This window comes from Venturia canescens, chromosome 7 (genome assembly GCF_019457755.1).
Source record: "Venturia canescens isolate UGA chromosome 7, ASM1945775v1, whole genome shotgun sequence".
NCBI classification, from domain to species: domain Eukaryota; kingdom Metazoa; phylum Arthropoda; class Insecta; order Hymenoptera; family Ichneumonidae; genus Venturia; species Venturia canescens.
Genome location: NC_057427.1, coordinates 16,333,213 through 16,455,337, shown reverse-complemented (window position 1 = coordinate 16,455,337; position 122,125 = coordinate 16,333,213). Strand labels below are relative to the sequence as shown.

The window sequence follows — 122,125 nt, the reverse complement described above, 5'->3', positions numbered from 1 at the left end:
CAAACCGGTGTTACATTTATTTACATGTATGTTATTTCAGCTCAGTAATATAAGGAATGAATGAAAAGTAAAGCAAACATCGCATTGAAATACGGTGATAGTTCGAGGACACTCATCAGCTCTCTGATAATAATAATCGTTTTCAAGATAAATATTATATTACCAACGATGCTTCAAGATAACTCCGCAATATTCATGGAGCATTTATTTCTCAAGATGAATAAATGGAGGTTACGGTGTTTGAAGTAACGACGATCAAAATAATTCTTATCTCTGGCAGCAACTCGTCATAACATAAATGAGAGTCCCTGCCGCGACTCTAGATAATCCTCCATTAACCTACAACGGGTTCTATTTCGTTAATATTCGATGATGCAACATTTGGCTCAAAGAAATAACTCATTTTCACGGCTATAAGTAGAATTCATTCATAAATTGAGCCGCGAACTCCTATATTTTTTCCCATCTTTGATTCCCTTATCCCATCTTTCTTTCTCTTTTTTTTTTAACATAAGAATCGTACAAGTTGGGTGTATTTCCAGTCTAATCGAATTCACCGCAGTTCGACCTTCGCGAACAAGTTTAGACATCGGCGCTAAAAATGTACACACCCACAGTACTTTTATATATGTACATCTTTTTATCGAGTGCCGCTTCTTTCTCAATATCTCGACCTCTTATGCCGTGAATCGACATTGCGCATGAAGTCTATATATTACCTTAAACCTCGAAATATCATTAATTAGCTAATAATGCGTTCATGAATTTTGCAATGAGTGACAAAATATCGCACATTTCATTCACATCTACACTAGGGTGTCTGGAAAAAATTGCGATTTTTTTTTTCATTTACCGTCTCTCAAAAGTTCATATTTATATGGTGGAAGAAAAGATCTCGCCAAAAGCAGGCCCTGTAGCTCTGAATTTTGAAAAGTGAGGAAAATGATCTTTGTGCTTTTTTTCTCAATTTTATAAAACAAAAAGGGTTTTTTCAAAAAATTAATATATTAATCATTGCATGCATATCAACAAACTCGGTAGAGTCTCGAGACAAGTACATTGACAGCCCTGTCGTCTTATTCTGGTCTGAGGCTCGCCGAGTCCAGAATAAAATATTATATCGCAGAATAAAACGATTCGCGATGGTGAGGGTAAAATTGGTATGCCATTTTCTTGAATTACGGAGCTTGGGAGACGTTTCGTGAAATGAAAATTGGTTTGGACACTCGTTTTCAATATCCCCTTCTAATGAACCGAAAACCAACACGATTGTTGGCGTAATTGTTGATAAAAAACTTTGCACGAGTGAAAATTATGTTTTAAAGTTATTATATCATCGTCAAAAACCTCTTAGACTCGCTCTGATTTCTCAATGGATGTTTTCGGGAAAATATTGAATAAAACGTGAAAAAAGTTCAAATATGTCACCCCAAAAATATTTTATACACCCAAAAACCTCGCTTGGAAACATTTAAAAAATCGATGCCTCATTATTTTATCGGAGGATTATTAACTGAATGAATTCATAAAGTTTCCATCTAATTTGGATGCAGCACTTAAATTTATGATATCGATTTGAGGCCAAGTATTTATTGATAATTTGGAATCATATTAATTTATCCGGGATTGCACTGGATCATATCAAAGTCAAATTTTGAGGACGACGGAAGCGTTTGTTGGAATTTGAAAAAAAATGATTTTTTCGTGAATTACTTCCCCAGAAAATGAAAACATAAATAAATTTCTTATTTAATTTTCATTTGAATGAGCAATTTAAATAAAATGTCATGATCCGGAAAAGTATTTAAACATAATTTTATAATGTTAAAATAAAATAATGTGAATAACGATTTTAAGTGCACAAATGTTGATATGTACTGATTATAAAAAAATTGGTTAGCATTGTGGCAAGAGTACGATTTCCGAGGCGCCAAGTTTTGACCATGCAGTCTTCATAATTAGCCCAAAATAAGATGTTTTTCAAGAGTAAAAAAAATCGAAATTTTGCCTTTAAGGGGGTGAAACGGGGGGTTGAAAGTTGAAGTATCATTATGATGTGTATGCTCCCTAATTTGGATCATGTAGCGCCCTTTTTTTTATCGGAAATGATACTATTTTGCAGTAAAATGAAAATCAAGATTAAAAAAAATAAAAAAATTTAAGGGGGTGGAACGGTGATTTGGGGAAAATTCGTCGAAAACAATTCGTCGAATCACAATTCGTCAAATCACAATTCATCGAATCACAATCATTTGAAAATTTGTCGAAAACTCGTTAGAAATACTGTTTTTGATTTTTGGGTGGGTCCGGAACATCACTCAATAGGGTTTGTAACGTTGAGGCGCGTTTTTTTTTTAATTTATAAAAATGTTGAAATTCATTTCTCCATTCGACACATCTTTGATGTGTGTGCGGAATCGTTGGGTGGGTTTAAAGCACCTTCGGTGTGTGTACGTAATAGTTGGGCGGGCTTAGAACACCTATGATGTGTGTGCGGAATCGTTGGGTAGGTTTGAAGCACCTTCGATGTGTGTGCGGAATCGTTGAGCGGGTTTGGAGCACCTGCGATGTGTGCGCGGAATCGTTGGGTGGGTTTGAAGCACTTTCGATGTGTGTGCGGAATCAATCGTTAAATCTTGACGCATCCGAAATCGTACTTTCCCCAATGAATTGAAGTTATATTTTGTAACAATGTTCGCTTATACTGCCAAATAAACAAATGAACGCAAATTGAAACAGGAGATAGTAAACAACACAACACAACACAACAACACAACAAGACAACCTCCACGTGGTGTTTTCCGGGTTACGCTAATAGTCTGCAATTTAGCGCACACATTTTGAAAATCAAGGCGCAATGTTTTAATACGGCATTGAAACACTATTAAAAATACTATTTTATACTTCGAAAAATCATTTCAACGCAAGATATTAATACCCTCACGTATTCGCGTGCGTTAGAAATTTATCATCAATAGCCAAAAAAACACTTTTTTTCAACTTCAAATGGTCATAACTCCTTAAGGAAGCCGAATACGCAAAAATTTTATTCTTGTAATTCGTTTTAGAATGGTCGAAATATAAGAATCAATCGTCAAATCTTGGCGCCTCGGAAATCGTACTCTCCCCTGGTTCCTCCACGAGACAGTTAAATTAGGAAATTATTTAAATTTGGCATACGTATTGTTTAACATATGAACAACATCTCTATAAAATTTTAACAAGTTTCACCATCCCGAACCCGAGATATATGTAATTGAAGTTGACTAAATTAACACGTAACATATGGACCATGCATAAGCAAACGGCACATTATTAATTCTACCACTAGTACTAAAATTAGGAAGTTTATAAAAAACGAGGAGAAGCTGGAGCAGGATATCACAGATATTGTGAAAAAAAATCAAGGTGATTGACCATCTAGTTTGACAGATATAGCCTCGAGAAGTACGAAGGTTTAGGCTGTATACGATATATTTTGCAAGCGAACAAGCGAATGTCGTCTGTATAGACAACCTTTTCTGTGTGTTGAAGCGTAACCTGGATAGTTCCGTCAAAAAATTTACTCACGATGTCGGATCAAAAATACTTTTAGAATAAATTTTACGAAAGCAAATGATATTTGTACTATATCTGCTGGCACCGAGTACGTATATAGGCTCTTTACAAAGTTATTGATTACGATCCGAACGAATTATCAAGCCTTTTAATATGCAGACAGTACATAACTTTTGGTTGGGACTGTCGCAGAGGATCAACCTTAATGATTTTGCCAATACATCCTGAAGCGGAATTTTACCCCCACCACCGCAGATTGTTTTATTCAGAGAAAGTATCGTCTCGGCGAGCTTCGGGCAAGAAGATGACAGGGCTGTCAATGTGATTGTCCTGAGACTCTATCAAGTTTCTTGATAATCATACAATGATTTACATGTTAATTTTCTAGGAAAACCCTTTTAGTTTTATAAAATTGCTAAAAAAGACACAAAAATGAATTGTACCACCTTTCAAAATTTAGAGCTTATACATAGAGCCTTCTTTTAGCGTGGTTCTTTCTTTCATTATATATGCACTTTTGGGAGATTGTAAATGCAGAAGATACAAATCGTCATTTTTTTGGAATACACTAATATATACAGTATTTTCTTGGAGGCACACTTCAAGTATCGGCCAAATTTCAAATTGATCGGCTGCATCGCGTTTGAGAAATTTAATCTAACTAAGAAGAAAAAAAAAACACTTTTCAACATTTGCTTATTCATCGAATGAAAACGGTGGGTTTTCTTGCTCTCTTTGACCGAATAACGTAGAGCCGTTTTTTTTTTATTATTTTTCGTCACCGGAACCTGGTTACGTAGAGTTGGCATTTGTATGGCTTGGAAATAGTACATACAATTGTAACAGAACTCCGCAGTTAATGAGGGAGGTCACGGCGTTCGATCTGCGCGCGCGACAAGTACCCAAAAACATATACGTTTGAGTCGAATTTTTAACACTTTATCTTACGCGTAATTACAGCCCATTTTTTCCTCGCGTTACGTAATGCTTTTTTTTATTAATTTTGATCAAATGAAAACAGTCGCGCACTTAATTTCATATCGTATTTTAACTATTTATATCGATGCCGAAAAAATATTTCATACGTCATTGCCTTGAAAATTCATCGAAACGCCACAAATCTTTGATCCAGATTCATCGTCGGCTCGGTTGATTTATCGTCTCGATACACGCATCTCAGTGCTTTTCCTCGGGTTATGCATGTAAAGGGGAAACTCCATGTACATATGTATGTACCTACAAAGTTTGCGTGACTGAGTACGGAATCCGGTGTGTGGTGTTGTGATAAACGTAACACACATTTTTCCTCTGTCCCCCGGCAACCTTTCCCATTCTATTTATGTACATATACATTCAACCGATGCCCGCAGAAATGTCGCGTCGCTCAAGCGTGTACTATCTCACATTATGCATACATGCATATATGTAGCGAAGGGTTATAGGTTGTAAGGGGCTTGTAGGACCGCGCGTCGTCGCTTCCCGATTGAAAAATGCATGCCTGGCATCGTACGTCATATATATTGTTTCACATTGCATTCCCCTCGAACAACCATTTCAATCGCGAGCCATTTCCAGATTCCTTTTTGCTTCTACAATTATTATTAGGCATGCTGGACATTGTTTTGCCTCTAACCATGCATTCAGATGCCCTCAAAGGTCTCTCATAAGCTCGGACACCGCGCAACCTATCGCCAGCACATAAGTCACTATACATGCAAACATATATGGAAACAAAATGAAGGCTTTCGAAGGTGCAGAGCTTTCATCTTCTTTTCACCTTGCTCATTCTGCCTTTTGTGGTGGCTCGCTCCGGTGTTGTCGGACGCTGGTGAGGTTCATCTTACGGCCATGTGCTTATTGTTTTCCGGCGAATTCGAAGCCATTCCGAAATCGGTTATGATTGTATAGTTACTCTCTTAACGAGAGTAATGCAACGATTTCGTTCGAACGATCGTCACTAGCGAGAGATGGAGAAACAAAGATTCTTCAAATTTTGGTTCGCGCTCGGCCGGTAAAACTTTGGTATAAGCGTGATTGGGTGGGGATCAAATGTTGGAATGACTAAAATTTCGAACAGTTAAAATCTCGAATTTATAAACTTCGAATGATAATATGGAGACGGATAGATTCGACTAGAGCTTTGAATGCCAAAAATAAATAAAGCAGAAACTGCAAGGTTCGAAGAACGTTTACATCGAAAATAGAATGTAACAATCGCCCATAGGACGATGACTAAAATATCGATTTTTCGAAAATTCGACTATCACTCTTTCGATTCATAAATTACTACAGTCAGCGATACTGTGAAAATTCACAATTTTGAAAATATAATAACGAAAGACCAAATATTACTGAGGTTGAAATACTGAAACACCAAAAAGTCGAACGGTCAAAATAGCGAAACGTTAGAAAGTCGATCGATCAAAATAAAGAAATGCAGCGGAGCTCCAAATACACGCATCTCACTCACTCGCTTACTCAGACCGGTGATCTCCAATTTTAAACATCGCCATTTTGACTTTCGCCTTTTCGAGCCATCGCTATTCTGCATATCCAAGTTTTATAGGCTCGAAAAATTCACTTTCGATTTTTTGCTACTCTATATTCTGGTCTGTCTGTAAAACAATTACTCTCCATTTTGAATTCGAAAATATGAACTTTTGACATTCGGATGGTCTGTTAAAATTGCATTCGAAATGAAAACTATTGAAATATATATTTTCGGGTAAATATGAATTCAAAGAAGGAATTTTTGATTAACCCTCTCGGACCGTATGTTGCTTCTACGCAACACGCGCTTCCAGGCCCAATGAAACTGCATCGGTCAGTAAGGTCGGGGTTCTAACTGCCTATTTCAATCAAGCAAGGTTAGATTGCACCTTAGATACTCCTAAACCAAGAGATAAACTGCTTTAACTCATCGAAATATCAATATAAAGTCGGCGTTTCATGTTGAGTTGGCGTTGTGTGAAAAGGTGCTTTAGTTATCGCAAAAGAAAAGTGGGTATAAATTTTTTTTTCGTACCCCAATCGTTATTTCCTTTCAAAGGGAAGCTAATATGATGTATTTAAGGTATTCGGTGCTAGATTAATTCGTAAATTTTCCTGATTTTGCTCCCCAAGGACCTGGTGCTGCGCGCAGCGAACATTCAAAAATTCATATTTCCCAACAAAAAAATCGAAATGTCACAATGGATTCGGAAACTAGAAAGTATTTTGAGAAAAAATTATGAAGGGAATCATTTTCCGTCAACGCGAAATAGGTCTCGGTCTGAGAGGGTTAAACGCGCGATCTGCTGAATAGTCGATCGGGAATAAGAATTTCGAATAACTTATTTTTCTCCAAACTGATATCACAACTTTTAAAATTTCGAAATATCGACCGTTCTACAATTCAGTTATTCGACATATTGAACCCCACCCGCGTGATTTTAGATCGCGACGAGGGATCTCGAATGGCTGAAGAAGAAAAGATCTTTTGACTCGCAGTAAAATTAAATGACGCAAGCACGAAAAAGCTTGGTGCATGTCCCGTCGTCTTTTAGTATTTCGAATTATATAGTAAAGTACGAATTGCGAATCGCGTTCTGAATCTCCGATGAAAGTAGCGAAATGTGAGATGAATCAGCGATATTGTTATGCCAAGTAAAGAGACGAAAAAGCATGAAAAAAGATAATTTAAAGAAAGTGGACGCCCTCAATTTGCGCACTCGTTTTGTATCTACAACGACGTATAATGTGGATGCTCCAATCGATTCGTTTTCGATATAACACACTCCTTTTTATTTACATTCACGCACATTAGTATGAACGTACCTCACGTATACATTACATTTTCAAATGTAATGGCGGCACCCAGAATAGAGAAACATGGGACTTGTGCAAATTTACATATATTATTATAATTGGTAGAGATCATTCAGCTGATATAGAAACGTCGAATAAAAGGTTGGTATATATGTTTGTTTACTCGAGAGTACGGTTAATTACTCGTACCCCTGCGCCCTTCTTTTTCCACCCTCGTCGTCTCTACGAGGTATGCGCTTGATGCTATTTTTCAAGGAATATATATTTGCCGGTAATATCACATAATTTCTCAAACGTATTATTTTCAATATAATTGGGCTCGTTGGCTCAACTTGAAAAAAAAAAACTGTAAACTAGGAAATTTATCCGATAAAAAAAAAATTGGAAATGTGCACTCCAATAAAATATCAAATTCCGTCTGACTTCATTATCGGCTATATATCCTGCTTATTGTAGCACATAGCACAATACTATTAGTTTCACTTTCAATCAGTCACAAGAATCGTATTACCAGAATCCTAATATATCCAGAGAGAAAAAAATAACTTCCGCTGGCGGATAAAACACATGGAAAAATCGCCTTACACGTATTTTCCAGTATAACGCGTGCGCAATTCGAGATTCGAGGACTCAATTGTTCGCCGTAATCCGTAGATGCTACATCAGCGGGTCACACAGAGAAGATATTTTTTCTTCTCATTATCCTCGAGTGTATGGATTAGCGAAAGAAAAGTAAGTGAATGAATTAAAGGAGAGGTTGGCTCAAGGAAATAGGCTAACGAGGCGTATCGAGTTGAGAGCCAGTTATACCGTCGACACGAGATGAGGCATTTTTTACGATATCCTGTTTTATCCGCACGTTGAACACCAACGTGAGCGAAGCTTCTATACCGCCATCTTGCTAATTATCCTTCTTCCTCGACCCCTTTAAACTCTTCCCTAATCTAATTTGTATACTCCCGTTTCTTCGTATGTATACATATACCTTAACGGCTGTGTTTCTCTCACCGACTTTATCTATCCGTTGCATCCACCCCCTTCGTTTGCAATTTCATACCGCGGTTTATCGCAGTGTTATTTTGCTGGTTTATCGCTACGGGCTTTAAGTTGGCAACTTTTGTGGCAACTTTTGTTAGACGTGAATCTAGATCTCTTTCATTCGTACCGGTCTAACACTTACGAATAGTATGGATCAAGAATATAATGCTAAATGAAATGCATACGTCATTTATTTGAGATTAAAAATATCCGAATGTTGGGCTTGGCTTAACACTTGATTCAGTGAGAATTTAATATTACATTTCATGTACTGTAACGGGACAGCCTTACCCCCCGGCACGATTTTTGGTTTTGTTTCGCAGAAGTCTGTCAGAGGATTACATATGGAGCGCTCTCGCGTCAGCGTATAGAGTATTTGAATTGAACACGCGTCTATATTATTTTTAGGATTGGATAAGATAAATATTTTATTTTATAGTTTTAATGATATACGTTTTTACAGCCTTGTTTCCACAATCTCATCACCTTCTTCTCAGCCACAGATTTATTATTCCTTTTTGAGTTGGCAATCCTTTTTCCTCGTTCGCCGCGCCGCCTTGCGGCTTCTTGCGGCCCGGGATCGCTACGAGCGGAGCACCACCCGCGTACACCAATAAGGTTCCCAACCTTTCCTTTCTCCTCTTATTCCTACCAAAATTGTATACAAAAAAAGCGGTAACGGAGCAGTGTATCCCTCGTCTATATGAGGTTTTACACGTCAACTATCAGGGCATAGCACGTAGCTCTTGATATGATGACAATTGTACGTCAACCATCAAGGCACTGGAGCCATCTTGGATCTTGATGCGAGTAAGCTCTAGTAAGCTCCTGTGAATTTCCGTAAATTTCCATGATTTTTTGTGAAACACTTGTTAAAAAGTGCTTCAAAATAATCATTAATTCAGAAATAAACAGTGCAAACATTAAATGTTGTAAAAAATCGTCTGTCAAGTATAACTTTAACCCTTTGTGTCATGGCGGCACTCTCAGAGTGCCATCTGTTTTAGAACCATATTTTGAGCAATTTCGGATGAATTTAAAATTTTTGTTGGTGTTTCCGCATCAGTCATATATTCATAAATGAGAATTGATGTGCAATAATTTAAAATCATGAATGATTTTGTTTATTCACATAAACAAACCTTAACAAATCGCAATGGTTCTAGATAAAATTCATTATCTCCGGGTGCTTTCGAAGTACAACGTTTTTCCTTATGTGGGAATAGCTCAAAATTTTGTATTTGGGGAGTTTTGGGGTCGCCGATTATGATTCCGCCCTCAAAATTTCGAAATTCAAGATGGCGGATCCAATATGGCGGACTAAAAATGCAAAAATCGTTTGATGAAAGCGAAATTTGGTACTCGGGGGTTTTCAAGGTCGCTGATTACAAATCTTCAATCAAAATTCGAAAATTCAAGATGGCAGATCCAATATGGCGGACCCAAAATGCAAAAACCGATTGTCGAAAGCAAAAGTTGGTACTCAAGGGTTTTTGGGGTTGCTCATTACAAATCTGCACTCATTAAATGGGAATTCAACATGCAAAAATCGTTTCATCCCTTTGTGACCTCTTTTTTGTGAACTTTGTGTTTTGTAACCATTTTCTAATCAGTTTCGACCGAAATTTTGAACTTTTTTTGGTGTTTCAACATCAGTCATGTATTCAAGAATAAGAATTAGTCGCCACTTGGGGGTCCAATAGAATTGACGATCTTCTGCACAAAGTTCCACACTCAGTCAAAACCAGAGACACGAACGAGGATTTGGTGGTTGTCTCCATTTTTTTTGTTCTTTTTATATTTGTTTTCGTTTTTTTTTTGTTTTTCTTCATCATATTGGCACCATTTTGTGAATTTTTATCTGCTATACTGGATCTGACATTTCGAATTTTGAAATTTTCAGGGTGAAATCGTAATCAGCGAACCCAAGAACCCCTGAGTACCAAATATCATGCGGTTTGAATGAATTTTCGCATTTGTGGCCGCCATATTGGATCCGCTATTTTGAATTTTGAAATTTTGAAGGTGGAATTGTAATCAGCGACCCCGAAAACTCCTGAGTACTAAATTTCAAGCCGATTGGGAAAAGAAAAATGCGTAACACAAAGGGTTAAAACCAAACCAAACTATCGTAAAAAGTGAGGTTAGACCGCGCCTCGTGGCTGAAAGTGAAACACAACAGGCGAATATGGCGGGTAAGAATCTAGAAACAAATCAAGGATTTAGGAAAAAGAATCAATCTACCCAAAAAATCACGGATCTATTGAAGAAAAAATTCAATTTCAAACCAAGAATGGAGAAGCGGGGTTGAACATTTCGAATCGAGAACAACAAAATTCACAGGATTTAAGCATGCTATTCTTATTAGACAAACTAAAGAAATTGACAGACACGGTTATGAAACTGACCGAAGACAGCATCAAGACGAAAGAAGCGTGGGATCGCATTAAAAGAATTAAAAGAATTGAAGACGATTTTGCAAAGCATTATCAACAATGGGAAAATGAAAAAAAAATATTTTTTATGAGAACATTTACCACCTCGAGGGAAAGAAAGAAACGATACATGGTCTCAAGCTTGGTATACACGATACCACCAAAGGTAGCGTAGAGGAGTTTCTACAAAGACTACTGCAGGTGAGAGTAAAAATCAGGGAGGCATAGCCTATTGGAAAAAAGGAAAAGATGGGAACTCAGGGATTATTTTGGCTAATTTCGGGGAAGTAAACGATAAAAAGAGGGTCATGGACAACATCAGTCGCCTGAACGATTCGCCATATTATCACACACGACCGTACGCCACGAAAATGACAAATTCAGATAAACAACATTATGGCTATTGCTCGAACTGAGGAAAGTAACGGGTGGTAAATCAAAATCGGATACAAAAAACTTTAGATTGAAAGCAAGAATTATATAGGGTAGTATGGGGCAAAATGGACACTTAAGTATTTAAGCAAGTTTCATTGATGAGCATATGGTCTTTCAACTATTTTTGAGTCCCAAAATTGATGCCCAGTCCTTGTTTCCCGAATTTCGTAAAAAAAAATTTCGGGGAAAAACGAACACAGCCCCTCAGAGGCATAAAAATCGAAAAACCGATATTTTTCGAAATTCAGCCGTTCCAAGCGACTGTTCCCGAATAGAATGTCAACTCGGTAATATGGGAACAGAAATGAGATCACTCAGGTTCCATTCTTTGGATGTAAATGAAAAGAGTCAAATCTTATATCCCATTTCTGTCATGTTTTTGAGGAATGTAAAAAATCAACTTTGGGTCCATCGTGTTTGGGTATATTTCGTATTCGCACTATATCGGAGTCCCACCATTGATTCATGGTCCTAGTTTCCGGAATTTCTTTAAAAAAATTTTCCGGGGCACAACGGACATAGCCTCCAAGAGGCATAAAAATCGAAATATCGAAATTTTTCGAAATGTAGCAGTTTAGCAGACAGAAAAAAAAGTTCAACAAGACAGCCAAGTTCTCGTCTTTTGAAGACGTTTCTTGCATTTTTTGCGAAGGGTTATATTCGTCGTCCTCCGAAGATTGGATTTACCGTGTAACATGCAAAAAATGGGCACACACCTTGTGTACAAGTGTTGAAGACGAAGATGTCAGCTACGAGTGCGATTTTTGTAAAAAATGAATAAAAAACCTTTTTTCCTTATTCGTACTTTGATTACTATGGTGGTTTTTAAAAATAAGTCAAAAAAGCGAATAGATAGTGAGAAAGTAGTTTGGGATTTATTTTGCTCTGAAACTTGAATTTTTGGGGATGTCACCGTGGAATTCAACAATTTACCATGATTTATGGTCAGGACATGATTTGGAACCGGTGGATCACGAGAATTAAGAAATCTACGATGCTGACGTCTGACGGAGAAAAATTCACAAAATCGACATGTTTTGTGTATACAACTTTTTTTAATTTCTCTTCTGGTGGTTCGTCAACAGGAAATCTCAATTTTTCGTGTGAGGTTGCGTGATAATTTCCGGATCAATTCTAGAACAGGATATAACTGTCTTTTCACCTGATATAAATGAATCACAAAAATTATTGATTATACTATAATAAAAACAAATACAAAAAAAAAATTCAATTCGCAGAAACCAAAATAATTATATAGTCATCATTTGGTTTAATGAATCCACAGTCATCACCAGCTAAAATTGGGGTACCAAGTCATACGAAAAGAGCATCATGAGACCATTAAGCAATCCGCGGCCATCACTAGCCAAAATTAATTGAAACCATCTAATGAATTCCTCAATCCGCGGCCATCACCAGCCAAAAATAGTTAAACCATGTAATGAATTAATCAATCCGCGGCCATCACCAGCCAAAAAGAATTGAACCATCTAATGAATTGCGATCATCAAGAATAAGAATAATGATATGAAAGCCATTACCTTAGATCCTGATTTCGTATTTGATTTTGGTTTTTTTTTCTCTCAATACGCACATCCATCCTCAATCAACTCGATGTGTTGACTGACTGTTTTTTTCGTGTCGTTTCGGGTTCATGACAACGGACCACAAGAGAAAGAAAAAGAAAACACTCGAGCGCGAGCGGTTTCGCCAAGTTCACTCAATGATTCAAAAATGATTTATTTTCAATTATTTTCCATTGAATTACATTGGGTTTTTTTTTAATTTTTTTTAAACACGACATCTTTTCAAAAGAAGGAATGTGGAAATAACAACTGACGTCACCGAGATGTCACAACCGTACAACCTGACACAAGACAACAAAGGACTTCAATCAATCGCAATCAATCTTGCAGTTAGAGAGGGTAATAATCATCATAAAAACGAGAATGTGAGGTTTATACAAACAAGTGAAACTTCTGTGAAGCAAAGCATCATTTTTTGGAATGTTCCGGGGTTGAAAAATCTCTTTGAACTTACAGTCGAGGAATTTGAAAAGGATGTTGAATGTTGCACATTTATAGGGTTGAGCGAAACGTGGAGACTTGATGATGTCATCTCCACGTCAAGTTCATTTTTTGATGTACATGACCTTATGACTAGTCCGGTATCTAAAGATTATTCAGCAGATAGAGTCAGTCAAAAAACAAAAAGATAGGTAATGAAACGCAATTTAAAGAACAATGGAAAGCTTATACTAAACTTGTAAGAAAAACCAAAAAGCAGTACTTTAATTCAGTCACAAAAGCAACCTCAAGCGTATAAAATGCAAAGAAATTCTGGAGTATCGTTAATAGATTTAGAAGGAAAAAAATGAATAAGTGTCTAATACCATACGATGAGTGGGAAGCTTTTTATCGTTCGATACTATCGAATCGAAAAGATAGTCTAGAAATTCCATCGAGAGCCAAAAATGTTAGACAACCTAATCACAACAGATGAATTGCTGAACATGATTAAAAAGTTAAAATCGAACAAAGCGCCAGGGCCGGTGAAATTCCGAGCTCTACAAGGCTATGTCGCCCAAATGGAGTGATTATATAATTCACTTATTTAATGAAATTCTAACTACGGGAGTAATACCGAGGGAATGGGATAACTCAGAAGTCGTAATGTTTTATAAAAACGGCGATACCCAAACCAAAGATCAATGAATTACAGAGGCTAAGTCAATAGACTAAACCAATGGGCAGAACAGAACTATATAATCCTTGAAGCACAAACAGGTTTTAGAGAAAACTGCTTCTGCAAGGACAATTTATTCACCTTGAGCACAAAAATAAGTATAGCATTGAGCAAACTAAAAGGAAACATTTGGCTAGCTTTTGTAAACTTCTGGAGAGCCTTTAACTTAGTAATTCATCTTGTGTTATGGAAAAAATTACTAAAATTAGAGACCACTACACAAATGGTGACAGTATTTCAAAACTATTATAAAAATACTCGATTCCAGGTAAGAATTAATAAATCTGTCAGAATAAATTGAAAGCACACAAGGGGTTTTACAGGGGGACCAAGCTAGCCCGATTTTATTCCCGCTATTACTGGTGGATACAGAAGAATTTTTCATAGAGAAATTGATGACCTTATTATAATCGCGGAGGATGCAGTTGGTCTACAAAACAAATTAAACATACTCGAATTATACCATGACGAAAACGAACTAGAGATCAATACTAAAAAAACAAAAATCATAATATGTCAAAAAAAAGGGAGAATTCGAAAAACACGGCTCTTCAGGTACAACAATGAAGAGTTAGAAATGATCAAATCTTATGTTTATTTCGGTATTCGTTTTTCTCGCTCAGGATTATTCAATCTGGCTGCGTTATACTTAATTTCGAGAAGCACAACTTGCAATTGGCGGTGTTTGGTCTCCAATGATAGCCACGCGCATGAATAGCTGGGAAGCGAGTATAAATATCTCTAAAGCAGTCGTTGAATCAACATTACTTTATGGCGTAAAAAAAAACATGCACTGTAAAAAAATTCACGATGTAAGTGTAAAAAAGCGGTGCTAATTTTTCGGCGTAAAACTAACACTAATCATTTGACATCGGACTAATTCGGTGTTATTTTCCGATTTGACAAAAAAATGGTGTTCAGATAATAAGCATATACAACATTTTTCTGGTTATGGTGTCATTTTAACATAATATCTATAATAAAATAGTTTTATTTAAGGTAGGTTATACCATAGCAATGATATGAACCAAATTTTTTGACAGTACTAAAAATTGAAAATACATTTTTCGCTACTTTTTATTCTATTATCAGGTTAATGACTACTGTCAAACTTAAGGAGTTTCGGTACAGAAGTCAAAATATTAAGAAATTGATCAAATTTGGTGATAATGTTCTTCAACGTCAAGTGCGAAAACACAAGTTTTTTCAAAATTTTCGTCTACTTAGTTATCGAGTAATTACGCATTAAAGCAGATTTCTTATGCCCGGAATGTATACCTATATATATGGAAACGCTATCCTTATACACGTAAACTTTAGTGATCAATTACTCGATAACTGTGTAGAAGAAAAATCTTAAAAAATTTCTATTGTCAAATTTGGCACTAAAGAATATGTTCACCAAATTTTATAAAATTCTAAACTTTTTAAAATTTTTTATGTTTTTAGCATGGTTTAGCATGGCAACATTGTATCGCCTGTACCGAAACTCCTTAAACAAGGACATCGAAGACGGCCGATGCTCTGATCAATGATTTTTTGACTCCCTTAAAGTTGGACGGTACATGCAAAAAAAATACTCAGTATGGTTTGAAAAATGAATACATGGCTCTAAAAGAGTATGAAACTGTTTATGGATTGAAAGTGGTTCAAACAGGAGTAGTGGTGTTAAAATCCCAGCCATGGCTTTGCGCATCGCCTGATAGTGTTGTTATCGATGAAGGATGCGTAACAAGAATAATAGAAATCAAGTGCCCTGCTAAATGCGAAAAGATTCCAGTTGTAGATGTTGATTTACACACAACAAGTGTAAACTATTTGTATTTTAAAGCTGGTAGTTTTGAATTAAAAAAAGTCATGTATATTATATTCAATGCCAGATACAATTGTACGTGACTGGGCTGACAGTATGTGACTTGTACGTTTGGTCTTCTAAGGGAAGCTGTTGTGTGGAAGTGCACAGAGACGAGCATTTTTTAAAAGGTTTGGTTCTAAAATATAGGGATAAATCTCTGTGATCGCTCCAAAGAATAAAATACTTATTAATATATTGTACATTGGCACAAACGTCTGTGATAGTTCGAAAGAATAAAATATTACACATTTGTAATTTATTATTTTATTTCATTTTTGGGATCGCATTTTTATTTTTATGTGTAAAGCCAAACGTATTATTTATACATACAAATTATATCATTCATGAATATATTTTAATCTGCTTGTGCGACATTAGTTTCCTCTACATCGCCGTCTTTAATAAAATCGGTGGCTGCAAGTTGACGAGTGCAGTACATATAAATACAACGTTATCGGCATGAGGAAGCATATCAATTGAAAATTTATCTAAAATTTTATAAGTGTGTAATCTTTGCATGATTTTTTCGATGTGAATTCTCACTTTCGCGACTTGATATGTTTCCTCAACGTCTTCAGTCGAAAACTGTCCGTTGTGTAAAAATGGTGGCATAACAATTAGAGCTCCTTTTCCATTTTTATCGAGAACCGTTTGAATTCCAGGGAACCCCTTATCAGCAAAAACTACTTCATGATAGTTAGGCAGCTGGTGAGCATTTCGGTATATGATTTGCTCAGGTTTCACATCGATATGGATTGAAGTTTAGATCAATACGAATCGATTTGGTCCAGTAAAAAAAAGTCCTATGTCGCTTTGTTTTTGCGCTCCAGCGCTTTAAATCTGTTAAAAAAAGGGGGTTCTAAATCATTTGCACATGTCTGCCTCTGGGACTGATGGTCACAATCATCCTGAAAACGAAGAAAATCGAAGAGGCAAACATCCAGAGCCTTGCATAATAACTGGGCGGAGTTGTAAAAATGCTAAAAAAAAATAGCTCTACTAAATCATTTGCTCATGGTTCTAAATGTGCCCATTCGATTCATTGTGACTCCCTCAATGCGAAAAAAATTTGGCAGACCTTTGCCTACTGATTTTGAGCTGTACAGTTCTTTGAAGTTCGTGTAATCAAGGGAAAGTGGGTATTACGGTTGATTATTGTTTTTTCTGTTAGTTTTGCTCTTATTATTTTGTTTGGTATTATTCTCTGAACACGATGTAACGATTTCAACTTCTGGAGCTGAAATCTATTGAATAAAATAAAAACATATGCCAACCAGAAATAAAAATGTGCGTGAAACTCGAATATGGTATGTATATCTCCGAATTCTCTATCTCTTATTCATTTTATTTATTCACTGTAATGGAAATGAAAAAAATTCTTTTTTTTCATTAGGAGCAATACTGCTTTTGGTATTTTTACCGTCGATTCGATGATTTCGAGGATCAAACGCAGCATTTGGAGAAACGTGAAAGTATGGAAATATAAACCTTGAAAAGAGTATATAGCTCATCGAGAATTTTGCAGTCTTTCAAATCCATGATTGCAATAATTTCCTTCATCAAGAATTCGATAATAAAAATTGGTATTGGATCAACCAAAAAACAGGAACAAAAAAAGCAACACACTTGAGTGCAATGTCCATATCAATTGTATTTTCATGCCTTCGCGGATAACTCAATGAATCCGACGCTTGTGAGCTGTAGGGGAGATTACGGTATCTTTGGCGCCTGCTTTTGATGGTTGGGTTATGATAAATGGGCTAAAAAAATACGAAAAAGGAGAATAACTTTTTTCATTTTGATTATCATTATCATCGTACAATCCGAATGTCAGTCTGTAAAAATGTGCTTATTGATCAACGGTCAAACCATTCGCCAACAACAGTCGCAGGTAGCCCTAAATAAACAATATCAGCTGATGATGTCCGTCTCAGGTTTTAGTAGGTTCGAACTTCTATCTGTCAAAAGTGTGGTCCAATTCATTTCCATCACTCTCGACACGATGCTCACGTCACCAGAATGACACAAGGTGTGCGTGTGGAAAGTACATTATCTGACATTGCTTTTGATACAAAAAACAAAAGTTCCAATTCTGAATACGAGCAGAAGACTGATAGTTGATAGTGCGTACGAGGCGGTCCTCAGGATTCGGCGCTCTCCCCACTACTAGGCCCACGTACTGCAGTGCTCACGCGCTAGGCGCAAACTAGAGTACGGACTCTTGGCTCGCGCTTTCGCGGGCTTTTCAAGGAATGGAACGCGTACGGAAAGTAATTTCCATAACGTTTCTTTACACAATATCGCAATAATTACCCTTCTGCTACTCTTACCTCCCTCGCTCACTCGAAACACACCTCGACCGTGATCTGGGTGTCTTTACTCTTGGGGATCCGGCGGGCAGCTCTGAAAGGCCGAGGGGAGGCCTCCCTCATGACCCCGGACGTCGTAGTGGGCCTACAACGATAAGCCACCGCAAGAACAGCACCTCGCCTCCGGAAAACTCCCCCACACCCCACCTGACGAGGCGCCGGTTCACACGGACTGTGACAGCCGAATTCACGGTATTGCGGGCGGTGCAATTCTGGGTTGCTACGACGGGAAAGACACCAGCGGCGTTCAATAAATGCCCTATGCCAGCGTACTCTTTCAACCGCCCGCAGGTCGAGAATGTTCTTCGGTACTCGAAGACGGCGCGAGAGGAATGATTCTCGCGAGTGAGATCGGCTCGAACAGTAGGAGGGTAGCGCCAAAATAATGATGGTTGCGGGGCCAAATGTGGTGAAGGCAACCCCAAATCTCTCAAAATTCAAATAAAACTGTCAAAAGGAAACTCTATTACAACTCAAAATTAGGCAATCTAAAATTCTCTCTCTTCTTGGCACACGGAGGTAACAGGTAGAACAGAAGGTACTTGTCGTTCGAAAGGTAATATTCGCGATCCTTAAAAATAAAAATTATAGTTACGTGACGATGAGTCTCGTTCCGACCAACAACCGACGAGTCGAAAGGGCGTCAAAATGGGCCGTAAACCCGGTTCACTGGTCGACACGATTCGTACGAGTGGCGGGGCAAAATGTCACGTCACAAAGTGTACTCACACATTATATCTAAATATTCGGAACAGGACATTTCGACGCGACCATTTCGGCATGGGGGAAGTTTTGGTGTGAGGATATTTTGGCGCGAGACGTTTTGGCGCTAGCCGTTTGCCCGTGAGGACGTTCCGGATTCACTCGCGATTCCACATGCACATCGAAAGATATTCCGGACCCACCAATAACGTTCTCGGGCCGAAAGGGCTGGCACCAAAACGACCGCGTCGAAATATGACGCACCCGTAATCATATATCTAATTCTTTGTCATAAACTTTCATAAAATTTAAATCATATTAACATCCCTCGAATCGGGAAAAGCGTATTGACCAACAATATCGCATGCATAGAGCCCTGTTCTGCGTTTTCTGCAATGATAACGATATATTTTGCTCACTATAGTGTTTCAATATATATGTGGAACGTTCATTTGGTAATCCCTGAAAGAAATTATATTATTGATCCATACCGATTATTGAAGAAGCATGATTTCATGTGATAGAATAATGAGAATCGGAGAGTAAATTCGAGGAGAATCATTCATAGTCAATTTTGAGATTGAGAGAGAATTACTAAATTTGAGATGGCGAGATGTGCAAGACAGGACGCATACGGTGAGATATAGTTTCGACATTGAGATGGATACAACCGTGTGAGCTGAGAATTATCTATGTCTTGCACCTTATATTCTATAGTTGAGATAAATTAATAAGTCGTAAACTAACCTTGATTAGGAGAATCACGAAATAGAAAACTGAACCAAGATGAATATACCAGAATTGTGCTCTCCTTATTTCTCTCAATCAATATCGTTCTTTCACTATCAATGATCTTCTCTCTACCGCTGTTTTTTCTTTTCTCCCCGAGACAAAAAATTGTGTTGTCCTCATTACCTTGGAAACTACCAAAGCATCTAGGCCTCCTCTGAGGCTTGTTTTTCTGTGTCGATGTTCAGGTTGTGTGTGCGATTGGTAAATATTTAGCATCAGTAGGAAATGAACATTTCTATTTTTTTCTTTAATCTTTATTATTTAATAACTATTTTAAACAATAGTTCAACATTACAGAGCTAAAATATTCGTAGTGCGGTGCAATAAACCCCGCCAAAAAACAGCAAAAATGCTGTAAAAAAGTGAGACAAGTACATTTACTTCCCTCGAAAGTAACCTCACAAAAAGTTGTTAAATAAATGAAACCTATGAAAAGCATCAATAATCAAATACATTAAACTTATTAACCTTGAACGAGTATTTTTTAAATTAATTGAAAGTATATTTGTTCTACACAAAAAAAACCGATAAAAATAAAAGTTAAAAATAATTATAAAAAAAAATTTCGATACGAAAATGAATAATACCAGAAGATCCTGAAAGTCTGAAAAGAATCGATTTTCTTATAAGTCTCTGCCACCATAGAGTAAGAAATGACTAGGTTGCATGTGATTTTTTTGGATTTAAAAGCTTCTTAGAACAATTCCATAATGTTGAAATTTGGAGTTACTCATAAATTACTTGTCCTTCGATTGATATAAATTTTAGTGCTGCACGTAACTCAAATGGTAACTTTTTTCAATTTATTACAAAATATTTGGCCTCGAATTGATATTTTTAATTTTAATGCTGTAAGTAACTTAGGTGTAATTTTTTTTAAATTGATTTAGTTGTTAGAATAAAATAAGAAAAATGGGGCATCGTTTTTCAAAATGTTTTCAAGCGTGATTTTTTTTCCAATTTTTCTGTTGAAATTATTTACAGTTGGCTACATAATTTTTTTGAAGGAATTTTTATTACATTTTTCGTGATATGATCAGGAAACACGGAAGCATCAATGTTCTTGTCCCAACCTTTTTTCCCCTAAGGGTTTGATGAATATCCTTGATAATATTGATAATGAGAAAAAAAATTAAACTTCGAGCTCAAATAACTCTTAAACCAATAGACTTGGCTAGAAATCATAACGGACCTTTTTTGTAGAGCGTCAAATTCTCTATGAAAATATGTATGTCTCGAAATTTTTAATTCATTTGTCCTAGAGTTATGAAATGCTAAAGAACGAAAGGAATTTTTCTCATGTTATTTCCATAAGAATCTTAGGTTGGAATGCGGACTATCTTAGGGTTAATATTAAGAGCTCAAATTATCAGGGAATTATTTTTTATTAATTTGGAAGCATCTGAGCCCGTGGGAGCAGCAAAGAAATTCGAAAACACCCCTTTTAAGGACCACCCTATTCATACATATACAAAACAGTGACAGCTGTGCTTAAAGATCGCGGGTGATTAATTTGTTTTCGGTTCATGTTTGTTAGTATGGAGATGGAGATATATATTTAAGAAAGATCGGGATTTCTTGTTATGTTTTTTGAGTTAATATTGATGGTTTTGAGATTATTAGGCATCGAGATTTTCTTAAAACTTCAAAATTTGGAACAGCTATGCAAGTGCGAATATTAAAAAAAAATTTCACTCCTATAGATGTTAAGGTAGATGGGTGAATATTCGCTATCCAAGATTACACAATGATATTTTTGGTAGGCAAAAATGAATACGTACTGGATAGATTTGCAAAATTTCGACGTTAGTTACCATGTAGTTTAGCAGCAAATTAATTATTGAATATCGACTTTTCTCTGAAACATATCACTCCGACATATGAAAGCCGTACACAAATGAAAACGCTGTAATTTATTAAATATCGGTGAAACAATTTTCGAAAACCGTTCGAAACCATTCTGCTTGCGGTAAAGACTCTAGTAGCGACTCGTCTTCATCTTATTATAGATTTGTAAATGTACTTGTCTCGAGTCGCTACCGCGACTCTAGATAATTGCTTTATAAATAGTTACCCCCATATGCATGCTCAAAAATATTTTAATTCTATTAAAAAAACTTATTTATTCACGAACTTTTTTTTGCCATATACCATATAAGTTTTCTCATTAACAAGTGTTCATCTATATCACAACTCCGAGATACTTTGTTTCTCTTATTTCTTGTATCCTTTCGTTTCCTATATTAATCACACATTTCTTTTTTATATTCAGCTTTCTTGGGTCATGTATTACCATAAGAACAGTTTCCTTCACATTTATTTTGAGTGAGTTGCAGTCTAACCATTCGTCGAGTTTTTTCAGTTCTTATTCGTTTAAGGTACTCTGGATATATTAAAAAAAAATTTGCTATGTTTTATAGCAGCGCTGTTTTATATCGCCATTCTATTCCATTTCACCGAAGTGCATAGTAATTTTGATGCCGAAAGCAGTTCTTTCAAATTTTACTATGTACGACAGGCAAAATTAGGTCTGCGACATTCTTACATCGAACGATGTATCGATATCCGAATGTCACTCGTGTCTTTGGCGAAATGTTAAAAATTGGTGAATTGGACTGGACAAATTGCTTGAAATTTTACTACGAGCCACTATGGTTAATTTTCATGTTTATACTCGCAACGCCTCATATAATTGATGGGCGCATGAATTTTACTATGTTATTGAGCAAAAATCAGTGCGGTAAAAGGGAAAATACGAAACTATACAATTTTTCGTATAGCACAGAGAAACGACTGCTATGTTATCTCCTAAATTTTCATCAAGTCATTTCATTATTTACTATGTCTTTGATCAAAATTCGCTCTGTGTTCATTTTTGATATAGTACAGCGCGTTATTTACTATGAACTGTGGTAATAGCTCCCCAAACTTTTGCATTATTTGACACACTCTGTAGCGATTATTATTATAATATCGATGTGGTCCGACGTTACTATAAAAACATAGTAATTTTTGCTATAAAAGTCTCTTCGTGTACAGTAATACTGGAGAATGGCGTTGTTGCCATGATTACAGCGCCACTTACTATATGTGTAAGAGACCTATTCGTGTATGATTGTGCGTAAGACAGGCAGAGTGTACAAGCTTTGACAAAACTGAGTAGCCAGCAGCACCGTATAAGCGTTGAATTTCATTGTACGTCGCGGTCCAAACTTTTGGTTCGTACGTGCAGGTACAGAGCTACCTTAAGTATATTTTCTATTTTTAACTCTGGTCTCCTCGCAAGGCCAAAAAGTCAGGAGTTATGTGTTTCACTGCGATCAGTGGGTGGGGAGATATTCCTTTGTCGCCAGTTTTCTCGAAAACGGTGATAGTTGTCTTAACCAATTTTTGACATATCTTTCTATTTATGCCGGACAGTGTTCTTATTTGTAGTATGTCAAGATTCATCGCGAACTTTTTTTTTTATTTAACTTTAAAAACTTTAACGTCATACATCGTTTGAATATATTGGAATACAACCATGTTTCGATCACCGACTACTTCACACCATTGTATGTTGCTAGTTTCACTTCGAGCTTTTTAACTCCCGACTGCCCGCAAGGCAAAAGACGGGAGTTATGCGTTTCACTGCGATCAGTTGATAGGGGGAATTTCTTTGAAGCAACTTTTTCTCTGGAACGGTCACACTTGTCTTGACCAATTTTAATTGCTCTTGATTTCTACATGTGACGGATTACGTTCTTAGACATAGTTTCTTAAAATGTATGGTGAAATCGCTTAGAAAACTAATATTTATGTTCAAACTTATTTTTTTTCCACATCGAATTAACCGTAGTGCTCGATTATCGACAACTTCACACAGTTGTACGCTGCTATTTGTACTTTGAGCTGTTGTTTTCACGGTAGGGTCCCAACTCGACAGTGCCGGCCAAGTGACCAAGTGTGTAAACACTACACTATATGCAGATATATTCATGGATATATCATTCCGTGATAGCACAACGGTGGAGAATATTGTCTACATATAATATAAACATTTGGCCACTTGGGTGCTGTCGCGTTGAGACCTTATCGTTTCCTAACATAAAAAACGTCAAACAACCAAGAAAGGGTTTTTATGAAATAAAAATAATGGAGCGACATCGGAAATAAAAGAAAATACTGGGAACAAAATAAATACATTTTTTAATTAATTTTTCATTTTATAATTTGTTTATCGGTAAAAAAAAAATCTTATTTATTGTTAAGTTCGCGAGTCCTGATACATTTGTTATTGTTTTTCTCATCTTCATTTAATTCATTCTGTAAATTTTTCTGTAAAATTTGCATAGTTTCACATAAAATTTTGTCCGCTCACTTTTATCCCTTATACTCTTGCCTATATCAACTCTAACAATACAATGGTCAGTTGTAAGATAATTAATTCAAAATTCGCGCAATTAATATCCCGCGTCGAACTTCTCCCGAAGTAAGCCGAAAAGCTGAAGATTTGATCCCCCCCTTCGTTGTTATCCTTACTTCGAAAATCCAGTGCGAATTTGCGTGCGCCCAAGATCTCGCTCTCTTCGCTCGGGGACGTCAACGGGGCCGGATCAATCAGACCGAATTATCCCAAAAACTGGAAGAATCAATTGTTATCGGCTGGCCAGCCCCCCCCCCCCCCCCCCCGTCGTCGTATTCTCATCCGCCTGATTTTCTACTCATCGCCTCCAAGCCTCCAGTCCTCGGGCCAGAACGGGTGGGGGTCGAAACATATCTATATATGCATATATAGATATACAGAATGCCTGTTCAGGATTTTGATCGTTCGCTGTTTCGACCCCCACCCGGCCAGAACCAACGAGGGAAGATAAGCAATTTTGAGCTAAGTTATTTGTTCCATTTTGTATTTTTCTGTTCACCGTTTATTGTACCGGAAAATTTACCAATCAAAGGTCCTTTGTTGATACGAGCGAGAACGAAATCTACCATTTTGACTTTTGTGTGTGAGAGCGGGGAATGTGTGTGTGTGAGCGTATGTGCGGACAAAATTTTCGTGTTATTATAAACTAAATCCGATATGACTCTATTAGCAATGTCCGAGATTTTGAACGAATAAAATCCCTGTAATCTTTTGACTAAAGTATTTTCTTTGGTTTGTTGTAATTTTAACCTGCGAATACATTAACGAATATTACAATTTGGCGCCCGACAGCGAGGCTCGTGACTGACGAGTAAATATCTATTTACAACAAAATATATATATATTTTTTTTCTATTTGTATTATATAAAATGATAATGTTTTTTATATAAGATATGATATATTCAATAATTTGAATTTTATTGAAAGATAAATTTAACAGAGAAATTATGTGCTAAGAAACTATATGGCAAATGAGGAAAAAATAACGTATATAACGAAATCAGGAAGAATTTCGAAACAGTAATTTAATATCAATCAATTTACAGACAAACCGACGAAAGTCAAAAATATGTCTATTTTGAGAGACGAGGTGAGAATAGGAGGAACTGGTGCGTTTCATGAGGGGAGTATGGAGACGGAGTGGGAGCGATTAAGTCAACAAGGGATTAACCGAGACGAGGCTGGTCAAAGCCAAAGGGTAGATACTTAGAAGTGCGGCTTTTCCCAAAAATGGTGATAAAATTTATTTTTTCGTCTGGACTGCTTCAATTGGTCACCATTAATGATATTCCGTCGGGGGAGGCTAACATTTTTCATAAAAACCATGAGTTATGGGGTTTTGTAGTTGTTGGAAAAATGCGGGGATTTGGAGTATATCAGGCCATTTAAGAGTTTACATTAAGGCAGGTGGACACACACACACACACACACACACACACACACACGCACGCGCGCGCGCGCGCGCGCACACACATACACATCAAAGGTGCTCTAAACCCGCCCGGCGATACCACACACCCATGGAAAGTGTTATAAACTCACCTAACGATTTCGCTCATCCATTGAAAGTTTTCTAAACCCACACGACGATTCCGCACACACATCGAAAGTGTTCTGAACCCACACGACGATTTCGCACACACATCAAAAGATGTTCTGGATACACACACGCGATGTTCATGCGAAATCGGTGAACGTATTCACAATATTTTCGATGCATGTGTGGTATCACTGGGCGGGTTTAGAACACCTTCAATGTGTGTGCGGTTCCAGACACGGTGTGTGTGCGCGCGCACGCGTGTGTTTCGGATACACACACGCGATGTTTATACGAAATCGGTGGGTATATTTAGAGCATTTTCGATACGTGTGTGGTATCGCTGGGCAGGTTTAGAACACCTTCAATGCGTGCGGTTCCGGACAAGGTGTGTGTGTGTGCGCGTGCGTGCATGCGTGCGTGCGTGCGAGCGCGCGCGTGTGTTCCAGATACACACACGCGATGTTTGTGCGAAATCGGTGGGTGTATTCAGAGCATTTTCGATGCGTGCGCGCGCGCGTGTGTCCTGTTGTGAACTCTAAAATATTCAAATATACCATATTTCATCATATTTTTTCAACAAACTTCAAAACCCCATAACTTATGGTTTGTATGTGGAATGTCAGCCTCCCCCGACGAAATTTTATTAGTGGTGACTAATCGAAGCAGTTCATGTTAAAAAAAAATTCTTACATCGATTTTCGGAAAAGCCGCACTTCTAAATATTTACCAGCAAATTTATGGTTCAATTTACAAACGTTTGAAAATTTTGAAGAGTTGAAAAAACAATTTTTAGATTAATTTTATGCCATTCCAATTCGCGTACGTTTTACTTATTACAAACCTACTTTTATCAACAACTTGCAAAAGCACGGTATTTTATTCCTCGATTGTCGGAATTCGAGGTAAATTACAACATTATCCATCAATATTCGAATTGGGTACGGGAAACCTGATCCACCGTGAATTTTACCGACAGAAACGCGATTGCACAAACATTGGGGAATCTTGATGCAGTTCGAAGGGATAGAGTGTGGGAGAAAAGCAAAATCATAATCATTTTCAGGCCAAACAAAATACCGCGAGAGTTAACGAAATGAGATCGGAGGGGGGAGACAGTGGAACCGAAGTGACAGACCCCCGGGCAGATATAGCGAGAGTAGGCGCGACGCGCGCAACTGCGAATATGATCGCAGATATGATCGAGGTCTGTACAATCGATATCCTCACTCGGAGCGCTATAGACAAAATTTTGAAATGCCCGATGTCCGTTTTCCTCCTCCGCGAACATCAATGCATCATGCATACTCCAATTCTCAGGATAATTTTAGAAATAATCCAAATGAGCAGAATTTAAAATAAAAAGTGACGCGTTGTATCGCGCTCCTATAGCGCGTCCGGATTATTTTGATTTTGTCGACGACCTGGCTAATGGTGTCGAAAGCGGAGCGAATTTACCGAAAGAATTAGGGGGTAAAGTGACAGCTAGGAGTCCACACATATTGTTGAAAGGTCCGCAATTCAATCTGATGGCCCTTCTGGATACGGGGAGTCAGATTTCTGCAATTTCGGAGTCCCGTTATAAACAAATAATTACACACACTGAAGTGGACAGATTATCGGTCTCGAATTTGTCGGTAACAACGGCAATTGAAAAGAAAGCCACAAGGGTTAAAATACAAATTCGCTTGTGAGTCGAGATTGACGATAGAAAAATTGAAAGTATATTTTATGTAATACCCTTTTTGACGTCAGATATCATTCTAGGACACGATTGGATATTAGATAACAAAGTCATCATTGATTATAGTCGCAGGAATATTGAAGTTGGGGGGTGTGTCTCTTGCTCCCTCATCGGTGGTGTTCGAGTGGGCCTCCATGGAGACCTTGGTGTGTTCGCAGACAGAAAAGGAATTGCAAATTTTCATTATAAAAGTTAATGAGCTGAAGGAGAAGTTTCAACTTCATTTATACGAAGTTAATATGCAGCATAGGGGGGAAAGTCAAGAGTACTCCGGAAAAAGTGATGTAAATCAAAGCGACGAGTTGACATGTGAGTTAGAAAAACTTAATACCTCGTCGGATAAAAACAAAAGGGACAACCGAAAGGATTGTTTGTCACCAATGCAGGAAAATAATTATCTTGAGAACCGTCGTAGTTTCCAAGACTTTGGAAATAATGAAAAATTCACAGAAATATGCGAACTTTGTACAGCGAACAATTCTGAGGTCCCCGTGGACCCCCGATCGGTCGCGAGTAATCTTTCATCACTGGGGGAAAGTGAGAGACTCGCTTTTGCCAATCTATTAAGGGATCGTTGGAAGCTCTTTTCGAATAAACCAGGCTGCACGATTGGTTATGAACACAAAATCAGATTGACAACTAGCAACCCATCGATCAAGCATACATATCCAGTTCCATTTAATCTTCGCCCCGCGACATCACAAGCAATCGAAAAGATGTTAGAAAACGGTGTAATAGAACGAACTGCTAGCCATTTTTGTAACCCCTTAAGAATAGTTAAGAAAGTTGACGGTTCGGTCCGAGTGTGTCTCGACGCGAGATTCTTGAATAAAGTCATTGAACACGATCACGAGTCGCCCCCGTTAATTAATGAATTACTCCAAAAGTTTTATACAGCCCGGTGGTTTTCGAAGCTCGATTTAACTCATGGTTACTGGCAAGTACCATTGAGTAAAGAATCCAGGCAATACACCGCGTTTCTCTATAATTCCAACATGTATCACTTTTGTCGTGTCCCTTTTGGATTAAAAACTGCGGGGAGCGGATTTATTAGATCTCTGAGCTTCCCTTTGAAGAATGACTTTGACAAATATATTGCATGTTATATTGACGATGTGCTTATTGCCATTGAAACCATCGAGCAACATTTTATTGTGCTGAGACAAAAATTTTCAAAAGATTAATACAATATAATTTTACAATTAAACTGACCAAATGTGTTTTTTTTTGAGTAAACTGTCTCATTTCTCGGGTTTTATGTGTCAGCTCAAGGTATTAGTCCCGATCCGGAGAAATTAAAGGTTATCAGTGACTTTACTGAACCAAAAAATAAACGGGAATTGCAACAGTTTCTCGGTGTCTGCAATTATTATCGACAATTTAATCTCAATCATAGTAAGTTCGTTGATGCACTTCGTCAATTACTGCAAAAAAATGTTTTATGGGATTTATGGGATTGGAACAGGCATTTGAATGTTTCAAACAAGATTTTTGAAAATGTATTCATTTAAAACATATTCTTCCAGGAAAGCCGTACAGAGTTCAAACTGACGCTAGTGATCAAGATATAAGCGGGATACTGTATCAGGTCGATGACAATGAGCTCCATGGAGTGGTTAGTATCGTTTCTCGGTGCTTAACGGAATGCGAAATGCGTTATACTACCCGGAGAAGGAACTCCTTGCCATCGTCTATGCAATAACTAAATTCCGGGTATATCTGATCGGAACGCCTTTTGAAATCGTAACTGATCACCAGTGTCTGACCTTTTTACAATCGGCTAGTTTCCGTAATTCTCGAATGCATAGGTGGTGCTTATTATTGCAGCAATATTTATTTACAATCTCATATTGTCGAGGAGTTGATAATATAGTTGCCGATTTTTTTAGCCGTAACCCCGATTCGAGTTTTCGTCACGATAAAGAGGAGAGGATGATGACTTCCGCGACGCACCGATATTTTTCGCCGAGTCAATGCGAGGACGATTCTTCGTTAATTATATTAGTCATGCTTAATTACGATGCCAATCTAACTCGTCAATTGAAAAATTTGAGCAAATGGTAGCTCAAAGACGAAACTATAGCGACCAAGTTTGCAGAATGTTCCTCGAATGATCCTCCGCAAAATTTCGCTATACAAAATATTGTTTTATTTCATTGTGAGATTGAATCATCTCAGTGGAGAATAGTTGTTCCGAAAGAGTTATGTAGGCAAATCATTGAAGAAATTCACTCGAAGATAGGCCATCCTGGTGTGCTTAAAACATTAGGGTATATAAAACGATTCTATTGGTGGAAGAACATGAGAGTTCAAATAAAGAAATATATTTTCGAATGTGATTTGTGTCAACGCGTGAAGCTTCTGACGTTTACAATGGCAGAGGAATATCATTATATACCATCGGAAGGAATCAATGATCTCGTCACAGTTGATTATATTACGGGCTTCTCCCAACTGCTCGCGGAGGCATGCAATATATATTCGTTGTGCTTAACTCTTTTACGAAACACGTTAATCTCTATCCGCTTAGAAAAGCTATCGTTCGAGTGACATTGAGAAAGATTTTCGATAAATTTATCCCCAAATTCGGAAAGCCTAACCGTATTTTGGCAGATCACGGAACCCAATTCACTTCGCACCTTTGGCAAGAAGAATTGGAAGCTGTTGAAATCAAAGTTCTCTACAGCTCTATTCGTCATCCCCAATCCCACCCCACAGAAAGAGTTATGAGGGAACTTGGTCGATTGTTCCGAACATTATGTGCGGATAAACATACCAAGTGGGTAGAATTTGTTCCGAAAATTGAGGAATGTTTAAATAATAACGTCCATCAGAGTACCGGGTTCGCGCCCATCCAACTCCATTTTGGTCAACCCATAAAAGATAAAGTTCAAACCTTAATAACCTTTCCTGAAGCAAAAGGACAAGCTCATGAGCGTATTATCGCCCTCGTGCACAAAAAATTGCGTAATAATTTCGAGAGTCGAAAAAAACAGCAGAAAGGGGTTTCTCGGGTTCCGTTGCGAATTGGAGATTTGGTTTTATTGAAAGTAAGACATCTTTAGAATGCTCTTGATCGAGTAATAAAAAAATTCTTTCACCTCTTTGAAGGTCAATATAAAATTACCGAACAAAGGGGTGAAAATGCGTCTGTTCTTTCCAAATTGAATGATATGAATGGAAGTATTGGAACTTATAACCGTTACAATTTGCGAAAGTATTATACAAATCGTCTTGATATACCCTTGACATGATTTTGTCGCATTAGCTAAAATTTACATTAATCTGAAAGCCCCATTTCATCTTCTGCTTCCATCTTACCTCGATAGAAATGTAATTTGTTGGAAAGAGATCTATGTATATATGTACAAATTTAATATAGACTAAGGAGGTGTATCGATAACTGACGAAGAGGGTGTATATCCCTCCGTAATCTGAACTACTGTTATGACGCTCACCTTTGTGTAAATATTTCGTGAGGAAGCGTAAATGTGGATGATGACCAGTATGACGCGTAAAAATCTGTGTAATTACTATCATCGGCACGATCTTTCAACCGAAATGAAATGCTTGAAATGTATGTTTATTCTTCGCTCCTCGTCTAAAAATGCGAATTGGCAATTTTGAGAATGATTCCACATTATATTCTGGGATTCATGTATTATCGTTCGCAATCCATAACACATGAAAGGGAGGAATTGTAAGATAATGAATTCAAAATTCGTGCAATTAATATCCCGCGTCAAACTTCTCCCGAAGTAAGCCGAAAAGCTGAAAATTTGATCCCCCCCCCCCCTTCGTTGTTATCCATACTTTGAAAATCCAGTGCGAATTTGCGTGCGTCCAAGATCTTGCTCTCTTTGCTCGGGGATGTCAATGGGGCCGGATCAATCAGACGGAATTATCCCAAAAACTGGAAGAATCACTTGTTATCGGCTGGCCAGCCCCATCGTCGTATTCTCATCCGCCTGATTTTTTACTCATCGCCTCCGAGCCTCCAGTCCTCGGGCAAGAGCCAACGAGGGAAGATAAGCAATTTTGAGCTAAGTTATTTGTTCCATTTTGTATTTTTCTGTTCACCGGAAAATTTACCAACGTCAAAGCTCCTTTGTTGATACGAGCGCGAACGAAATCTATCATTTTGACTTGTGTGTGTGTGTGAGCGTATGTGCGGACAAAATTTTCATGTTATTATAAACTGAATCCGATATGACTCTATTAGTAATGTCCGAGATTTCGAACGAATAAAATCCCTGTAATCTTTTGACTAAAGTATTTTCTTTGGATTGTTGTAATTTTAACCTGCGAATACATTAACGAATATTACACAGTGATCTTTGATGTTTCGAGTACTTCAACTTTCATGAGACAGTTTGAATATACTAAGTCAATTATTGTCTCACGGTTGTTTGTTATTCTAATTAGTTTTTACATATTGATTTACTCTTAAAGATCAAAAGTCATTCGAAAGTCTATTTACATATATAACGTATTTACGTATATTACATATATTTACATATTTAACTGTATATCCTGTTTCCAAATACTTTGTTCAATACTTTTGTGCTTATTATTTTAATAATCGCGCGCGCGCGTGTGTGTGTGATTTCGACTGATTGATGTTTGATAGCTTTCTCAGCTATTAGTAGTACATTTGTGAACAAATTTCTTACATCCAGACATTATTTTACGGCGAATGGTGATTCCCTTTTCCCTTGAGTTGTTATCCGTTTTGGGCCTTTCTGTTGGCCTTAAGAACGTTCACGAGTAAATCGATTTTCTATAGATTTTCTTAAAATTTGGATGACACATTATTTATAGCTTCCTTAATGTACTTGCAAAATTCTGAAGACCATGCCCGTACCAAAGTGGAGACATTCGTTATTGAAGTTGGGAAATTTAACATGCAAGGTATAGGCAAATTATGAGTTTGAGAGACATTTTAATTCATAGCAGTCACAATTTTATTTAGTATTTGATAAAAAAACGCATCATGATAGATATTGATATTAGGAATAAAATATAAAAAAAATAGAGATGCTCACCCGTGTCGTTCATACGTAGTAACGATTCAAAGTTATAAATTTGACGATTTTGCGAGCGTGCCACGGCATGAAAGGGATGACGCCGTTATGTAGCGGCAGCGCTGCCGGGCGACGGTACGTAAGGGCAAGGGGGGGGGGGGGGGGGACCTCACGCGCATGCACACTTGCAGGAATTTATTTTCATGATATTCAATGATTTTCATTGATTCAATGATTCAATGATAAAGAATTGTCAATTTAAGCATTTATGGCTAGACATTTTGGAGACTTTTTGGGAATGACATTTTTTTATAAAAATAAGTTGTTCATACATATGAAAGTTCAATTTAGCAATCGAGATTATAAATATTAAAATGAGATATGAAAAATTATCAACAATAACAAATAAATTAATTTATACAAAATGGAATACTACTGATCGTGAGCTGAAAGTACGTGGCAGGCAAGCAAGGTTGTCAGATCTCCGCATTGCTCTAAGTATACTTGTATTAGTGTATATGTATAAGGTGCGCCAGAGCCTTGTACGTATTAGTGCGTAGAGTCCGTGCTAAAAGTTTCGAAGTAGGGAGAGCGGCGCGCGCTACACAGCGACAGTTGAACTAAGCCGAGAGAATACGGAACTTTTGTCTTCGATTTGCAGTCGTGAACGTCCTTAACACGGGTATTGACGCCAATTCAGTTTTGTTCGTTTCTTAGATTATATGTTCTTTCATCGAATTTTGCACATTCTTATACGATGACATCTCTTCTTTCTGCTTTCTTTTTTGCTGTCTATCCAGCCTGCTCCTTTTTTTCCTCCTGCACTCCCCTTTTGTACGTAGAACATACTCGATCCAGTCGGGTCCAGTGCACCATGTTGATACACGCTAGTTTGGTTTGAGAGCGTGCTCAACAGGAGCGACCCACGTTAAGTTTTGTTGGCCCTGAGAAGGGCCGTTGGTTTGTTCGTCTCGGCGAGATGGGTTAAATGAGTTGGATCGTTGGCTGCCGTGGCGTGGCGTTCCTCTCCTTTAACCGCCGGACGATGGCTGAAGGTGACGCAGGTGTCGGCCTAAGGACGCCCATTCGTTTCTTGGGCGAAACGCTGATTATTTGCCGAGTCTTATTGGCAGTGGCGGCTAGCGGTTTTGGCCGAGTGACGACCCTCGTCGTTGTCCTTATCACGTCCGGGTGGGGGACGGCTGTCGCTGGCTTCCGCGCGGTGTGCCGGAGAGTTCGTGGCCGTGTGCCGGGGCTGTAGCTGGTCTCCGCGGAAGGTTGGATGGTCTTGGGGCGCGGAGCTCCGGCGTCGACTGAAGGTGATGGAGATGGCGGAAAAACCCGGCTTGGCTTCTTAGCTGCAGCTCGTATCTTGCGCTGGAGCTCTATACCCGCTCTTCGCGTCGACGGTCGAGGCGACGGAGGTACGATGCACTCTTTCTGTGAGGCATTTGCTAGTCCAAAGAAGGTCCACTGAGTAGAAGCCGCGCGGTATTAATGCGAGATAGTTCGGTATAGAGTGGGCTTGCGTGTCGGGCCCCGGAGAACGGTGGTCGGGCTTCTCAGCTTCCAGACCCGCCTCCTGTGCTGACCCGAGAGCCCTAGGAAAAGGAGGGAGAGGGGATAAAAGGTGGAGTGCAGACAGAGTGGTGCTTACGAGGCGAGAGGCGCCTATATTATATGAACGGTCACCGCACCAAGTGGTGGTCGCACGGAGTTAAGCGTGTAAAAGCGAGAAGCGCCTATGCAAAGAGCGCGGTCACCACACCAAGTGGTGGTCGTACGGAGTTAAGCGCGTGAAGGCGAGAAGCGCCTATGCTAAGAGCGCGGTCACCGCACCAAGTAGTGACCGTAGGGAGTGCGCCCCCAAAACGGAAAGCCCAAATTAAAGGTTTGACTGGTGCACCGAGACCGGGAACCGCGGGTGCGCTTTGCAGCTACCGGACCCGTGATTCCTGCGCTGGCTCGGCGACACATTTTTAGGCAGTAATTGCAGCTACGATTCGAGGAGCCCTGGGACTGGGTTTTTTGGAGGCCTCTCGTAGCCGAATCCTCGAAGCTGGATAACTGGGCTGGATTCTCGCAACTGGATGGCTGAACTGAATTCCCGGCTGGATTCTTGCCATGCGTTGGAGGGTTGAGAAATAAAGCCCCTTGAAGTCCCAGAGAAATTTAAAGTTTTTATTTCCAGGGAAACCGGTGAGGTACAAGGCTGGGAGGTTGATTCCAACAAAACCGGTGACATACAAGGCTGGGTCTCTGGAGGAACCTTCGCGGCGCTCGCTCCGTGATTGAATGCTCTGTGGCTCTCCGGGAGCCCGGTACTTATACAATAATCGGCCTCGCTCGGATTGGCTGAGAGCCGTAGGGTGGGGAGCGCGAAGCGACGCTACGCTTACTCGACTAAGTGTCGTGCGGTGGGGGAAATCACGGTGAGCCGTGCGGCTCGGGGATTGTTGCGCTGGTCCTTACGAGGCCCTGATTGGCGCGCTGGTGCCTTACGAGGCTCTGATTGGCGCGCTAGTTCTTATGAGCTAGGATACTACATGTAATGCTAATATTTTACTTATTTTCCATATTAATTGGAGGGGTTCTAGGGTTTTAGTTTGTCGTATTAATAAAAAAATAGAATGTTACCGGTCAGAAACGCGGATATAAAATATACGCGTAACAATGTTCTTAATTTATTTTCAGTCCGTACTGTTGATTTTCAAACTATCAATTAACATGCCGAATTTTCGAATCCGTACATATTTATAATAATTTTTCCTCCGTGGATATGTATAATTTTAAATTTTGGTTTCATCCGTGTTGGCTCTGTCACTTTAAAATCATCACTCATTATGTCTTGCATGGTTGCTTTTAATGTTTCAATTTCTTCTTCTGTTTCACAACCTAGAACCTTTCTTTAATTTGGTCACACCCACAGCTATGCTCTTGATATCGACTATTTTCTTCATCGATTTTTTCGTAGCCTCTTGTTGTTTGTTTGATCTAATAATTATAACCTTTTCCTTCTTCTCGTCTTTGACAACTTGACTATATCTTGTCCTTGCTGCTACGGGACGTTCCATTTCTTGCTTTATCAATTCTTTAAGGAGGGTGGCTAGGGACGATACAATGTTGCCATGCTAAACCATGTAAAATACATTAAAAATTTCAAAATGATAAGAATTTAATAAAATTTGGTGAACATATTCTTTAGAGTTAAATTTGAAAATACAAATTTTTTAAGATTTTTCTTCTGTACAGTTATCGAGTAATTGATCACTAAAGTTCACGTGTATAAGCATAGCGTTTCCATATATATAGGTATACATTCCGGGCATAAGAAATCTGCTTTAATGCGTAATTACTCGATAACTAAGCAGAAGAAAATTAAAAAAAAAATTGTGGCTTCGCACTTGATGTTGAAGAACATTATCACCAAATTTCATCAATTTCTTATCAATTTGACGAACTTAGCCACCCTCCTTAAGCTCTTCCATTTCCTTACTTACGCTTTGCTTTTTTTCCCGAATTATTTCCATGATAACTCCTCTAATTCCGTTCTAATATGCCATTTCGTCCATTTTATGGTCGTGATTATTCAATTTATGTTTACTCATGCAGCTGATGGTGTATCACCACTCTTGTCTCCCACTGACGATGTTCTATCTCGACTTGGTACTAATTCTTTATGCTCATTTGGCACTTTGTGCTAAAACTTACACCCCGGGTGAAAGAAACGTTTCACGCAGGATTTGCACTTCAACATATTTGTTGTTACATATTTATTACACGCTGAGCACACAGATTCGTTAAAATCTTTTACCCTTACTGTAATTGAATCATTATCATCCATACCAGTAAAAAATACCGCCTCTATCAATACATAAGAGTTAAGACCCGCGATGTGTATTACACACGTCCGGGGTCAACGTCCTTAACAGGCACGTTGCACTTTTGGCCACCGCTCGACACCACGCAATTAATGGCTAGTATGCGTCGTTAGTTATCACCGATTGAAATCACAAAGAAAAAAAAAAGAGATTCTACACTCGTAAATCAAGATATTTTCGCATTTGATGAAACACCACTTTTTAGCTGCTTTTCAGAGATTGCCAACCGGTTTTATACATGGAAAAATTGTTTTTATACGGAGCAACTTTAAACATGGCTACAAAATATCCCGCGAAGAAAGAGAGAGAGGTCAGGGTGGAAAGGGGTGAACAAGCAAAAATACTCTAAGAATGCTCGGATAATGAAAAACACGGAAAAAGGTCAAAGAAGAGAGTCGGTATAACGTCGGATGGTAGTTGCGTCGGTGTCTTTATACTTTATATTGAGGTGTTACTATTATGTTTATTACCACTACGTAGCTGCGAAGCACGAATTTAGTAAACATCCATAACACGATGACGGCCGAACAGGCAAGAAAACTCCGTGGATTAGTTCATTCGTTACCGTGCTCGCGAACTGGCCAGTTCAAAATGTGAAACTACATCTAAAAATAAAATTACCGTTCATATTCTTTTTTTCTTTTACCCATGTTATTTTATCTCTTACGCGTCTAGGACGCATATAGATATTTACTCCAGAAAACAATCCGTGCAACTGTATGTTACCAACCTCTTGTTGTCATCCGCCAGTCCATCGTTGACTTTTGTTTCCTATCAATTAATAAGGTTGTAGGCGATAAAATGCTGGGACCAGTGGCGATGATACTCGAAGAGTGATCGATCAAAGAGGAGGTTCGAGTGGCAAAAAAAGGCAAAATTAGCATATCGTAATCTGTACACAGAGACTGCGAGTGGAATGAAAAAAAAAAAATTTATTCGTCAAACTTGCCGAATAAGGTAAGGCACGTCTCGCCCTGTTTCTTGGGGAGCATCAAGTGGTAAGAATCAAAAGGGCTCACCCACGAGACGAAACGGTGAAGGAAGAGAAAGTATGCTGATACAGAAATGAGGGGAATAGAGAGACAGGAGGATATGAATAAAAGTGCGGAAAAGCGCGAGTCGTCAGCGGGTAATAGACAGCGAGTGGAAGAGGGAGTCAAGGCGATTTCCCCGTCAGCGTCGTAGGGGCTACAGTAGCGCCGCGTCACGACGGTTGCAGAGAGAGAGAGCGAGAGAGAGAGAGAGAGAGAGAGCGAGCTGTGGACGGCGAAGCGAGGGGTTGCTGACGTTTTGGTCCGTCGAAAGACGCGAGAGGGCGAGAGGGACGGAATAGTCGGGGTATTCTGTCAGGGTTTGAGGGAGAAGAGGAAGAGGATGAGGGGAAAGGTGAGATGCGCAACGCGTTGAGACGATTACGGTGGCCGCGCAGAGCGTGGGAGTTAGTTCTGGTGAGGGCGCCAACCGGCTCACTCGCTAAACTAACCCACAATTCCCGGCCCAAGGGCTCTCCTGGCCGCGGGTATCCTCTCTCCGTTTCTTCTCTTCGGCACTCCCTTTCTCTCTCGCTCTCGTCATCTCGCCTCTCCTTTTTACCCGCTATCTCCGACAACACTCCCCGAAACTCCCTGGGATCTCCCAATCCTCTCGCGCCGCGCTTCGACCAACAAAATAACCTCCGCGCTCGCCATCACCCGAGAGCTACTTCTCAACACCCTCCTATAACTCGTACACACGCACCTGCCGGCATCGGTTTCACCTTTCTTGTAGAATGTTTTAGCGGTGAAAGCGCTTCCAGACGGCCCAACGGATGTTGGCGTTTTTCTTTTTTTCTTAAGAATATGCTCTGTCAAGATATTAGACGTGAATCTTTATACAGGTTATCAAGTGGATAGTAACGATTTCGTTATTTTTTTCGGAAAGAGCATTCGGTAAATTACTCGTATTTCCCGATCCGGTGTTGCTTGTATGACAATAGCCATGTTGTTTTTTTTTCTCAACTTTACTATAAATGATTTATTATCAGAGAAACCGAGAGAGAAAGAGAGAAAGTTGTTATTACTTCCGTTCGACATTGGGTTCTTTTGCCACGAGCCCTCGAGATTCGTGTACATAAAAGGCAGGGGAGATAGTGATGGAGGGGTTCCACCGAACCCAAAGCCGGGTCAATCGCGTTACACGGTGGAGTAATGTTTTATCAATTATAAAGAGAGAAGATAAAGGGAGAGAGATCGCTGCGAGTGAAGGAAAAAAATCAACATTGTGGATTGTTTACTTTCATTCCCTGACGGCCGCCGCAGCCGCGATCGTAGCAAAGAGACAAAGCGCAGACAATCTTCCCTTTCATCCATAACCTCTCGTTTTAGCTAGTTCTTCGAGGCTGAATGTATAACTCTGTAGGATGCCTCAGACCGAGGATGCTCACTTTACCGCTCGTTGCAAGTGCCTCGCAGTCCGTCTGGGCAACCGCGTTTTCGCGTTCTTCTCCCCTCCTCTTCTCTCTTCTACATATATAACGACGCCGGGGATATCGTTGAGAGTACACGATTGAAACGCATACACGGATACTCGCAACACGTAGGAGCGTCTCGTAGTTGTCGTCGTGGTCCCCCTCGTTGGGGAGGGGTCTCGAGAGCGGCTAAGAATTGAGAGGGAGCAAGAGAAAGAGGGAAGAGGCAAGAGGGGTATTTGAGAGACAAGCTCGAGAGAACGGGGGAGGATAAAAGCACGATAGAGAGAGAGAGAGAGAGAGAGAGAAAGAGGGAGGGAGCAGCAGGCTATGAGAGAGACAGGAGTTTTCTCTTCGCCCACACTGTAACCTCTCCCTTTCTCTCGTAAAAAGCAGCCCTCCCCCTCCCCCTCTACGCGCGTTTCTCTCCAGCCAGCCTTGTCCGTATGCACACACGGCTTTCGCTAGTCGACCGGACGCTTCGTGATTCAACGTCTTCGTTGTGTACTTTCTTCTCTGGCTCCTTCACTCTCATCCCTTATTTATAAAGAAAAATTTAAAGAAACTCAATGAAAAATATTGCAAAATCCCAACGATCGACAAAACTCCATTTTTATTCGATTGAGAACGCATCGACGACGGAATATGTACGGAAGCATGAAGAATGATCATAGATACGACTTTTAACGGAAGTGTGATATTCGGGTGATAGTTCGAAGACGGTTAAACACCGGTAACACTTTTTCCGGTTGCATTCTTTTTTTCGTTAAACCTGGTAGAAGGTCCGGTCTTGTTCCGTTTTACTCGGCACGCAGCAGGCAGTGTTCTCGTGTGTGTCCCGTGAGTGCATTCGATACACGGAACAACAATACTGGCAACACGAATGAGGGGTTTCTAGTTCAAGATCAATTTAAGAGAGGAATTTAGTTGATAATAGTGGAAAGATCGGATCGTTGTTGTTGCGGAAAAGCGGGCTATCCGGGCGGACTGGTCATAGAACACCGCGCGCGGTTTTCATCTCTGAGCTGTCGCCACCGAAAGATAGAGATTGTAAAGCTCATAGCGGCAGAGCAGGGGGCGGGGAAAGGGCGCAACCGACCTGGCGAAACTGGATTCCCCTTGATAAGCTCTGTGTTGAAAGCGTAGCTGGAGGTACGCTCAAAAAATAAAAAGGAAGAGTTTTTTCTTTTGTCAAAAGGAAAAAGCAGGCTCGAAGGCGAGAAAGAGAGAGGGAGTGAGAGAGTCAAGGAACGACGCGCTCGTGCAAGGAGAAAGGCTAGCGGGCGAGCTACCCCACCACCCTCGATACTGCCCGACCGGCTAGGGTGTCAGTGAGCGCGCGAGCGAACGAGCGAGCGAGCCAAGCCAGCCAGCTGTAATAGTCCCTCGGGTACTCGGCTCGCGGCGTGCGTGAGAGCTGCTAGTTTCTCTTTTCTCCCCGGTGTCTCTTTTAGTGTCCAAGCTAATAAATATACATCCACGCATACCTATATATACATACATAGATGGGGAAAACCGTATAAATATTCCTTCGAAGGCAATACGCGACCGACACTTTTTTTACGTTCGTCGTTTATTAATTTTCCTTTTGCATTGAGAAATGACACTGAACAGAATATAACTCAGTAAAAGTCCCGTTTGATTGGGAGTCTCTCGGAAAAGCGATAAAAAAGAGAGCGGAGTATCGAAATAATGACGAGTGCCCAAGCGAAGGAGAAAAATATTCATTGAAAGTGTGATAACGGAGAAGAAGGTCAACGAAAAGCGAATAAGTGATAGAGTGTGTTGTTAACTTCGCCGTTCGTGCTTCGTACTGCAAAATCATGTGTTTTGTGTGCCGCATCGATGAAAAAAAAACGAATGTCCTGTAGATAAATTTTCGTTCGATCGACAGAGAAAGGAAGCCTCGGTTTTTTGTCTCTCGTTTGGAACATTTTCGAGCACATATTCAGCGACAAGATTTTAAAAAACGCACGCTAGGGAAACATAAGGCGTGATACAGTGAAAACCAAAGGTCGTACGAATCGACGGAAGCAGCGAAAATCTACCCGCTTTGAACACGCAACGTTCGCGTTCCCTTACATCGAGTTTGCGGAAAGAGTAAAAATATTTTCGAAGCGAATAGAAAAGCAGGGCTGTACGTTCTCCACACTCTATATGTGCATATATATATATATTTTTTCAATTTTTTGTCATCTCAAAAAAGCTGAATGATCTTTGTTGCGTGCGCTTTCAAAAAAAAACATCAGTTACTCACCTCTGGAGCACACACTCATGCGAATGTCTACTTCGTGTTAACTCGGATCGGACACATACATGCACACACTGCGTCGTCTCTGAGCTCATAAAAAATTTGAGAGCAGTAATAAAGAAGAAATATTCAAAAGAACGGATAATGTCGTGGCTGAAGTTGGAGGGAAATATTTTTTTAAATAGACTTTTTGAGGACACCTGTTGATTATAACTCACCACTGCTCTGCTATCGAACCTTCGGGCGGTGCTGTGCGCAGTTACGAACCGAAGGAAACTCTCCTCAGCCGCGGAGAGGCTGAGCGGAGCTGAGGGAGCCAAAAAAGCGCCTTCGGGTACGGTATGATCTGACGAGCTGTACAAAGAGGATCGCTAGCTGGGCTTTCTCTAGATGAAATGTATATAAAAATATACAAAAATATATAATACAACCGTAGATAAAAAACGTTTAATATTTCGAGACATCGTTTTAGCGCCGTTGTTGTTGTCTGATCTTCCTTGCCAAAGTTGTTTTCCGTTCACCGCTTTCAATAACGATAGCAGTAACATTCGTAAATATAACATTGACAAAAGATAGAAGAAAATAGCAAGTTAAATTGTGTGTATACGGGAGTCCCGTACGTCCGAACTGACCAACTGTTTTATATGAAATTTGTTGAAAATTGGATTATCGAACAGAATAAAATCAGCAAAATACAACGTTGAATAATCTTTTATTCTGTGCAAAGGGCGCGTGTCTTTCACGCGTCATTTTCTAAGGTTCCAAACAATCGTCGCAACTGAATAACGCTGACGGAAAATCTTTCGAAAGATTGAATGAACTGATGCCGAAAAACACTCGACGGATGAGAGAAAAAACAATAAAAAAGAAAAGAAAGAGAATCGCATAGATATTTTTTGCACTTGTTTTACAATTACACACACGCAATATTATATCGTATGTAGCACCATGGGCCTTAGCACGTAAGCGCACATTTATATTTACATACATACATATATACATATAATCGTATATATTTATATTTGTAGTATACGAATAAGTGACATATGCTCGCGTAAAAGAAGGAAGAGAAGGAGGGGAAGAATAAGAGAAAAAGTGAGGAATCGATATTTATATATATATTTATAAGCACATTTTTTCACTCAAGTAGCCTTAATTTGCACCGAGGGTGCATACACAAATAGTAACTATATTTGTACAAAGGTTCGAAAGTGCTATAAAATGTGAGATAATAAAAATGAGAAGGTTATTGACATATAAATCTGATAATAAAGCGTGTCAGGATAAAAGGATGTACTATTTAGTCGAACTACCGTCCATGTTAATCTAGTTTCGTAAAGAAAAATAAATGAACAACTGAAAAGAATATTTTATCGAGATGATAGAGACTCGAAAGAGAAAATATAAGGAAAGTAATGTAAAGAATACAAATGAATATTATTGACTTGGCATTGTTAGAAAGTGAAGCGCGTTATACATTTGTACTTATATTTCGGTGAAAGCATATTCGAAGAGTATATAAAATTGTAGAAACGTTATTATATATACATCTATACACACACACACACACACACATACGAGCACGCCCACGCATATATATATCAATACAATTAATAAATATATTTGGGAATAATGAGGTTCCCGAGGGAAAGATGAAAGTAATGGAGGCGGAACGGCTGATTAGGGGCGAGGCTGGCGGAGGTGGCTTAAGAGGTGAAAAAAATTTTTAACAAAGGGCCCCTACGCCGACTTGGATTAATCGCTCTCTTCTTACCGCGCCACGTTTTTATCTTAACATTTGTATTTTCACACGTACATATACGCGATTTTCCATACACTTGCGACATACGTGTATTCATGCGTGGATGTATGGGTTCGTCTGTACACTCTCAATAATGAGAGCTCCACGGTAACGAATGAGAGGAAAAATAACGAGTGATAGTTATACTCGTATGGATGATGCACTTAAAATCCGATTCAGTTATGAATATATCTATATTTTAAAAAATCGTACCATTTGTATGAGTGTTGTTTGCACCCACGAGCACCTATAAGAGCACCGTTCCAGTGTCCACACTATCGTGACACTCGCACACAACCTCACCTTCCTCTCACGAGCACCCGCTGCACGGCACCAATATATCTCGAGCACCTTGTTCGCAATCACAGAATTACTCACTGTGACCGATTCCGGATATCGTTGAAACAGGTATTAGAAAATCTTTGTTATGGACAATCAACCCTTGCTCCGTGCTCACTCCTTTTCCTTTTTTTATAATACTCCAGATACTTTCTCTATTTTCATGTAAACGACACGGAGCTTGGGTTCAATGCATCTGCACCTCTCTCTCTCTCTCTCTCTCTCTCTCTCTCTCTCTCTCTCTCTCTCTCTCTCTCTCTCTCTTTCTCTCTATCTCTCCCTCCCTTCCTTGGATCACGGAGTTGGAAAATTGGATCTGCTCATGAATGAACTCTCAGTTGAGAGATCAGATGCTGATGAAAATTTTCTTTCACAATCATATATTATCAGTGACGATGAAAAATCATTCTGACGACGGAACATCTGTGTTCGTTTCGATTGTCCAACACTGTGCTTTATTTTTCGAGGAATATTATTGTGTTTGTTTTAGATCGTGAATTAGTGTTTTTTTATTTGCAGGTAATCACTCTGAGATCGAGGGCTTGAAGAGAGGAAAAGAAAGAACGAGAAGGAAAATTGAATTGAGAAGATCGAATAGTGCGATAATAATTGAGCAAATCAGTGCCGCGAGTGGGTGTATGGTGTTAGTGGTTTTTTTTTGTGAATTGTCGGAGCAACCGCGGCGGTGGTGGTAGCGGTGGCGTCGACAGCAAACCCTGGAAAAAGGGAATAGATAAATAAGATCGGCGTTCCGTTCGAGGATCAACGGGAAGAGAATCAAGGGATTTTGAAGTACATGAGAAAATTGTTCGCGCGAGGCCTAAGGAGGGTGTAAAACCGAGGGAAAATCGATCGATTGAGCACATCGAGGGCGAGAGAGAGAGAGCGGGAGAGAGAGAGGTTGAGAAAGAGAGAGAGGAAGAGAGAGAGAAAAAAAGCCATAATCGAAAAACGAGAGGGAACAAATTATTTGTACCTGTGACGTTTGAGCTCGGATCGATAAGCAACGTCACGATACGAACTAAGCCAACAAGAAGAAAAGAAGAAGAAGAAGAAAAGTCCCTGGATTTCTCTCAGTCTCTGAAATCAGTCGTGGGAATTTTCGTTTCTCGAAACCATTTGAGAGAGAAATCTCGAAGACGAGCTACTTCAAATCGCACACCCTCAAACGCAATCTCTTCTTTCTTCGCTCTCTATCTCTCTCCCTCTCTCTCTCTCTCTCTTTCTCTCTCTCTCTCTCTCACTCACATACACACACTCTCTCACTCACTCTCTCTCTCTCTCTCAAACTCTCAAACTTTTGCTATATCTTCCTGGTTCGATCACATTGATGAATGAGAACACTCACGAGTCAACTCCAATGCGTTCTTCCTCGTAGCTTATAAACGTCGTGAACTTACGACACAACAGGCCCGAAGACTGCTCGACTAAAAAATCGGCTTCAATTAGTCCGAGTGGGAAGAGATAAAGAAAAGAAGAAAAAGAAAAATAAAAAAATCAACAGGGATCTATTTGTTGAAGAGAGTAAAAGAGAAAAAGAAAATAAGAGTTACGAATCTGAGGGATAAAGTAAAGGAGAATATTGAAGAGAGGAAGGAAGAATTGTGAGTGAAAGATAGAAAAAGGGAATTAAAAATTGGATAAGCGTGGCAAACGAATCGAAGGAAAATGTCGAGCCAAATGTTTTGGCTTCTTAGTTACGTCAGTCTCGGTCTTGCCTTGAGCTTAGGAAATCGGCCAACCGGTATGCACGGAACATCCTCCTCATCCTCGGCGTCCTCCTCTTCGTCATCCTCGTCTTCGTCGTCACAGCAACAAAAACCACAATCCACGTCGTCCGGGCAGGGTTTCAAGTCTCGTCAAGAAAATCGCTTGACGAGGGTCGACGAAGAAAGCAAAAGTTTGCAGTCGATGGCGACTGTTTCTCATCTGTTGGAGTTTGAAAATAGTGGCTCTCACAGATACGAAGAGCAACTGCCTCTGGTGGGATTCAATCAACAGTCCAACTTTCAAAGGTTTGAAGATAAACGAGATCGACGCATCGAGCAAGAGGAGGGAGAGGAACAGGAAGAGGAGCAGGAGGAAGACGACGATGACGACGACGACAACGAGAGAGAGAGGAGAGGGAAAGAAAAAGAAAAAGACAGAAAGGTACGAAATGCTCGAGAGAAAGGATTTCTCGATGAATTCGCTATCGCCGTACTCGATACTCTATATCCACGTAATCGAGATCTTCTCGTTTCCGGCAAACCGCCCAATATAAAGGACAGAAGCGATGACATTTTGAGACTTATGATCCCTAATTATCACGATCAAATGAACCTTCATGCTCCTCCCAGATTATCGTTAAATGGGAGAAGAAACGGGCCTGAATTAACGAGGAAATACGCGAAATTACCTATCGAGGTTGTTTATAGAGCTGACCGAACAATACCGGCGGAAGCCCCGGTCACGTGGAACGCCCCTCGAGTTTTCAGCGATCGGCCAGAAGCCCCGTTCTTCTCGTACCGCGACCACGACTTTTCCAAGGATCTCCGAAATCCTGCTGACTGGATCAATGCCGAGAGCAACGAGATTTCTAATTTTCTGACAAGGATCGATCACTCGACGACGAAAAGACGCGACAGCGCGGTCGACGACCGATGGCTCAACAACGATAATTTTCTTCGAAAGAGGAATGATGCGCGTTCGAAAAGCTCCAATTCAAGAGCTACTCCCTCAGGATGGTCCGGAAGCGGGCCTCAGTCACAATCCGGGCCACCCACGGGCCCCGGGGCGAGTATCGCTTCACAGTTCCTGCTCAGATCGGCGAGGGGTAATCGCCAATACGATGTTCCTCAAATTGGTGAGTTTTCTTGATTTTACCATTTGAGTATCGCTGTTTTATACCGACGATAAAGTTGCGCTCCCAACTCGGTTTAAATTTCAGCTCTCCTCATTAATATCTATAGACGCATTTATTTCTTGTCATATTTCCTTGATTATACTCGCATAATTCTCCCTGTATTATTAAATGAACGTTGATTATTCATTGACGTCCTCTATTGATGTGGAACCATAATTTCACAACCACACAAGTATAAATATATCAGCGAAAGATCATCCGATAAAAAAGAAACGGTTCATCGATGATGATGGAATTGGTTATCTCGACCCAAATCCAATACAGATCTCAAACTTTTTCGAGGTTCAGACGACAGTCGACTGCTGATTCTTATTATTTGCTGAACCTTAATTTTCCCTCGCCTCGTAGCCTCTGTTCTCGGGCAGAGATTCGTATCGAGCAAACTAATTTTTCTTATTTACTCACGACATTTTTTCTCCTCCTACGGAAAGAGAAAAAAAAATAAAAACACACCGGTTTTTCCGCCTCCGCTATTATTCTGCACCTTTCGTTTCACGTCAAAAGGTCATGGCACATTACATTTTAGCATCGCTATTTCGGAGAGCTTCCCGAGATAAATTACTTCGCATTTCCATGAGTAACGAGTTTAACTTTACTCTATTATCTTTCAAACCTTTCCAGTCAGTCAGAGAACGCTGAAAAAAATGTCGTCGCCTCTTTTGACGTCGGAAAAAATATAATTATCGAACAGGGTTTCAAATACCGATATATCATTATCCCGTAAATTTTTCTATCGTGAATATTGTATGGTTATAGTGAATCAATTGATTCGAGGTTATCCGGTAGTTCTAATTCATTATTCCATTACGAGCGTTATTAAGTTCGGATAATTCTTGGAGTAGCAGTTCATCGTTTTACCTCCAATTATGTTAATTATACGAATCATTTATATCTTCACAATATAATTACGGAAATTGTGTGTTTATGTCTCATTTTTTTACTATCGGAATTCATAAATTTGTTCTAAGAACACGAATTATAAAACAAATTATAAAACACGTATATCATATTCACATACTTATGTGTGTGTGTATATATATATATAACGTCGTCTTTGTCCTCCGAGTTTTATTCTCGATCGATACACCAGAGAGCGTTGTGTAAATTTCCCGACAGCATGAAAAAAGCACTCTCTTCCTCTCTCTCTCTTTCACTCGTCACAATGTATGACGTACGTAAACCCGGTATAATTCCATCGCGAGTACGTTCGGAATACTTGCTTAAAAAAAAACTAAAGAAAAAGCACGCACACAAAGTTTGCGGGTATGTTACAGTAAAAACCCTGCTGGGCAAGAGGAAAAGAGCGAAAGGAGAAACCCGAGGATATACGACGTATGTATAGACCGGGTCATAATAACACATAGGTGCCGGATTGGCTATCTCGATGAGATTGCGAGCGAGTGGAAAAAAATTTAAAAAAAATGGATTTTTTTTTCTCAGGAGAATTTGATAGGGAAATTCTTATTCACCCTTCTATTACGACGATATTTTCAACAGAATTTTCCCCCCTAAACTCGCATAAAATTTGTCATAATTCCGAGGTGTTTGGGGAATATTTTTATGGCGGAATAACGAGCGAGACGTGGGTGTGGAAAATATGGAAATTATCATTTATTAACTGGAGTGGGGGGAGCGTAAAAAAAATTGTTCAATTATGTTTTTGTGGCAACAATGCTGGATCTCATGAGAAAATTAGGCTCTTGTATATTTGTAAAATATAACATTTTCAATGTTTATAAGCCATGGTTGGTAAGACGAGCGATAAACTGTCACAATTTCAAGCTGACACGCGCGAGTTTCGATTAATTTCGTTGCTACAGGATATTTTCTTCCTCCCTACTCTGTTAATTACAGTACAATGTGCGACACATCCTTTATTAATATTTCACGTAAAGAAAGACACGAAAGCCGAGAGAAAAAAATAGAATGGTGAAACTTGAAACCTTCGAGCGAACTCACCATGATGAATTTCCCTCGAGATCTCACCCTCGCAACCCCCACTTTTCTTTATAATACGTAAAACCTTTACTTCATTACATATCGTAATTCTACGTATGAATATTCACAGTAGCGGTGGGTGCAGTACCAATTTAGTCAAGTCCTCTCCAACTCATTGTACATTCTCATATACAATTTTTAATCCTTCTTCAACCTTATTCCAATCTTCAGATCCATCTATCTTCTTTCGCATCTTTAATGATGAAAATTTCATCTTATTCAGATTTTTCGTCCAACCAATATTCTTTCTTCTATCGTCAACTTCTATCCAACAACTGTATTGGAAAAAAAGGATAAAAATTCTCCAGTTAATTGAATTATAATGACGGAAATCATTCGATATTCTCGTTTATTGAGGGCTGGTTCAATTATTCATTTTGTCTTACAATCGTGTTTAACAATGTGAAACGTGAGTTCCGGGCACGATTAATTCGAGTGTACTATTTCACTGATTGCAATATCGCGAAACCTTTTTGCTTTTGTGGAATTCCATATTTCCCCATGGTTAAAAATATGGTTATAATTTTTCTGTTTTGAAATAATCCAAATGCCCCAATACAAGAAAAAACCGAAAGTAAAATAGGATGCCCGTGAAAAATTTAATTTCTGTAATTTTTTAATTTCATTCGGAGAAGTTAATCATTGTTTGACATAGTTATTTTTGAATGATTTAGATTCTCACAGTGTACACGCAATAATAACCTGAAGACGTGAAATTCCATGGGGAAAAATAACTCTATAATAAAAAAGGAGCAGGTATAAAGGAACCGTGAGAACGCGGAATTTGTGTTTTTTAAAATTTAACAATTCAAATTTATTCAACTTCAAACGATTTTTACACAAAAATTTGTTTTTGATTTTTTTGAATTGGAAAATTCGCAATCGCGCTTTCCGATTATAGGAAATTATGTTGCGCTCGCGGTTATGATCAAGATCAATTTTTAATTACGTTTTACACTTTCCGGTTTACGCTCGGCTTAAAGAAAATCCAAAAAATATAAAAACTCAAAAAGATTTGATAATTCAAAAGTGTTACTGAGTTTATGCAATCATAAAAATATTATTCGGTTAAATTGGAGGAATATATACTATAATTCGTACCGCCGCCTTATGAATTATCAATAAATTTATAAAATTTACATTTTGTACAAAAATTACGATTTAATTTGACTCGGACTCGTTTAATTTTAATTTTGAATTGAAAATTTACCAACAACAAAAATTTACAAAAGTTACTATTGAATTTACGAAAAAGATCATCCATGATTCTACCAAGATAAAAAGAATAAAAAGAGTTAGGTTAGGATAACCCCTTCGACTCCAGACTACGGGATCGATACGATGCCGAGTCTCACCAATATCCTGAGCATCCGTGAGGTTAAGTAATTGATTGTCCACGGACCACGGGATGAGAACGTCACCGAACCCCTTTAATGTCCCGTGCAACAACAATTCGGAAATTTTGAGGTTAGGGAATGAACCCTGGACTACGGGCTGCAAACGTCGCAGAACGCCACCAATATCCCAGACACTCAAAGAAAAATTTGAGGATAGTTCGTTTTTTAAGTTTTCGTTATTATTTTATCATGAAATGATCGAAATTGAACGTTATTAATTATATTCAACAATTTTTACAAAAGTTTCATTTTATAACAAAATCAATCATTAAGAATTAAAATTGACCAAAAAAAATGTTGTTCGCATAGCGGTTTGTTTCAGAACATTCGATTTGCGCATGCGTTGTAAAGCGCACTTTTATTTTATTAATTCCCCAAATTCATCTTCAAAATTTTATGACAAAACTATTTTTAGTTAATTCTGCGTTTAATGAACAAATAATTGCTAAAGTTGCTGTATCATCGTTTATCGGTGTATGTTTTCCGTATTTATTGATACGTGCGATGTGACCCGCGGGTCCATGGTATCTGATTATGTGTAGCATGACAATCCCCTATGCCGTGGTTCCATGTAGTATGATTTCATCACACTGTGACAACGGTGTGATAAAATCGTACGGACGATCCAGTCATTGTGTATATGATTGGGTAATGCGTTCTTAGGGGAGGGTCGTTGGGTACTCGGCTCATAATCAAAACGACTATCCATTAAAAAATCGAAATATTTAGTAGTACGTGTTCGCTAAAATTTTTCACTTTACTGAAGAAAATGTTCAATGTCAGAATAAAGTTTCTTGGTACCGACAATAACTTTTAGTTAAAAGGATAAAGAATTTATTCGTGCTGGGGAGCAAGAATTTTGTTGTATGTATAAGGACTGTGCGTGAGCTATAGAGAGCAGCATTACTGCCGATGTGCGCGCTCTTGTGTCTGAATGCTTAATTTGTCCGGTGCTATTTTGGCTGTGAAAACATTGAAAACAATTAAAATTTCGGAAAAAAATAATGTTAAAAATAATCAAATACGGTTTTCGTCCGATCAACAACAATCGCATTGGAGACCACAATTACGTAAAGGGAAAAAAACTGTTTCAATCGAATGACGTTTTAAACGTCGTAGAAACAAAAAATTTAGTGGATGAATTGACGGTGTTTAAGCTTTTGATTCATTTGACCCCTTCTAACTTTTCCATTGTTTCCTGTGTCCTCCAGGAAACAATAAAATTTTACTGGTAGTTAATCGTCTCAACGTCGAAATTCTGCATTAGAACACCTTCGAATGCAGCAATATTTTCTCGATCGAGAAATTATAAAAAATAATATTTTATTCTGTTAAATAATGCGAAAATTAATAATTCCTATATGCGCCTGCTTTAAATTGCACCTAGAAAATTTTGGAATTGGCGGCGTATAGCATCACTGTAGACGCTACGCATGGTTCCTATACAAGAAAAATGTCCATTCACGATTTCAAAAAATAAAGTCTTGTTGAAATTTTCAAATACTTTGTTGTATACGTGGTGCGATATAATGCATGGTTCATGTAGTGTGTGACGTGATTATGTCTGAGGTACTAATGCGTCATAATGATGGATGTTTGTATTGCGCGATGGTGTTCTGTTCGATCCTACTTGATAGAGCGTATGGTTCGTAGGGTAGTATATGTTTGGTATGAAGGTGCATGGTGCGCTTAAGATGTACGATCGAGTGATGATACGCGCTGTGTAACGATGATATATAATGCGATGATGTTGCATGATTCGTTATCAATTGTGTCGGAGCCAACGGAGCCGGTATACGTCTTTTATATCAATCTCCAGTATTCTGTCGAACGTGGTTGTAAAGCGTGTAGCCGATCAAATATTCAATTTTTTTCGTATTCTCCAATTTTCTCCCTCTCGGGGGGAAAACTTGACAAATTCTTTCATTTATAATTAAAAAAAAAATTATAAACCATGAACAATAACATCAACATAACCACACAAACAATTGGATTTTCACGTAGGTCTGATAAGGATAAGTTTACTCTATTGTTTTATGATTTAGCACTTGATGAAGAAATTATCTAATTCTTTTTTAAGCGACTCTCAAATTAGAAATGGCAAAATGTACGCATGGGTAAACTCATTGCTTTTTCTTCGATATTTTATGATGTACATGATTGATATTTATTGTATAACCGGACAGCTTTATCCCCTGGTACGATTTCTGGTGTGACAGAAATCAGCCAGAAGGATACGCGGATGGAGCGTTCTCGTGCCACCGGAGCACCACCTGTATGCCTAAAAGGCTCCCAACCTTTCGATTCTCCTCCTCCTACTCCTCCTTATTCCTATGAAAATGGTGTCAAACAAATGCCCGATTACTAGTACTAGATGCTCACAAATCCGAGGAGAGTATTCGTTCTTGAAAATTGCGTTAGTGCAAAACTCCTCGGGTAGCAATTCTGGGGAATCTGGAGGTCTTTCCCGCTCCAACCAAAATCCGGCAGTCCATGCACAAACCTCCATACTGATCTCTCCTACGAAAGACCAGAGGATCTAAAAATACTAAGCTTGAATATTTTAACAATGAACCACCATCCAAATGACTAAATGTTTTAATTATTTTATTGATATTACACAAATATAGGGAAGAGTAGGGCAAAGCGGAACTGACGGGTAAAGCGGAACAACTCCCCGAAAATTTAGAAAATTTTTTTTCTCCATTGGAACTGTGCAAAATTTCGTTATTCGGCTGATAACATGCTTCAAAAACCCAAAATTGAAGAAACAAAACATTTTTTTTGAAAATTGCGTTTATTTTTCAATCAATAAATTGACCTATCAGCTCGAGATGAGATATGGAATAGTTATTATCACTGAAAATATGAATATTTCCAACATATGTGATATTTATACAATTTTATCTCATTTATACCATATATGATAACTTCATGATATACTTTTATTTTTTAAGGATACATATCTGGAAGTGAGAAACATCAGAACTTTTTTGCTTTTTCGGTAACACCAAGGAAAATGGATATAATGTGTATTCAATAAAACAATAGCAGTTCGAGGCGTTTTAACATAATTTTTAGTGCCACCAAATGACATTTTACCTATCCCAGCCGTTGGCAATGTTCGCCATATCCACCCATGAGCTTGCGAACTCGTTAGAATTAAAGTTTTTCTCCGACGATGTTCCTTCCGAGGCTCAACATTGCTTATGGTTGGGATAGGAAAATGTCTTTTAGTGGCACTGAAAATGTTGTTCTAGATTTCGAATAAACTGATCCCATTTCGATCTCCATCGAAGAATTCAGTCGTGGATTTTGACTCAAATTTTAATCTGAATTATTTTCGTCATAAGATTTTTTTTCTTATTTCAAATAAAAATGAGTGTGATGAGAATAGTGCGTTTGTTCTTCTTCAATTGATTAATTTTGTTTCATAAATTTCAACCAAGTTCCGTTAAAGTAGAACGTCAAGAAACAAGGAACTTTTAGCAAAATTCAAAATAAATACAAAAATGAGGTAAAATAGGCACAAAAAACGTCGCCTCAGTCCACATTATCGTTTTAATATTTTTATTGAAGGAAAAAATTATTTTAATTCAAGGAAAATAAAATAATTGAAACAAAAAAATTAATTGAACAAAATTTTGACTGAAAAAAAATTCAAAAGAAAAAAATTGACCGAAGTACTTGACGAGTTTATGGTAATGATCAATACATTATAATAAGAATTATGTGAACAAACACTGGCCAAGTACTTCGGTCAATTTTTTTCTTTTCAATTTTTTTTTCAGTCAAATTTTTTTTCGTTTGAGGTTTATTTTCGTATCGGGATTTTTTTTTATAATTATTTATATCGATTTTTTTTGTGTAGAACAACTATACTTTCAATTAATTAAAAAAATATTCACTCAAGGTTAATAAGGTTAATGTATTTGATTATATTGATGCTTTTTATTCATCGGTTTCATTCATTTAACAACTTTTTGTGGGGCTACTTTTGGGGATGTATTTAACAACTTTTCGTGAGGCTACTTTCGAGGGAAGTAAATGTATTTGTCTCACTTTTTTTACAGCATTTTTGCTGTTTTTTGGCGGGGATCTTTCGACTTTTTGTATGGAATTCATAGCTCGTGTATTAAACATGTCAATTTATTGTGTAAGTACTCGGATGATGCAAAACGATCGGCATTTTTCCTCCGTAATATAACAAAGTATGGCAATATTAAGTTGTGTAAGTACTCGGATGATACAAAACGATCAGTATTTTTCCCCATGTTATAGCAAAGCATGGCGATATGTAGTCTAAAATAATTTGCTCATGAAATAGTTGCTTGGTAAAAAATCTTATTTTTCGTTTGTTCCAAAAAAACCACGTAACTATTTGTAGCATTCCTTGACCAACTTCTTTTCTCAATTTTAGCATTATCTGCAAAAATCCATGAAGAAGTACCTGTTTTCAACATACTTGTATAATGACCTTCGAAAATGGTTTGACCGTGATTTTTTATAACTTACCTTGAAGACTGGTCCATTGAGTAAAATTGGGGACAGTTCGAAATTTTGTCCAAACTAATCTAGCGGATAGTAGTCAATCCAAAAAAAGTATATTCAAAAAAAGATATATAGTAGTCAAATTAAAAAAAAAGTCCAATAAGCTAGCAGATGGTAGTTAATCGTGCACTCCGTTAACATCTTTGGGAGTGAAATTTTTCTTTAATATTCGCACTTAGGGTAATATGGGGCAAAATGAACACATGGGGCAAAACGGACTTTCCCGAAACTGAAATTTCATAAAATGCATAACATTTTTTTTTCGGTTCCAAATCATGTCCTGACTATAAATCATGGTAAATTGTTGAATTCCACGGTGCCATCCCTAAAAAATTCAAGTTTCAAAGCAAAATTGATCCCAAACTATTTTTTCACTATCTATTCGCTTTTTCAATCAAAGTACGAATAAGGAAAAAAAGTTTTTTTATTCATTTTTTACAAAAATCGCACTTATAGCTGACATCTTAGTCTTCAACATGTGTACACAAGGTGTGTGCGCATTTTTGTCATGTTACACAATAAATCCAATCTTCCGAGGACGACGAATATAACCTTTCGCAAAAAATGCAAGAAACGTCTTCAAAAGACGAGGACTTGGCTGTCTTGGTGAGCTTTTTTTCTGTTTGCTAAACTGCTACATTTCGAAAAATTTCGATATTTCAATTTTTATGCCTCTTGGAGGTTGTGTCCATTGTGCCCCGGAAAATTTTTTTGAAGAAATTCCGGAAACTAGGACCATAAATCAATTTTTTTCATTTATATCCAAGGAATGGAGCCTGAGTGGTCCCATTTCTTTGCCCATATTACTGAGTTGATATTCTATTCGGGAACAGTCGCTTGGAACAGCTGCATTTCGAAAAATGTCGGTTGTTAAAAGTTGTGTTTCATCAGAGGGAGTTATATTAGTGTAAATTTTGCTAAAATAACTTGATTTACGAGTGTAAAATCGATTTTTTTTCTTTGTGATTTTGATCAGTGATAACTAACGACACGCACTCGCCTATAATTGCGAGGTGTCGAGCGGTGGCCAAAAGTGCAACGTGGCTGGGACGTTGAATCCCGGACGTGTGTAATACACGTTGCGGGTCTTAACTCCTATGTATTGATATGGGCGGTATTTTTTAACGGTATGAATGACAATGACTCAATTACAGTAGAGGTGAAGGATTTTGACGAATCTGTGTGTTCAGCGTGTAAAAAATACATAACAACAAATGTGTTAAAGTGCAAGTTCCTGCGTGAAACGCTTCTTTCACCCGGGGTGTAAGTTTAAGCATAAAGTGCCAAATGAGCATAAAGAATTAGTACCCAAGTTCATATGAGCAAATTATTGATCGATTAAACGAACTTACCTGTAAGTGAATCGTAATTGTATGGTAGGCCTCTTCCTCAAGATCACTTGGTAGTCCTCCACTCTGTGCCGATTTTACCACCTGTTTTAAGCTAAAAAACGAGACAGTGGCTCCCTCGCGCCCTCGCGGCGGCCACTCTCGGACACTAGCCTCATTATTTAAAGTCAGTCGTAACGTTTATGGGGCTGATTTAAATCAGCTATGGCATCAAACGAAAATTGCATTATTTTACGGTCGGAACTGATCTCTTCGGAAGAGGCCCTCCATACAATTACGATTGAACTTCACTTACAGGTAAGTTCGTTTAATCGATCGATTGTATTTCGTGCCTCTTCCTCGATATCACTTGGTAGATGTTTAAAGTTACATTACGACTTACTGTTTCACACACTTACTGTTTCGGTTATTACACTTCACGCTTGAGGCGAAATTTTATTTCTAGCTAACTCTTAGTGTGTACGAGTTAATTCTTTTTTTTTTAAATATTGTTGATATTATAACTCGCAGAGTCATGTTTAATATAGTAATGTTTACATAGTAATCTTATAAGCTCCAAATTGCCTTGGCAAATTCTGTTTTATCTTGTACGATGTTTAGATCATAAAACTTCGCAAAGGTCTTGGATTCTTTAGTCCAGCCCGCTGTTGCCCTAATCGTATCAATATTGACACCCACGCGTTTTGCCGCAGATGTCGAGGCGTGTCGAGGGCAAAATCAAGCACTTTTTCATGATTTTTTTTCAAACAAGGTACAGCACGGATCATTTTGAATTTTTAACTGTTTATTGTGTATATCTATAGGTATATATACAAATTTTTTTATTCAATTTTATTAATTCGGCGACGGATTATATCGGATTCAGCTGGAGTATCCGAAATATTTTCTCCTCCACGGCGTACATGATACCGCCTCATAGAACCATCTGAAACAAAAATGTATAGAAATCTTTTTGTAGTTTATGAGTATACCTTCTGTGTGAACTAAGAAAAAACATTATTTTGTTGAAATTAATAAAAAAAGTCCCTGTTCAAACAAAAAAGTTCATTTTTTTCGGAAAATTTCCACTTTGTTTTGTTAATAACTATTTTTTAGCGAGAATTTAAATCGAACTCTTTAGTTCACATAGAAGACAATTTAATAAGCTTCAATTTAAAAAAAAAAAAACAAGTTGATCCGTTGAGTAGTTTTTCTTTAATCGTGTACGCCATTTTGAAAAACATCGTTTCGAGAAAAACGCGTTCAAAGTTTTCGGACCCGAAAAATAGTTGATTAAAACTTATTATCGTTTATTTACCTGCAGTTTTCGATCAATCTGTTATCCCCGGTCCATATGGAAGTCCCTCCTCATCTTCATATAGTTCGTTTAATTCAGTTTGTTGTTTTTTTTGAATCTTTGCCGTTGCGAGTCCGACCGATCTGCTTCGACGGTTTCCACTCCTCGTGCGCTCTTCGTCGACCCTGGACGCGACTTCTCGGCAAACCGGCCCAATTGTAATTCTCCATGCTCGCCATAATCCGTAGCACAGATGTGTAGCCTTCGTTGAAAAACTCCGCGGCAATCCAAACGGCGATTTCGACAATTTTACGACCACAGTGGAGGTGTTTCGGTGCCAGTCGCCAAATCGTCGCGTTGAAACTCTCGTTCGCGTTTTGGGTGTGTCCACCTACACACCTCTCCAGCAAGTCTTTTCTAGAAAGATCTTCGAATATGGGGAAAATATTCTTCGCGACAGTAGCATCGAGAGGAGGTGGGTGGGTGTATGGAATTCCACGACTTTTTGCGACACGAAACTTGCACCAGCTGTCTCCTCCTGCGGGGCAGTTTTGATGTTTGGGATTTTCGTCCGTCGAAATTAAATGCCAGTATGTTGCAATTATATTTTTCTGCATGTTTTCCACAGAGTCGCTGTTTCTCATAATGGCAAGACCGTAATATTTTGTGATTTTTTAAATAAGATTGTCGGTGAATTTCCCTTTTCCTCCGAGCTTTTTCTCTTTTTTAAATTACGAAGCCGTGTACCCATACGTTTGTCCACGTGATTCACGCACTCACGCTTCATAACAACATGATCATCACCGTATGGATTTAAATCGAGGATAGCTTTAAACGTTTTAGAGTCCCCATCGCCGATGTAGATCATGTAACGTACGCCGTATTTACTTTCCGAAGCCGAGAACATTTCTTTCACCGAGTCAACTTCCATTTTGCCTGCGCTACCAACATGATTTGTCGAGCACTCTTCCTCGTGTGTCTCGTACCATTCTTGAAATTCATTTGTCTGTTCCTTCCCTTTCCAAGCAACGCACGATTGACAATACGAACTCTTCACCACCAGATCAATCACTTTACCGCTGTAAGAGGCGATCAATGTTGTAACACCGTACAGAGAGGTAAATCCTCGCTTCTTCCAACTTCCATGGCCGGAAACTTTGAAATCGAGCAACGGCCTCTCCTTTTTTTCATTTTCTCCCTTTTCTTGCTCAACTACTCGTAGGCACATGGCGTCAAACACCATTTTCATCGATTCATAATTGAAACGAACAAGTTGAAACCTCGTAGACCGATTCCCAAAAGTCTCATGGCAAATATAACCCTATGGTTTATTTCGTAGCCAGTGTTTCGCAATGGTCCGGAATCAATCAGTTGAGTTCCACATGCGCACTTCACAGCAATTTTGAAACCGAGACCGCGAGTTCCCGTTTCTTCAAAATTCAAGTTTTTCTTACATATTTTGCATATAGCGAGTTCGCTAATAGCAGAAAAAACGGTAATGAACTCGATTTATTAATATGCGTGAGTTTTACACACACATCTTCTTGGGGCGCCGTTTCTAATTTTCGAGCAGACGCGCTCTGTCCGACAGGCTCCCTATTTTTATTCGTAAAACGATTTCCTTGGAAACGTCTTTTTTTTGGCCTTGACGCACGATCCAAATCGTCTTTCGCACTTTTCGGATATGAAGACATGGCTCAAAAATCGCGAGAACTTGAATAATTCGGAAAGCCAGAGAAGAATAGCGAGCAAAAGCACAGAAAATATGAAATGTGTTTACGCTGCGGCAACGGTTTTCATACTAAAGTTCGGCGGGAAGGACATCAAAATATATACTACGTACATCACGGTTCCTTTTGAAAGACACACAATCAATACTGTATGTATTAAACTTTCACACTGACAATGCCTTTAGAAATGGCAGATGGCTGTGTACCTGCACTCCCCGACCGTTGCAAATTCTGACCTAGCGCTTGTTTCGGAGCGCCTGGAGCACGAATAATACACAGGCTATTTGAACCTTTTCTAGTTTAGATTTAGATTTGGGACTTTAGGAGCATATACTATACATGAAGGACTTTCGATTTAAGCAAAAAACAAAATCGATTTTTTTGATCCTCTAATGTAGGCGGTTCCCTTAATTCCGCTCTCTTCTAAGACTTTTTAAATCCATTTACTTACTTAGAGTTTGCATACCCACAGCCTTATGTGGTTTTTTGAACGATATAAATAGAATTTCCGTTTCTCCGCGAATTTCTTGTGTTAATTTTAGGTAATCGAGTAACGTTTGAGCAGCGCAAATCTCTTTTTTATCGAAAAACGGCAAAGTTAGTACGGGCTGTTTTTTCTTTTGGCCTGAGGTTTTTATTAGCGCAGGAATCTTAATTTCTATCTTATCTTTCAATACATCTATATCATTAATATTTACGAGCGACAATGTCTGTATTCTATGCCCCGTCACTATCGCTAACAGTGTTGCAAGTTTGCTAGACAGCTGTTCCAATGTAATATCGTTATTTGGCCTCCATGTGGCATGACGTTCGAGTACAACTTTCGGGTCCCATGTAGAATTATACTTGGGCTTTTGTGGGCGATGCTTATATGCGCCTTTACAGATTATTTTGATCCCTGGACTCTCTGCAACGTTCGAGCCAAATGCAAATGACATAGCCGATTTATAACAATTGATCGTCGTGCACGAAGTCCCGTTAAAAAATTCTTCAGCGAGGAAATCTTGAAGTGCTGTGAAATTTATCAATAAGGGGTTAAGCTTCTCTCGAACACAAAATTGACGCCATTTTTTTATCGGGCATTTGTATTGCTTCGACGCTGACTTAGAGACTGAGGCCAAGGCGATTGTTGCTGCCCTATCAGATATTCCTCTCCTCGCTAGCGCCTTCTTGATAAAATCCCCGCTAGTAGCGACAACTGTGGCCACAGTGGATGGGGTTCCCTGTTAGACAAACGTAGTAGATCAATGTCTGGTTTAAATCTTAAAGGTTTCGATCCTGTCATGCTTATAAATAACGGGTACCAGGGTTGTGACGGCCAGTCCGGTACTACTAAAATACCCCGTGAGTTTTCCTGCTCTATTTTTCTTAGCGTTTTAATATATAATATTATAATATATTGTATTATATATATAATAATATAAATAATATATAATAATATAATAATAAATAATAAATAAAGGGGGGGAAAGCGTAAAAGAAATAACGCGTCCAATCGACTGTAAATGCGTCGACGCCGATTGACCCTGGATCTTTTTTCCATGAAATGTAAGTATTACATTTTTTGTTAGTTCGACTAGCGAATGAATCGATATCCGGGTTGCCCAATACTTTCCGAATTCTTCGAAAGGCTTGTTCCGATAGCGCGTATTCCGTCTCAGGCTCTAATCATCTAGATTCAAAATCCGTCTCACAATTATTTTTTAACTGAATATAGGAAGCGAAAAGCAAAATATTGCGACGTTCGCACCATAGCCATATCTTTTTTGCTACCTCGCTCAATTTCGTACTGCCCATACCACCCATGTGATTGATGTAAGAAATTGCTGTTGTATTGTCAATTCTTAACAGTACATTGCAAATCAAATTTTTAGCGAAACTTTTCAGCGCGAAAAAGGCTGCAAGCAACTCTAGGCAATTTATGTGAAGCTTACGTTTCTCTTGAGATCAAAAACCGTGAATTTTTTCTTTTTTGCAATACGCCCCCCACCCCGTCAACGATGAATCAAAAAAAATTTCCAGCGAAAATTTGGGATTGCGTATTGGCTTAACTATTTTGTGTATATTGTTTTTCCACCATTTAAAATCAGCTTGTAACTCGGGGTTAATTTCGATAACGGTTTCGTAATTGCCATGACATTTTTCGAGTGCTATAACTTTTTCTCTCTCGAAATTTTTCAAATATGTCCAACCATATGTTGCTGCTTGACAACGAAATCTAAGAGATCCAATAAATGAAGCAAAATCGCGAATTTTACATCTTTTGGTATTTTGGTATATACGAATTAGTTTTGATACGCTTAGCCGTTTGTCCGGAGGTAGTTCGACCTGCATTTTTTCGGAATTTAGACACAGGCCTAGAAATATACATTTTTTCTATGGAGATAACCTGCTTTTTTCATAATTAATAATGAAACCAAGACTTTCTAAAAGCGCTATCGTTTGATTGGCGTTGTCTAAACAATTTGTTACCGAGTGACCGAAAAGTAATATACCGTCGAGATATATAACGGACATGAGCCCTTTTTTCGTTAGAAATGTAACAATAGGTTTCATTATTTTTGTAAAAATTAACGGGGTGCAGTTCAAGCAAAATGGTAGCACGGTCAATTAATAAAATTGACCTTGGAACGAAAAGCATAAATATCAAGAGACTCGGTAGAGTCTCGGGACGAGTACATTGACAGCCCTGTCGTCTGCTGGCCTGAGGCTCTCGCCGAGACTTATACTTTCTCTGAATAAAACGATTCGCGGTGGTGGGGGTAAAATTGGCATGTGATTTTCTTTAATTGCGAAGCTCATGAGTTAAGTACGGCTTTGAAAATTGAACTTTTAGCTAATTGAGAAGTTCTCTGTCGAATGAGCCCAAAATCAGCATGATCGGTGTCTTAATTTCTGAGAAAAAACTTTGCACGGGCTTAAGATTATGCAAAAGTTATCACATTCAGGATTTGACGTATCTGTATACGCGTATTCCAAGCGCTACAAACATAGGCTTTTTGGCCCCCATGATCACCAATCCCTGGTGAGAGAAATTTTGTTGCAACCAATAAAGGGTGAGAGAATTTTTGGGCCAACGACACTCAATAAAAAGAGCAAGGAAGTTTGGCGGAAAGCTAAGAAGCTCGAGAGCTCGAAAGCACTCGAAAGTCACCAACCGAAGTTTCACGTTATGTTGACGTTTGGGGTTATGATGTTATGAAGTGCGTGCGGGAAAATAAAAATAATTTTCGCGTCATCTAACGAAGTGTATATTAATATTTATTTTGTTAAAACTTATGGTATACTTAACCGGTATAAAAGCGGCCGCGTAAATGTAGACTGTGATCTGTGTGTGAAAATAAAAAATGCGCGATGCATATGTCAACGAAACTTTTCAAGATTTCATTATTTCGTTCGATTGGAAATAAGTGTCAACTGAGATAATCTTTCAATTAAACCAGAGTGTGCGGAATATTGTCCAGTGTAAATATATCGTCAGTTGTGTGATTATATATCATGTGTAATAATGTAGGTTATACATACGAGATCCCTTTGATAGCTGTGTGGTAACGAACCGGCCGGGGTTTGACGTTACGAAGTGCGGGACAAATGTAACAAACGTTCGCATAGTTAGTGAATAATATAAATAAGGCAAATCAGTTTATCAAAAATAGGTCTGGAAGTTGTAAGGAAAAATGTTCGTCAACCTATAACGTCAAATTTTCTTTTTGCGATCTGAAATATTATGGTTGATAATTAATAAAACAAGAACACACAGAACTGTTAGTGTATAATGTGAGAAACTCCAATCGAATAAATGTTTTCTAATTTATTTCTTGTGTCATCATTATTTTTGAATATTCTCATATTTTGCTTCCTATTGAGTTTGGTTCTGTTCTTTCCGATCCTTGTTTTGACTCTGCATATTATTAATTGGTTGCCTAATATGTGTCCTATGATTTTCTACTCTTTTTTCATGCTGATTGTGGTAACGTGATTCATGAGGTTTCCAACTATGATCATCAATCGCACATTTTGTACATCAGATTCTCAATACAGTTTCTGGTCTTGATATAAGTGTAGTTATTCTTTTTCCACCTGGTCTGTCGAGTAATAAATTTTAAAACTTGTTCCAAAAAGTCTTTGGATGCTTTTTCTGCTGATAATATGAAAAGTTGAATCTTCCGAATGCGATAGGCAAACACAAGTTTTGACAACAATATTTATGAAATGACGTGTATGTTGAGTATTCCTATTCTGCAAACTGCAAATGTGCAATTATTGGTGAAAACATTCATTACGATAAGTCTGCAGTTGCTAAGTTTTGGATGCGATTAAGTATAATACCTGCCAACATCATGGAAACTTACAGAATTTCTGAATGTTATGTGCGCTATATCATTTTAATGTAACATCATGACTTGTAACAACTTTTCACTATAATACTATAGATTTGGATCATTGAAATACAGCTAAAATCTGCAAACTATAAAATTTATATATTGTGCCATTCATTTTACTTTTTGACTCTCACCATAACATAAATATGAAGTGAAAAATTCATTAGAAAAGTCTTCAGCAATATGACCCCCTATATTTGATTATGGTAATATGTATTGGAACTTGGTTCAGCAAGTTTTGAAGTGTTTCTTTTCAAATAGTATTGAAGTTTGTATTACTGGCATGGAGCAAATACCTCCAAACTTTCATATTTCTGTGTCGCAGCTTGTGTGCCAATCATTCAAATTTTTTACTCCAACCGTAACATGTAATTTCAAAAATTCATCACAAAGTCTTCAGTTTTTATAAATTACTAAATTTTCCTTTTCCTAAATTCTATGCCAAATTTCTGAATTGCTAAAATCATTTCTAAATTCTCCTGAAATTGTTTTTCTCCAAAACCAATGCAGGTACCTTAAACGTCTTTGAATTCCGTTGTTCTGTTGAAATAAGTACACTCAGTTTTTTTGCTTCTTTGAGTTCTGACATGATAAATGTTTCCTGGTGCCTTTTTTCTGCAACTATCAAACTGTAAATAATTGGATCTCAGCGGCCACTTGCAAACTTTGGAAATATATTTCATCGATGGCACGTTTTGGATGACACGAAAATGTCCAGATTCAGAATGCAAAAGCGACATTCAAAAATGGCCAATTCTGTTGGATTTGTTGTGTCTTGAATTTGATCTATTTTTGCTCTGTTCCTTTCTTTTTTCTAACGTTATAAGCCGAAAATCATATGTGGGCCCGCAACAAGCATTGCTCCATGCTCTTGAGTTCCCAATGGACAAAACATAATAGAAGACAAGGGGAAAAATCACCAGAGTCCAAGAACAAACCTCTATCGAAATATTTCCAGTACAATTTTGACGAAAAATAGGTCTTTTTTCGTGGAAACCAAAGTTACAAGCCGAAAATCATATCCCAGCCTCCAACCCGCTTTCGACCGTGCTCTTTGGTTCCTAATTGACAAAACATATTAGAGTACAAGGAAAAAAATCACCAAACTCCAAGAACAGACCTGTAATGAAATATTTTCAGTACAATTTTGACGAAAAATAGGTCTTTTTTCGTGAAACCCAACGTTATAAGTCGAAAATCATAAATAATTCATAGAAATTTAAACTAAAATCCTATAGTCAACTGAACATAACTAAGGAACTTTTAAGAAAAAAGACGTGATATCAAACCATAAACTTCCCCTAGGAAAAAAAAGGTTGGGACAAGTACATTGATGGTCCCTCGTTTGCTGATAATTCCATCCATAAAAAAAACTTGAAAAAAAATTTTTTTTATTTTCAAAAAAATTATTTTATAAAAAAAATACAGAACAATTCGAAAAAAATTTTACAAATCTTGAAAAAACATTATCTTTAAAAAAAAACTAATCTGTATCTATTTTTTAAAGTGTCAAAAGAATCAAATAACAAGTAAAAAATAAAAAGCCGAAAAATCGCGCTTGAAATCATTTTGGAAACCAATGTCTCATTCTTCTTATTTGTAGCAACGTTAAAAAAAAATAGCAGCATTAAAATTTATTATATCAATTCGAGGCTAAGTATTTTCTAATAAATTGAAAAAAGTTACCATTTGAGTTACGTGACTAAAATTTATGATATCAATCGAAGGACAAGTAATTTATGAGTAACTCCAAATTTCAACATTATGGAATTGTTCTAAGAAGCTTTTAAATCCAAAAAAAAATCACATGAAACCTAGTCATTCGTTACTCTATGGTGGCAGAGACTTATAAGAAAATCGATTCTTTTCAGACTTTCAGGAGCTTCTGATATTATTCACAATATTCGACGTCGATTGGATCGATACAAATTATGTTTAAATATAAGTTAAAAGTACTTGTCCGGCCCATCATTATTCATTCAAATCAAAATCAATCATAAAAAAACGAAATTGTACTGCAGCGTCCGGTTAAAAATTTATTGAAATGCTATTTATTATTAGTTTAATGTTCTTAATAATAGTATAGGTTGGTTATTCCGAATGAAATTCGTTCGCTGGAAGAAGTGAAAAGTAAAAATTGCAGCCATTGCAATACAAACTGGGGAGTTATTTTGGAAGCTTGAACATATTTAATGTGCAAAATGTTTTTTATTCATCGATGCACAATAACATCCCTTGTATAGTACAGGACAATTCGTTTCCATTCTTATTAAATTAGTGCAATTAAGGGATAATTACTTGAAGATAACTCTTTAAATTCAATCTGCATGAATATTTGTGCTCCATCAGTTCTAGAAAAGCCCTAATTTTTGTTTGTATAAACAATTTTAATGGAAAGTGATGGGCTGGACAAGTACTTTTAACTTATATTTAAACATAATTTGTATCGATCCAATCGACGTAGAATATTGTGAATAATATTAGAGGATCCTGAAAGTCTGAGAAGAATCGATTTTCTTATGAGTCTCTGCCACCATAGAGTAACAAATGACTAGCTTTCATGTGATTTTTTTGAATTTAAAAGCTTCTTAGAACAATTTAATAATGACAAAATTTGGAGTGATTAATAAAATACTTGTCCACCGATTGATATCATAAATTTTAGTGCTGCACGTAATTCAAGTGGTAACTTTTTTCAATTTATTAGTAAATACTCGGTTTCGAATTGATATAATAAATTTTAATGCTGCACGTAAATTAGATGGATTTTTTTTCAATTGATTTAGCTGTTCGAATCAAATAAGAAGAATGAGGCATCGGTTTTCAAAATCATTTCAAGCGCAATTTTTCGGTTTTTTATTTTTTACTTGTTATTTGATTCTTTTGACACTTTAAAAGATAGATACAGATTAGTTTTTTTTTAAAGATAATGTTTTTTCAAGATTTGTAAAATTTTTTTAAAATTGTTCTGTATTTTTTTTATAAAATAATTTTGTTGAAAATTAAAAAAAAAAATTTTTTTAAGTTTTTTTAATGTATGTTTTCTATGCTCGCTCGTAATAGGCATGACTTAATTTAAGGTCTATCGTTACCATGTAACATTCGCGATACATGAGCCTCTGTGCCGTCCTACTGTCTTCCATTTTAAAATGCGACGTGTCTATAAACTCATTAAGAGCTTCAAGATTTAATATTAGACGAATAGAGCCATCGGGTTTAAACGCTAGGAAAATTCTCGATATGAATTGGTCGTCCTCCGCGTCGCATTTTCGAATCGCTCCGTCTTCGAGCCACTATCTCGTTTTTTTAGCTTAAAACAGATGGCAAGATCGGCACAGAATGGGGGGGGGGGGGGGGCTACCAAGTGATCTCGAGGAAGAGGCACGAAATACAATTCAATAGAAGGTGACAACTCTAATAATGGAAAGAAAGACCAGCCGAGATAGATCATCGTCAGTGGGAGACAAAAGTGTCGATACACCGTCAGCTGCACGAGTAAAAATAAATTGGATAATCACGACCATAAAATGGACGAAATGGCATATAAGAACGGAATTAGTGGAGTTATCATGGAAATAATTCGGGAAAAAATGCAAAGCGTAAGTAAGGAAATGGAAGAGCTTAAAGAATTGATAAAGCAAGAGATGGAGCATCCCGAAGCAGCAAGGACAAGATATAGTCAAGTTTTCAAAGACGAGAAGAAAGAAAAGGCTATAATTATTAGATCAAATAAACAACAAGAAAGTGAGGCTACGAAAAAATCAATGAAGAAAAGAGTCGTTATCAAGAACATGGCTGTAGGCGTGATAAAATTGAAGAAAGGTAGCGATGGAACGGTGATCCTAGGTTGTGAAACAGGAAAAGAAATTGAAATACTAAAAGAAACCATGCAAGACATAATGAGTTATGATTTTGAAGCGACGGAGTCAACGCGGACGAAACCAAAATTAAAGATTATAAATATCGACGAGGAAGAAAATTAAATTGGAAGATGATCAACTCGTTGATACAATCAAGATGAAGAACGGGATTGAGTCACTCGAAGGATGTGAGATTCGTATCGTTCATTAAAAGAATTCTTAGAAAAAGAGAACGGACAAAGAACGAGGTGAAAAGAGGGAGAGACCGAGGCAGGGAAGAAAAAAAATCATTATAGTAGTTGATGAACAAACACACAGTGTGCTATTGAACATAGAAAAAAACAATGTAGGTTGGAAAAAATGTCGAGTTTTTAATAATGTGAATGTAAAGAGATGCTACAAGTACTAGAGTTTCCATCTTATTGCAAAGAATTGAACCAGGTAAGAAAATTGTCTAATAAATGCGCGAGAAATCATAAGGCGAATGAATGTACGGAATCGAAAATTCGATGCGTTAATTGCATGTTTAAAAATCAACAGTAGGGACTGAAAATATAAATGAGGAACATGGTGCACTGAACCGGGAATATCCCACGTACAAAAGAGCAATGCAAGAAGAAAAAAAAGAGCAGGCTGGATGGACTGACAATTACAGAAGGAAGAGGTGTCTCATCGTATAAGAATCTGCAAAGTTCAATGAAAGTACATATGAACCAAGAAACTAACAAAATTGAAGAGACCCCAGCACTCGTGCCAACAGAAAGGCCTAAAACTGATAGCAACTCAAGGGAAATTAAAATCATTCTTCGTCGAGCACCGCCAGTCGAAACAGTGCGTAGGAAGACAATACAGAAGAAGAATTCTTGTGAGCAGTAGTAGTTGATGAAAAATATGATTTGGTGACCGCTGTGAATAAATTATTATAACAAGCGTGGAAAAAAGGCTGTTTGAATAGCATGTGTATGGTATATAAAGTAATAATTTCCCCACATTTCGAATACTGTGCGACTCTCCTAATTGGTATGGGTGTAAATTAATTGATTAAATTGCATATGGAAAAATTGCATGATGAGAGTCATATTGCAATGCAGCAGGTTTACGAAGGTGCTTTAGTTTATGTTGTAAGCCAGTTGACAGATCGTAATAGAGCGATACGTTTCAGAAAAACAATGAGTGTGCAGGATAAAGCTTATTTCACATATATATAGTAAAATAATGTCTAGATGAAAGAAATTTGTAAACAAATGTACTACGGAATAGTTGAGAAAGCTAAGCAATCTCTCTTTCTTTCTTTCTCTCTCTCTCTTTCTCTTCTTTTTTGCTCTCTGTCACTACTCGACTTTGACTTGACAATGAGCCAATTTATTAGACGATAACACGTACATAACCTCGATTCACGTGTACATAGAGGCTTCGAGCAATGATACGGAGATGAGATGATATTATGTAAATATTCTCATGCTTCGTGCGATTACGGGGTAGTTGTTATACCACTTGTTGCTTCGACCAATCTAATATGTATTCATATACATGAACGTCCTCAAAAGCATATCCATTTCTTCCATGGTTTTATTTTTTCAACAATTTCAACATATTTTTCTTTCCTTTTCAGCACGCATTCGGAAGACAATCAGATGAAAATAACTTCCTTTGATTGTCATTTCCAAGGTGAAAACAACCTCTGACTGAAACACAAATTTCGTTTGTCTCCCTCTTAATACATTTTTCTCACTTTGAACGTTCATCAAAATACATTCGTTCGAACAATTACTACGTCTAGTCACTTTCATCATTGATATTTGAACGATTGATTACGAAAGTGACGAAAAAGTACGCGTGAGCAAATAAATGGTAGCGATTTTTGACCGTCATTGGTCTTTGACAATTTCGAGATTCGGTTGAATGGACTTAATTGTGCACCATTCAATAAAAATTGCTACATCCAGCCAATTTTTGTGCAGTGCAATGAACGCTCTTGCAATTTTTCTCTAATTCGTATTTATTTTTTCATCTACTGAAATTCGATTTAGTTACTGCCATTTATTCGTGAAATTGGTTTTCTTTGACGTGTTCAAATATGACCCTGTTTTTGAATGCAGAATTCTGGAAATATTCTCTTCATAGTCCATAAATCTCAAATGATATCATAGTAAAATTTCTTTACTAGAAAAGTTTCTCCACAGAAGTATTACCCTCACATAGGAATAAATTTAGTGGGTCATTTATTGCGCACATATCTCGAGTTTATTATACATATTTGTTGGGAGGCGAGATTCGCTCGAGATAGGAAGGAACGAATATAAAGGCTGGACGCGCCACTTTATTAAACTGTTATTCTTAAGATTTATTGGTGATTTCCAGTTTTCCACAATTTTAAACTCTGTATCTTCAAGTCCATTTCATTTTCACTTCGAAGTTTAACAGTTGAGTCCCGAGTGGTCACGGAATGAACAATTTATGCTCTGCTATTTACGGAAAAAATGACCGTTTTTTCTCTCTCTCTCCCTTAGCATTTGGTGTTGTGGGAATTTCGAACGTTTCGTGATATCGAAAATATTCTTTTGTAACAATGATTATGGGAGGAAAGAAGAGAGGGAGAGAGAGAGAGAGAGAGAGAGAGAGAGAGAGAGAGAAAGGCCAACATAAAACGTTATATATTTTGCTTTTCCATTCGCCAAGTGAATTGATGTCCCTTACCGGGATCTAATTCAACTTCTGCTTTTAAGATATATGACACACACCTATCATATTTGCTTTGCCACTCTTCCACCTCTGATTCTACGGGAAATATCTAGAGACGCGGCAGCGTCTTGACGCCAAGTATTAAAAAGAAGTTTTGGAGGCAGAGCGAGTCAAGACGGCCATGTATCTTTACTTGAGATTGGCCGATTTCCCCTGACTCGTGAAGTTGAAGTGGCCGCCATTTGTTGGAAATTAGTCGGATGAAAAAAATAACAGTGGGACATGATAATGTGATGTATGCGCTTGGTATGATGAAAAAATTAGTTTGGTGTGACATTGGGAAAAGGGTTAAAATGCAGTTGTGAAAATTAGGGGATGCAATTTCAGGATCGAAGATTTTTTTCAACAATATATGGGGCATTCCACGCCAAATCGGACAGTTTGAAAAATTTCGATTTTTCAGTTTTTCAATTTTATGATATGTTTTAGTACCCCTTGCAAGAGCCTTCGTGACAAATTGTAAGATTCTTCCGATGACTTGTTCAAAAAATAGCGAGATTTCAAAAAAATCGCTCTTTTTTCGGTTTTTTGTTCATAACCTTCTCAAAAATGGTCCGAATTGAACCTTTTTTTTCAAAATTTTTATTTTTTAATGGCCTGAAAGGAAAAAAATACAAAAAAAAATATTCGAAGCGTTTTTCATGAAAATTTTTGAGTTTGAAATTTTAAATGATGTTTTTGAAAGTGAGTGTATCTTTCGATTTTTTTGAATATTTTATATTTCAAACTACTATTCTTTCAAAAACTTTTAAGACCAGTTCGGTCGTGGGCCCTCCCTAACAACTTATTTTTTTCAATTTTTTTCAATTTGAAAAAAAAGTTTTTCTTTATAAATCGTTCTGAGTATCCACTTTTGTTAATGTAAACGCTTTTTCACTCATTTGAAATCGACTTTCATGCTCTTTAAATTTTCACAGGTCTTTCAAATCAATAAGTACTCTTTAAGTCTATTTATAAACAATTTGCTATTTTACGTTCTTCTTGTTTTTCTAGCTTCTCCCAATCCTCTCATTGTTCAGAATAGACCGAAGTATACACCCAAGTAAACCATGTACACTGGTTTCTCGAATTTGGCTATTTTACATTCTTCTTGTTGCTCTTGCTCCTTCCAATCCAAATAAGTTCGGTAAGGATGCTTTCCACGTAATTTTTGAATGATTTTAAACATTTTTCGTTATATAAAATTTTTTTAAATTTAACTCTTTTTCGGATGTCAAAGTCACAAAATTTTTACCATTAGAAGCGCATTAATCATATTCTCTACGGGACTTTCATATTTTTTAACTCATAGAAATATTTTCATTTTGAAGTTATAAGTAATCCGATATCTGCCATCTTTTTTAGACAAGTTCGTTCTGATCCACAAACTTCGTTGGCAAATTTTCTGTCTATATCATTAATTGCTTCCTCATAGAGGAAGCTTTGTGACGGTGAAAAATTTTCTTTTCCAGTTTTCAATGTCAGTGTGCTTAAAATGTTCCAAAACATCGAAAAATTATATCTAGAAAAATTTCCGGATGTGCGTGTGTGTGTGTGTGTGTGTGTGTCATGGCACTGCAAAATTCTAACGTTTATAACTCGGAAACGGTTTGAGTTACAGGGCTACCGTTTTGCACAGATGTTAATCTATACAAGCTTTTCATTCTCTGATAATTTTATCAGAATTTGAAAAAAAATACGAATATGACGACGTTTTGAAATTTTTATAAAAATGGTATCGACGCTCTAACTTTGGAGGAAGCCAAAATGAAAAATACAGCACCTCATAAAGTAAGCTTTGAGCATCGTGCATCTTGACCATCTTGAGGAAGCAATTTGCAAATTTTAATTTGCAGCATTTTTTTTGTCTCTGTATCAAAATATCTCAACACCCCTCGATCATTCATAAATTATTTATTTGAAATAATATCATTTGTTGGTTTTTTTTATTCATCTTTAGATTGGTAGTAGTCACGACGGTTTCACGAATCGAAGTGTACGATAGAATTTTTGCTTCTGCTGGAGCATATTTTACCAGTGAACAACTCTTAGGCGTTCGGCTATCAAAGTGGTACCGAATTACGTTAGACCGAGGTATAAAGAAAATTTCATTACAGTAACGGTGGCGTTCGGAAGAAAAATGCTCACATTTATTTCGCTCGATGAATAACGGAATCGATGAAGCTTGGCACTGTATTCAGTAGTAAAGGTCGACAACTGGTCAGGCGGAGAATTTTCTCGTAGTGGCATCAATAAGACCTATTGTAAAACTGAAGAAGAAACGTTAATCAAAATCTCGACCATTTTCCATATTTTTTTTCGATAAATTCTACAAAATGATCGATAATCAAACATAAATAATAAATAAAAAAACATAAGGTTTGCTACTATTTTGAAAAAATAGCTCGATCGCTCGCATTCGATTAATCACCCGAGCGCTGATCAGCACAAAAAAACAAACAAGTGATATTGTTGACATATTATTTCAAGAATAGAAATAACTTAGATGGTATGATTAGAACTTATTCAAATTTCTCATTTGTCCCTAGAGATTATATTTCGAATTACTTATAAATACTTGGCTTCGAATTGATATAATAAATTTTAGTACTGCACGTAACTTCCGTTATGACTTTTTTTTTCATGAACTTGTTTTTTCTCGAAAATAATTATTATAAATGATTAGTGGCTCCTATGGATAAAACGTCAATTTTTCAACTAAAGTTTCCGATTTGTTCGGTAAATATTCCAAATTATTAATAAAAACTTGGCCTCCAATTGAAATCATACATTTTTATACTGCACGTAATTTGGATAGTAAATTTTTTAATTTGTTCAATGTTTATGAATTTTTTATTTTTCTTAATAGAATTTTTTACCTGATTTATACTTTTTTTTTTATATTTTAATAGAATTTTTTTTCGATTGTTTTTTGTTTTTGGTTTTTTATTTATATACATTTTTTTTCTGGATTATGATTTTTTTCTATTAGAATTTTTTTTAATGGTTTAGAAATATGCTAATTATAAAATGATCAGTGAATAATTGAATGAATATTTCATAATTAGCGTTAACGAAATGGTAAAAATTATAGATTTAGTAGAAACCCCTGAGCTTAAAATGGAAACTGTAGAACTATCAAAAATAGAAACATTAAAAAAATATTGAATATGAAGAAATGGAAAAAATAATTGATAATCTCGAAAACAAAACAAGAACAGATGATGGTATAACATCGCTTATAATGAAATTGAATTGAAAAACGAATAAAGAAAAACTTTTGTGTCGAATAAATAAGATATTGGAAATCGGAGTTTTTCTAGAAAGCTGGAAAACATCAACAACAATTCCAATACAAAAAATAAAAGGAACCAAAAGAATGAAAGAATACAGCCTGATCAATATATTGCCTGTCTATGAAAAAATTATTGAACGAATTGTACAAACGAGACTGATTGAACATTCGAAAAAAAGCAATGTATTAGCCGAACAATAGTCAGGCTTCAGGAAGGAAATATCGTATGAGATGGCAATACAAGAAACATTAATTGAATGGAGAGAGTTTATGGATAAAGGAGACATGAGTGATATAGTCTTTATAGACTTCAAATGAGCATTCGACATGAATGATAGAAGCCAACTATTAAAAAAATTAATTAAATATGCTACAAATAGTATGGTACTTGAGTGAACTGAATCTTACCGAAATAATAGAACGTAACAAACGAAATATGCAAATTATTTGTCATATGAACGAGAGAATAAAAAGGGTGTTCCACAAGGATCGGTTCTAAGACCCTCATTATTTATAGTATCCATTAATGACGTAGTCTAACATCTGTATAATGGGCAATGCAATATATTTGCTGTCGGTGGCATGATATTCTACATGAGTGATGGAAATTGTGAGAATATACGAAATAAAGTGAATAATAAATTACCAAATAATGTATGGTGGCTGAAATAAAATTCATGGAAATTGAATATAAATAAAAACGAAGTTCATGATGATAAGAGATTTAAGAAAATGTATAATACCCGGACAATGCACCATTGAAATTGACGGGGAAGAAATAGAAAGAAGTAAAGGAAAAGAAATATTTAGGAATAATAATTGCCAAAAATTTACTGTTCAACAAACATGTGGAATATTTGATTTAAAAAGTTGCAAACGAATTGAATCACTTATATCGAAGCAGTAAACTATGTATACTAGGGTGCGTCATTTTAGGGCAACTTTTTTTTTTACCTATGGTGCCCGAAAGTTGTTAGTTAATGTCCAAAAACAAAGCCTCGCGAAAGGGTACCGTTGTCAAACAATATTTAACAGTCGCGAACCGGAATGAAAAGTTTCCTATTTGATTAGCATTGAAAAAACTGTTGTCCTCATTATTATTGGTACCGCTCTGCTAATTCTCATGTAGGAATATTTTCTGGATGGATTTTCGTGGAAAACTTGATAGTCTACAAGCGACATTACTAAAAGTGCATTTTATATGAAAATTTCTACTTAAACGGTTGTAACGGCTAAGTTATTGAATATACATACAGAAAAAAATTAAATGACAACTTTGTAGATAAACAAATTTGCCACAAAAAAGTCTTATGAGCTGAGACTGTACATTCAACCCTTTCCAAGTCATAGAGAGAGTTATAGAGTAAATTTTATGTATATTTTTTTGGCCAACTGAAACAATTTCCATTTTTTAGAATATGGTCTGTCAACTTTATTGAATATTTTCATCTAATATGTTGAAATAAGGATCTAAAGTGATTATTTGCGAAAAAAATGTAATTTGCAGGTTTCAATAAAAAAAAAATTGACATTGGATTTTGATTTACCGTCTTAAAATGGCCGAAAAAACAGATTTATTTAGGGGGGGGGGGGGCGGTAAGCCTAATTCGGTGAAAAAAGGTCAAATTTTAAAACGCTACAGATAATACAAATTTATTTTATTGATTGTAACATCATAATACAATATATGAAGAATATTTCTGGAATTTTCAAAATTCAAATATCAATAAAATTAACTCGATGGTGGCAGCGTCACTTCGGAAAAAAGTTGCCCACCGGTGTATAGTATAAATCGAAAATTTACACGTCCGATTCTTTTGAAATTTGACATATTACTTCCTTAAGTGATTGACCAGGTATCTGGTCAAAAGTATATATCAAAGATTATTTTTTAATATGTCTGTTTTAGTATATAAATTGGTCAACAGTATATAGGGCCACAATATTTGGAATGTAGAAAATTCTCACCGACAGGACATACATAATTATAATACAAGGAAGGGGACTGCGATAAACGTATCCTACTGTCGAACCGAAATGGTAAAAAAAAGTCGTTGACAAAAAAAAAGGATTTACAATGTTCAATGAAGTAATGAGGAAACACAATAATGTAAAAAGGTTTAAAAAAGCGTTAGTTGAGCACCTAAAAGAAAAAATGCCTGCGATATCGTGAAGTCGCCAACACGAAAGATATTTATTTGTACGATGCAAATGTAATAGCAAAGGCTAAATAAAATATAATCAATCAACCTGCCAAGTCGAAAAGGTCTTGAGCCGGTCAGACGTGATTTTCATCCAAAAATTACGTAAGGAACGTGTGTCTCGGGTATCGTGCCAGAAAAAAAGCCGGTTATGATTGAGCCAAAGATTTCTACCCCGGTGATCGTGACAGGACTTGGAATAGTATATCTTCCATTAACTGTGTCTCTATTTTCGCCGTTGTTCGAGCAACCGCAACGCGGGATCGAGCGATTCTTTCAAAGTGTTGACACTGAGCGAGCTAAACTGAGCTCGTATCTCGCCTTTTTTTTTCTCGTGCTTGAACAAAAGAGAAAGATCCGACGCTTACGCTCACCCTTTGACCTACTTCCGGTTATAAGGACTCTGCAACTTACAGGGATGTTTTTCCTCGTCCAGGAGTGGGAGTAAAAAAAAAGGGAAAAGCCTTCTCTGTGAGGTTTTTTGTCGGCAATGGAATGGCTGAGCGAGAGGGAGGGAGAGAGAAATGGAGTAAAAATGAAACAAAAAGGAGGAAAAAAGGATTCTTTTACCCAGTAGAAGATTCTAATAAACCGGTTTTTCCTCTTTTTTTCGCCTCAGAGAGGAAATCGTGTAAAAATAAAATAATGTCAAACGTCCTCACGTCCGAAGGATAAATTACTTCGAAGGGAAGGGTAAAAATAGATGACGGCCTTCTCCTTGGATCAGTGAACTTCCAATTTTACTCGTGTAATCAGAATTCAATTCCCATTCTATTACGATGAGCCTTTATATAATTTTTTTCAAACACGAAAATGCACATTTATTCTTGATAGTAAAAACTTGTGGTAAATCTGAAAAACGGCCACACTTGAGAATAGCAGTTAATTTTTTTTTAAATTCACGTACGTTGAAGTAAATCATATAAAAATGATGGTGTGAGTAAGAAAAAAAAATTGTGGATTCAAACGAGTGTTATATACAAATTTTAACCTTAATCAATTCGATTTAATTATCGCAAGGCAAGTTTTGCCTTAGGCCTCGAATGACGGCTGACACACACCTACACACATGTGCGTTCGCATCCATGAACCAAAATGGGAAAAAGTGTGGAAGTAAATGAAGATGAGAGGCTAGGTTTTCGATGTGCAAAAATTCTATAGTCTACGTCTCGTATAAGCGTATATACTTGAGCAAGGCTCGCCAGTTACTCTTGAACGAGCGTTGCACCCTCGTGAAAAAAAAACAGTCGAAGAGCGAGAAAGCGGGCAGTCTGAAAGACAGACAGAAGAAGCAAGAAACAGAATAGAAAGGGAAAAAAGTGGGAAGGAAAAAAGAGAGTATCGCAAAAGAAGGACGGCAAGAGAGCAGAAAACGGAACAACACAAAAACGGAAAGTGAAACGAAAAGCAGAAGGATACTAAAGCGAAAAAAAATTGTGGAATGTGTGTGAAATAGAAGGGAGAGGAGGAAACCTTTCTAAAACTTCATCAGCTAACTCATGGCAGCCCGTCGGAGTCCAATGCCCATTCATGGACGAAGGAAAGAGAAAAAGAGATAAGCGGGAAGTTGAAAAGACAAATTTTCTGCGTGCACGAATGATTGACGTGAAAAAGAAAAAGAAGGAAAAAAGAGAGAAGAAAAAAGCTCGCGTAATGCTCTTACGTATGAAGTGAACTGTATAAAGACGACCCTCGCAATGACGAACAACCCCTTGCACCACGCTTCGTGCTCTACTCACTCAACCATAAATTCGAGCATACCTCGGTAACCTCGGCACAACTTCCACTGAGGGTGGATTTAAATTGTTTAAGGAACTTAAACACAACATTTTCTCACGCAATACATTTAGTTAAGGGGAACGCGTATCTCGGATCACTCGATTCATAAATTAGTTTTTTTTCCTATACTAAAAACACTTTTGTTCGAAAGGTCAATATTTTCATTGAAAACGGCGAACAGAATATCGCTCGATTAATGAAGAAATTTGGGGCTCTTCAATCATTTCAACACACTCTCACAGCAGAACGGAGCTTTGGAGTGTGTTAAAGGGCTAAATACAGTTAGAGATTTCAAAAAATCGATTTTATTTCATTGCATTTTCGGAATGTACCAACAGTTATTCCCAGAAAAACCAACACTCCCAGAAAATTTCAAATCGATTCGGCAAATATTTTTGAAAATACAGGTACATAAAAAATGTTTCAAAAAATCGATTTTTTTTTATATGGAAATATATGGAAATACTCCCTCAAAATTTTACATTGATCCAGCAAATATTCTTGGAAATACACGCATATTTGTAAGAACGCCCGAAGTGTGACAACAAAGTGAACGCTCGAGAGAGGTTAGTAACAGCTGTTGTTTTGGCGTGTGATACCTGAGTTGACCCATTTCGTTATGTTCGAAAAAAAAAACAATAATATCGAGGGTCTATCGTGTCCTTGGGAGTAAATCTTAGCATTGGGATTGTCAATTGGGCTCAATGCTCATGTTTACGTCGAAAAAGAGGATGCGAAGCGCATCAGAATGCCCAAGCTGAGAGCGCACGAGAGCACGCGCGAGAGAAGAATAGCTCGCAGACGTCAACAATTGGGGATTTTGGACACTACTGATGACGAGAAAGATTCATTACATGGCCCTGGATCAGACGACTCCATGTAAGTTGACAGAAAAAGCTTTCAAAGGTGTGTGAACCAATGTTGAAACTTCAAACACGTTTTTCTCAAAACGGTGTTTTTAAAGTCCAGTATGAGCACGTTTTCTGGAAAACGACTGAACCGATCGCTCTAAAACTTGGACACAATCTTCTTAGATATATTTTTCAGGTAATGATCGAAGGAATAAGACTTCCGATAATTATTTCTATATTTTTGTAACGATTAAAAATGAAAAAAAGTAAAAAATCAAAGTCTCCACTTTCCGAAGCCACCATTCTCTCGAAAATGAAAATTTCAACTAATCGGACATTCGGTCATTACCTGCATTCATCTATTCCCTAAAAGAATCTTTTTGATTTTTTCGTTTCAGATAATTGAAACCTAAGTTATCGTGCTCATCGCCGGATGTCTTTTTTTCGAGGGCCTTCAGGAGATCTTCTACGGGAACAATATAAATGAATATTTCGCCAAATGAAAAATCCCAATTTGAAGCTAAAGAATGCCTCTACACTGTCTAATAATTTTCCGTTTACCCAAACGAAACTCTTTCCCAGAAAAACATCGTGAAAAAACGACTTTTTTTAGCCTTGTACATAACCCGTTAAAAACGATGTTTTGTGGTTCCAACATAATATTTTGATCGCTTTATTCAACAAATAAATCATCACCTTTTCCAGCAATTTTATTACGGCTATCTTTTTTGAAGATTACTTTATTTATAGTTGCAGTTGAGCTAGCCAAAAATACACTAATCGAGGAAATAAATGGCGCAACAGTGGAACAACGCATAATGCCGATAATCGGCTGACGGCCGAATAACTTTGGAAAAATGTACGGTCAGCGAGTACCGAATAGCATAATGAGAATTTTGAAGAGGCAGGCCAAACATATAACTATTTTATTGTTGGATGCGAGTCCTGATCGAGAGGATAGAATTTCTAGCTTGTGTTCGCGATAAAATTTAAATATAACCAGAGCTCCCCGCAAGCTGTATATGAGATACCGTGTCGCGCGTTGATCGATACGCTTCGTTAATGCCCCCGAGCTCGAATTACCCAATAACAACGATTATCATTTTCCGAGCTCTACCTTGGAAATAAAAATGTCACGATCCCCAGCGTTGTTTTTCCGACTTCATAGTAAAATGTACCTTTGCTTGGCATCGTTATCAATTATGAAAGAATCAACGATCTGGTTTGTGAGCTCTAATAAATTCAACCTTGTTTTATGGTGCTTAAAAAATATAACAAAAACGAATGAATTAAAGTCAATTTGAGACACATTACGACTCTCCGTCATTACTGGCCAGGGAGCAAGATCATTCAATATAGGCGAATAATGATACGCATCCTCCGTGCCCAACGAGCCCGCAACATTTTCCAAAATATTCCCTGTTATTAATATTCATTGATGGAATTGAATATTTTAATAGGTTTGCGGAAAGCAGATTGAACAAGAAGTTTTATCGCAATATCTCAATATTATTTTATCAAATGTTATTTCACCGAGTGATCGCTCGTTCGTTATTCACGAATGCACAATGTTCACGAACACATAATCGAAATGGGAAGAGTATTCTCGATCTTTCATCATTTTCGCCTGAAATCATCTCATATCAAAAATATGTTTTCGTGGAAAAAAAAACTTTTTGATTACCTTTCGTATCAATCAAATGTCGATGAGATGGAAGAGAATGCACGGAACGCTTTTTATATTTAACGACGAGATATCGAATGACCATCGGGACGTCATTAATCCTAGATAAAATAGGAGGAAATGAGACGGAAAAAACATGGACGCCAAAACTAGTAAAGTAATGATGGAAAATGTAAATAAGTCAAGAAAAATGATGCTGTGATCGTTTAAATAAACAATTGTATAGCTAATGAGGAATATGAGGATGCATAACGATTGTTGGACGACGCAGATAAACGGGGAGGAAAACATTTAGACGAATTGAAAAACACGCTTCGGAAATAGCATATCAGAGATAATATAGTCTCGACGAGCTCGGGCCAGCAGACGACAGGGCTGTCAATGTACTTGTCCCGAGACTCTACCGAATCTCTTGATTATACTACAAGGGCAAAAAGTTTGATATTTCTGCACTGCGCGTCACAATGCCCGAGGCGAAGCCGAGGGCATTTGGAGCGCAGTTCTGGGCTATCAAACTTTCTGCCCGTGTGGTGTATACTATTTTTTCACCATACTTGCGCCGAAAGTTCAACTTTCCGAAATCGGAAGGTTGAATTTTCAGTACATGTGTGGTGAAAAATAGTATACACTCCACGGGAGTTAAATTAGACCACCTCAAACCGCGGGCAGAATTGTCACCCGAGCCTTTAGTCTACTTTCCCTCCCTAGGTGTGTAATATACTATTTTATGCATTCCGAAAGGTATGACATGATTTTATTGACGTAATTTTTTTGATGTTTGACGTTCAAATCGATATTGCATACACAGTTTTTGAAAAAGGCTGTGTCTAGTGGTCTGGAAAGCGTACGAATAAGGTTACGTTATCAAAACAGTGCTAAACTGCTATAATTCCAGAGGAATAACATGCGTTTATTCTTCCGGATGAAATCGATGCGACGGCAAAAAATAATGTAATCGGATTGATGAAATGAATATATTGGGCCGGAACAATCATCTATTTTCAGGTGCATAGGAAAGCAAATATTCATATAAATTATCAAGTATAACGGGGAATATTCATAGAGAAATTATTAACTGTAGCGGTAAATAAAAATGCATTGAATAAATTTAAAAAAAATGCAGTGACACATTATTCGTCTGGATTATATATTGCTGCTGAGAATTTTTATCGTGTGTACTTTCGTAATCCGTAGTCCGGACCATCCGGACTTGTAGCAGTTTAGCGCTGTTTTAAACCTTATTCATACGGTTTTCAGACAACTATAGACACAGCCTTGTTTTAACTATAATAATCGTATCATTCGATTATGTATAGTTGTTCCGTTATTTATAACCTGAAATAAAAAAATAGCATAAGTTTGAACTCATTATTGTTATTTTTTAACTCTAATTATATTTGCTTTTTTTTATATTGATGCCTACCCCCGACCAGCCGCAAATATCGGGGCAGGCATCAAAACATCTTCTATTGATAGATGCATATTTCGGAAGAAACGTACTTTCGACCGGCTGTAAAGAAAAATAGTGTACACCATACGGGCAGACGTCTGAAAACCCTGAACAAGAAGATTTAAGAAAGTGCAAGAATTTCAAACTTTCTGCCCTTGTAGTGTAATATAGGGGGTAGTATGGGGCAAAATGTACACTTAAGGATTTAAGCAAGTTTCGTTGATGAGCTATGGTTTTTCAACTATTTTTGAGTCCCAAAATTCATGCCCGGTCCTTGTTTCCCGAATTTCGTAAAAAAAAAAATTCGGGGCCAAACGGACACAGCCCCACAGAGGCATAAAAATCGAAAAACCGACATTTTTCGAAATACAGCCGTTCCAAGCGACTATTCCCGAATAGAATGTTAACTCGGTAATATGGGAAAAGAAATGGGACCACTCAGGCTCCATTCCTTGGATCTAAATGAAAAAAAAAATGAGTCAAATCTTATATCCCATTTCTGTCATGTTTTTGAGGAATGCAAAAAATCAATTTTGGGTCCATTATGTTGGGGTATATTTGGTGTTCCCACTATATCGGAGGTCCCACCATTGATTCATGGTCCTAGTATCCGGAATTTCTTCAAAAAAATTTTCCGGGGCACAACGGACACAGCCTCCAAGAGACATAAAAATCGAAATATCGAAATTTTTTGAAATTTAGCAGTTTAGCAGACAGAAAAAAGCTCATCAAGACAGCCAAGTCCTCGTCTTTTGAAGACGTTTCTTGCATTTTTTGCGAAGGGTTATATTCGTCGTCCTCCGAAGATTGGATTTACCGTGTAACATGCAAAAAATGGGCACACACCTTATAAAGACGAAGATGTCAGCTACGAGTGCGATTTTTGTAAAAAATGAATAAAAAACCTTTTTTCCTTATTTGTACTTGGATTACTATTGTGATTTTTAAAAATAAGTTAAAAAAGCGAATAGATAGTGAGAAAGTAGTTTAGAATCTATTTTGCTCTGAAATTTGTATTTTTTGGGGATGTCACCGTGGAATTTAACAATTTACCATGATTTATGGCCAGGACATGATTTGGAACCGAAAAATCGTACATTATAACACTATATAGGACGAAAAAGTTTTTCGTACGCGTGTTATACGAAATTTTATATTACGAGGTGCGGAAATGGGGGTTTTGTGTACGCGAAGCGTATGCAAAAGCGTCCATTTACGTACCGCATGATATAAAAAATTTTATGCATTTTACGAAATTTCAGTTTCGGGAAAGTCCGTTTTGCCTCGGAATTCAACTTTATAGGGCAAAATGGACACTGTGTCCGTTTTGTCCCATATCACTCTACTATTTTGTCAAACCATCGACAGTCGGAGTTAATCGACAGGACGCTCGTTCTACAGTTATTTTACTTCTTCCCGCGAAGCCTAGCTCCATGCACCCAATTACAACGATTTGCGGGAAAATCATACGATTAAGAGGTGTCAGGCGCGAACAAAAACGTAATTCTTTGGCTGTGCGCTCTGGAAGCAATGTTCGTTTTCTCTTGTTACCTGCATTGACGTTACAATACGGAGGAAGCAGGGTAGCGATTTGTGTGCGAGATTAAATGTCGCGTCGCACCAGATGTGGCGGGCGTGCTCGCCCCGGATCAATAATTAAAATTTATGCTGGAACGGGTTTTGTATATGTGCCATGAATGCCACATGAGATGCGCTATCCAACATTTCGGATTGGAGCACATTTTCACTCTCCTCTCTGATTGAACCCAACGAATTTTCGAATGCAAATTCTACAATCACGCCCTGTTTCTCAATTTTCGTTTCGACCGACTTTTTTTTTTTATCGAACCTCCTAATCAAATACGAAATTTACTTAACAGAATCTAGTCGACGATGAAAATTGTCGATTCACGATCGACTATTGTTTCGCTCTTTTTGTTTTATTCATTACGATAATTGATATTCCGTCAGCGAAAAGGATCTTGCCATTTTATAGTAATTCCATAATTTATGGGTCCTTAGGTTTCCCGAAACACGTCATAGAATATAGAACCTTCTCGAACAAACGAGAAATGTCTAAAAAAAAAACATGAGTCACCTGTTACCTCATTGCACTGTACTTGTGTAGATTACTGTAGATACTCTATTACCGTCGTTTCTTTTGATTTCCGTAGCTATACAACTGTTCTATTCCATACTAATTGTACTTCTACTTTGCTTCTCGAAGTATTGAAAAAATTATCGAGTGCTCGAGAAATCATAGAGAATTTCGAATTTCTTTCTTGGGGAACTTATTTTCTATTCCGCATGAGCCGAAAGTTACGAATTGTGTGGTGAAAAATAGTATAACCGCGGGAGTGAAATTAGACTACCTCAAACCGCGTGTTTCTGCTGTATGTGCGCAATATACTATTGTTCGTTAACGATGTATGGTACAAAAGTCTAAATAATTAGAAATTGATCAAATTTGGTGATAATGTTCTTCAACATCAAGTGCGAAAACACAATTTTTTTCAAAATTTTCTTCTGCTTAGTTATCGAGTAATTACGCATTAAAGCAGATTTCTTATGCCCGGAATGTATAAACGCTATGCTTATCCACGTGAACTTTAGTGATCAATTACTCGATAACTGTACAGAAGAAAAATCTTAAAAAATTTATATTGTCAAATTTGGCACTAAAGAATATATGTTCACCAAATTTTATAAAATTCTGATCATTTTAAAATTTTTTGTTTTTAGCATGGTTTAGCATGGCAACATTGTAAGCCTGTACCAAATATTCTTAAAAGTAGATGACTCTTTCAAAAAAACTTCCCCATCGACTAAGAGGATTCATACAGAGTTCCTTGAGATTTTTCGATTTTTTAAAAATGACCAACGCGTGTGTGTTTGCGTGTCTGCGGAACAAGTCCGGAAGTGCAGGGACCATCGAGAGAATCCCGTACACAACGTAACTGAAGTGGGAGAAGCAGAGAAAGGGAGAGCAGCAGCTTCGATTTTGTGAGGCCCACTTTCGTTAAGGGAAAAGACGAGTATAGGAGAAGGACGGGAGAGGAGGGCTGTTTGCATGAAGAGCTTGTATAACGAGTTTCTCGTTGGCGCCACTCCGGACAAATTTCATTATGAACCAGGTTGATTGTTCCGAAACCCGCTCGAACGCTCTCCTCTATCTGGTTCTTGTTTTCAACGAGGATGTTTCAGAACGCAAAGCGTTGGATAGCTCTCTTTCATTTAACCTCGTCCTCCGCCTGTTCTTATAAGTTACGGATCAACCTTTCTCTCTCTCTTTCTCCCTCTCCAACACACACATTAGCTAAAAAATTTCTGTTCGCTTTGTAAATCGGATAGAATCAATTTGAATGCGGTTGAGGTAATTAAAAATGAGTGGGTTAAGCCACAATTGTCTTCCGACCTTTCACTTAACACGCGCATGTACCATAATTTCCATCTAGGAATTTTCTACTTCGATATTCTACAACGACACAAAGCTTTCAATCTGGTTTAACGTTTTTCACACATCAATTCTCCGGTAACGATCCTTGCTCATTTTTGCTCATCGAATTCTCCTCTCTTTCTTCTCTCTATCGACTTCATCTCAACTATCTTTCCAGTTCTCTCAATCTTTCCATCAGTTTCTTCGGATAATCATTATCATTGAGACTAGCAAGATGACGAATATTACGAACGTAGTATATTTCTTTTATAGTATAATTCGAAAAATCTTCGGCCAGTATATCACGATATAAATATACAATGACAGTGGCGATGCCCCGTTTTCGTATGCATTGATCTTCCGGCCTACCGTTGAGAAAAGCAAACATAAATGTATTCATTCTCGCATATATAATATGGATGCGTCAACTGGGCATTCCAGTGAGGAAAGAGTTTTTTTTTTCATCAGTAAATGAATTAGATTCGCTCAATGCTCGTTCCTCTCTACAGTATGTGATCCTGCGATGTCACATTGGAGTTTTATAGTTGACTATGCCATTCATCTGTTTGCATGTGATTTTTATTATTTTATTCGCTATGGGGGCGACTACAGCGCCAAGTAAATGAACTACAACGGCGTCCTTCAACGCCGAAATTGACCACTGCGTACGCTAGTGTTGATTTGCTCCCCCCATCATGACTTCGCACCGCTAGGGCGCGACTGTAGTGCCAATGAATGCAATACGTGGACTAAGACGACCCATACACGTTTAATAATATTGCACGATAGGTTTGTATGGTGCATGGTGCACAATAAATTTAAGCTCACTCAACTTTTGTTCAATCATTCCACAATGTTTCAATTGGTTTCTATAATACCCCTACCCGTTAAATAGTATTGTGCAGTCATCGATATATTGCGCAATATATGGGCTGCCTAAAACAGCGTCCTTTAACGCTGAAATGAACCACTGCGTAGGCTAGTGTCGATTTAACTCCCCCATCATGACTTCGCACATAGCAAATATTTATATTATTGACTTTATGGATACTGTAAAAAGAAAAAAAACTATAAAATCGATGGAAACCGTAATACCGAAAATAATGGTGGAGAAACAATAGGGTGATCCTGATTTTCCTTTTTGGAAGACAGAAAAGGTTTACGCCACGTGTAGAAATAAAGACGGTGATCTAATTCTGCTGCACGGTATCTCTGAAATTCGCGACTTTTTTACTTTACCTTTGTACACAAGTAGTTCGCTTCAATGTTGTTAAAAATAAGTGGAAGAGAAACGGAAAGAGAGAAAAAAGCGGTCGAAAGATCGGAAGAGCAAATTGTGGGCTGGTTTTAAAAAGGGAAGGTAGAAACAGTTGAGAACCACCCCAAGTACCTGTAGCGCGACGACAGGTCACGTTTGTTCTAATAATAGGCTAACCGTGATTTCGATCAGACCAGAGAGAGAGAGAGAGAGAGAGAGAGAGAGAGAGAGAGAGAGAGAGAGAGAGAGAGAGAGAGAGAGAGAGAGAGAGTTGGTGTTGGTCGGGTTTTACTGGCTCTCTCCCTCTCTCTATTTCTCTCGATCTTTCCATTGTGTACTTGAACCTCCACTTACACTTACACCTATTCGCACCTCCACTTGCATAACTACTATGAAACATTTCCGTGTCGTCGTCATCCTCAACGGCCGCCTTTAATTAATAGATTCGTGAATGGGGCGTTTCTTATCACTCCCGTTACTTTTAATAGTTTCCTCAACATGTTTTTATATACGTCGATAGATAAATCAGTTAAAAATATAGTCCCAATCTACGATCACATATATATTTTTCTATAAATATTGTCACGATCCGAAACGCTTCAATCATGTCGACTTGAACGTTGTTACGCGTCGGTTCGAATTTCTTTATCGAGTTACAAAAGCAAATACGTAGTAAGAAACGTGAAAACGCGGAATTTGCTTTCAGAAAATTAATAAGACAAATTTATTAAAATTAAACGTTTCTTGTATACGACCATTTGTTTTTCATTTATCGAATTTTATCTTTATTTGTTTAGCATTCGCGTTCACCAATAGTCGGAATTTGTATTTTACTCGCGGTTTCAAATAAAATCCGATCTTAATTGCGCGATTTTCCTCGCTCATTTCAAAATGAAAATTCAAAGAATATTTTTATAATTCAAAAGTGGAAATAAATAATGTACAAAATCTTCCCTGCTTCTAACAAGCATAAATAGAAAAAATATATACAATATATAATATGAGAGCGTGAGTCAAGTTATGGGCTCTAAACGTCGCCGGATATGTTGCCGATATCCCATCACGCAGGTTAAGATGCAAACCCCAGACTATGGGATCAAAATCGCCGCCGAATGGCTCCGATACCCCGCATAACAATAGATCAAAAGTCGAAAAAGTGGACTCAGGGCTACGGGATGAGAGAACGTTGCCGGGTCAGTTTTATACTCGGTTTTATATTTGCTCAGAGTCAGGGAAATGAGGGAAATGATGAAGAATTAACTATCAACCAGAGCTGTCGCACTTCCCGCTTTTGCGCGATTTTTGGCGTTTGAGTTCCGAGTATCGGAAAATAAACTTAAACCCATTTCTGCGCATCTTTTCTGGTTTCCTTAAGTCTAATTGGTTCAGTGGCTGCATTCTCAAATTTTCATTAGCGTGCCGCGTTTCTGTTTTCTAGAGTACAGAAAAAAGATGCGCGAAAATCCTACTTATGCTCTCCAGGTAATGCATGTTATCAGTGAATAATCAAAATGGAAAAGTATGCCAAATGGGCGTGCTCGTGTTCATCAATTTATTTCTAGAACATTCTCTCTGCGCATACGTCGTAGAGTGCATTTTTTATTTTCTCAATTTACTGAAATGGTCAGGCTCAAAAAATCAGGCTCGGGATGATTTCCCTTCGGCTCCTCGTCATTTTACAAATCATAAACCTAATTATGTTGATAATGGATGTCGAGATGATTAGAATAATTAAAATAAAAACTGAATTATATATAGTTTCAATTTTTGGGATATGGTGGTCCCCCACGGCTTGTTTCGGCCCTTTGTATCGTTGCTCAAAATGGCCGCCCGCAAGATGACGCATTAACAAAACGCGTGCGGTCATCATTGTTGTTCGCGATTGAGACGGATTTTCGCGATGTTGCGCGAGTTGTGGCGAGTTCGGGTCACCTTATGAGTGTTTCGTCTCAATATATGAACAGATTATAATTCATTGAAAGCTTGTTTCACGATACAATTAGCCCAAATTGAAACATTCCGTCTTGTCCAAGTTTCATGTCAATTCGAATAATCCTTTATATTTTTCTCTCCCTTTTAATTCTCCATACCATTCTCAGTTCCAAATTATTCGAGCCCTCGATTTATTTTGAAAAATTATTGTTATTCTTCTCGTTCTCATTTGTGCACGTGGTTGTAGTATTTTCTTTTATCACAGTTTCTTTTATTAGTTACGGAAGTAAAAATCACGAGTATGCGAAAAGTATGTTGGTTAAAAATTTCTAATTCTCTTCCTCCCCTTCTCTTCGCTTTTTTCTCTTTCCCTTGCTCTCGATCTCCCTTTTCCTGAGTACTTCTCTCCGAGTTCTATTTTCGTCATTTCATGTGAAAGCGAAAGTTTGAAACTCTTGTTTCTCTCCCTCCCCCCTCCGTCCCTCTCACTCTCCTGAGCTCGCGGTTCCCGATCGATCTGTGTAACTTCGTGCGAATCCGTATCCGTACGACGTTACTCGAGTGTAAAGAAGAGATTCCATTGCGAGATTTGTTCTATTGCCTTGAATTGAAAAGAAGGCTAAAGTATATCTGCAGTCTTCAAATTCCACAGAGATATGAGGCAGATTCATGAAATACACTCGTCGGACGAAACTCAAGCCTCTTCGTTCTTCCTCTATTCTTTTTTATTGGACATAAGAGCAGAGAATGCAACACGTCGTAGCTTCGAATCGGCAACAATAATACACGTATTACGCTTACTTTAAATAAGACCACTTTTTATTGCGCTAAGCTTTTTACATTGATGACTCATGAGATTTTTCTTTCCTCATTTAGCTTCTGATTCGCATTGGACTCGAACGATTGTTCAATTATTGCGTAGAAACTTGATTTTCATTGATAAAAAAATCCTCACCATTGTTTACATCGCAAATTTCGAGTGATCGAAAGAAAGTTCGAAATAACCAGCGCCGCCAAGATTCAAAAAATGAGAATTTTCCGTTTGAACACCGAGCGTTCGACGTTTCTTAAAGCATTTCAGAATATCTTTCATTCACCGCCTTTATGGGAAGAGGAGATAAAGGCGCGAGGGAAGGTGGTAGATTGAATTCGTGATAACTCGAAAATTCAATTCTTGCATCGTCGTACAAATAAATTATTCCCATTGATGGAGGAACTTGGCGATCGAATGAAACTTGAAAACTCCTTCTTCTTCAGTGGAAGAAAGTTATCCAGATGCTCAATCTTTGATTAAAATACGAAATTAAAATGGAACGGATCCCTCCGTAGATTTATACAAAATGCTCTCAGTCTTCTCAATTTGCATAAAATATCTCCTGTAGTCTACGATCGATTATTGAATAATCTTTAAATTATTAACAACCATCCAATTGATGCTTTTTATTTTTTCGTTTAACAGGGATAATACATGCGAGCACTTAACATTCTGTAGTCAATACATTTTTTAAACGTCCCATATTGCCACTCTCGTGCGGTTGTGAGGGACAAACGTGAGGTAATGGACATTCGTAATTCATTCCAGACACTCGTTCAATATTCATAATGCTGGCTAATCGTTTGCTGTTTTTATTTCACTGACAATACGGTAAATACGTATACAAACCTACTTATTTATGCACGAGACGAGACGGGAGGACGAGAAAGCGAGAGAAGTGAAAAGATATGTATATAGATGCATAAATGAGCAAGCACACGCAACAGGGGTTGTTGGTAACACCACCAATACCATCAATCGGTTACGTCAGTCAATGCCCGACTCAATACATTGAATAGAGTTCTTAATATAGATGGTATCGATCATACTAAAGTGCGCCTACCTGTAGCATCTCCACGTATGCAGGTTGTCCCGATTGTTAGCTCCGAAACTGATGAGGAAAGAGAGAAGACAAAATTCTGACTGATGTGAGTAAAAAGTCTTGGGCTATTACCCTCTCGAATGTGGAATGCCCGAGATATGAATCGTGAAGTATTGACCAATTTTAGAAGCTGATTAGATCTTATAGACGAGAAAGTAGGTATGTCCACGGGAGAGCGGAGCGTGTTTCCCTCAGACTTTTTCCGAAATTATAACCGATCCATCGATATTCCACGAATCGTAGACCGTGAAAAAAAACGACTCGAGACTTATCTCAATAGAATCTTTCGTTGAAATTATTTTTCGCATATTCAATTTGAACGAATCGCGAGATACAATGGAATGATACTAAGAAACAAATATGTCTATAGAGCGCATAAATAAATCTTAATCGTCAATATCACATGATCTTTAGCACGAGAGAATATTTCGTGCGTAAATTCTTCCTGCCGCAATTGTTTAAAATCACATATTTACATCTCTATGTATTGTGACCAAAATTTTCCCGACAGTGTCACAAAATCAAATTTTTCCGCTCATACTGTTTTATATTTTCTAGAAAAGGTCTTATTCTCGTGGGCGCCAGTAACCAGAGTGACACAGTATGATAATAACTGGCAAAACAAAAATTAAACAGATGGTATTTCAATTATTATGGGGGAGAGCGGTTGGTCCGATGAACAAGGACTCGGGCCTGCAATCCGCGGGTCCCGGGTTCGAATCCCGGCCAAGACACCAGTGAAAATTGAAAAATATTTTCAAGTGTTTTCTGCTGTGATCCCGGGTGGTTCGGCTCCACCTTGATAAATCCACGGCCAACACCTCTCTGTGATGCATGTGCGATTGGCGTACGGCTTCGGGGGCCCTGTGATGCATGTGCGATTGGTGTACGGCTTCGCGGGCCTCCCGTGGACGGTTCTCATAGTGCGGTGATGGCTCTCTAGCCGTGTACTGGCTGGCGCAATGTACCACAGTAGAGGAGGTGCATGTTTGAGCACCTCTGGTGGGGGGCGCTTGAGCGTACTCGCACTGCCACCCGAGGGGATCAACCAAGTACCGGCTGTATCGGCAAGGTTTTCTGCAGTTTCCCTTCGCCCTCAGCAAATGCGATACAGTGGGGAGTAAGTCGGCTGCAGCCGCGGTAGGGACTAGATTGGCCGAAAATGGCCGCCGTCGCAATGGGCGGGGAAAAAATGTGGAATGGGGGGAGAACGTAAAAACCGAGAAGGTATACGAGTGGAAAAAAATTAGTAAAAAAAAAATATTTCAATTATTATTTAACAATCACTTTTCAAAATTACAATAATTAAATCTTAAAGACGGGAGAAAAAGTTGCGAACTCACGGTACAATCTTGACACACATTCGATCGGGAGCCTACACTCACTATAATCTATCACGGGCCCGTATTTTCTGTCACGGTTCTACTCGTGGTCAGAAATTCGTTAAAGATGAAATTCTATAACAAATAATTACGGGATGAATAAAATTACTGAGCCCCCGATATTCGGCTACTCAGCCGAGCTATTACCCGTCACACGCGTTCGCAATCCCGAACCACGCGCACTCTTTCTCACTCATATTCTCTCACACATATTCCCGAGCTTTTCCTTCAATTTTTCATGAAACAAACGATTACTAAACCAAATTTGAGATTTTCATGTCGGCCACGCAACTGAAAATTTATCCGACTTTACTTCTCTACCCCGAGCTCACGGAACGCGGGCAACAAAGATCGAAAGCCGACTTTCTACGGGGCAGAGCCGCCGTCGTGACACGTTTTCTCGATATTCAAACTGATTAGATCGCGGAGCGAAATTTCACAATACCATGAAATTAATTAAGAAACATTAATCCACGGGAATAACTATTCAAAGAGTCCATCGACCGAAATGAACAACGAAAGGTTGGACTTACCGCGGGTGTGACTAATTTCCGAGATCGCACGTCCAGTGTCCAGTCCGCTCGATACTCCACGAAAATCTAACGAGATCGATTCTCGTTACACAGCACGTTACCGCCCCTCCTTTCCCCAATTTTCAACTGTCCAGTAACAGGTGCGTCGCATCAATTTTTCTCTATAATGGGCGTTAGACGGGGCCCTAAATTTACGCGGGAATAATTATTTATTTTTCGAAGTTAGCAATAACCCCTAACCAGAGAATAGCGAAAATTGCGATGAACGACGACGGGAAGGGTAAACGTTCCAATTCTAACAAGGTCTGATGCCCCTTTTAACGGAACTTCCCTGCTTATTGTTAGTATCGATGTGTTGTTCACTTCTCCCACGTTAGAAATTTCAAGTTTCTCGAACTTTCGGAACATTTCGTTGTACCCACCTTGTACTTGTGTGCGTTTTGGTGTAATGTCAGTGTATTGCGTACAAGCCCTGCTCGAAGTACGCCGACGTTGTGAATGTTCCTTTCTCTCTCTCTCTGAATCTTTCCCTCATTTCGTCTCACACGGGAAACGGCTAAATGTATGAGCCCCGCTCAAAATACATTGACAACGACGATTGGGGTTCCTTTAATTCGAAATCGAAGCTTCCAAATAACATGAAATACAAAATCAGTGAATAAATCAAAGATTCCTTCCTTTTATAACTATGCCCTATGGAAATCCTTGCGAAATTGTTGCGTGGCCGGAGCATAGAACGAAACGGACGGGAAAGCGTCTGTGATAGCTCCCTTATTTACTCTTTAGTTGAAAAATAAAAAATCGTCACAGTATACATGCATGACGTTTGATAGGAGAATATTCGTGTACGCAACGTAAATCTCCGGTCCCGACAGTGGCATTACATTTCTTACTTCGCCCGGTAGTCCACGTCGATTAATTCATGTACAAAACGTCCTTTAACGAGCTTTTTCGTAATCCCCGAAGGTTCTCATGCATATTGCATGCACACTGCATTCACGTTAACGCACGTAGATATGTATGCGTCCGTCTGAATAATGCAGCCTCACTCTGTACATCAACGCCTTAATAATCCATTAAGGCTACATCGAAAATTTTGCAACATTTATCATCTTACAAAATAACAATGTAACTCCACTACAAAAATAAACAAGTTTACCTTTGTTTTTACTGCAGTTTTTTAGTTGACGACTCTTTTGATCCTGAACAACTGCGCTCATTACTTTAATGACGTTATGTAACGATTACGATAGAGCGACGAGTTTACCCCACCAGTGTAATTACCCCACCATTTTCATTTTTTTACTCGTTATTCTAAAAAAAAAAAAAATAACAAGTTAGTAACTCGTGGCAGTTTGAAGAAACAAAAAACTTATCACAGTTCAACTCCCGTTGGAATATTTCATTCCATGAATACCTTTTCAATTATAACTTATCCGCATTTGTCTCTGTGATGATCATGACAAAGAAAGAGGACAAAAAAAATCGCGATAACGCAATAACGTCGCTTTAGTATCGAGTTACAGTACCTGATTATCCTCTTCACTGATATACAACCGCATGCACGTATACACCATTTCACCGACTCTTTCTCACCCTCTTCTCTCCTCCTGCCCCTTTCATTTTTTTCTTAGCTCTCTTGCATTTTATTTCTTTTCTCTTCCTCTTTTTTTACTCCCTCTCTCTCTCTCTCTTTTTCTCTAAATTCTATTCTGTCTGTGTTCATATCGTTTTTTTCTCCTTCTTCTTCTTCACCCTCTCCTTTTCTACCTCTTCCTCCCTCTATCTGTGGCATAAGAATTCGTATTTATGTAATTGGATGGGTAAGGCTTAGGGTTTTCATAGGGCTTGAGCCATCGTGCTTCTGTGTACTACATATTGACACATGTATATGCCTAGTTGATATGCGTTTGCCCTTGTATGCGTTTCTTACATTATTACCATTATCATCATTCTGAATATTATTATGATTATTATTACCATCGAGTCAACTCGTATATATCCGTCCGAACCACCGACTTCGGTACGAGAATTTGAGATGATGCTTTTCTCAGTTGCGTATGCAAGTTGATCGTTTTTTGAAATTTTCAAATTGTCAATGTCTGATTGAATGCATCTTGCGGATGTATTGCTTTTTACCTAACGCTGTATGATGGGTATATTTGGATCTTTTTTGCTTATTTCCGATGGTGGTTTTTTGGTACTCATTGAAAAATAGATTTGTGAATATTAAATGGCTGTATGCGAGTGGATTACGAGATGCGGAAAAGGAGAGACTCGTGCACGCGATGAGCCAGCGGTATTCGATCGCTCCATGCGCGTACACATACTACTTTGAAAGTGAGCGTGTGTTGTGTATACGTATTCCCCCAAAAACGCCGGAGTCCCCTTTACGGTGGCGCTGGCAGTATGCATGAATACACTAATACTATTAGTGCAGTAGTATTAGATTTTGTGCTCCGCCCACGTGCACAGAGCGAATACTTGGACTTTAAGCTGATCAGCTTTGCCACTTGATATTCGATATACTATAGCGCCATCGTTTACAAGATAAGACAAAAGGAACAAGTTTTATTCGCGTGGAGATTGTACGAACGGAATCGCTGTATTATTTCATCGATACGCATTTATGAATTACTATAATTGCACAAGAAAACCGAAAAGGTTCGTCATCAACGTTTTACTTTATTAGATCCAGAGGGCGCTGTGTTTTCATTGGAAAAAGTTTTGCTCACTAGCGGAAAGCACGTAAGGTTTCGTGCCAGTATTGATATTTTGCCAATTTTATTGCCATGGGAAATGAGAACTGGGAAGTTATTCGGCTTGATATTTGATTGAAACAGTTTTAAAATTTCGCGAAACTCGTCAGGTGCGATTTTCAATTTATTGTACATGCCGCACATCTATCTATATTATATAATATACGACAATTTTTAGCGCACGCGCGCGCATGTGTGTATGTAAGTACAAGTACAAATGCCAATGGAGGAAACCGCTCACGTAATTGATTTGACATTTCGATGCTCAAACAACGCTTATAGACATGTAGGACAAGCTTTTCCCTGATTAAACGACCAAGATTCGAAAGCGACATGGGTCACTTTTGCTCCTCGCGTGCGCATGTGTGTATATACGTCTGTGTTTGCCGATGTGCGAGTTTACGATCCCTCAAATATGGAACATTCTCCACACTATCTCATTTTTGACCAATTACTAGTGCCCCAAAATTTGTGCCTTGAACTCATTGTCTTCTCAATTATTATGCAACTTAATCTTTGTACGACTCTAAATTATTCTAAAATTGGAAATAATTGTTTTGTTAAAATATCTATGAAGATGTCCGGGATATACCCCAAAATAGTAGCAGTTATCGTCATTCAATTTTCTATATATTTTTCATTTTCATTGAAGTGTCAACCCGATTGGGAAATGGATGATAAGTTCTGCGAAACGAAATTTTTCCATTTTACGACATTTTTTCTCAAAAAAAGGAAAAAAAGCGAACCACTAATCTGCTCGAATTTTTGAATTTACAATTATTCAAATGAAATGAAATATAATAAATTGTTCTTATAATAAAGTTATAAAGGAAGGTGTTTGTTCCAGTCAAACGTTCTATAGCAGCGAGAAAAGAAAAAACTTTGAAAAAGAGATAGGAGAATTTGGCTCGAGGATTCCGAGTGAGAATTGTCGAGAAAAAAAAAGTCTGAGGGAAGAATAAAAAAAAGTGGTCAAGGATAGAAGAATAAGGTTTTGTATAACGGGGAGTATAGTACGGCTAGCTAAAAATAGAAAGGAAAGGATTTTTTCCGTCTGGCCTTGAAAATAGAAGAAAGAATAAGGGGAAGAAAGAAAAAGAGGAAGAAAAAGATAAAAAAAGCTCTCGACCCGGTATACCTGTTGCACGTAATAAATAAAATAATACAAAAAACGTTTGAAAAGCTTTGCTTTGAGCCTCGGTGTAGAGCATCGAGGTTTTATTAAATCATCCTGACGGATCGAACAGTCGTGAGCGAGAAGTAGGGTAGTATGGGGCAAAATGGACACTTAGGATTTAAGCAAATTTCATTGATGAGTATATGGTCTTTCAACTATTTTTGAGTCTCAAAATTGATGCCCGGCCCTTGTTTCCCGAATTTCGTAAAAAAAAAATTTCGGGGCAAAACGGACACAGGCCCTCAGAGGCATAAAAATAAAAAAACCGACATTTTTCGAAATACAGCCGTTCCAAGCGACTGTTCCCGAATAGAATGTCAACTCGGTAATATGGGAAAAGAAATGGGACCACTCAGGCTCCATTCCTTGGATATAAATGAAAAAAAAAAAATGAGTCAAATCTTATATCCCATTTCTGTCATGTTTTTGAGGAATGCAAAAAATCAATTTTGGATCCATCGTGTTGGGGTATATTTGGTGTTCCCACTATATCGGAGGTCCCACCATTGATTCATGGTCCTAGTTTCCGGAATTTCTTCAAAAAAATTTTCCGGGGCACAACGGACACAGCCTTCAAGAGGCATAAAAATCGAAATATCGAAATTTTTTTAAATGTAGCGGTTTAGCAGACAGAAAAAAGCTCACCAAGACAGCCAAGTCCTCGTCTTTTGAAGACGTTTCTTGCATTTTTTGCGAAGGGTTATATTCGTCGTCCTCCGAAGATTGGATTTACCGTGTAACATGCAAAAAATGGGCACACACCTTATGAAGACGAATATGTCAGCTACGAGTGCGATTTTTGTAAAAAATGAATAAAAAACCTTTTTTCCTTATTCGTACTTTGATTACTATTGTAGTTTTTTAAAATAAGTCAAAAACGGGAATAGATAGTGAGAAAGTAGTTTGGCATCTATTTTGCTCTGAAACTTGAATTTTTTGGGGATGTCATCGTGGAATTCAACAATTTACCATGATTTATGATCAGGACATGATTTGGAACCGAAAAAAAATTTTTATGCAATTTATGAAATTTCAGTTTCGGGAAAGTTCATTTTGTCCCGAAATTCAACCTTATGGGGTAAATTGGATACTGTGTCCGTTTTGCCTCATATTACCCTACAAGTTCCATATTTTCGTGAGATTAAATAATCAGATGCGCCAAAAATCCTCGTTCACTCAGTGTCTTGCATCCGAACAATGGATTCTATTGATAATAGATTAGATAGCGATCGCTTAGGTCGATCGGGCGAACGAATCAATAAAATAGACATTTTTCCGAAATGGAATTAATGAAGAAGGACCGTTTTGCCTAATTTTTCAGAGTGTCCAGCGTCGGAGGACGGAATGGAGAGATTCGCGTGTCCTACTCCCGACAGAATGGGACGATATCGGTGTATCGACGATCACGTATTATGCGACGGTTTCATCGATTGTCCAACCGCCGAGGACGAAGATAGACAAGCCTGCATGTTCTATAAAACTGTGAGTACACCTCGATTATAACTTATAAGTTAACGAATGGTTTACGTATGAACGGAAGTCAAACGCGCTTATACATCGATATAAGATACGAATATAGTGCTGGTGGGACGGAATGACTCGGGTTTTTCCATCAATCTTAATAGGAATTGTAAATGAACATGAACGATATACGGTAATTGCTCGCATTGACGGGAGCGTATCGAGCAATCTGTCTATGATATGCTGATTCGCATTGACATTATAATTAAAACGGGAAAAAGGAGTCTACGTAACGTATCTCTATCGCGTATTCCGCTGTGACGTATAATAACACAAAGATCAGGGGATTATTGATTAAACGATTGAACCGAGACCGGAGTCCGGTTGGTATTCGCGTGTGCTCCAACCGTCTTTCGGATAAAAATATAACTCGTGCGAGGTTCTGGGCTAACGTAATTTATGCGATATTCACCTTCAGAGACAAAAAGAACAACAAAAAACTTTGCCTATTTTCATTTCCACTCTTTCGACTGATCAATAGATTTAGTTATTTTTATCTCAATGTTTACTATTCATTCGAATGGATAACAATTTAGAGAGAGAGAGAGAGAGAGAAAGAGAGAGAGGGAATAAATTTCGACTAATTCGTTTCCTTTCTTTATTCTCTTTTCTTGTCACAGACGAAAGCGCATCTGGACGTTCTGGCGGATGCTCTTCTTCGGTGGGCGAGAGGGCGCTAACTTCGTGATCGAGAATAATCTAAAATGAACAAGAAAAACGTATTGAATAATATAAATAAAAGAAAAAAGAAACGAGAGTAAAACAAGACAAATTAAATAACAAATTATCCTCGACTGTCAATATCCAACTCGTAACTATGAAATCCTGATGATCATTTCCGGTCCCACTTACCCTCTACATCCGTAGGCATAAATTCAATGAAAAATCGCATGAAAAAAAACGTCAAAAAACGATAAAGAGTCTACAAAAAAATCTCGTGGATCCGTTTTGTCGCAATTTAATCCAAGTTCCTCTGTTCTTGTTACATCTCGATGTATAAATATAACAAAAATAATGATAAAATCTAACAACAAAATACATGACGCCTAATTACGAATTTCCGAAGACCGGGAATCATTGTTCCGGATGAAAAATTTTCACTTCCGGACTTGAAATTAACACAATTGTTGTGTGAGAGTGTACGTGAGATACGAAATATGTTTATTTGAAGAGGAAGAAAGATAAAACGATCGCAGAAAGTTCGATGGAGAATTAAATAAATGAAAATTATAATAATCTTAAAAATAATATGAATAATATAAATTTAAACGGAAGAGCATCAAACTCGTGCCGCGAATTTTTCAACAAACACGACAAGGACGAACCATCCGAACAGCAGCAAAAGAATAACCCTTACGGAGAAAAAGAACGCGATAACAAGCCGGAGAACGGAAAGAAAACATCGACGAGCTCAAGAAATCTTCTAACTGAGCAATCAGCCACGTAGCACGAATTTCAACGTCTCATGAAGCAGCTTCAACGAATAAATTATTCTATCGTTGTTTTTTTCTTTCAAGAATTTTCCAGAGCGGCTGTGAATATCTTTCCTTTTCGATGTGCTGACTTTTTCGGATCTTCAGCAATAATCTACTACAAATATTTCGATTCGATGACTAACTGAAAAACGAAAACTCATGACTATTTTCGAAACTACTATCATTCATTCTACATATGAATCGTTGACGTTGTGAGTTTTTTTATTTCTGATTCGATAATACAGAAATTCGAATGAACTAAGTTCGATAATTCAATGAAATAAAATTTGGATCGGAAGCTAGAGTGTAACATCGAAAAGATTGAAATTCACTGGTTCTTGGACTTTCTCCACTTTTCTCTTGAATTTACACCGATCGAAAATATTTTTCTTTATACCTCGGTCGAAAGTACGTACCTTCGGCATCAATTTAACAGCTGAAAGCCTAAGATTTGTCTACCTGGTAAACTATACGAGCATCATATATGCTACGGCAGGAAAGGAAATTTTATAGTTTACTACAATACGTGAAATTGCTGCGACTGCCGCCAACTTATAAACTAATTAAAGAAAACGAGGAACGAAATTGATTTCAACTGAAAAATGTATGGACGAGCTAGAGGGGTTGAGAGACTTTGATGCATACAGGAAATTAATGATACAGACAGAAAAGCAGTCACTAAAGAAGTTTGTGGGTCACAGTACGAACTAATCCCAAGTAACCTATATAAAAGATGACTAATGGCAAATTATTTATAACTTGGAGATGATAACATTTTTCTAAGTTAAAATGAATTTTTTTCTTTCAATTATAATTATATTTAATTGTCTTGTGTACTTGATGTCTGCCCCCAACCAGCACTACTCGCTTCGCCCGCGCGGCAAATGTTGGGGCAGGCACCAAAACATGCGTCCATCGTACTTTCGACCGGCTACAAAGAAATATATAGTATTAATACACTACACGGGCAAAAGTTTTGAATCTGTGCATCATGATTATGACTCAAAGTGCAAGAATGTCAAGCTTTCGGCCCTTGTACACTAATATATTATTTTCTACGTTCCTGCTCAATTCAAGGGAAGCATCAATCATGATTATTCCAAATCAATCAATGAAATGTGTTTGCACATTTACAAAGATGACAAATTCGTGCAATAAGAACAATGGATCAAAATTGTTTGAAATTACGACGAGAGTCATATATTTTGCTGGAGAATAAAACTATTATTGAATTGTTATTGGGAAAATGGAAAACAAATGATGAAATAATAATAATAATAATAATAATAATAATAATAATAATAATAATAATAATAATAATAATAATAATAATAATAATAACGGACGACGGGAGTGTAAAAGGTTGTGGCAGCGATAGAAAAAAGATTGGCCGCGGGATCGAGCGTAGCGGGGTGCATATACGTTTTAGTTCATATCCCATGAGGGAGAAGTATAACCAAGTCATTTTTATATCGAAAGAGAGGAAAGGGGGAGGAGGCGTTTGAAGGATGAAGAAGGAGGGAAAAAAGAGGGTATCGTTTTGGGAGGGAGAGTTGCTCGATAAGGCGCTCGTACCACTCGATCGACGTCATTTTCCAATATTTGGCAAACTTCCTGGTGAGAAGAGCGAAGGGATAAAAATGTAGCATTCGCCTCTCCATCTTTCCCTTTCTCTTCTTCCTTCGTAAGCAAGAGTTTGGCCAACTACCAAGAGCCCTCCTTTCGTTCGTAATATTCGCCAAGGGGAATTTCCATCAATTGATTTCCTCTTTTACGTAACACAAGACCGAAGAACCGAGAAAAAGAGAGAAAGGCTGAGGGAAAAACAGCCGAAAGAGAAATGAATAAAAACCTCCGAGGCAACGACCGTGCTTCTTCTCGATTTGGTACGCGAAAGTAAATCAACGTGATCTTGTGTTGGTGAACGAAAAATAAGAGAAACAAAATGAAAAGTATGAAAGAGGAGAAAACTTAAAAAACATAGCGATGCGTTTACGCTTCGCGTAAACTCAGCGAATGTTCGATTGCATATATCTACATCTACATCCTCGTATGTTTATATATATCTCGTATGTACATGGGGTATTCTGTGTCTCGACCGAGCCATTGTTCTGTTGCATTGCTAAATAAGTATTTATCTGTCAATTTTTCTTCATCAAGATGTTTTTATTCCAACTATTGTGAAAATAAAACTTTTATTTCATAATCATCATTGGAATGGATGAATTGTTCTTGTCTCGCATGGAATATTCCATAAATCTCGAAGATATATGTACAACTTAAATACATTACATAAGCATACTATATATATATATATATATATATATATCGTGGCGGAAGAGAGACAGAGAGAGAGAGAGAGAGAGGGAGAGAGAGGAACGTTCAATTTGTAAGATACAAAATTCTGACATAATCTCAAGAGGACCGATACTTTCCCCTCTCCTGAAAGATATTCACTCTCGCGTTTAATTGGAACTCTATAATCTGTTTCTGCTCATCTCTCGATCGGGCTTGTCTCGAACTGACCCTGCGTCTCAGATATCACCCAAACGTACATACACACGCAGGCACGTACACAACACACAGATGTCAAACCTAGTAAAACCAAAATTAAAATAGGCCTTTTCTCCTCAAACAGAAGTATTAATCTCATCTCCAATTTCGTCTTCGTCGTCGTCTTGTCGCCGATTATATTGCATCGATTCTCAGCCCTCCCTTTTCTTATTCATGTTTTTGTTTACTCACTCATTGTCAGTAGGTGTAAAAATCTTTTCACGGATAAATCCACAGAATTTCAAGTGTGAATGATAACAAAGCGATCGAGAATCCTTATTGATCACGTCTTCCGTTGTGTATACGCATAACATTACGTTTCTGGAAGACTAACGACCGAACGTTACCGCGAACATTTTGATGGTGATAATGCGAATAATGCCGACAGATGCTTTTGTGACTCAATGGAATAATCATTCTTTGAAATCTATTATTGTCGTACGTAATTGTGATTCTTTAAACGGAATAACGAATAATCCACTCCGTGATTAAATGTTATTAATGTTCGCTGTCCAGCCTCAAATAACTCAATGAGAAATGACGGTTCGAACGTATATACGTACTTTGTCGAAAATTAAAAAAAAAAAAACAAAAAAAAAACAAAAAAAAAGGGCGAAAGATTAGTTCCAACAATATTTATTGACGTTTTCATCGACGTGACATAGAAATAATTCGATATTAGTCTACGAGTTCCTATGATTTTTAGGCCTTTTGCTTATTAGATTGACAAGCAAGAAGTCGAGTCCAGGAGGCTGGATCGCTAGAGGAATCAAGCGAATTTGAGAGATTCAAACGAAAGCCTAATATCAATTCAAAGTAAATTATTAAAATTTCAACGATGCTATTTTATTTCGTTACGTATCACGGGTGATGGACCGAGTCTGAGTATGAATATTAACCGATCTCAAAAATACCCGCGTTCATCCTGAGCCACCCGTGCATGCGTAAATTGAAATAACTTGTCGCTCGTTGCTATATTGCTGATGCTACATGTAACTCCATTCGCGTTATACTGATGCAAGGAAACGTTGCACCCAACGAAAGACGCACATTTCAATCTAGGTCGAGTGTTCTCTCAAATCCGTCAAATCTCTACGACACCATGGACCCTTTCTTCTTGTTTATAATTCATATTAATGTGAAATCGGATAAAAAAGGATTATGCATACAGATAAAAAAAAATCGAGTTATCGATACTATCGCTTTCAAATGTTCGTCAGGTTATTAAGATGTAAGATATTTTTCCCCTTTCCCCAAATCAATTGGAAAACAAATATATATTGCGTGTCATTCGATCCACGTGTTATTATCGTATATTAACGAGATCGATCAATATTACGATTCCATTTGAGTTCACACGTCCGCTCGGTTGTGATGGTTCGCCAAACGAAATTCACGTGTGAATAAGAAAGACAGAAAAAACGAAGTAATTCGTTTGTTCAATAATTTTTGTCGTATTGCGGTGATTATTATCGTTTTGTTATGATTATTCTGATGGATGAGATTGTAGATTGTTCAGCAATATGTTTCAAAAGAAAAAAGATTCACATTAAGACGACGAAAGACGATAATGGAGAGTTGAATTCCTCCTCGCCCACAAAAAATCAAGCAACGACCTCTACATCGGATCACACTTCAGGTGCACCTAAATTTCTTCGACAAATAAATTTCCGAGAATTAAAATGAGGGGAAAAAAACAAAATCTGGAAGAATATACGAAAATAATAAATAACGAGAGATGGTACAAGAACGAAAGAGACAAAACAAATGAACGAATCAATAACAAGAAGCAAAATACAAAACAAACAAATGAAGAAAACCACAATTTCGATTGTAACTCGACTGTTCGATACTACGTTAGTTCGAGTCGATTGGGACTCTGACTATAGCATAGAGTGTAGGTTTATATACCTAAATCAAGTTCGATCGTGTTATGTTAAACACAAAGATCAGGGTTCGATCAGGCTTTCCATTGATAGATACGGTGTCGCTTAATTAGACAGGAAAAAGTATATTAAAAAAAGAAAAAAAATCGATTTAACCGCAAAACAAAAAGAATTTCGACAATTAAATAAAAAGTAAAGAAACAAATAACGTTTTCAAGGTCGTAGTTGATGGTTCGTCATTAGTCGGTTTAGAAAATAGGAAAGAGCTCTATTCTATATGCGTAGAGCTCCCCAATAACGATCGGTGTTAATTAAAAATAAACTAAAAAAAAAAGATAACATAACTATGAGAACTAAAAGAATGGAAGATAACGAACAAATGAACATATGGAAAAAATAAGTATAGCCCGTTAATTTTTCTTATTCATTCCATTCATAAAACATTTATCTTTCATTACGTATTCTTATAACAGCTCAATTTGTCTCGTCAAAAAAACAATAAACGTTCTACTTTGTATAGAAGATTCTATATCTCGTGTGCATCTATTTTTTCATTTTTATTTCGTCTTTTTTGTCGTCGAACAAAAAAAAACTTGAAATATGTAATCTTTGTTGTCTTTTTACTGGCTTCGTGCACAATGATACGATTCTCGAGATGAATAACAATCAAAAGTTGTATCGAAAATGAAGCTTGGTAACGACTCAATTAAGGCCGCAAGATTTGAAAAGAATATTGACCGAACTAAAATAACTCTGTTTGCCGTCCTTTTGTTTAGTCAGACTGTTTGACCCACTAGCCTGAACAACCGTCGTCGCAAGAGGTGAACAAACTTGTTGCGTGATAATTTAATGTTTATCCCGTAATGGTCTCTTGTTTTGTTTCAAAATCAATAACATTCGAATTGCTTGATACAACGCAATCGGTAGAGACGGTAGATATGGGCAAGGATTCATTGTAATTCGCTTTCTCATCGAACGAACGGTCTGATGAAACAATCGATTGCAAAATTTCGAAGCAATTGCAGCTACATCAATAGATAAATAAACAAAAGACGTTCCTTCGGTCAGTGTGCATAAGTCTTCTTTTGAAACTTCCTAAGTATTATTCAAGCGACGACCGAAATAATAAACTGAGGAAGCAAAAACTCGAGAGAAACACCTAATACGTATATAATAAGGAAACGAAAAATGAATAAACAACTTCGCTCATAATCGCGAAATATTATTTCCTCACCCATATTCTGCCCGAGTACTCAGCCAAAAATGTATGAGTTCTTCCTTCATGCATGTCCCTTAACCTCAAAGTTACTGACCCTTGTGTTGTTATCGACTCACGATATCTATATACATAGTTTCTCGGCTGTATTAACTATATTGCGGCGAAGAAATAAGGAAGGGAACAGGGGCGCTGCAATCGGGTAATACCAGAGTCGTATGAAATTGAGACAAAAAGATCAAGTCGAGGGATTTATACTGCAAGCTCAGCTCGACAACGCCACATAACATATAGTAGGATAAAAGGAGCATTCGCATAAAAGTGTATGCGGGCCAAGTCGAAAGCCTCCGCGTCGTTATTTCTCTCCGTTTCTTTTCTCCTTGCCCCGACCCCGAACATCTTCCTATCCTTTTACCCCGTCACATACACACGACCCCGATAGCATCGGTCGAGAGTTTAAAAACTTGCTCTTAGCTTTTCCATGTCCTGCCGAAGTTTCCTCTGCGCGACCGTTAGAATATGTGTGTAGTTTACAGGAATACGAGAGAAAGATGAGAAAAGAAGGAGGGAAAGAGAGAGAGAGGAGGGAAAAGCAAAACAATTGGAGCGTTTAACTCGAGCGTTCAACATGACTTATAAAACCATTCGAGCGTTTGGTGTCACTCCAAAATTTGCAGTCTCAAATCTTCTTCTCGTTTGCCCAAACTTTTTAAACCGATTAATTGAAAAATTTATGCGACTCCGGCGAAATAATAGCTCCGGGTTTCAACGTCGCGGCGGATTGTTTCATTCACATTGTCCTAGCTAGCGTAAAAAATATTGATCTTTGATAAAATGATAGAGACAATCGAATGTACCACTGTGTTTATTGGGAATGATTAAAACTTTTAAGTACGCTGATTATATGACTACGAGTTACTTTCGACTTGACTTTAGGATGTACGTAAGGTCAATTCCGCAGTACATCTATTTATTTTTTAAGGTTATGTCTTATGTTAAAATATCAATGGCGAATCATTTCTGTTTGCATTTTATAATTTTTAATAAAAAAACTATGTCATTTTGAATTATAATTTACAATTTTTAATAAAATTCGATCCAATCCATTCGATAACTGTGGTCAAGCACAAGCGAGCCAATCAAATTACATGTTGAATATGGCGGACGTTACTAACTACAGAACGCCGCTGAAACGTGAAAAGTTAACCCCAAATATCTCCACAACAACATCGGGAACAGTGGTTTTTTTTTGCGTGAAAAAATCGATAAAAGTTTGAAGTTTCTAAAAATTTTTTTTGGCCGTGCGTTGACAACCATTCTTATACTTTTTTATCATTTTAGTTCGATTTTGTCAACTTCCGGTACAAATGACACGGAGTTAAACGCGGCTTTAATTCTTAAATATTTCTTTTTAACCATCGGCTAAGTACCTTTTTCTTTTTTTTAATCGATGCAACATGATCAACTCTATTAAATATTTCAAATTCATGGAAAGTTTGACACGTCGATATTTTTTTTACATACATCTTTTTAAACAAACGAAAAATTAGCTGTCAATGAGAGATTGGAGAGATTGGAGGTTGGAAAAGGTGTAAAAAGTAATGATGCGGTAGCTTCGCAGACACATTTCGCAGACGAAACATTGAGATAGAAGCAGGTGACGCTTTCTGTTCCTCAATATGTAAACACAAGCGTGTTGCCATCTATTGAAAAATTTTGTTCAGCCGTTGCGCTCCAAGTAATGACGTTCGTTGTTCCTCGAGAGTATATACATATAGCGAATTTCCTGAGATACTACCGAATGAAAGAGCTAGCAGCGTGGTTAGTGCGAGAAGATATTGTGAATATGTGCTCACGTGTATGACTGTGTGCTTGTCTGCGAGTGAGATCGTTGGGTGAGAAAAAAAGAGAAAGAAATAGAGGTCAACAACCTCGGGATCTAGGTCTCGTGGTGTTTGCCGAGAGAAAAAGCCCAGTCTCGCCAAAGGCTTGAAGCAGCGAGCACGGAAGGGCCAGGAAAAACGACGAGACTCGAGGCTTTCGACTGTTCGGAGACCCATTGCCATCGTAACAATATGTAAAAGAAAAAAGAAAAACCCACCCCAGCGAATAGAGGTTAGGAGCCGAGCTCGGGGTACTTGCTCCCGAACGATATCTCCTACTCTGCCAAATAGCAGATTACGTAACACGATTTTATTCACGTTTTCGATCGACTCTTACAATTCGACAGATATTGTACGTAAACCACGTACATTCAATTATTCTTCCGATTGTTAATAATTACCGAGTATAACCAAATTCAATTTGTCCGCAAATTTTTTTCGGATATTTATATTTTTTTGTTTTCACAATACTTTGAAATTTCAGTTCAATCCGATAAAATACATTACGGAAGGGTTGATAATGGAAGCTCCGGAACAAAGTAAACCAGACGGAGCAGTTCTATCGTAAATTGTTGAAAAATCTCTGCGAATAAACTTATTGATCTATACCCGATCAACGTTTATATTCAACTTGTTCCGCGCCCCTCCCGAGTCTCATTACTCCGTTTCGATTTTCTCTTGTATCCTCCCGCTGGGTAAAATTTTCCCTACAGCCGAAGAAGGGGCAAAGAAAAAGGAGGTACTTACGTATATAAAAGATCCATATACTTTGAATTCTAGTACGCGAGCCTTCGTGCTGATTCCCAAAACACCGAAGCGATCTCACTAGATCGCGTCATATTTCTTCTCAGATTACGTCTCTCTTTCTCTTCCTTCTTTCTCGCTTTGCATCTCTCCCATCACCGTTCCCGGCCTCGCGTCGATTTGTCTCTCTGGTGCAGAGAGAGAAAGGGTATAAAAACACATTGACCAAAGAATCGATTATGGGAAAATATTATTATTATCATTTCGATGTCACTTTCGATAGTTGCGCACAAGCTCACTATTTGTAAACAATTCAAGTGATTATTAAATGTAATGATTATGAATATTCGCATTCGCATTTTTTCGAGACGAACGTATTATTTTGTGTTTACACACAGCCACAATCCCGCGCGCGCGGACGCACACGCGTACATATCTATATTTCAGTACGTCAGAGGGTTTGACCCAACCCTTAGCAAGAAGGGCACACAAAACCTACACACCTATGCACCTCTTCCTTTTTCCGAACTCGCTATCTCTCCCTCACTAATTCTCTAGCCTCGCCACGAGAGAGCGGGGTGGCTCATGTAACACACGTCATTCCCTCCATCTAATCTTCGTTTATTGGCCTTGTCAAGCCAGCCACCTCTGAACCTTGAACGTAATTGTATTTATATATACATGAAACATGTGTATATATATGTATATGATTAACTGAAGATTAATTCTGTAGATAGAACGAAAATTTTCATTATTGTTATAAAATCCGCGAAAGTACGTTTATTTTTTCTTTTTTTAATCGCCACGCGTGAAATATACAGGGTGGGGCAATAACTGTTAGCACTCGAAATATCTTCCATATTTTTGAAGATAGAAAATATTGCTTAGCCAGACAAGAGTTATTCAGGATCAAAAGGACTATACTGTGTGATTATTAATTTTTTTTCGGTCAAGGCGTTTTCGATAATTCAAGGTCACCTTCTCTTTTTTTCTATGTAATGATATATTTTTTTTGTTATTATTGTCTGCATAGAGGATGTTGTTGAGACGAACTCAAAGACCTAGGATGTTAGACCGTTTGGAATAAAAAAATGGCCTCAGTAGAATGAAAAAACTTACTTTTGTAAAGTATATAATAATGAATAGACTGTGCGTTGTTTATTGAAGTCAATCGGTAGATGATTTATTTATTAAATTTTGGAGCTGGACTGTTCGATACATATACTTTATTTAAAATATAAATGTTGATCTGCGCGTGCCGAAAGATGAGTACACATCTGCAGTTCTCCTGTATGCCAGGCCTGGGCTGTCGATATATATAGACGGAGAATTGTATTCCAGAGTCTCAGATTACCGGCACACGTCCTCTTCGATTGACTACTCGCAGATTAATAATTTTCGTAGACCGACGAGATCACTCGCTGGGAAAGCGCGTGGTCTCCCCTCTCAGTCCGTGAATGGATCCTCGCAACGCGGTACATTTTTGAATATATAAATTCGACATATCACACGTTTATAGCAAATCCTCGGTATAGTAAATGAAATTAATACAATTAAAGCAGGTGTTCGAAATGATGACCATAAGTGACAATACAATATCGGATTCTTTTCGCGATTGTTCACTTGTACGTCTTACAGAGACAGACTTCGAGCTGCAATAGTAATTCTTTCTTGCATGTCGTCAATTGTAGTTGGTACTTTTTTGTACACTTGATCTTTTAATGTTCCCCATAGAAAGCGATCTAATGGTGTTAAATCTGGGGAAAGAGCTGGCCACGATTTTGGACCGCCACGTCCAATCCAATGATTTTGAATTTTTTCATACAATCAACTTCCGAGGATTTGCTATAAAAGTAAGTTTTTCAGTTCGTCTGACGCCATTTTTATTTCAAATGATCTGACATCCTAGGTTTTTGAATTCCTTTTAACATTCTCTGCACAGATAATAATTAAAAAAAAAAATACCATTACATTTAAAAAAGTCAAGGTGACCTTGAATTCTCGAAAACGCCTTTACCAAAAAAAAATGAATAATCACACATGATCCTGAAAAACTTTTGTCTGAACAATATTTTTCTATCTTCAAAAATATTGCATATATCTCGAGTGCTGATAGTTATTGCCCCACTCCGTATGTTAGAACTGTTTCTTTCGTTGTTTCTCCTCTTTGTATATACAAGTCAATTTTGGCACGAAGGCTAAAAATGAATAAAATTACGTTGTATGACGCGATTTGTGCAATCAAAATAAACAATCGTGTATTAAATACGGATAATGTGCGCCATCTTAGACCGAATGATGAATTAAAAAAAAAAATGCATTAGATATTGAGTTATTGTTATCTTTTTTGTTCACAGTTAATTTTGATTCGCGCTACTCGGGCCTTTCCTCTTTTCTACCTCGGTGCCTGTATCGCACTACGTCTTACGGTTATACTTTTAACATTCAACCAGTCCCTTTTCGTCCGTACATTCTAAAATTTGGCAATCATGATTCGTTTATTTCTTCTTCAACTCTATCGTCATTTCTATTCGATATCGAAAGATATGGAATAATTAATTTTAGTGAAAAAAGTGCAGTGTGTGTACGGGAGCGCATGTAAAATGTTAAAAAATCATGTACAGTATGTAATCGTTATTGAGTTGAGCGTGTTATTATAGCGCTTAGCTGTTCGGATGTCGGGGGAATGAGAAAACTGCCAACTTTTATTTGATTTTTTTCATAAAAATTCTCTTCGACATATAATAAAATGAATGAAATCGAAATATTTATTTCAATGAATGTGCAGACGTGATTTCCTTTGATTAATCGACAGTCCTCGCCAGTTAATTTGTCAGTCCAAATACACGTTTTTTTTCATTTATTTCGTTAATGCTAGTAAAGAATGTATTAACCTATACCGCTGGCAGTTTTCGATCAATTTGACGCATCTTCTGACTGATTATACAGACTGACACCGAGTGTACACGGTATGTGCATACATGTCCTAATTATTATATACATACGACAATACATACGTCCTTAACATTATTCCAATCTTATTGGCCCTTGCCCCTCCCTCCGCCCCTTTCGCCCTATTCGCCCCTCGAATTGAAACCATAGAAAGAGCCCTTTTCTCCTTCGCTCCTCCATATTTATATACCAAACGTAGCATTCGCAACCAGTGATGAATCGCTGCGTTTTCTTTTTCATTATTTCTCTTTCCTCTCGCATGAATTATTGGAAAATAATTGGATAAAGCCGCATTACGGCGATTATTATTTTATATATAAAGTCCTCTGACACTAAGAGAAAGAGAAATAATACATGAGATATAGGTAGGTGTGTATGTGTCGTTTGTATTAAGGTGAAAATAAGACTAAGATACCTAGATAGAGATTCAAGATTATTGATATGAACAATGAGAGGAAAAACACACCTACTGAATAACGGACCATCATCATCCGTCAATTTTCGATGCGAAAGCATTGCAAGTAGCGAAACTCGAAACCGTCGCCTTAAAATCTGTTCAAGGGCTCGATGTCTGTGCGCGGAGTTTTGAGCGCAACGGATCGAATATATACGGAGCAGACAAAAGGAAATGATGAGTTCGAGAGCTCCCAAGTGACACGTCCATCTGAGAAAAAAAGACGAAATTATATACTCGAAATAACGTAAACGACTGTTAATTTAAATGGTGAGATAAACAAAAGGAGATTCAAATATTGATTGCGTGTGAATATATTTGTTGAGGTGTTAAACTGTCGAGAGTTTCTGTTCTGTTTTGAACTTTCTTTAGTTTCATTACGAGTTTCTCCATTACGAAAAGTTGTTGATATATCAAATCATGAGCATTTAATAAAATAACGAACAATTGTAAAATCAAATGAATTCATTAGATTTCTCCAGACTATTCCCTTTTATGAAATTATAAACCTGGACGTTCATTCACGCATTATGTATATTTTTTACCAGCTCATATTTTTGTTTTCTTAAGGTATATTCATGAAAGAAAAATTCTGTTAAAAATTGAGCTCAATAATTAGTCTATTTTGAGTGGTGCTCTTCAGTACAATCTTTGTATATTTTTATATATTTTTCGATTTTTTATGCATTCTTTTATGCAATGATGAATGATTTTTATTATTATTCCATGTCATAACAATAAACATCATTCGATCACATTCGCTCGCTAGTGCATATCACCACGGAGTTGATATGACCGTAGAAATGGAACATTTCGGTGAGCGAATGCGATCGAATGATTTATCCTTATGAAGAATGATAATAATAAAAATATTTCATCAGCATATGAAAAAATGCGTAAACAATCAAAACATAAATAGAAATATACGGTCGAGATAGTCAACTCTAAAAATTTAGTAATCAAGATCATTTTTCAACAGAATTTTTACTTCGTGAATACCTCATTAATTAAGGAAACAGAGGTAAGAGCTGGTAGAAAAGAAATTTTTTTTTGCATTAGTCTAGTATATATACACGTAAAAATGAGAATTAATTTATCACTTGATAATTTAAGACTGTGAAGGACTGGTAGAATAATAAGTCATGATAGGAAACCAGAAAATAAATAACGCTGATGTCGATGTTGTTCCCGAAATCGGTTTGGTAATGGTTGAGAAGGCCAGGGGAGTGTATACGCCCGAAAAGTAAAGACGGAGATGTACAGCGGAAGAAACAAAGCATGCAGCGTACAAAAAAAATATATATATATATAAATGGGGAATTCCGCACCGATTTGATCTGGGTCTGACCCTTTCCCTTTTTGATTTTCACCTTAATTTTTTATAGGCTTCCGCAAGGCTCTCAAAATTTTTCATAGATTTTTCCGGTATGAATTCATATACTGATAATTTTATATAAAAATATACCGTTAGCCCACATTTAAAAATTTGAAAAAAATTACAAACATCTCGTTTTTCACATTAAAAATTCCAGACATTGACCCAAAGTGAATGAAGATGTCTTTCTGTTGGAAAAAAAAACGATGAAAAAAAAAAATGAGAATATAGATATCTGCGCCCACTCTGGTTCAACGATTAAAATTTTTAATATGAGAAACGAGATTTTCGTAATTATATTTTCAGATTTTTCAGGAGAGGTGAAGGGTTAGACCCCGATCGAATCGGTGTGGAATACCTCATATATATCAATACGTTTCAGATGATAATATATCTTTCGTATATAAAATATAAAATTTCAAGAGATAAATGAAACACAAGAAAAAATGCGACATATTATATGTTTCAAGATGTAGTTTATCAAGATTCGATAATTGTCATAAGAATCATACTTTCGAACAGGAGATGGAAGTTTCATTGGGAATAAATTTCGTTTCAGTTTCTCCAAAGGGTGAGCCTTCATACAAGTCCAATGAAATGAACATACACGTTCCACGAACTTCGTTCGATTCGTTTTATATGCTCTGAAAATTCTTCGCATCGGAACAGCTCAGATTATTAATCTACTTTTATTCGAGTGGGTATCAGAAGTTAGAACGACTAAAATTTCGAACAAGCATTCTGTATATCTATATATGCATATATATACAGATATACAGAATGCCTGATACCCACCCTTTTATTTTTTAAACACACAAAACTCTATGCCCTCGTGGCCCTCGTTCACGCTGTCATGATTTATAACAAGTGATCGCTTCGATTATTGTCATCGATGGTTCAATAGCTATTTGGCGTTAGAAATTTCTCTTTTTGTTTCATATTTTTCAATTTTGCTAACAGTCGATATCGAATTATCGTATGTGTATCCTAACGTTTCATCATCCATTCAGCATTATTACTTTCGAAAATGATGTCACAGGAACTTATTTTGTAATCATATCATTTGGTATAGTTAATTAAGAACGATTTCAATTATTATGACGACAATAGTCACAATACGAGCAACTATATTGTAAATTTATGGTATTATGATTCCTCTCATATTTGAAAATGCTGGCCTATAGTATTTTATTGTAGAATTCGTAAGCTACTCTCAAATCAGGGAGAGAATAGAAGGGTTAACAAGAGAAAGAAGAGAATAAAATAAAAGTAATATATGCTTACTGAATTACGTGCTGTAGTTATTCGCCGAATTGGTTTTCCTTTATTCTTCTGAGGATCCAAATGTATTCCGAAAGTGAACAATGAAAGGATGGAAATTTAGGAAGGGAATAGAGAAGTTCGAACTCGACGAGAGCATTGAAACGGAAAGCCATCATATTATATGTGGAATAACGTATTTAACAATTATATGCTTTCTCCTGCTGAATGACAGTAATAATTTCATTGATGAATCAAATGAAAAGAAATTCATAATGGCCTAATCAAAATCTGTTAAGCGTCTGCGTTCATTAATTAATAAAGTAAACAGAGTTCGATTGAACATTCACGTGTTCGATTTGACTTGTAAAAAAAGAATCTCTATCTGTACTTTTCCACAATTCTATATATTGAGGTGAGTGATAAGCCAGATGGATATGTTCACTGTTAGATTATTCAACAATATTGATTTTACATCTTCTTTGAGGCAGTCATCTCATTGAGGCAATGAATTGGAAAAGTTAAAACGTCTGAGCAGAATCGGGAACAAACATTAGCTAATTAGTTTACATTATTAATTCGTTTTAATCAGCGAGAATCCGGAAGAAAATCTTACTTTTAGCTTCAAACTTTAAATCAGTATAAATTTATTAGCCGCGTTACATCACGAAAAACTAAAGTTTCGGCAATGTAATGCGTCAAATCAACAACGTGCTTATATCATTCTCATATTCCACTAATTTGGAAGACGCCAAATGGAAATGAAAAAAAAAAAGAAAAAACATGGAAAACAGTGCTGTCAACTGATATATTCTCTGTTTATTTCACGGAAACGAGATTCACTCTCAATCCTATTCTCACAGAATCGATGGCCTATTCTCACCGGGTTTTCCCGTTTAAAAACAAATGAAACATAAAAATGTGCAAATCGATGCGAATTTCATATGTGAAAACGAAAGATTGGAAGGAACCGACGTTTCGCATGACGAGACTTACACCGTACAGAAGGACCGTAACTAAGGAAAAGAAAAAAAGAGATAAGATGAAAACAAATGAAAGAAGTAATGTATAACCAAATAGAGAATTTATAGAGTGCACCGACATGTCAGACAAAAAAGAATTTTGAAAAATCTGAAAAGATTCATAAGGGGCATATAATAAAGAATTCCTATTTTCATCTCACTGGGACATTAAAAAAACACAATAAAAACTGTATTTTTCGACTTGATCTTGCAGATCCTGCATTCAAATTAGAGAAAAAGTTGTTCAACTATTTATAGATGTATTCGTTTTTCGATGAAAAGTTACAAAAGGCGATAAAGCAAAGGGCACTACACCGGGGAGATGTTTCGGGGGCTTCTCTCGCCGTGTTTACATACGTATATGACGATCGAGAGTGAAAGAGCCCGAATTCTTTCATTCGTTGTGGGTACAAGAGAGAGGGAGTTACCCTGGCCAATGAAATGGCCCATGGGGTCCGACTCATCCCCACTCGCACGTATATGGCAAATAAATCCCAAAAACATTCGACACTACTTACAGTTTCGTTTCTCCTACCGATGCATGTACATAAATATTAAAAAAAAAAACAGGATGTACAATTTTCGTGAACATCCATACGAATATATAAGTTTTGCACACATCTCAATGATTTTCAACGGATCACGTATTACGAAGAAGCAAAAAAACAGAAATGAGAAACAAAATGAAACTTTCCGAAGACCTGTGTCTATATATGTACCTGCTTAAACTAGATTTTTAAGAAATGAACCAGTCTTAACATTTCAACGTGTTTAAATGCGAACGACGTATGATCGTTGCGGTTAAAAAAGATCTACACGAGATTGCAAATATGAAATTTAGAAAACCACAGGGAATAAGAGAACATGAACGAGAACGTTGGATGTTACAAAAATTTTGAATTATGGTTAAAATCTACTAGCAAACTTTCCTGAGATTCGATCAATCAACAAATACAGAGTGAAACCCGAAGAAATTGGGCTATTTTGTGACCGTTGATTTTTCGATTGGGAAATACTTGTTTCAGGGACGTCGTTTTTAGTCATTTTTATTAAGTGATCCATGTTCTCATAGCGTCGAGATTTGGGATAATGAAGGGGGGAAAAAAATGAAAATTTACAAAGAATACAGACAGTATTTCGGTTCGGGGATTAAACGGAGCTGAAATGCATAGGTAAAAAGGAAAAAAGAAAGAAAGAGAGCCGATGACAATCTTTAACGACGAGTTTAGTCGGTGCGTGGATGCGAGAGGGTAAAACAAAAAATGAAAGTACCCCTCATTGAAAACAAAACAAAAAAGCAATCATTAACCGATTGTAAAAGATCCTTGAATCGATTGTTAGCGATTATAACCCATCAATCAAATTCTTTATTAACATTCATTTATTAACTTTCTCGTTGGAGAAATTTTAATGATTCGCCATCGGGGGCCACGTCTTATATCCAACCCTTTCGATCATTTACCTGCAAATCATTTATTTTCTATTTTTCCAACACAAAAATATAGTCATTTTTATACCAAAGCTTTCAAAATAATTTCCCCAAGGAAACACTTACCGACCCATTTTTTTCTTCCATTCATACACACCTCGTTGATGCAACTGTCATGAAAATAATATATATTTATTGTAATACTATTCGACTGGACCTAACCACGATGATACCTTTTAGTGAAAAAATACCAAGTGTTTTTTTTCTCTTGTAAGGGAAGCAGAATCTCATTTGTCGTCCCTGTACATATTATTGAAACCGAAATTATAATTACACATAATAATAACAACAATGATAATTATGACGATGATGATGATGATGATGATAATGATGATGATGATAATGATGATGATGATAATGATGATGATGATAATGATGATGTTATGTTGATGATGACGATGATGATGATGATGACGACGATAATGATGATGATGACGATGACGATGACGATGATGATGACGATGACGATGACGATGACGATGATGATGATGATGATGATGATGATGATGATCATGATGATGATCATGATGATGATGATGATGATGATGATGATGATGATGATGATGATGATGATGATGATGATGATGATGATGATGATGATGGTGATGATGATGATGATGATGATGATGATGATGATGGTGATGATGATGATGATGATGATGATGATGGTGATGATGATGATGATGATGATGATGATGATGATGATGATGATGATGGTGATGGTGATGATGATGATGATGATGATGATAATCGTAATAATATTGATACTAATATTAATCTCCATAATCATAATAATATTAACAATGATAATACTAATAATCCCATCATTCATAATAAGATCACGGATAACTGCGAATATTTGACTGTTTTCACGTTAATACGTGTGTACAGATTCAGAAATCCTTCGCCCTCCTTCCTCTTAATGTAATCATTGAGTTTTTTCCTCGCTTCATCCAAGGACTGCTCATCCGATATATGAAAATGATAAAAAACGTCACAACGACGGAAGAAAAACAAATGAAAAATGAGTAAAAACCTCATCGTCTGCAAATGTACAATGAAACAACCAACTTGAACTTAATATTTCAAAAAAATCTCCAGGTAAATCTCTAAAAGTATAATTCGTCTCTCCCTCTTTCGTTGCATTCCCTCCCCTTGCCCCTGCCCCTTCGCCGGACTAGAGTCGCATGTTGCAGGTATACTACTGACAAGTAGTGAAAAGATATCAAGAGACTCGGTAGAGTCTCGGGACAAGTACATTGACAGCCCTGTCGTCTGCTGGCCTGAGGCTCTGCTGAGACTATACTTTCTCTGAAACCATAAATATAACCAGGCAAAATGAAGGACGCAAATGAAATGAACTTGAAAAAAACGAGGTAGGGAACCAAAATCCGAGGAAGTAGAGGCCCTTGAAACTCATCTGAATACTGAGACTGAAAATTTGCCCTCACCGTCTACCAGTCACAACATATCCCAACTCCTGCGTGCTCCCATAGCAACGGGTTATTCCCAGTTCACGCTTTTTTGTCTTATTCTTGACAACGTTTGTGAGCGGTATGTGATTTTTATGTGGTTCAATTTTTTTTTACTCGAAGATGGAATTTTAGATTTGTAATTTCATAGATTGAAAATTTCTTTTCAATCTCACTGCGAAATGCTGAAATATTTTCGATAGACAAAAATACTCCTGACTTTTCAGTAGCAATTAAATGAACGTTTTGACATTCTATCGCTGTATCCCTAACACACATTTTTTTTCCACAATAGATATAGTTTAAAAGATAGAGAGAAGAAACGTGACTTCCGTCGAACGAATATCGTTCTCAATTTTTATCATCCTTGGTTCCCCGATTGTTCAACGTCGCTTTTCTATTCGTATTATTTACATTTGTAAATGAATGTGTCAAACAATCACTGAAAGTAGATATGAAAAAATGGGGAATTTGAAAAAAGAACAAACTGGCTCCCACAGATATCCAACATCGTTCAGTTTAATTTCAGTCATCTTTCGGAGATATCGGTGAAGCAGAGGGTCTCGGACGAAATGAAATGATTATAATAAATATCTAGATAACTTGCAATTGTTGATATATTTCAAAGAGAGATAATGAAAAAACAAAGCAAACAAAAACAGAACAAAAATTAATAAATCGATATGTTATATCAATAATATTATTACGATGAATATGAATTATGTGTATATTTTACTATAATGAATGATAATGGAGTAAAAAAAAGAGGGGAAAGCCAGAAAAACTTAATACATCTAAACCAATGACCGAACAATGAAAAAGAAAGAATAACAGCAACAAAATGGAGATATTGATGTAATGCCAATTAATAAAATAACAAAAAATGTGAAGATTTAAAGAATTACGATGTTATTGTGAAATTCATTGTGGATATTATATATAATTCGACGTCTGCTCGATTGTGGCCAGATCTAACCGATAACCAAAGATTCTCACTTAAATGAGTATATGTGTATGAAAAAAGAAAAAGAACAAATAAATGCCTCAACCGATTCACGTCCAAAACAATTCTTCATAATCCGTCTATTTATTCGCAAGAATTTTGCATTTACTATTTTCCATCCTTTAACTTATTCAATTTGTTAATATTTTTTTTTATTTTAAAAACAAACGAACATCGAAAGCAATGAAATAAGATTAAAGCACGAGAAGAACTCAATTCATGCTGTTGCTGTTTCACCACAAAGGGAAGTAGTGTGGTGTTCCAGTAATTCACGCAACATCCACTAGGAGGCTACAGTTTCTTGTCAACGTTTCGACAGACATGCGTTAGAATTATGCGTATACATAAACCCTCTCCTCTTAACCCGTTATCGAAAAGCGTCGGTTCTGGTGTAAAATACAGTCGGCACAACCCCACTTATGAGTCTGCCGCTTTATATTCGAGACGGAACCCACGATTCTGTCATTACTCGTATGAGCTTACAACACAACGCCTCACTAAAATTTAATAGATCGCAATATGCCTCAAAACCGCTAGACTGACAGAGAGCTCGCGAGGGCTATCTCATATACTACGTCTGGATACTTTTTCCATTGTTTGTCTCTTCAACTATTTATGTATTTCAAAAACTGTACAAAGCATCTGAAATAAACAAAACAACAAAAAAAAAACGCACGATCCTAAATCCATTCTTTTCACACCACACTTGTGGAGGATCCTACCTTGCCTGCTACAGCTTGACAATAATCCTCCTTTACCTCTCACAGCAATTAGACTACCGCGCAACTAGTGATGAAAAGCAAAAGTTCTTAGGGATCTTTTATCATTATTGTATTATTATTATATATATATATATATATATAATTATTATGATTATATTTCAATCAAAGTATTGAAGGTGCTACCCAAGGAGACTTTTACGGATGTGCCCGATTGCCGAGATTGGACTCCTTCCCTATAGTCTCCTTGGTGCTACCCTAAAAACCTATAATTCATGACATCAGAGGCGCCACGAGCACTTTCGACCTGCCCTTTATCGAATCTGCACCATCCCTCTTGCGCTTCTCGAGTAAACCACTGAACTCTAATTTAAGGAGGGTGGATAGCGACGATACAATGTTGCCATGCTAAACCATGGTTAAATACATTAAAAATTTCAAAATGATAAGAATTTAATATAATTTGGTGAACATATTCTTTAGTGCCAAATTTGACAATACAAATTTTTTAAGATTTTTCTTCTGTACAGTTATCGAGTAAAGTTCACGTGTACAAGCGTAGCGTTTCCATATATATAGGTATACATTCCGGGCATAAGAAATCTGCCGTAATTACTCGATAACTAAACAGAAGAAAATTTTGAAAAAAATTGTTTTTTCGCACTTGATGTTCAAGAACATTATCACCAAATTTGATCAATTTCTAATTATTTAGACTTTTGTACCCAACCTCCTTAATAAGGGAGCTTGAAGCTCGAACGCTTCCAGTAAGCGACACAGACCGATACTGTGTTACACACAATGTACTGAGCTCTACTTATACAGGAACAGGAACGCTGACTGGGCGTGCCGAGAGAGAAGTTTGTCTGTGCACGGTTGTCTTTATCGATGCAGTCCACCAAACAAAATAGCTGGCAGGCACCAACAACTAACCTCTAATGAAAGTGTTGCATGCCATAAAACCATTTTCCTTTCAGACTGTATAATAAGAAATGCGCGTGCGCACAAAACAGATAGAGAAAACGACGCATTTACACAATTCTGCTTATTCTATCGAAATGCTCGCGGGCCGGTTGTTATATAGGATTATGGGAATCAGTGTTCAACGATCCAGCCCATTCAGCACCGAAATCGTATAGACGTTTCAGACCTCCCATGAAAGACTAGTGGCCAATTTCTTTACCTACAGACATCTTTTGGATAACTTTGTCCACAAGATGTCTTCTACATTTCATATTTCGTTCTTGTGGGCTCCCGAAGCTTCTCATCCCTGCCACTACGCGGCAAATCCGTCAAGGCAGTTTCTCGTAAGCGAATAGTTAGGTCTGCGTTTCAATATAATTACGCATCGCTCTACGTCTCAACATCCTCAGCGCGTCTAGAGCACGGTACGAGTCACTCAGTTCTACTGATGAGTCTGTGACCGTACCGGAGACGAATAACGCAACAATCCCATTCTTTTCCACCGCTACGCACTTGCGTAGGGATCTTCAATACCGACATAACCATCCTTTACTTATCCAGAAACTCCTCGACTCCACACAACTATGTAGACTCTGACCTGAACGTCCCCACGGACGCCCAGCAGTAGTAGTTGTTCTCTCTACATTCTCTTCACTTCTAGAAATCTATATCCGACGGATAAACTTATCCAGTGCTCGGAGTAGCCAGATATCCTTCTGATGTTGAATTCAATGCCCTTCTGCACGATTTTATAGCGCGTTAAACCCCTCGAACTAACGATAGCTATCCTCCAGATAAAGTTATCCGTCGGATAAACTTCATTTTTTTCACTGCAAAACACGGTCTTACATACAGGTCTGGAAACTCGGCAGATTTCGAGGGTCTCTTATTGAAGAAATTTTTTTACTACATTGACCGCGAGAGGCGCAGCTATCTTATAGACCACGATAGCGCGGGATGATGCGAGGGCAATGGAGGTGTTGAACAAAGACAGCACTAGTAACCGCAATCCCACATCTGCCTATATCCGTCACACCTAACCCCAATGTTTGAAACGTGATGCTGATTCATTTTTATTTAAAATCTGTTGACACTACTATTCATTCTTTCCAATATTGTGATAGTTTAATTGAATTTTGAAATGCTTTTTCACAAGAGCTTACATGAATAGCAATCAATATACAATAACGTAAAAAGTTCGAATAAGTTTTTGAATAGATATTTTTTTGCAATAATTTATTGGCCGATGTTATACGTTAATATTTATGGGTAAATAAATAACAATACACAATGACGCAAACAATCGGCATTTTTTTCTTTCAACGATTTAATGCGATATAAATAATTCGTGTTTGTTTATTGGCGATCCACACTACCGATGGCGGCACTTGTGTCCCTCGGAAAAATGGCGCTATTGGAGTGCAGTTTTGACATAAGTTAGCATTGGAAACATGGACCAGTCGTATTTAAAACTTCGACAAATTTATGAATACGTACATTTTTGCTGATAACTGCTCCAAAAACCACTTAAGAGCATGGATCAGTCGACTAACCTCACCTCGAATTTTCGAAATGAACATTCTCCGCTGTCGTTTGACTAATCAAAAAAGGCTCTGTCAGCGGACGCGAAAAGATGGCAAAAATACGCTGACAGGGGCTTTTTTTATTGATCGAACCGTGTCGAACATATTCAATTTCGAAAATTGCAGCTATTTCTCTCGCACTCACGGTGGCGAGATAGCGATTGCTCCATCACCTTAACGACATTAATATTACGTGACAGATCGTCTGCTTTGCACTCCAACAGCAGTTCAAGAAAAATCCGCGAGGCGTCGCATGCTTAGTGTGGATCGTCAATACGTCATGTTCAGGTAGATTTTAAGGTTATGATTATCCGGTAGGCAAGATCTCAACGCCGCGTGGTGTCGATTTTTGACAAAAATTCTCATGCGTAAGAAACCTACCCCCACCACCAAAATTTGGGCAGAGTTTCCAGAGTTCAGACCTGTATGTAAAACCGTGCTGCAAAACCTTTGGTTAAGATAGCTAACCTATATGACACAAACTTTTGTCACGCAAGGTACTATTAGTATTATACTGTACATTGCACCAAATTTTCTATAGTTTTGTAGTAAATCGAGGGTATGGTAAGAGAGGGGCAGCAGAATATGAATTTTTAAATATCTGAAATGGATCAACATAAACATTGTTAGTAAACCATGAAATATCGATAATTTTTAATGTTCATTGTTCTAGTAATGTTATTCCTTTTTAAGCTAGTCTTAGATCGATATTCTATTCATAAATAAGAATTTTTTTTTTTGACGGTTTGTCTGAAATATTTTGTAAAAAAATTCCTATAATTATAGCAAATTACTGATTTGGTGATGTGTTTTTAGGGAATTGTAAATACAAAAATACATTTAGATACTCCTTTCCCGTTTTGCTCATAAATGAATTTTCATTGAAAAGTGTCAGTGACAGAAATCGAAATTTAAATACTGTTGGTTTTAATGATATATAAACTTGGAATACATCCTCTTTTTACTTCTTGAACAGTCCACGGTATCAAGAGACTCGGTAGAGTTACATTGTACTGATTCCATGGAATTAAGGAAGCTGAGGCTGTACAGTCATTTTTTTACCCAAAAGTTATGACCTGTACCTTTCAAAAGATAGGCCAATTTACAGTTTGGCAATGTTGCGTACACTTGAAAGAAAAGTTGAGGACAAAAAAGACGAAAAACTGGTGAAAGCTTAGTCGAAAACACGAACGGTGACGATCTTAGCCTCAAAAAACTGCACGGGAAACAGATTATTATTAATATAATCTTAGCAAATCTCCTAATAAATCTGAAAAAATTGACCTTATTCAGCAAGCCTTGCTCATGTTGCCCAAAACATTTCATACTTTTAGCATCATTTTTAACGAAGATATCACTGAATGTGTCTCGACTTCCATAAGATTACATGTTATTTGGCCCAAATTGTTATTGATTTTTCTCAGCAACGACGCTCCTAAACTGTTTGAAAATTTAACCGATTCTTTTTTTACACTTCACTTTATATGATACAATCGGTTTAAAAGCGATGACATCATTTTCACTCTAATGCCTCAACTTCCTTAATAATTGATCTTTAATTGCAAGCA

General features: G+C 37.4%; 1 protein-coding gene and 1 long non-coding RNA gene across 6 annotated transcripts; one reads left to right on the top strand and one right to left on the bottom strand.

The window, feature by feature from the left end:
* The first annotated feature begins 39,307 nt into the window (after positions 1–39,307).
* On the top strand, positions 39,308–103,634 carry jeb (jelly belly). 3 transcript variants are annotated; one of them, XM_043424255.1, is made up of 4 exons: positions 39,308–40,911; positions 43,685–46,010; positions 96,309–96,469; positions 97,129–103,634. In XM_043424255.1, the coding sequence occupies exons 2-4, from the start codon at positions 44,834–44,836 to the stop codon at positions 97,186–97,188; spliced, it is 1,398 nt and encodes a 465-aa protein (XP_043280190.1). In that variant the 5' UTR covers positions 39,308–40,911; positions 43,685–44,833; the 3' UTR covers positions 97,189–103,634. The 3 variants fall into 3 exon arrangements, with proteins under 3 accessions (XP_043280190.1, XP_043280191.1, XP_043280189.1); XM_043424256.1 differs by having other exon boundaries at positions 39,308–41,364; XM_043424254.1 differs by having other exon boundaries at positions 39,308–43,234.
* LOC122413728 (uncharacterized) lies at positions 90,367–94,020 on the bottom strand. 3 transcript variants are annotated; one of them, XR_006261609.1, is made up of 4 exons: positions 92,581–94,020; positions 92,211–92,365; positions 91,052–92,133; positions 90,367–90,593 (listed from the first exon to the last, which is right to left on the bottom strand). It is a non-coding gene; the product is annotated as an uncharacterized lncRNA (long non-coding RNA). The 3 variants fall into 3 exon arrangements; XR_006261608.1 differs by having other exon boundaries at positions 90,367–92,133; positions 92,581–92,837; positions 93,032–94,020; XR_006261607.1 differs by having other exon boundaries at positions 90,367–92,133.
* Positions 103,635–122,125: the final 18,491 nt, after the last annotated feature.

Excerpts from the sequence above, each read along its gene's own strand:
- jeb (XM_043424255.1), top strand. The coding sequence starts at position 44,834 with ATGTCGAGCCAAATGTTTTGGCTTCTTAGTTACGTCAGTCTCGGTCTT. Across the intron at positions 46,011-96,308 it reads ATACGATGTTCCTCAAATTG|AGTGTCCAGCGTCGGAGGAC; the intron begins GTGAGTTTTCTT and ends CTAATTTTTCAG. Across the intron at positions 96,470-97,128 it reads CCTGCATGTTCTATAAAACT|ACGAAAGCGCATCTGGACGT; the intron begins GTGAGTACACCT and ends TTCTTGTCACAG.